Source organism: Megascapheus bottae, chromosome 4 (genome assembly GCF_031878675.1).
Source record: "Megascapheus bottae isolate mThoBot1 chromosome 4, mThoBot2.hap1, whole genome shotgun sequence".
NCBI lineage: Eukaryota > Metazoa > Chordata > Mammalia > Rodentia > Geomyidae > Megascapheus > Megascapheus bottae.
In genome coordinates this window covers 66,714,025-66,858,203 of record NC_143512.1, presented here as the reverse complement: position 1 = coordinate 66,858,203, position 144,179 = coordinate 66,714,025, and the positions used below count along the sequence as shown (strand labels likewise).

The 144,179-nt window shown below is 38.4% G+C and overlaps 1 long non-coding RNA gene and 1 pseudogene across 2 annotated transcripts; one reads left to right on the top strand and one right to left on the bottom strand.

The window, feature by feature from the left end:
* Window positions 1–51,577: 51,577 nt before the first annotated feature.
* Window positions 51,578–121,382, bottom strand: LOC150064604 (uncharacterized). Of its 2 annotated transcripts, XR_016535168.1 has the most exons (4): window positions 121,345–121,382; window positions 87,335–87,494; window positions 68,659–68,716; window positions 51,578–51,660 (listed from the first exon to the last, which is right to left on the bottom strand). It is a non-coding gene; the product is annotated as an uncharacterized LOC150064604 (long non-coding RNA). The 2 variants fall into 2 exon arrangements; XR_016535167.1 differs by lacking the exon at window positions 121,345–121,382 and having other exon boundaries at window positions 87,335–87,676.
* Window positions 102,798–104,253, top strand: LOC150064605 (splicing factor 3A subunit 3 pseudogene; annotated as a pseudogene).
* Window positions 121,383–144,179: the final 22,797 nt, after the last annotated feature.

Below are 144,179 nucleotides of genomic sequence, written 5' to 3'. Positions count from 1 at the left end.
AACAAGAATTTGTAGCATGCATATTCCAAGTTAAAGAGGTTATCTATGGAACACACCCTCCTCCAGCAATTCTATGCATGTGATTAGTTGCTCAAGGCCACACCACTGGGGACAGACTTCAGGGGAAAACTTTGTGATCCTGATCCATTGCTTAGTCTGCTTTTCATATGATTCTACATGAAGGAGATGGAGAGGATCCAAAAGCAGTTCTTGGATGATAGAAAACGTCTGTTGTCAAAAACTGAGGATTTGAAATCTCTGTAAGCAAGACTACTTCCTGTTTTGTTTACAAATAGTTGTTATTTTTAGAATAAAACTTAGGCGCAAATTACACTCTAAATTCCTCTGAGATGCAAAAAGACATATCTGAGAGTTCTAAGGGAATAATCAACGATGTTTAATCCCTAAATAGATGCTTGGGTGAAAGAAAGTAGACATGAATTTCCAACACGCTATTGATAAAGTGAGTGGAATGAGGGCATGATTTAAGTGGTAAAGCACATACCAAACAAGTAAAGTTCACGTCCCACACAAAAGAAAGAAAAAAGATAAGAAAATTGTAATCCTAGCTATGCAAGTGGCAAAGACCAGGAAGACTGTACCTGAAAGCCAGTCGATTAAAAAAGTTAAGGAGATCCCCTTCTCAACCAGTAAAAGCAGGATATGGTGAAATACGATTGTTATCTCAGCTAACTGAGGATTATAATCCAGCCCAAAAGAGATTATCATAGATGAAAAATAACTAAAATAGCTGAGTTCATGCCTGTAATGCTAACTATTCCGGAGGCTGGGAACAAAACAAAAAAATCCTTTTTTGATTATGAAATAAATTAATACCATATTCATGTAAGGGCGATTTTGCTGAAATAATTAATAAAAAATTTAACAAGACTTAAAGGTCAAATTCTTTATTTTTTAAATTTTAGTTTATGATCACAATGATGTGTAGAGGTGCTTCAGTTACATTCATAAGGTGGTGAGTATATTACTTCTTGAATATTGTTACCATCTTCCCATGTTTTTCTCCCACTTTCCCTAGGCCCCTTCTCCAAAGTTGTAGAGTAAATTTCCAGCATATTTCAAACCAGCTATTCATCAAGCTGGAGACTGAAATTTAGTTAGACACAGCACATATACACACACCCCCAAAAAATGATTGAGGAAAAACATATTGATGTTAGCCTTGAGCTGAAGAGCTCAGGAACAGTGCCAGGCCCAGTGTTCAAGCCAGGTAACCCATAAAAAAAATGGTTGAGACACTATGGAAAGCAGTATGGCAGTTCCTCAAAAGACTAAACATAGAGCTCCCCTATGACCCAATCATCCAGAAACAAAGACATACTAAATCCACCAGCACAACAATGTTCATTGCAGCACTATTTACCATAGCAAAGATATGGAACCAACCTAGATGTCCCTCAGTTGATGAGTGGATCAACAAGATGTGGTATTTGTACACAATGGGATTCTATGCTGCTGTCAGAAAGAATGACATTGCCCCATTTGTTAGGAAATGGAAAGACTTAGAAAAGATCATATTAAGTGAAGTAAGCCAGACTCAAAGGAACTTAGGCTCAATGGTTTCCCTCATTTTTAATAACCAGTAGAAACCTTGGTCTCTCCTAGCAGAGATTTGCAGTAGAGCAAATTCTTGATACAAAAGGCCATATAGGGCCGGGAGTTTGGCCTAGTGGTTAAAGAGCTTGCCTAGCATGCATGAAGACCCGGGTTCGATTCCTCGGTACCACATACATAGAAAAAAGCCGGAAGTGGTGCTCAGGCTCAAGTGGTAGAGCTCTAGCCTTGAGAAAGTCCAAGGACAGTGGTCAGGCCCTGAGCTCAAGCCCAGGACTGGCAAAAAAAAAAAAGGCCATATAGTATGATGCTAAATGAAAGGATCTCTAGGATATAGAAACATAAGCCATATAATGAATGATTGTTGTTCTTAAGGTACTATGTTATCTCTCATCTCTTTTGCTGTCCCTTGGTTATCTCATATTGTTACAGTATCTCACTTTGTTACGTGATATATTGGATATATTGGTATTTGGTTATTTGAAATTGGATAGGGAACGGGGGAAATCAAGATGAGGGGTGGGGGTTGGGGGGAGGCAAATGGGGACCGAGACATGTGAAAGGGTATCAATGTATGGGAATTAACGCACCATCTATCTGGCAAATATCATGTAACCCTTCTATTAATTACAATAAAACATATATGAAAAAAATGGTTGAGAACTGGAAGCATGGCTCAAGTGGTAAATGTACTTGTTTAGCAATTGCAGGTTCTTGAGTTCAAACATCAGTATTGGGGAAAAAGTTTTAAGCTAAGGCTAATCTCAAAATCATTTCAGTGATAGCTCTCAGCATAAATTTACCAAATTTGCAACAGATATAACTCGATTACATTTCATAATCAGCATGTCAGAAATTTCCCCTTTACATGTATATATTTAGCTTTGGAAGAGTGGTCCTCTCTCATTCTTTAGGGATTCCGAACCAACCTGCCAATCTTGGTCACCACAAATAATTAACCCCACCATGAAGTATTTGAAATATGTAAAGGTTAAAAGATCATAAAAATGAGACCATATGTCCAAACACACCACGTGTACTTTGGCAAAGAAGATGTACATGTTAAGTCAAATCTTAACCAGGCTGCCAAGGAATGAGCTCAAAATCAAGACAAAGAGATTTTTTTTCTAGGTGTTTTCCCTAGTACTTACCCTCAAGTTACCAAAGATAAACGAAGTCCTATGGTAGTCTACAAAAGCTATTTTCGTTAGTGGCAGAAAACAAAAACAAAAACAAAAACAGGAGAGGGCCTAGTACTCTATATCTGGAGGACTCAATATGGTTGTCCAAATTTTGGCTCCACAATGAATGCTGTCAACATCTTAAAAATGTTGGCAAAATAATGAGCATCTCTAGGCTCAATGTTCTCATCCATAAAATGCAAATGATTGTATCTTCCCTGTGGAATGTTCTAATGATTAAATAAGAGAAACTGAAAGTGTGTGGAATTTTTTCTGACATGTCATGAAGGTGATTGTTTTTATGAAGAAAAATATGTACATGCAACCTCCATAGGTATGCTTGCACTTTGGTGCCTTTCTCTCTTTCTTTCTTTCCTTCCTTCCTTCTTTCCTTCCTTCCTTCCTTTTCTTTTTTAGATAATGTTCTGAGAAAATACTAGATCTGAAAAGATGGATCCTGTTTTGTCAAGTGGCCAGACTCTCCCTCTAACAGGCCTGACTCAGAGGGTGTATGCCTCAGTGCAATTGCAAGCAATCCTGTGTACTCCCTGGGTGGGCCATGTACCCTGATGGGATTTTTCACTGATGGGAAATAGTCAATGGAATCTTCTTGAGTTTTGGCACCAGTAGGGCTATAAAAATTGGAGATGCTAACATGTGCAGGCAGTGACATCAATCCACGAACTCTAAGTATTTAAATTACAGAGATTAGTTAATACTTCTATATATTTTGTTGTAGGCACTAAAACTCTGGAGCTGTCCAAAACTAGAAAAATAATACTCTTAAACAGGCAGTATTTGGGCTTATGTAAGCCACATTTCCTATGCAGAACGATTAGCTAATGTTCTGGCCAACACTATTTCTCAAACTTGTAAAATTAAAAGTTGAATAAAAGTAGAATATTTTATTAGGGGTTATTTTCCTCTACCTGAAACTTTTGGTTTTTAGGCTTTTTAAAAAAATGCAGAATAGGATGGAGTAGGTGAACTTAATATATTTTCCTCATATAAATATCCAATTATTTTAATGCTATTTGTGAAATTGGGTCTTCTTTCCCTTATTCGACTACTTCTATTTGTCAAATTAATTGAACGTATTAGTAAATTCTGCAAAAGAAAAGAGATTAGTTGGGTGCCAGTCGCATACACCTATAATCCTAGTTATTCAGGTGGCTGAAATCTGAGGATCGCGGTTCAAAGCCAGCCCTGGCATGAAAGTCGGTGGCTCAAGTGGTAGGGTGGTAGCCTTGAGCTGAAGAGCTCAGGGACAGCATCCAAGGCCAGAGTTCAAGGCCCATGACCAACAACAACAACAAAAAGAAAAAAGAAAAAAGAAGATTTTGTTAGGTGAATTAGAATTAGTTTATGTTGCCCTCAAGACAAAAATGTAATTTCCTAATCTTTAAAATCTCCTTTAAAATCTATAATAAAGTGTATCTGGGCACCCTTGGCTCAGGCCTGTGAACCTTGTCACTCAGGAGAATGAGATTTGAGGACTCTGCTTTGAAACTAGCCTAGGCAAGGATCAATGAGACTCTTATCTCTAACCGCCACAAAGAATTTCTACTGGGAAATATTTCCTATTAGCTTCTTCCCAGTATAATTTTAAATATTTAAAAACTAATAGTCTTGGAGTTTAAAGATGACATAATTAGCTGATTTAATACTCATCCACTGACAGCTGGATGAAGATTACATATTATTCTAAGGTAGTTTGGTGTTTTTCATTTCTTTTAATATGTCACTAAGTCATTATGCAAATTAAATTTGATTAAAGATAAAAAAACCCTAATATTCTCTCGGGAATATGTTTCATACAAAATTTGTATTATTGGAGTTTTTGATGGATTTATGAAATTGATAAATATAACATATATAATATATAAATACATAATATAATTATATATAAATATATGATTGATATATTTTGGTCTTATAATATATTTATCTATATGCCATTTCCTATTTAGGAAATTCACTTGGTAGTACTAAATTAAGACATTTTCAACAAATGGTTTTGTAAATTTTAAATGTATCATATATATGCATATGCATGTTTCTATGTATGTATATGTATACATGTATCTCTATATAAATGAATCATAGACATATTTGTTTATATTTGAAACACTCATTTATATATGAAACATATATATGTTTATAAATTTGAGCCACGTTTAAAGGAATCATTGCAATTTTTCCATAACATCTCTGTTATTTAAGATATTTCTGTGACATCAGTTACAGATCCACTGTGGCTTCTAGACTATCAAGTCTTGAGTAAATATTTATTGTGTATCTGCAATGCACATTTCATATTCTTTTGAAGATTGTCTCCTGTACCTTGACTCACTGTATGCCTCAGGACCTTCTTGTCTCAGACTTTTGGATGCTGGTATTATATTGCCATGCCTAACTACATCTTTAATTTTTTTTTTACATGATCTCACAGTCTTGGCATATAACTCAAACCTGTCCAATCAGAAACTTTCCCTAAGGAAAAGGTCCTTTCTTCTTTGGCTGTAAAGAGCAGAAGTTACTATCAACAACTTGAGCCTCTAATTGTATGGATTGCTTGTCTTTAGAAGGAGACTACAAGGCTAGCATTTAGAAAGAAGGCAAGATATGTGAAAAGAGAGAAAAGGAAGAGACAAGAGAATAATGAAAAAAATGAAAAGATGCTCAGGGAGGAGTGGAGTCTCTGTTCTGACACAGATTCTGGGGATTGAACTCTATAACTGGGTGCTATCCCTGAGCATGTTCTGTTCAAGGCCAATGCTTTACCACTTGAGCCACAGCTCCACTTTCAGATTTTGGTGGTTAATTTGAGATAAAAAGTCTTATGTACTTTCCTATCTGGGCTGGCTTCAAACTGGGATTCTCAGATCCGGGCCTCCTGAGTAGGTAGGGTTACAGATGTGTCACCAGCATCCAGTAAATCTGAATATCTTTTGGCTCTGGTTCAGGCCCTAGTTCTTTCCTTCCAAGGTTCCACTTTTAAGCCACTTCATTGTCATCCCATTCAGAATACTAAAGTAATCAGCGTGGTGAATGGTTGGCAGAGTCTAAGAGCAGGAGAAATGGGTCATGGATTCCAATAAGTACTCCACAGAGGCCATCAAAAAAGTAACCACCCAAAGAAATGAAGATCTATGAAATGCCTTAAAAAAGTTGCCTTAAGTTAGTGAAACAAGCTATATGAAGAGAGAGACAACTCAGTATAATCAGGATAACTATACATGAACAAAATCAGAAGTTGACTAAAGATAGAATAAATAATTATAATAGGCTGGGCTCCGGTGGCTCACATCTGTAATCCTAGTTACTCAGGAGGCTGAGATCTGTGGATTGAGGTTCAAAGCCAGCCCAGGCATCAAAGTCTATGAGACTCATATTTCCAATTAACCACCAGAAAACTGGAAGTGGTATGGCTCAAGTGATAGAGAGCTAGCCTTGATCTGAAGAGCTCAGGGACAACACCCAGACCCATTATTAAAGCCCCATGACTGACCCCTTACCCCAAAATAATGATAATAAAGATTCAAACTCAGAGCTGAGACATACAATCCCAGACAGAAATTTCACTAGAATTCTAGAAACAGATTCCATAAGAAAGAATCTGAAACTGAAGTCTGGTCACTTGAAAAAAACATGGTCAGCTGGGCATAGTGGTACATGCCTGTAATCCTAGCAATCAGAAGGAAGAGACAGAAGAATTACGAGTTCAAGGCCATTTGGGGCTACATAGCAAGACTTTGGTGAGAGAGCGAGAGAGAGCGAGAGAGCGAGAGAGCGAGAGAGCGAGAGAGCGAGAGAGCGAGAGAGAGAGAGAGAGAGAGAGAGAGAGAGAAAGAAGAGAATAGCAAAAGAAACAGTAAGAGGAGGAAAACTTGTGATATTTATGACACACCGTAAACTTTTTTAACATTTGTATTACAGAATTTCAGAAAGAGTTGCAAAGAAGGGTGAGGGTGAAAAGCTTATTTAGGAAATGACTTAAACTTTTGAAAGCAACAAAAGAGATGTTTCTCACAAGAAAATCCCTGTAGGGCCATCAGCAAATCTCCGCTCAGAAACTTTACTGACCTGACTGATATAGTAAAAGAGCTGAAAGAAAAAAAAAGTCAACCCCACATGTTTTTGCCCAGCAATAATATCTTTGAGAAATGAAGAACAAACATTGAGTTTCATAGACCAACAAAAGCTGAGAGAGTGCATCACCAGAAGAGCTGCCTTACTGAAGTATTAAAGGGAGTTCTAGCTGAAACAAAAGGACAGTAAATAGCAGCATGGAAACATATCAAAATACAACACTAACGATAAATGCATATAGTAAAATTCTGATTTTACTTAAACACAGCAAAAAGGTTAAACAAAATATTTAAAGGTATAGCTATAATCATTTGTTAATGGAGTGATAGTTTAAAAAGACACAAATTGTGACAAAAACCGTAAAATACGTAATTGAGAGGATTGTGGTTTGAGGCCAGCATAGACCAAAAAAAAGTAAGATCTTATCTTAATAACAGAAAATCCTGGGTGTAGTGGCGCACGCCTATTCTTCTAGTTAGGTTGTAAGCATAAATAAGAGTATTATATTCAGGTTGGCCTTAACAAAACATATGACCTTATTCAAAAAAAAAAAATAAAAAGGATTGGTGGTGTGGTTCAAGTGATAAAGCATTTGCCTATCAGGCATGAGGTCCCGAGTTAAAACCCTAGTGCTCCTAAAAAATAAATTGAAAAAAATCAAAAATGAGGAGAAATTTAAAAGTGCAAAAGTTATAACTTTGAATCATTGTTGAAACAGGTATAGTGGTGGGCAATTATAATCCAAGAACTGAGCAAGAGGATGTAGGTAGATCATAACTTTGTTATATAGCCTGGGCTATATAACAAGTTTTTTGACGGGCTGGAATAGTTTCTAGATTCTGACTCAAAAAGGAAAAAAAATACATTGTTGTTGCTATGAGATGTTTTGTATGTATGTTGTAATAGTCACAAATCATTTATACAACGGTTAATCCAAGGGTATGAATAGAGAAAATCATTAATTCACAAAGAAGAGAGAAAAAGAAATAAAGGAATAAAAGATTTAGAAACAAAGCTGCGTGCCAGTGGCTCATATGTATAATTCTAGGTACTCAGGAAGCAGGGATCTGAGAACTGAGGTTTGAAGCCAGCCCAGGCAGGGAAGTCTGTAAGATGCTTATCTACAAAAGCTATTTGGAAAAAGCCAGAAATGGTGTTGTGACTCAAATGGTAGAGTGCTAGCCTTGAGCACAAAAAGGCTGAGGGTCTGGGTTCGAGCCCCAGGACTGGGAAAAAAATAAGCCAAGTGGTGATAGTAAGTCTCATCCATTAATAATTATACTGGACATAAATGAGTTAAATTCTTTCATCTATAAGTTGATCATCCATAAACTGAAAAGTCAAAATCCAAAGTGCTCCAAATTTCACAACTTTTTAAAGATTCCAGCACTCAGGTAGTAAAGCCTAACTAAATGTTCTTGAATCCTTAAAACTTATACACAATATCAGTTATATTCAGCCTAGACAGCCATTCTGAAATTTTCTGTACATTAAGAATCTTTGTGCCTGGAACAATGGCATTCTAGACTTTAACAGTCAAACAATTAAAAAGTTAAGCAAGAGCTGGGAGTATGGCCTAGCATGTATGAAGCCCTGGGCTCAATTTCTTAGTACCGTATACACTGGAAAAAGCCAGAAATGGCACTGTGGCTTAAGTGCTAGAGTGCTAGCAAAAAAAAGCTCAGGAACAGTTCCCAGGCCCTAGAGATTAAGCTCCAGGACTGGAGAGAAGAAGAGAAAGAGAGAGAGGGGGGGGGGGGGAGAGAGGGAGATAATGTCAAGCAAAATGCACTCCTTCTGTGGACACTACTTGAAGGAAACTCAGCTTCTTTTTGTGCCCTCTACATTTGTATTGTAGCAATGTAGTTAAGCTGTTTGGACAAATGCAGATCATGTCCCAGTCAGGAAGCACACTGGAGAAGGCCAGAAATTTTCAAGTGCTAGAAGAGATGATCAAAATCCAAAAGTACACAAGACCTGCTTTTTTTTCTGCCTGCTTCTTTTTTTTACCATAGACACTTACAAAAATAAAAACACAAACAAAGAGTAATTACTAAAAGTTATCATCACACATAATTTGGTGAGTCACTGAATGAAAAGTATTTTGAAAAAAAAATGAGTCTGTTTATTTTTAGAGGACTTGATTTTTTTTTTTTTTTTTTTTTGTTAGTCCTGAGCCTTGGACTCGGGGCTGAGCACTGTTCTTGGGCTTTCCTCAAAGTTAGTACTCTACCACTTGAGCCACAGCACCACTTCCGGGTTTTTCTGTGTATGTGGTACTGAGGAATCTAACCCAGGGCTTCACGAATGCTAGGCAAGCACTCCCCCACTAGGACACCCTCTTGGCCTGAGGACTTGATTTTTTTAATAGAGATGTTACTATTTGAATCCATTTTTTTTCTTCTCCTATCTGTACCCAAAGCCAAGGTTGTGTCAGAATATCAAGCAGCTGCATGTCAGACAGAAAGCAGCATCACATAATTTAAAGGGACTCTGAACATGATCAGAGCTTCTTAGTTGAAGCTTGAGATTGAGACACAGATTTTTTTTTTCCTGGCCCTTCCATTAGGAATTTTGTGAATTGAATTGGTCCTTTAATGTTTCTGATCTCCAATTCCCTCACATAGGGAATGATATGTTGCATGCCCTTTTATCATGGTTAGTCAGGTTTGAGATACAAAGTGAGATCATGTCTGGAAAATGCTTCTAGATTACCAAAAGCTTTTCTAAAGAAAAATGCATTCTTTCTCTGAAATTATGCCAATGGTCTGTAAATGAAAAATACTAAGATACTCAAAGAATGAAAGCAACCAAATGTTCTCAGAGATTTGGGTTTTTCTATATGTAACTCATTAAATTGGCATTCTATTGATAAATGCAGTCTGATTTAAAAAGTATGCGAATTCAGCACATTTGGTGGCCAGGGGTATTTCCTTTCCACAGCACTATGAACAAAAGCTATTGGTGCCTGACCTGTCAAATCTGCAGCATTTATTTTCTGTTGATTTAGATGTTGCCTTCCTCACCTACCTGATAATGAATTCTCTCCTACCCACTTTTATGACTTTGTAGTAGCTGTCACTCTTCCCTCCGTCTTATTTGAGGGGCAACGTTATCTATTATTGAGGCATTTTTTGATGGTTTCCTTGCCAATTCTATTTGTGGCTACAAGAAAAGAAAAAGACTGCTCAATTGCTCATGAATATTTGACTCAATGATCATATTCCTCCAAAAACGTATTCCTTTACAACTAATGTAATCGATGGTTTTGTTTTCTTCTCATAGTGTGAGAACAGATATACAAAATTCCTTTGTACTGTGTTCCTTTTGGCATGCTTCACGTTGTCAGTGTCCAATTCCATTGGTGTTACAGTACTGTGAACTCTACTTCCTACATTGAGTGTAACTTGTAAATATCTTGTTTTGAAAATTCTATTCTACTAATGTGGCTGCAAGTTGCTTTTGATTTGGAGGAGATTCATGGATCTTAGTTAATTAGATGCCCAATATAATCCTCGAGAGTGCTGCTATGCATACACAACTATCACGAACTTAAAATATCATTTTTGTTTATTTGTGTGGTCATTTTCCTTTTGGTGTGGCCCATGAAGTCAGATACATGGTTACAGGGATTTCTGGGTTATTTTTTTATAGAACCTAGTTGGTAGAATTCACTAAGTCAGTCTTTGTCTATTTGCTCACATTGTATTCCTTCTTTCACTCATATACTGTTTTTTTTATATAATTTCCTGATCCCCATTGCTATCCATTTGTTATGGAAAACATGGTTATTTTAGATTCAGGCTATGAAATCATAGATCCTCCTTTACATCTGTATTAAGAACTTTCCTTCTACAGCGCTGTCTCTGTCTCTGTCTGTCTCTCTGTCTCTGTCTCTGTCTCTCTCTCTGTGTGTTTGTGTGTGTGTGTGTTGTGTGTGTGTGTGTGTGTGTGTGTGTGTGTGTGTGTGTGTGTGTGTGTGTGTGTGTGTGTATGCTGGTCCTGGGGCTTAAACTCAGGGCATGGGCATTGTTACTGAGTTATTTGAATCAAGGCTAGCTAATGCTTTACCATTTGAGCCACAGTTCTCCTTTCTGCTTTTTTGGTAGTGAACTGGAGATAAAGTCTCACTGACTTTTCTGCCTGGGCTGGCTTTGAAAACCATCCACAGATCTCGGCCTCCTGAGTGGCTATGATTATGGGTGTAAACCACCATTTCCTGGGCCTACTACAGGCCTTTTAAAGTTGCCTGAGGGTGCACTAGAAGTTGTGTTGATTTGGTTAGACTCCAGTGGTTCTGTGATTGCCATTTCAAAAATCTCCCCACTCTCCCCACTCTTTCCTATGAAAGAAATGAAGTTTTTAAGCGTTGAGAGAGTAGTCTGAGTTTTCATTCTTCCCTAGAAATTTTCTCAACGTTGTGGGTTTTAGCCAGATACTTTGCTTTCCTTGAGCATATTTTCATGTGGTTTGCTAATATTTGTTCAACATTATTTTCCATTAGTTCTCTAATTTTAATTGTTGGTAACCATTTCAGTGTGTAGCTTTTCCATGGTGCAGAACTGATTTATCCATGTTAATGTCTGTGAAAAGCGGGACGCATTTTACTTAGTGCATGGCCAGCCCCAGTATTCATGGCAGGTTTTCTGAATATTTCTGATGAAGTCTTAGAGCACATGCAATTCTGAAAACACAGTAAGACTTATACAAAAATGGCAAGCCTAGCATGGCAAAAGGTTTCTAAAAAAATTCCATAAACATTAAGCATATTTATGTCATAGCATTAAGTTTGGTCAATTTGAAACTTACTGTATTGTAGTATAAGAGGCATTTTGTTTGCCTCTGTTTACTTTCCCAGGAGTAAATGTGTTTTGGTTAACCACAATGGCAAACTTAGTCAAGACATTTATGTCAACAAATCCTACTGCTTAACAAAGTCACATTCTTAGTTTCTAGGACAGCAGACTGGATTCTAAGTAATAAGGTGTTTATAAGGCGTGCTGTAAATCTGGGACTATAAACATGCCTAATTTTCTGTTAAACCTGCTGCTGTGTGTGAGGTACAATCAGCTCTCTCTTCGGTTTTATGATGGTCAGCATGTTGGCTTGCCAACCTTGACCCTTGTTGATTCTTCTGTTCCCCAAGCCTCCTGCCAAGCTCTTGACCCAAGTCATGCTCCCTGGTGATGTCATAATGCCACTAAGAATTTGCTCATTCACTGCACTGCAGGGATGCCCCAAGAGTCACATACCTTCCCCATGAGTCACATGCTTATTGGAGAGTAACACCTTGAATAAATGACTCTCCTTTTCCTGATTCCAAAGGTAATACAATTTTAGGTCTTGACCATCTAGTTAGAATGTGATTATTATTATTTTTCTGGAACTTAGTATGACTTTTTCCCTCAAAAATTAATACCTTTGTTGTCTTGACCAAAACTAAAGCTTTCTTTGTATTCAAAAGCAAATTTATTTTTAATTTGATGCACATTTATGAAACGTATTACCTGACATTAAGATTATCACCATGGTTACTGATGCCAGATGTTTGGAGGAAAAAGAGAAACTTGTCTAGGATCTAGATATTTAATCACATGATGTCAAATATAACTGCTTAAAATAATTGTATTTTTTTAAGTTCCCTACTTTTTACCCACTAGATCGGCATGTCTATAGACACAAAGAAATGCATCTTGTTCAGCTTTCAACTTTGAGTCTCTCAGCCAGTGTTCTTCAGAGTAATGTTTCAGAGAAGAACATTAACAACTAGTTTGACTTAACATTTTCAATATCGCATTAACTATCAGCAAAGTGTGCATTCTTTTTGTGCCCATTCAGCGTATTTACTAGGACAGATAATTTTCTGTAATCCTCATTTCATGTGTGTGTGATGCTTGGGGGTTGAACTCAGGGGTGGGCTTGCCAACTACTCTATCTCTTGAGCCATACCACAGGACCTTTTGCTTTTGTTAATTTTTGAATAAAACATGGTGGAAAACCTCTTCCTCTGTTCATCTGTTTGTGCTTTCCTGGGATCCTGTGTTTGTGCCCAAGGTATGCTTAACCCATGATCATCCAGGTTTTAGTCTCCTGCATTCCTAAAACTACATGTACTATTCCTGCTGCCCAAGCCTTGATAAATTCTGAATGATTAAAATTATATGAGCATAATAAATAAATTAGAATTTTAAGTGACCAATTTGTTAAAGATGATATCATTAAAGACATTAAAAAAAGATGAGAGGATATGATAAGCAATGTTATGCCAGTGAATTTTGTAATATAGTAGATTAAGAGCTAAGCAGCTAAACCAATAATTAAAAACCATAGTACTAATAACTAAAAATCAAAAAGTACCAAAGCTTTAATGAGAAAAGCATAATACTTTAAGGAGACTGAATTTGCAGTTAAAAGCCTTCTCACAAAGAAAACTTCAGATTTAAATTATATAAATTTTACACAAACTTTTATGGAAAAGACATCAGTTTCTTACCAATTGTTCCAAAGGCACTAAAGGGGTATATTTTCTAAATAGTTTTATGAAGTTGATTACTACCTTATACCAAATGAATTAATGTAAGAAAACAAAACAATGTCTTTCATGATTATGGCTACAATATACGTATATACAACATAGTTGTAGATATACAACTATAGCTACAAAATAGCTGTATGACACATATATGGTTAATTATAGTAAATTATGCTGGGAATATGGTTAACAGACCATTTGACAAACTAATATAATTCATAATATTAAAAATTAAAATACCTTATTCAATATACAATAATAATACAAATAATGCAGTGAACAAATCCAGCACCCTTTCTTTTCTTTTCTTTTACTAGGCCTGAGACTGGGACTTGAACTTGGCACCTGTTGCTTTTGATCATTGGTTAGCACTCTTGTCAATTGAGCCATGTCTCCAGTTCCAGTTTCTATTATTTTTAAAAAAGGACTTGGAATCTTCTCATCCTGATAAAGGAAATGTATAAAAACAGTACAGCTCCCATCACATTTTAATGTCAAAATCTACTTTCCCTTAGAGAAGGTAGGTATAAGGCATAGATATTCATCTCCATCTTGTTAAAATGTTAAAATAATGTTGAAATGTTAAAATGTTGAAATAGTGACACAAGTCGAGATATGTTATATATATATAAACTGCTTTATTAAATGGTAATTCAATATATAACCTAAAATTAAGATAAGTGAGGGAAGGGGGTAAGTTGAGAGGAGGTAGGTAAGAATGGTGAAAATAGTGATGTTGATCAAGATGTACTATATTCATAAACTGCTTTGGTGAATGGCCACTACTTTGTACAAGTACTTAAAGGTAATAACTCATATCTAAAATATACTTAAAGCTCAAAAAATGAACTCCCTCCAAAAAACAAATCCTCAAAGAAATAACTCCCAGTAATAAGTGGACTAAAGACTTAAAGATTGACTTCTCCAAAGAAGAGATAGGAATGGCCAATAGACATACGATGTTCAATATCTCTATTCACAAAAGAAATGCAAATCAAAACTATATTGAAATTCCACCTCACCCTAATTAAAATAGCCACTATCAAGAAAACTAACAGTAAAGATGCTGGCAGGGATGTCGCCAAAAGTGAACACTAATACACTGTTGGTGGGGGTGTAAACTTGTTCAACCACTCTGGAAAACAGTATGGTGATTCCTCAAAAGACTAAGCATAAACTTGCCTGTGATCTAGCAATCCCACACTTGGGCATTTATCCAAAGGATCACAAACAAGGCCACACTAAAGCCACCAGCACATTCATGTTCATTTCAGCATTGTTTAGCCTAGCTAAGAAATGTAAACAACCCAGATGCTCCTCATGAAGAAACAGATCAAGAAAACATGGCTTATATACATAATGGAATTCTATGCTTCCATCATAAAATATAACATCACCCCATTTGGGAGGAAATGAGAAGACTTGAAAAATTATATTAAGCAAAGTAAGGCAGACTGAAAAAAACATATGCTGCATAGTTTCCTTCATTTGTAATAATTAGAATTTACCTATTAATTTACAAGTAAACCAAATAGATAGTAAAAGACAAAATAAATTACACTTGAACATGATAATCTATAAAGGACTCTAAACCTTCACAGTCAGATCCAAGGAGGATATTCTTAGGAAAGGATCACAAGAGCTCAATAGCTATGTACATATGATCATAAAAAATGATGCTTTTTGAAATGAGCTTCAAGAAATGGAAACAAAAGTTTTTTATGTTACTTTTTTGTGGTTTTTCTTTCTGTTTTTCCCCCTTTGTCACTGTTTTTTTTTAATTTCTGTGCCTTTTGTCTTGTATGTAAGTTTATCTGATTTGGGGAAGGGACGAGGAAGCACAGAAATGGTGGGACCAAGGTTGAACTGATACAAAAGTGAAACTCACTTGACACTGTGTTGGAAATAAACTATACAACTTGTAGAGAAGTGTTGGGAGGGGTGGGAATTGGGAGAAAATGAAGGAAGAGGTGATACTATTAAAAAAGAAATGTATTCATTACCTGACTTATATAACTGTAACCTCTCTATGCATCTCTATACAGTAAGAATTTTTAAAAAATAAAGAAAACAAACAGAAGGACTGTTTAGGATATGTGATGGGAGGAGGGGAGCTCTTATACCTATTGATGGAAATGTAAATTAATGCTACTATAATATTATTTGATGGTCATACAAAATTTTCTTTTCTTTCTTTTTTTTTTTTTGTTTTTAGGTCAGTTAAGGGCTTATTACCAGACCCCACGTACCAGTAATCACTTGTGATTTTTTTTTGCCAAATCTGGTGCTTGAACTCAGGGCCTGATCACTGTCCTTGGGCTTTCTCAAGGCTAGATTTAGCCACAGAACTATTCCTGGCTTTTTTTCTATGTATGTAGTACTGAGGAATCGAACCTGGGTTCTCATGCATGCTAGGCAAGCACTCTACCACTAGGCCAAACTCCCAGCCCCCAAATTTTCAATACAGGAAAACAGTCTTGGGAAGGAGATGAAAGCATGCCTGTCTGTCCTGATTTGACAGGCCTTATATGGCTGGGGACTGGATGTTCCCCAACCTTGATAGTCCAGAGAAACAGAACAGAAAGATTAGAGATTGTACACTTGGGCAATCTCTTGATAGAGATGAAAAGGAAAGTTGGTAAAGAAAATGTGCTGGGATTATTATGCAAAAAGAGCAACATCTTGCACCATAACCCAAGACAATCTCTTAAAATAGATGATAGATCTAAGTGTAAAACCTAGAACTACATAACTTCTAAGAAGCAACAAAAGAAAAACATTTTGTGACTTTGGGTTAGGCAAAGATTTTTCAGATAGACCCAGCAGCACTCAATTAGGACTTTTTGTGACATGAGCTTCTTCAATTTTATTTATTATTATTAACTATTATTGTGCCAATATTGGGACTCGAACTCAGGGCCTCAGCACTGTATTTTTTTTTTGCTCAAGGCTAGCTGAGCACTTGAGCTACAGCTCAACTTTCAGGTATTTTTTGATGGTTAACTGGAGATTAGAGTCTCACAAACTTTCCTGTCCAAGCTGGCTTTGAACTGTGAATTACAGATGTGAGCCACTGATGCCTAGATCATGTAACCCCTTTTCCTAATTTTTGGGCACAAATAAAAGTATCTTTTATTTTATTTGTTTATTTTGCTAGTCCTGGGCTTAGGCTCAGGGTTTAGGCACTGCCCTTAGGCTTTCTCAAGGGTAGAGCTCTACCACTTGAGCCATAGCACCACTTCTGGCTTTTTTTTTCTATGCATATGGTACCAAGGAATTGAACCTGGGTCTTTGTGCATGCTAGGCAAGCACTCTATCATTAGGCCAAACTCCCAGCCTTCTCAACTGCTTTTAAAGCAAGGGTAAAATGATCATTTCTGATCATCAAGCACTGCAGTAGTGTCTAGTTTTGCTTCTTCATATTTGTTTTAGGCCATACAATGCATTGGCCTCAGTGGATTTACATAATTTCTGATCTTCTCTATTAAGTGGTGATGTCAGGAATCAGTATCCCCTCAAATATTGCTAAGAGAGGTGATGTAGCTTTAAGGGGACAGTTTTTATTTTAGTATGCATGCTGTATACCCCCTGCCCACTGTATGTATTCCTTTCACTAGAAAGGAATAGGGAATATGCAGAAAACTAAAGTGGCTGTATTAACAGCTACTCATTTCTGTAATAAATGTGGTTCCCCATGGAGTACAGATAGGTAGATAACTCCCACATTAATTTTCCATTATCTTAACTCTCCCTTAGAAGATTTATATTTGTTTTAGCAGATCCTGATGATCCAACCCCAATTATTTAACAATTATGTTTGATAAAAATCCAAGCAAAATGCCTTTTTAACTAGGGCATACTAATCATATCTTTATCTGTTCTAAATGTTTTCAAACAGCTACTCTTTTACTGCACTGTTTTGCAATCTTGTTCTCAAAGGCTATTATGGTGTTTGTGTCTACCTTGCCTCCAGTCTGTTCTGTATTTCTTTTCCTGTTGTTGGTTTGGTTAAGTTCTTTTCCATCCACATTAATGTTGTCACTGTTATGAGTGTTTGTGACTTATAAAATTTCTCTTTTTGCTTTCCCTCATTTATATGTTTTTGGGTGGGAAATCAAATCAGTAATTGCTTTGTTAAACTTATATATAGAATAGAAGTTGACCCTGAGTACATTTTAGAAGCTCTCTTTGCTAGAGTTTTTTCATCGGGTAACAGGTCTTTCTCCTTTCTTTCAGGTATTTGCTTACAAGTGCTAGAGATTAGACAAGTGAGTTACATGATTACTAAGGACATGTTTGATAAATAATTGTTAGAGAGATATGCAAAATTATTAAAACTCAACAAAAGGAACAAACTAGTTTTATATGAAAATGGGTAAAAATCCAGAAGAAACACTTTACTAAAGAAGATACACAGATGCCAGTGTCATCTGTTATTACAGTATTATAAATTAAGGGAGCAATGAGATACTAGTACATGCCTACCAGGATAGGACAAATCCTGAACCCTAACAGCACCAAATGCTACTGAGGAATAAGGAACAATAGGAGTTCTCATTCACTGATGACTGGAATACAAATGTTACAGCCACTTCAGAAGGCTGGTAGTTTCCTACAGGATGAAACATACATTTACCTATCACTCAGAAGTTGTGTTCCTTAGAATTTACCTATATGAGCTGCAAACGTATGTCTACACAAAAGCCTGATTAAATTCTTTTTTTTTAATTATCAGAAAGGTGATGTACAGAGGAATTACAGTTACATAAGTTTAATGAATACATTTCTTTTTTATTTTTATTTTTTATATATATTTTATTGTAATTAGTAAAAGGGTTACATGATATTTGCCAGACAGAAGGTGCATTAATTCACATGCATTGATACCCTTTCACATGTCTTGGTACCCATTACCCTCCCCCCACCCACCACCCACTCCCCGTATTGGTTTTCCCCCTTTCCCTATCAAATACAAATAAATACAAATAACCAAATACAAATAAATTCAATATATCAGATAACAAAGTGAGATACTGTAACAATATGAGACACCCAAGGGACAGCAAAGAGGATGAGGGATAACATAGTACATTAAGGACAACAATCATTCATTATATGGCTTTTGTTTCAATATCCTGGAGGTCCTTTCAATTAGCTTCATACTATATGGCCTTATGTATCAAGGTTTTGCTCTATTGCAGATCTCTGCTAGTAGAGCCCAAGGTTTCTACTGATTATGACAAATGAGGGAAACCATTAGCCTAAGTTCCTTTGAGTCTGGCTTACTTCACTTCAAAGCAGAGCTCACACCAATACTCCTCAAGCTCTTCAACGAAATTGAAAATGAAGGTTCTTTACCAAACTCATTCTATGAAGCCACTATAACCCTCATCCCCAAACCAGACAGACATTCATCAAAGAAAGAGAACTATAGACCTATTTCTTTGATGAACATCGATGCAAAACTTCTCAACAAAATACTGGCCAACCGTCTACAACAACTCATCAAAAAAATTATACACTGTGATCAAACTGGATTCATCACAGGGAGGCAAAGCTGGTTCAACATACGCAAATCAATTAATATAATTCAACACATCAACAGGAGCAAGGACAAAAATCACATGATTGTCTCAATAGACGCGGAAAAGGCATTTGACAAGATCCAACACCCCTTTATGTTAAAAGCTCTGGAGAAACTAGGAATCCATGGAACATTCCTCAATGTAATAAAGGCTGTGTATGAGAAACCCACTGCTAGTATTACACTTAATGGTGAAAATCTAAAGCCATTCCCTCTAAAATCAGGAATGAGAGAAGGATGTCCACTCTCTCCACTACTATTTAACATAGTACTAGAATTCCTAGCCAGTGCAATAAGGCAAGAAGCAAGCATAAAGGGGATCCAAGTAGGGAAAGAGGAAGTAAAACTATCCCTCTTTGCAGATGACATGATTCTGTATTTAAAGAATCCTATAGACTCTACTCCCAAGCTCCTTGAACTGATTCAAAGCTTTGGAAGAGTAGCAGGCTATAAAATTAACCCTCAAAAATCAACTGCCTTCCTTTACGCCAACAGTGAGAAGAACGAGGCAATAATCAGGAAAGAAACTCCTTTCACAATAGCCTCAAAGAAAATAACGTACCTAGGAATTAGCTTACCTAAGAATGTAAAGGACCTTTTTGATGAAAACTTTAAAACCCTAAAAAAGGAAATTAAAGCAGAACTAAGGAAATGGAAAAACCTCCCATGCTCCTGGATTGGAAGAATCAACATTATGAAAATGACAATCTTGCCAAGGGCTATCTACAAATTCAACGCAATACACATCAATATCCCAATGGCATTCTTTAAAGAAATAGAAGAGGCAATTCAAAATTTCATATGGAATAACAAAAGACCCCGTATAGCAAAAATACTTCTTAGCAGAAAGAACAGCACAGTAGGAATTGAAATTCCAAACTTTAGACTCTATTACATGGCTATAATTCTCAAAACAGCTTGGTACTGGCACAAGAACAGGCCTGAAGACCAATGGAATAGAACTGAGGACCCAGATATTAAACCACAGACCTATGGCCACCTAATCTTTGACAAGGGAGACAAAAAATAGAATGGAAGAAAGACAGCCTCTTCAACAAGTTGTGCTGGCAGAACTGGCTAAGCACCTGCAGAAAACTAAAGTTGGATCCTTCTTTGTCACCTTGCACTAGAATTAACTCCAAATGGATCAAAGACCTGGAGGTAAAAGCTGACACACTAAAAACTTTACAAGAAGGAATAGGAGATACACTAGGTCTCCTTGGCACAGGTCAAAACTTCCTTAATAAGGACCAAGAATTACATTTCTTTTTTAATAGTATTACCCTGTCCTTCATTTTCTCTCACTTTCTCACCACCCTCACCCCAACGCCCATACCCCTTGAATTGTCAAGTTCATTTCCAATATAGTGTCTAATGAGCTTCTCTATTGATTTGGTTGTTCATCCTTTTACCCACCGTTTCTGTGATTCACCTTCCCCTCCCCCAATCAGATAAACCTTATACAAGACAAAGGGTACAGAACAAAACAATGACAACAGGGAATTAACCAAAGTTTTAAAAAAAAAGGAAATAAATGTAAGCAGTACATTATGACAACCTTGTGTTTCCATTTCTTGGAATTCATTGTGATAAGCTTCATTTTATATGGTAATATGTACCTAGCTGTTGAGCTGTTGTGATCCTCTGCTAAGAATATCCTAGACATATTCTAGTTATCACAAATGAGGAAAAACATTGTTTCTTTGGGTATAGCTTAATTTGTTTAATATACTTTTTTCCCCAAATCTTTCCATTTCCTTACAAATGAGGCAATGCCATTCTTTCTGGTGGAAATATAAAATTCCTAAAATTCCTCTCTCTCTCTCTCTCGCTCTCTCTCTCTCTCACTTTCTCTCACCATGTATATGAATATATATATGTATATGTACCACATACATATACTGTATATATACATACCATATATACACACATATATGGTATGTATATATACATATACCTACATATGATATATATGTATGGTATATACATATATATATATATATATATATATATAAAATGTTTTCTTGATCCATTCATCTGCTGAGGAGCATCTGGGTTGGTCCCATAGCTTAGCTATGGTAAATAATGCTGCAGTGAACATAGTTGTGCTGGTAGCTTTAGCATGGCCTTGTGTGTGTGTGTGTTTGGGTGAATGCCCAGGAGTGGGATTACTGGATCATAGAATAGTTCTATATTTATTCTTTTAAGGAACCTACATACCGTTCTCCAGAGTGTTCCACCGACAGTGTACTAATGTTTTGGCCACATCCCTGCCAGCATCTGTTATCGATAGTTTTCTTGATAATGGCCATTCTAACCAGTGTTAAGTGGAATCTCAATGTAGTTTTGATTTGCATTTCTTTTATGGAAAGAGATTTAGAACATTTCTTCATGTGTTTATTGGCCATTCTTATCTCTTCTTGGGAGAAGTCTCTCAAGTCTTTTGCCCAGTATTAATGGTATTGTTTCTTTGAGGATTTGTTTTTAGGGGGTTAATGTTTTGAATTCCAAGCATATTTTAGATATGAGGCCCTTGTCTGTTATATAACTTGTAAAGATCTTCTAATCCGTGGGTATGAGTACATTCTTAATGTGCTTTATTCACAATTGCCCAAACTTTGAAACAAATTGCCCTTCAGTAGGAGAATGGACAAACAGTTGTATCTGAAAATGGAATATTATCTAGTATAAAAAAGAAGCTATAAAGACATCCAGGAAAGGTAGTATTAATTGCTATGTGAAAGAAACTAACCTGAAAAGACTCTTTACTATATGATTCTAGCAATACAGCATGTTGGAAAAGGCAGAAGAAGAGGACCAGTGGTGATCACGGTTATGGATAGGAAAGGAAAATAGGCAGAGCAAAGAGACTTTTAGCTCAATAAAACTATTCTGTAAGATATTCTAATGATGGGCATAAGTGATTATACATTTTGTCAAAACCTATAGGACACATACCACAAATTTAATCTGTGGACATTGCATGATTACATGTCATTGGAGGTTCACTGATTGTAACAAACATATCACTCTCATGTGGGAGTTCAGTAATGTGAAAGTCTGTAGAAATATGAAGATAGAATTGTGGGAATTGTCTGCACTATCTACTGAATTTTGGTATGAACTCAAAATCACTTTCAAAGAGAAAGTCCATCTAATAAAAGTAACCGACGATAAGGTATAAAACATCTGATATAGAGACAGTACTGTATGACAGGGGCCATGTTTGGTAGGGGAAAATAGAAGGAAAAAAAATTGATGCAAGATAGTTTGCAACCTCTGTAATCATATTATAGTTAGGAAGACAAGACAGTAGAAGTAAACTAAATATCTTAACTACAACTTTCCAAGGATATGTGATATTTATTTGTAATATATTATTTGGAATTTTATTTAATAATTTCCACAAAAAACTTAATGAAGGAAATACAGAATTATACATTAGTAGTTAAAAACTCAAAAGGCTACAAGAGCTTGGAAATTAATAAATGATTAGTAAAATGGTACGAGCACCATAGATAATATGGAAAGGGGAAGGAGGTGAGAGAGGAAACTCAGACTGTGGTCAAATTGAAGCATGCATCACTTGGCTAAAAAAAATTCAAATTCATATTAAAAGCCAAATCAAACAAAGAAACAAGTTTAAATATTAAAACAAAATCTCACACCTGCTACACAAAGCCAGTATTTACTATTCAATATCTAAAGATACCTATTTAAATACATAGTTAATGATACTTGTTCGGAGAAGAACTGGCACTGCTGACAGCTCAGAACTTAGGCTAGGAATTCCAGATGCTTAGAATGCTGAAAATGGCACGATTGCTATCTGAGGCCAGCCTGGCATGTGCCACTGTGCGGCTGAGATGGGTACAATCAGCATTTCAGCCCAGCCAGCAAAGTCCATAACACTCCATCTCAACAGACAGAAACTAAGCTTTGTGGCACATGCCTGTCACTCCAGCGATAATAAGAAGCCTAAGGCAGATTCTGGTTCAAGCATATGCCCAAACAGGAAGTGAGGCTCTATTTTTACAATGACCAGTACAAAACAAGGCTGGAGTGTGGCTCAGCAGGTGAGTCCATGTCTAGGGACCATGAGACAAAAGTCCAAGTCAAGTTATGCAAGAAATAAAAGCCTCCTAAGTTCTTGACTTCAAGCTCTCATGAGATTAGAGATAGAGAAGTCCTACATGAATTCTTAGGCAAAAATTGGCTAAGAATTGGGTAGAAAGCAGAGGAGAAAGCACATTCTTAGTTCTTTTTCTCTATTTTTCAACCTTTCACCAAAGGTCACATAAGAACTCTGCTGAAGACAGAATGCTTCTGCCAGTCAGCAGATAAGCATTGTTCCAGTGGATAAATGGACTTTTTCAGAAGAGAAACTAGAATTGCCTCCAATTTTCAATTCACATGGAAAACTTGTTGATGACAAGATACTTATCTTGACAACTACCACTAAACCTAGGAGCAAACTCTGTGGGCTGTTTACTAAAAGCTGAGTAAAAGCAGAGAGACACAGAAAAATTCTTCAGTACTCCTGGGGTCAGTAGAATTATCAAAAAATGTGCACAAAGTCAGCAAGGAAGGCAAAAGGAATGGAATGTACTAAGAGAAGGAAATGAAAACAAGGTGTCATATTTGGAAAGGAATATTCCATTACATCTTCCTTAATCTATATATTTTCAACTACGTTCCTTTTATTTTACCTGCCATTTGCTCCTTCTGTATCTGTCACTCTATCATTACATCAACATTCAGCTCGGACCTGGGATCTGGGAATGGGATGTGGAGAGAGAGTGAGAGAGCGAGATAGACAGGGGTGGGGGCGTTAAATTGCTGTACAAATAAGGGGCATTTGTTACATACATTGGTGTAGAAATTTTGACATCAATTCCTTCCGGTCTTATATAGTGTACATTGTGGGTACTTTCTCATCCTTGACCCAGGACTTGGTGACTTATAGGGAAAAAAAACACTGCTGCTTTTCTCTCTCTACTTGTAGACTTTTCAAGCAAACTTGATTTGCTGTAGATTTCAACATACAGTGTTTTTCCTGGATACCAGCTGGAATGGACACATATTCATATTCAACCAGAACAGAATGACAATTCACTAGTCAAAGTTCTCTTTTAAGGCCAAATGATATGAAAGCAGAGATGTGGAACTTATTTAGGAAATGATTACATGTAGATCCTCTAACTTCCTCTGACTTCTCTAAGCTTTGGGAACTGAAGGAAGATGCAGAAGGAAGAAACATTTTATGTGATTGGAAAGGGCATTTTCTGAAATTGGATTGTGAGAGTTGTCAGCTCTGGATTTTTTGGCAAGTGAGGACTAGACAGCTGAAAAACTTCACTGAAGTCAGGCTGAAGATTACTGAAATGCTTCTCCAACTTGGGGTAATTGATTTGAACCTTTGAAGTGGATGCAGTTATGATGTAGAACAGTGATAGACTGAAATCTGAACTCTATTTCCCAGCTGTTGAGAATCCTGTCTTATACACCCAAGACTGTCACCTTCATGAATAATTCATGCTTGTCTTACTAGAGGTATCTTAAGCATAGAATTCAAAACGGGGAATGGGTTACAAGAGGGACAACAAAACTAGAGCGGATTAATAACCGCAGGAAAACCCATATTAACAGTTCTAGAACTGCAGGAAATAAGGAATGAGGTAATCTTGATGTTGACCCGTAGCAGCAAAAGTAGGCCACTGGACAGGCTTTTCCTGGTGTGAGGATGGTTCTCTCTGCCAGAGAGAAGCTCCTGAGCAGAAGTGAGAGCCATAGAAGAAATGCAGTTCTTGTCAGACATTGTTGAGGCAGAGGTGTGGGGTCTGTACAGGACTGAAATACACTGATTTGTTCTCTCTTTACTTCCCTTCTTCTAAGCTACCTACCACTAGGGTAGCTCTGAATACGAGCTCTCCCCTTTGAGGCCTTAATAGGAAGCCAATTTGCAAGGGGTTCTGGAAAATGTAGTTTTCTGAGATGCTAAGCAGAGAAGAGTGAGGAATGAACATAAGAGAAAATAAGCAGATGTGTTGGTGTTACAGATCATTTCCCTTCAGTTTCTAGCTCATCCCTCAACTTAGGTTTGGCCTTCATAACGCAGTTAGTTAGTAGCCAATTTTATATTTTGCATAGATTAAAGGAAGGATGGATAGGTAAATACTTCTTAGGTCTGGTGAATGACAATTTACTTGTAAAACTTCTCTATACACAAGTCTTAGAATATGGTATCTGTCTATCAAATAGGACTTACTCCCAAGCATGGTGAAGTGAACTACTCTACACACGAATAAAGCTTACATTGACGGCCTACAAGTTCATGGTTGGCAACAAATGCTAACTGCCTGATATAAATTTTCCTCATTATAGGATTAGGCATACATGCTTCTTAAATAATCATCACCTGTCAGCTATTTTAAATATGCAGGTCATGGTATTTTACATGTAGAGTGGTTCCAAACCAGAGGATTGATAAAACAATGAATGACACTGTGGAGTGATAAAGCAGATGAGCTGCTACCACCTGCATGAGGCAGAGCACATTTAAAACAGGTCTAGAAAGGAGTACATCCACTTAAAAATATATGCTGGAAGCTTAAGGTGATGACCCCAAAAGACCTGGCATTTATCAGTTTAATAACTTAGCACAGATAGAAATTAGAATTAGAAAGTGGAATTGGGGGCTATGTATGGTGCTTCACACTCTTGACCTCAGCTACTGAGGAGACAGATTAAGATCTGAACTAGCCTGACTAGTTAGTATGAGTTCCTATGAAGTGTTAGAGGACTTGCCTATCAAGCACAAGACCTTGAATAAAATCTCTAGTAGAGGCCAGGAGTTTAGCCTAGTTACCACTAGTTAAACTAGTGCTTGCCTAACATGCATGAAGACCCGGGTTCGATTCCTCAGTGCTACATACATAGTAAAAAGCCAGAAATGGTGCTGTGGCTCAAGTGGTAGAGCTCTAGCCTTGAGAAAGCCCAAGGACAGTGCCCAGGCCCTGAGTTCAAGACCCAGGACTGGAAAAAAAATCGACTAATTTACACTGTTGGGGGGAGTGTAAATTCGTTCAACCACTATGGAAAGTAGTATGGCAGTTCCTCAAAAGACTAAACATAGAGCTCCCCTATGACCCAGCAATTCCACTACTGGGCATTTATCCATCGGTCCAGAAAAAAGGACATACTAAATCCACTAGCACAACAGTGTTCATTGCAGCACTATTTACCATAGCAAAGATATGGAACCAACCCAGATACCCTTCAGTTGATGATTGGATCAACAAGATGTGGTATTTATACACAATGGAATTCTGTGCTGCCAACAGAAAGAATGACATTGCACCATTTGTAAGGAAACAGAAAGACTTGGAAAAAAATCATATTAAGTGAAGTAAGCCAGACCCAAAGGAACATAGGCTCAATGTTTTCCCTCATCTGTAATAATAATTACATGTCCAAAAGTCTCCTAGCAGAGGATTACAATTGCTCAAACCCTAGATACATAAGGCCATATAGGATGAGGCCAAATTAATGGACCTCCAGGACATGGAAACAAGAGCTTAATTATAAGTGACTGTTATTCTTTATATATTATGTTTTTCTCCCTTCTCTTGTGTTGTCCTTTGGTTAGTCTCATATTGTTAGTGTATCCTATTTTGTTACCTGGTATATTAGATAGATGTTTTCCTGTTCATTTGGAGTAGGAGGGAAAAATGAGAGGAGGGGGGAGGGAAATGGGACAAAAACATAAGAAGGGATATCAATCTGGGGAATATAAATGTAAACCCTCTGTACATTGAATTAAATAAATAAATTATAATAAATTAAATAAAAAATCTCTAGTATAAGAGAGAGTATGCACATGCATATGAGACAGAGAAAGAGAAAGAGAAAAATAGAAAAATTCTAAATTCAGACAAACTAAGAGCATCTTAATCAACTATGTACTCATTAACATTATCTATCCATATTGGTTCACTAACTGTAACAAACATGTGACTAATATTTATAGGTGGAATTGAATGGATTTGAAAACTTTGTACTATGTTAACAACTTTTCTTTAATCCTAAAATCATTATAAGAATTCCAAAACTCATAAGTTAAAAAATTGTTAATAGCTTAATATAGAGCTAAATCCAGGTCATTTGATAACTCCAAGACATGATTTAAAAAATGAATATCTATTAGCCAAGCACAGCTACATACATCATAAAAGATTACAAAGGAAGTAAATTCTACTTCAGAACCGCTATGGATATTAAGATCACATAGGAAATAACTATTGAAATGCGACTGTCACAATAGTGAAAACAATGTTCAATGTAGTAATGTGTGTTTTGTCACTGATGCCTCTTGAGGCAGTTGTATTAGCTACTGTGATTTTGAAGTAGCATGACTATAAATACTAGTTCCATGATGAATAACAAGGCTGCACCTACTGAAATATGATTGGAGCAGTACTTTTTATTTCTATTGGGGAACAGTCACAAATATTCCTTGCTTTCCCATTTATTATAACCTTGCATTTGGTAATACTAGAAGTTAAATTTCAATTGGAGGTTGTGAAAATGTCCCTTGCATTCTACCCACAGCCCAGGAGTGAAAAACCCTCAAAACCATACTTGTACTTACACATTCTCTAAGGACAATTACTAACTCCTATGATCTTGTCTTTATACTTCTGAATAGGAAACAACTTTGTGGTAGAGGCTATAGCCTCATTTTGGTTACATTTTTCTCTACTGCTCTGTTATCCTTTCTCTTACTGACAAGTTGGAAGTAAATCTAAGTGCTCTTGTTATTTGCAGTCTGAATCCAAGACTTTGCTGATAGGCATTTGCTTCCTGGACTAAGTCTTTGCATTAAAAAGTTCTATATGTTTATGAAGGTGTTCTAAGAGCACTTCCCTATAACCTCTCCATACATGTTTTCTCTACACATTTTTCTCTGAGAAATACTGGAAATCAGACTAAATTGGAACGACATTTCTAACATATGCACTTGTTATTAATATTAATCTGTGGCTGGTTAACACCTTATCTCAGGTATATGTCTCTGAGATGTGGGTTCCTGGATTTTTTTCCCTTGCTGCTCTATCTCCTCACACTTAGTTTCTAAGAAAAAGAAAACTTATAATATCAAGCTATACCATCAAAAAATGCACAGTTTCCTGCCCAGAAATGGTTGCTGACCAGGAGTTTGGCAGTGCCAAGTAAAATGTTGTAGGTAAACACTCAGAGGTATTCCCCTGACAGCTTTCTGTGTCTTTACACAAGCTTACCTGTTGACGGTATCTGTCAGTGCCTCTTTCCCAGAAGGGTAGTGTTGGTCCCACAAGTCAGAATTTCTATTTACTGAGAATGGAGCCTGGCAACCCTTCAACCACAAATAATCTGAAAACATTTACCTGCCTAAACCGATCTTCCACTTAACATACTGACAGAGGGTTGCCAAACTTGGAAACATCTCAAACAATGTGTTTTGCTAATGAAAAAAACCCATAATTAATCTACAGTGATTAAAGTCTGACAAGATATCCTCAAGCCATCTTTTATTTTGTTTTACTATGAGCAACCTTGCGTAAGCAATTTAATATCATAAAATCTGAAAGTCTAAATGAATTTCATGGGAGCTGGTTGACTTGAGTCTATTTGACTTTAACCAGATATATCAGGCTAATTACTAATTCTTGGTAATACCATCATGCCACAGTACAGATAGGTAGATTTATAATAGCTGATACTACTTGATCATTTTTCTTCTCAGGCAGAAGTACTCCTGAGCTTTCTGAGTATTAGTGTACTAGGAAAAACTTGCTGGAGCTGGGAGTTTGGCCTAGTGGTAAGAGTGCTTGCCTCATATGCACAAAGACCTGGGTTCGTTTCCTTGGTACCACATATATAGAAAAAGCCATAAGTGGTGCTGTGATTCAAGTGGTAGAGCACTAGGCCTTGAGAAAGCCCAAGGACAGTCGTCAGGCCCTGAGTTCAAGCTCTGGGACTGGCAAAACAAAACAAACAACAAAAAACCCCAACTTGCTGTTTAGCTGTCTTCATTTTGAAATATGAAAATAATCTCGACTAGACTTTGCTTATTTTCTATGATGTAATGCTGCAAACTTACTTAAAGAATATAGCATATGTCCATTGCAGCTCAGTGATAACCAGGGGACCCAAAGCTACAAGATAAAATCAAATTTTCCTTAGTTCTTCTTGGAGAGTTTCATGACTGTCAAAATTATACCTTACTATGTAACAGTAAACCCTCTGCACATCACCCTGACAATAAAATTAAAAAGAGATAAAAATATGTCACATGAAAAAAAAATTCCTTTGCATTCTTCCTTTCTCATGGTTTTAGGGTAAATAGGGGTACACACACACACACACACACACACACACACACACAAAACAAAGAGAGATGAAATGTTTGGATAACGGCAGCTCTCGCATTAAAAAATAACCAATTCTAGACAGCAGTAGCAGCAGCAACAACAATATCATAAGATAGTGGCTTGTGCCTATCTTAGGGCTATTAATTCTTACCTCTGATCTAACCAATCTTCATAAAGATGCCTAACTCCAAACTTTCCAGCTTAAAAATCATTAAGAAATATCCCTAGTATAACTTTTGTTTGGTCAGAACCCAGGTTCTGACCAAACAAAAAAGGTACTTTAATATAAACATTTTGAACGCTAAAGGAAAATATATTGAGAACATAGAACACTGTTTTAGTAAGTTTATTTTATGCATTCGTCGATTTTCCTGTCTCTGTGAACAGACTTGACACAGACAACATAACCAGTTTCCAATGTCTCAGGCCATGGCAGTCCGGTTTCATTATTTGGGGGCCTGAGATGAGGCAGAGCATCATGGTGCTAAGAAAGCAAGTAGGGAGTCAGGAGGAGATGGGAGACCCAGTATTCCCTGCAAAGACATGACCCCAGTGACCTTCTAGTAGATCCCACTTCTTAAAGATTCTACCAGCTCCCATCAGTACCACAGGTTGGCAACCAAGGCTGGAACACAGCACATTTGGGAAGACACTCCAGATCTACACAGTTACACCCCCAGCCCTGTTCCTCTTTATTTCCTCTTCTCATTGAACTGGACAATTTCTGCACTCACAAAAATCCTGGGTGGGGAAGTTTCTCTTCCTGAATCTCCATTGATTTGTTCCTAGACCTGCATTGTGTTCTGACCGTGGACTCCATCTGTCTTGACTGTTCCTTTGCCTAATGAGAGACTCTCATCCGTGACAATTCACAATCCTCTACCTGGTTCATTCTCACATGCCTGTGATCCCAGTAAAAACAATGTTAACAACCTGTTTTGGTTTCTAATGTTGTTTTGACAGAAAATTATGTGACACCTTACTGAGAGTAGAGAGACAGACTTAGAAATCACATAATAGTAGTGATGCTGTCTTCATGTTCATGCTCTGTAGGCCTTCAGAAGTTATAAATACAATGGGATAAAATTAGCTTGCTTTACCAAAGCAAGATTCTCAGCACATATTTGTTAAGCTTCATTCCCTGTTTACTTACATCCTGATTTGATGTTCAGTTCAAGTCACATGCAACTGTTACAAATCTCTTGCCACCTGAAGCCTCTGGAGGCTGAACTTTCTCCTTCTGGGTGAAGTACAAATTCCTTTGCTGTCTCTTCTATAACCAGCTCTACTTTGGGATTCATGATATTTAGTCTATAACTCAATAAGCCATAGGCTTTATTCCTGGAAAGGAGAAGTTTCTTTAAAGTAAATAAAGCATTTCCTTTGCTTCCCTCCCCCAAAGTGTTCCAAAATTAAAACCTCCTCTAGGAATGAGGAGGTTGGAATTTCATTTGCTTTCAATCTTAAGGAGGCAAATATTAAAATAAAACCTGAACACGGTCTTTTATCTGTACATTTTTATCTTAGAGAAGCCAGCAGAGTCTGGTGGGATATTTTGAAAACATTATTATACCTTGGATGTGGTGGGAACTTGCTCTTCACTCAAGCATACCAGGCCTTTGCTCACAGTACATTTTTGTTTAATGGAAGTCCAGTCTTCTATTTGAACTCTTCCCATGCCACACGCACATCTAAACAGACCCCAGAGTTGCTATTCTAGTGAGTGTCTTGCATTTTTTTAAAGATGCTACTTTAAGAGTCATTTGCCTCTGACAGACCACTAAAAAATATAGACACTTACCCAAGGGTCAGTCTTAGAGTCAGAACATGTGTACGCAATCCTGGCTTGTTCGGTTTAGATGAGTAAATTTGGCAACATTGATGTAGCAGGAGGCACAGTAGATAGATGATAAATAGATGGAATATTCCTGGCTATGTATCAATATGTTACTCAGGCCTGTTTCCTAACCTCTCTGTGCTTCAGTTTCTCTCTTCTCTGAACTGGGGAGGGCAATTGTCCTATAGAGTTATGTAAGACCTGAGAATTTCCTAGATATAAGGCACATAGAACGAGCTTAGAACAAGTGGAAAGATCAAGCATCCACCATCAAGCATCTGAGTCTTTCGATTTTTTTTTTCCCAGTTCTGGGGCTTGACCTCAGAGCCTGAGCATTGTTCTTGGGCTTTCTCAAGGCTAGAGCTCTACCACTTGAGCCACTGCACTACTTCTGACTTTCTTCTATGTTTGTGGTACCAAGGAACTGAACCTGGGTCTTTGTGCGTGCTAGGCAAGCACGTGCTAGGCAAGCAGTTTACCATTAGATCAAACTCCCGGCCCTCAATGTTTTTTTTTGTTTTACCTCAGCTCTCCATGTACCTACAAACCCCTGACTGGGTAGGTGGGTATCCTACATTTGATTTTTTTCTACAGTTGAATAATACTGTTTGTTATTAGTTTATGTATTTGTTTATTTCAAAGGTATGTGAAATTCTCAGAAATCAGTGATTTTTTTAATCCAGAGTAGATTATATATATATATATAGTTGGGTATAGGTAAATAGATACTATATACATATAATAGACAAACACACACACTATATATACATATATATGTGTATATAGAGAGAGAAAGAGAGAGAGAGGGGGGAAGGGAGAGAAAAGAAGGGAGGGAGGAGGGAGGAAGAGAGAGAGGAAGAGAGAGAAGAACACCTTACATAATAACATGTGACACACAGAAGAATTGCACTGGATAATTCACTGTCACTTCTGTAGAACTTCAGTAGAATAAACCAAATGGCTAGGATTTTCCTAGTCCATTCATCCCAGTGGTATGCCAATAACATAAGGAAAAATTATATTTGAAATTACAGTCACAGCCTCATTGATAAAGGCAATGTGATAGGTGTTTATGGCTCACATCTGAGACACTTAGGATGCTGAAATCGGGAGGTTGCAGTTTGAGGCCACCTTTAGCAGGAAAGTCTACAATATTCGGTCTTCAAAATAACCAGCAAAAAACAAGGCTGAAAAGATGGCTCAAGTGGTAGAGTGTAAGCCAAGCAAATGTGGGACCATGAGTTCAAATTCCAGTATTATAAAATAAATAAGCAAAGTAGTTCTTGCTGCAGTAGTTTGAAAGTCAGAACTTCATGGAATGACCTTTTTTCTCAGGACATTTAATGGAGAAGGCCTCTCAATTATAGTGATCCAAACATGGATTTTAATACCATGATCAGGACAGCTCAGTGGCTCTTGCAAATGGCATGTCAGTGATAATAGATGTGGGGAAGGAGACAGGAGGCCACTTTATCTGCCATCCAAACTACTTTAGTCCCAGCCCTGCCTCTGCTTACTGATAATCAGTAAAGATTTTACTTGAAAAGCATCTTTCCAGGAGGAGAGACAAAACAATACTTGAAATTATCATCGGAAAACTCACAAAAACAACAATAGCCTTGATATTTCTTCACATAAAGTACTTTGCTCAAGAAAGATTTTATGGGTCAATTGCAAATTGGGGAATGAAAATTTCTAGCTGATAATTCTAGTTCTGATTTGGATAATATATGTGAATATCTCCAGTTCCCCCATTGTTTGAGGCAGATGTGTATCAGGTTGCTTATGGAAAGATAGTGGTGTTAGTTTCAATCTCTTGAAACATCATCTAGAGAGAATTTAGTGTCTAAAACTGTATGCAATGGATAAAGGAGAGAGAGCTGGTGATGAGGCGAGGTAAGACTTCACCTGGGTTTGAGGACACCTCCACCTGTGGAGGACATTGGGAAATCAGGGGGGACTGACTGGAAGAGTTATGGACTAAAGTTCAGTTCTTAGAAAGATTCAGTCAGCTTGATTTGAAGTCATGCACTGGAGAAGTTCTGCTTCTTGCTGAACTGGCTTCTTACTCCAATAGTATATGTGGTCAGAGGCTGGACATAGCTACTGGGAAATGTGGTTTAGGTGAAGAGGCAGAGCAGCAGAACAGGGCAGTCACATTTCTGCAATTGAGATGAAGAAGGCTATCATTTTTAGGTGATACTGTTTCCTAATATTTGATCCAGGATAAAATATCTATAAGGTTATAATTCCTGAAAGTTAGAATAGATAAAAAACAAATCCTGAAAACCAAACAAGCTCCCCCAAACCCATGTATATATATATATATACACACATGTATATATATATACACATGTACATATATGTATTATAAATGGTTACATTTAACATTTAAATGGCTTCTAAAGCCATTTGTCAAATACATGATTCAAAGCTGATAATGGTATGAGGAGCTGGTCAGACCATTTAGGATTAAGGGCATAATAGAAAGTGGTGGTTCAGTCCTCATGGGTGTACCTGCAATGGGGACATTAGAAACCTGGCCTCCTCCTAGCTCTCTCATTGCTTCCTGGCCGCCATGAGGTGAGCATCTTTGGCCGACCTCATAGTTGCCACCATGAAGTTGGGCTTCAGTTCAGGCCCATGAACAATAAAGCCAAGGTACCATGAACCAAAATCCCTGAATCCATGATCCAGAATAGATTTTTCTGCCCTTATGTTGGTGTCACAGTGGCAAACAACTCACATATGGGAAGATACCATGGCTCTTATTATGCATGGAGCAGCCTCCATGACTTCTGACTCACCTTTACATTGCATCCCAACAATCAGCTGACAGAAAATGTCCCAAAGAAAGAACATGGGAAGCCATCACTTTTACTTTTTACTTTTTTTTTTCTGTTGCTTGTGAGGCTTGAACTCAGTGCCTGGGTGCTGTCCCTAAGCCACTTGAGCCTTGGAGCCACTTCTGGTTTTCTGATAGTTAATTGGAGATAAGAGTCTCATGGACTTTTGTGCTCTGGCTGGCTTTGAACTATGATCCTCAGATCTCAGTGTCCTGAATAGCTAGGATTACCGGTGCCAGCCACAGGCTTGTGGCAGAAACCATTGATTTGAATCCTCACACATTTCCCATGGAATACTCACTATATAATCTTATAAGTTCTAATGTTGGGAACATTTTCAGTTCATCTTGTTGGGGATAAGAACATTAGTGGATAATAGTACCAATCACTTCAGTAGCACACTTGAATCATCATCATCATTAATGATCTCCATCATTAATGAACATACTCAATGAAGGTTCATTTATACAGAAAACATCAACTTATCACCTAGAAGAAAGCTGAGATGCAAGCATATGACAGACAGGTCGTATGTGCTAAAATGAAGAAAAGCAGGGGATGAAGGGCCTTCCACAGAACACCTGACGAGTAGCAGGTAGAGATGGGATGGCTGGGATGACCAAGGAAGGCATGAGAAAGGAAGGGAACGTTTCAGAAGAAAGTTAATTCGAAGCATATGTTCACAAGTGGAGTGGCCACGGGTGCGTGGAGCTCCCCTCAGGCTTTGCTTATGGGTGGAGGCTTAGAAATTAAAGACTTGGAACCAATTATCCCCTTAAAAGTAGGTTCCTGTATCTCCTCCCAACCCTTTAGTATTTCCCTGCAAGGCAAGGTGAGTGGTCAGGAAGATGGATATGAATTAATGCCGAACAATTTTTTTCCCTATCATACACACATAGTACATTCTGCCTTAGAAATAAACTCAGGAAAGTTGGAGAGGGTGCTGGATGCAAATCTGAGGCGGGGGTGTGTGTGAAATACTGCTGCAATTTGGAATTAAAAGGATTTTTTGGTGAAATGTCAGTTAATCGATGTCCATATCTTCACTGCATGAAACAAATATTCGCATAAAGATCAAAATATTAAGTCACCTATCTATAATTTTAGTTATGTCATGTAGCCAGCCTATATTTTCTATCTTATTTTGAGTATTTAGAGGTGAATAAATCAGTTTTCACCAAGATATTTATTTATTTATTTTTTAAGATATTTATTTTTTAAAATATTTTTATTGTAATTAATAGAAGGGTTACATTATATATGCCAGATAGAAGGTACATCAATTCACATATGTTGATACCCTTTCTCATGTCTTGGTCCCCATTTCCCTCCCCCCCACCCCATCCCTCACCTTGTTTTCCCCCCTTCCCTATCCAATTTCAAAAAACCAAATACAAATATATCCAATATATCAGATAACAAAGTAAGATACTGTAACAATATGAGATAATCAAGCGATGGCAAAAGAGATAAGAGATAACATAGTACATTAAGGACAACAATCACTCATTATATGGCTTTTGTTTCTATAACCTAGAGGTCCTTTCATTTAGCGTCATAATATATGGCCTTATGTATCTAGGTTTTGCTCTATTGCAAATCTCTGCTAGGAGAGCCCAAGGTTTCTACTGGTTATTAAAAATGAGGGAAACCATTGAGCCTGTCTTCCTTTGAGTCTGGCTTACTTCACTTAATATGATTTTTTCTAAGCCTTTCCATATCCTAACAAATGGGGCCATGTCATTCTTTCTGACAGCAGCATAGAATTCCATTGTGTACAAATACCACATCTTGTTGATCCGCTCATCAACTGAGGGACATCTGGGTTGGTTCCATATCTTTGCTATGGTAAATAGTGCTGCAATGAACATCGTTGTGCTAGTGGATTTAGTCTGTCCTTGTTTCTGGACAATTGGGCAAATGCCTAGTAGTGGAATTGCTGGGTTATAGGGGAACTCTATGTTTAGTCTTTTGAGGAACTGCCATACTGCTTTCCATAGTGGTTGAACTAGTTTGCACTCCCACCAACAGTGTAGTAGTGATTCCTCCTGGCCACATCCCCTCCAACATCTGTTGTTACTAGTTTTCTTGATCCTGGCTATTCTAACTGGAGTGAGGTGGAATCTCAGAGTTGTTTTGATTTGCATTTCTTTTATGACCAGAGATGTTGAGCATTTCTTCATGTGTCTGTAGGCCATTTTTGTTTCTTCTTCAGAAAAGACTCTCTAAGTCTTTGGCCCATCTTTTAATGGGATGGTTGTTTCTTTGGAGATTAGTTTTGGGGTGATTCAATTTTTTGAGCTGTTGATATATTTTAGATATGAGGCCTTTGTCCGTTGTATGGTTGGTGAAGATCTTCTTCCATTCTGTAGGCTTCCTAATTAATTTACTAGCTATGTCCTTTGCCATACAAAAGCTCTGCAGTTTAATGCAGTCCCACTTATCCAGCCTTTCTCTGATTTGTTGTGATTTTTGGTCCTTATTAAGAAAGTTTCGACCTGTGCCAAGGAGGCCTAGTGTATCTCCTATTCCTTCTTGTATAGTTTTCAGAGTGTCGGCTTTTACCTGGAGGTCTTTGATCCATTTGGAGTTAATTCTAGTGCAGGGTGACAGAGGATCCAACTTTAGTTTTCTGCAGATGCTTATCCAGTTCTGCCAGCACAACTTGTTGAAGAGGCTGTCTTACTTCCATTCTATTGTTTTGTCTCCCTTGTCAAAGATTAGGTGTCCATAGGTCTGTGGTTTAATATCTGGGTCCTCAGTTCTAGTCCATTGGTCTTCAGGCCTGTTCTTGTGCCAGTACCAAGCTGTTTTGATAATTATAGCTCTGTAATAGAGTCGAAAGTTTGGTATTGAAATTCTTCCTGCACTGTTCTTTCTGCTAAGAAGTGTTTTTGCTATACTGGGACTTTTATTATTCCATATGAACTTTTGGATTGCCTCTTCTATTTCTTTAAAGAATGCCATTGGGATATTGATGGGTATTGCGTTGAATTTGTAGATAGCCCTTGGCAAGATTGTCATTTTCACGATGTTGATTCTTCCAATCCAGGAACATGGGAGGTTTTTCCATTTCCTTAGTTCTGCTTTAATTTCTTTTTTCAGGGTTTTAAAGTTTTCATCAAAAATCACCAAGATATTTAATGCCACTAATTGCTGATAGCTCTGTAGTGTGATTGGATTTCGCAAACATTTTTTGTATTCTTTCTCCAATGTACCACTAACAACATTGACTTTTACTGAGCAGTTTCCAATGTGACACATGAAGTTCTAGTTCATTGCCACCCAATTCTGAATTTGGATGGAATAAAAAAAACACTAAAACATAAAGTGTGTAAGAAAACTACCATTATTCTTTTACCTCAATAGAATATACTTCAATAATTTTATAATAAATTTTTATTAGCATATACTATCCAATTAATACAAATTATACAAGCTACATTAATTTGGATATTTTCATATGCACCTATAATAACTTTGAACATATTCGCCCCCTCTGTTACTCTTTACACCTTCCATACTTCCTCTGCTATGTTTTCATTACAATTTTAGGGCAGACATCCGTCCCTCTTACACTTGTTACACACCCTGTACAATCACTCCTTTTCAGCGCACACAGCCTCTGATCTGCTTTCCATCATAATAATCCATTTTAAATTAATTTTTTACAGCTCATCAGGTAAGAGCCAATGTGGTTTGGTTGGTTAGCTTCACAGATGGCTTTCCATCAATGAAATCTTTATAGAATGATCTGAATTTTTTTTGATGTTTAGTACCATATTCTCATTAAATGGTAGGAATTTTCAATAAAAACTTTTGTGATGTAGAGTTTCTTTGAGAGAAAGAGCTTGACTACAAATTAAATTTGTTTTCTAAGACAAAGCTAGTAAGACTATCTATTTCTTCATTGGAACTTACTAGTTTGTAATAGAATTATATATTCTAGTTGAAATAGAATTATATATTATAATACTCCATTATTCTTGTGATAGCTGAAGAAACTTTACCAATATCAACTCAGTCCTTAGCATTGGTAAACTTTGTGTTCATTTTACTTTTATGGCCTATTATATGGAATGATTACCCATATATACATGTAGAATTGTATATTTTTCAGTTGAATTGTATTAGCTACTATACTATTAAATATATTATTCTGTTTCCTGTGGTTTTCTACCTCATTGTATTATCTTTTGAAAGTATTAAGAATTTATTTTAGTATAGCAAGGTTAAAGTAGGAAGAAATAGGAAAAACACATATTCTGCTCCATGCAAGAAATGAGAGTTAAAGACTCATATTCTACCTACCATTGAAAGTTGCCTATCTTGAACTTTGCTTTTGCCAAACTGTCGCTACAGTTTTGCTGTCTGTCAGTTTTTGCTTCATGTATTTTGTGAGTCAATTGTTCACTGAATTGTTAGATAAATATGCGTGTATAATTATGTCTTTGTTTTGAATTGACTCTTTTGACATTAAAAAATCTATTTCTAAAAACCCTTTTAATGTAAAAGTCCTTTTTGCTGGTAATCATATAATCATTTCAGCTCTCCTTTACTTGTGGCTTACATGATATATTTTTATCATACTTGTACTTTTTTTTTGTCAATGGTGGGATTTTACCTCTGGGTCTGGGCATTGTCCCTGACCTCTTCTGCTCAAGGCTACTGGCTACCCCTTGAGTCACAATGCCACTTAGTGTTTTCTGATGGTTAATTGGAGATAAGAGTCTCACTGACCACTGACTTTAGTGCCCAGGCTAGCTTTGAACCTCGATCCTCAGATCTCAGCCTCTTGAGTAGCTAAGATTACAGACATGAGCCCAGCTATCCTTGTACTTTTTTCTCCAATCATGGGGCTTGAGCTCAGGGCCTGAGCACTATCCTTGGACTTTTCTCAAGGCTAGAACTCTACCACTTGAGCCATAGCACCACTTCCAGCTTTTTTCTATGTATGTGGTACCAAGGAATTGAACTCAGATCTTTGTGGATGCTAGGCAAGCACTCTACTAGGCCAAACTCCCTGTACTTTTAGTATGTCTATGGATTTGGAAATGTGTCTCTGAAAATGTCTTGAGTAGTTGAATCATGTGTTTTTATCCATTAAACCAATTCATGTCTTTTACAGGAGTATTTTAGTACATGTCACTTACCATTTTGCTGATTATTTTCTACATATTTTTGTCCTCTGATTTCTCTAGTACTGTCTTCTTTTATGTTGAGTATTTTTCTAGAGTACTACTTTAGTTCTGTATTATTTACTATAGTTTCAGTAAATGTTTAGATTAATATCAACATTTACGGAAGATTATCATTAATCTGATATCAATAATATATAAAATACATAACAATTTTGCTCCATTATACCTCTAGTTCTTCTAAGATAGATATATTCTTTCTCTAATACTTTTAAGATATTATACTCTTCAGTGCATTTAAGTATTTTGTGTCTGGGGGTGTTTTCTTTCATCTTATACTTGAGGATACTTTCAGTTCCTTGGAGTTTTTATTTTAATATTAATTTGAAATTTTTTTTGTGTTCTTTCAAAAAAAACATGTGGGGCCAGGAGTGTGGCCTAGTAGCAGAGTGCTTGTCTAGCATGCATGAAGACCTACGTTCAATTTCTTGACACCACATACATAGAAAAAGCTGTAAGTGGTGCAGTGGCTCAAGCAGTAGAGCTCTAGCCCTGAGAAAGCTCAAAGACAATGCTCAGGCCCTGAGTTCAAACCCCAGGACTGGCAAAAACAAACAAACAAAAAAAAAGAGGCAAAATCTTCTCCCATTCTGGAAACTTCAGAAAATGTACCTGGCTGGGGATGGACCTTTGTAGGTTATACTTGAAGGCCCTGATTCCTCTCACTTCCTCTGCTTCTTTGCTATGATATAAACTGCTGAGTTCCACTGTTCTGGCCCCTCCGTGATGGGCTTACAACTTTGAAACCACAGGAAAATTAGATCCTTCTTTTAAGTTCTTACTGTGAGGTATTTTACCACAGTAAGGTGGCAGTATTAATTCAAACATTTTTCACACATTTGTTTATCATTTATACCTCTTCTATCTGTGTAAATAATTCATTGAGTTATTTGTTCTTTCTGGTATTTTTTTTTTAGTTTTTTATACATCCTGGACATTAAATTTCTAGATGAGTAGCTGACAAAGATTTTCTCCCATTCGGAAGGTGGTCTCAATTTAGTGATTGTTTCCTTTGCATTGTCAATGCTTTGTCAAGTATTGTTGAGTATTTCTTTTAATCTTGGTCATGATGCAACCTAACAACAGTTTTCATTCCAGAGCTGACCTTGCTCCATTTCTGGTAAGCCACTGACTAGTTTATTCATTATCCTATCAATTATGAAGCTTTGCATTTGGTTTGCTTAAACAAAAACAATTTCAAGTGTGAGAACCAGTTTGTGTTCTCTGTCTTTGTCTCTCTGTCTTTTTCTACTATGTTACCCTCTTTCCATCCTTCTACCTCTGTCCCTCTCCCTTCTCTTTATATAGAATTTTCACCTTTGAACTCCTAACTGGTCTTCCTTCTTAGCTATTTCATTAACACAGCTAGATAACCACTGGTCTCTTCCTAACTTGTCCTGTCTTACTTTGAATGGGAAGCCTTTTGAAAGGAGTAATTTAGGACAATGATAGGGAGGGTTCACTTTCTTTTTTTTCCTTCTCTGGAAAGCAATGGCACTATATAAAATGATTTTTCATTTCTGTCCACTGTTTAGTAGTGTCAATGGAAGAAGCTGAAGTTCTATTCCATTGAATTTGAGTCATTGTTAGTAGGAACTGACAAAATCTAGTGTCTGGATGCATATAATTATTACAACAACACTGCCATCTAGAATAATTCTCTGTGCATAGGTATTTGCAACTACGTAATTTTCACTTGCTTTTTGCTGTTAATTTGCTTTCAGAAAGCATTTTGTTATTTATTATGCCCATAGCATTGTTCCTTTTTTACTATGAATGGAAGAGATGATAGAGTGAATCAACAACTACTTAAAGGTAATAATAAAATAAACAAATTCAAAAACTTTTAAAAAAGAACTTTACTACTAACCAATCATATGCAAATATAGAATTCAAGAATTCAAGAGAAAAGAAAAGAGAAAGATAGAGGGTGTGAAAATAACAAGATATGTTATGTCAACAAATAGACATGGTAAAATTAAACACCGTTGTCAAAATGATATTAATTAAAAGCCTATATATATATAAAAATAATTTGCTAAGACATTTCTAAAACGTTCTGCCCATAAAAGACCAACAGAATGGTAGGATGTTCTTTTCTTTGTTCAATTTCTGCTTTCTCTTTCCTGTTCAGTTTCCGAATCCACCATACCCCCATCAATAGTTTGTTGTTGTTGTTGTTTGCCAGTTCTGGGGCTTGAACTCAGGGCTTGTGCACTGTCCTTGGGCTTTCTCAAGTCTAGTGCTCTACCACTTGAGCCCCAGTACCATTCCCACCCTTTTCTATGTATGTGGTACTGAGGAATCAACTCAGGTCTTTGTGCATGCTGGGCAAGCACTCTACCACTCGGCCGAACTCCCGGCCCCAGCCATCAATAGTTTGTAATGGAAATTTTCCTTCCATCCCTACTCTCAAGATGGGCCTTCTTCTACTTGCTTCTTTTATAACAATTAGGAAATTAAAATCATTCTTTATTAGATCCTCCTTTCTCTTTAATATCTTTTCTGTTATCTACCTCCTCTGCTATGGATTATAGTCAGTCATGCATTTGTGAACAATTGTAATATTCCTTGGACTCCATAAAGAGGAGCCACTCTACAGAAAAGAGATAGAAAGAATCAATAGAGATGGAGCACCAATGGTGATCCTGGTGGCAGGGGTGAGGGAGTGGTGGGGTGGAGTGGGTAGGGATCCTCAAACCTTCCTTTATGCATGTAGAAATTTAGAAAAATAAAGTATAGAGTATATCGATGATATTTGAAGTAATCAGTATAGTTCTCTTGGGTCTACATATTCACATTTAGTAATCTTTCCTTCCCAAGGTGGTTCAGAAAGCTTTTCTTCTGGGCAAAATAATGGAGTTTTACCTATCTTCCCACTCCTAACTCTGTACTCCTAGTCTCTAATGGGAAGAAATTATTTAAATGCTGAGTTACTTATTTTTTTATTTAAAGTTATATTCTCATGCTTAGAACTAGAGCGTTCTACTTTGTCATTGATATCTGTTCCTTTTAAGTCCTGGGAGAACATTGCTTACGGGGTTTATTTGGAGATGAGGTACATGTTCGGAACTTTCCAGAGATGCACATATTACATTTGGAAATATTTTGAGGACATCTTACAACCTCCCATCCTCTTAGAACAAACAGATCTAAATTATCTGTCATTCTGCAAAAATCTCATAAACTTCAGCAAATGCAACCATATTCAATTTATAGAAAGATTCTATTTCAGGCCTTTCTTTATATATTTTCCCCTCACTGGGATTTTTTCCACTTAGCACTTTCTAAGATGTGGTATCTTTCTTTTTTAGGACAAAACAAAATTGCTTTCTAAATTATTATTACCTCTAAGTAGTTGTACAAAGGAGTTGCAAATGAAAACATATTCAATTTATGGAAAGATTCTATCCCAGTGTTTTCTTTTTACATTTATTTTTTACCAGTCCTGGGCTTGAGCTCAGGGCCTGAGCACTGTCCTTGGACTTTCTCAAGGCTAGAGCTCTACCATTTGAGCCTCAGAACCATTTCCAACTTTTTTTTATGTATGTGGTACCTAGGAATCAAACCCGGGTCTTTGTGTATGCTAGGCAAGCACTCTACAACTAGGCCAAACTCCCGGCTCCATGTATTATTTTCCTTTACTTGGATTTATTTTTCCTTGACAGTTTCCAAGATGTGATAGTGTCTTCTTAAAGACAAAACAAATTACTTTTAAAAATTGTTGTCTTTAAGTATAGTTGTGCAAAGAAGTTGCCATTTAGCAAAGCAGTTTATGAATACAACGTATCTTGATCCATGACCTCCCTTTCTTCCTCTCTCCACTCTTTCCTTCACTCTTATTCATTTTGTAGGATAGGCATTGGACTCTGCATCAACAAAATTGCTTTTTACAGGTACTATTCTCCATTAGTCAGCGTATGACATCCAGAACTCTGATTAATTTTTTTAAATTTAATATTATTGTCAAGGTGAAGTACTGGGCAGGGCGGTTACAGTTAAAAACCTAAGGCTGGGAGTTTGGCCTAGTGGTAGAGTGCTTGCCTAGCATGCACGAAGACCCGGGTTCGATTCCCCTGTCCCACATACATAGAAAAAAGCCAGAAGTGGTGCTGAGGCTCGAGTGGTAGAGCTCTAGCCTTGAGAAAGTCCAAGGACAGTGCTCAGGCCCTGAGCTCAAGCCCAGGACCAGAAAAAAAAAAAAAAAAAAAAAAAACCTAAGGTGGTGGGTACTTTCTCCCATGATTTTCTGCTACTTTTCCCCTCTTCACTCCCCCCACAACTTTGAAAGTTAATTTCCAACATATTGTCATATGAGTATCGCTGTTGCTTTGGTTTACTCTTTATTCTTTGTCTTACCATTTTGTTGTTCTCTTTCCCTTCCCTAATTCAGATAAACACACACACACACACACACACACACACACACACACACAAATATAATACACAAGCTATCAAAATCAAATGCAGTGGCAACAAGTGATAAACCATAAGGGAAAAATGAAAGAAAAAAAAGAACTTCACACAGTGCTTTAAAAACAACAACCACAAAGAAAAATCTCTTATTTACATATCTTAGAATTCATTTTGCTTAGTATCATCTTACATGATTACAAGCATTTGAAAATCTCCATAGGCAGAGCAGGTTAATTCTTTTCAATTTTACAAATTAGGCACTTTTCCTTTGCCTCAACAGCATTTTGTCATTTTTCCTTCTATGTAATTATATTTTACCACTCTATAGCAAAAATTTATCCCAAGACAATAAAAAAAATCTCATCACAAAAATCAGTTAAGTCTTTCCTTAACACTTTACTGGAGACCAGAAAAAAGAATTTGTGGAAGCAGTAAAAATCTGAGGGAAATAAAAACATTGATGATCCCTTGGGTTATTTTAAGAAGTAACTAAAAAAAATTAAAATACTTGGCGAAACTGTTCAAAAGTTTATTCCACTTTGCATTTTAGATATAGGTACGTGTTTTATACCATTTGACAGACCCCAGCCCCTTTCTCTCCAGACCCCCTCAGGCTCTGGGATTATGTTTTGCTTCTTGCATTTCTAGAGCAGAAACACGTCAGAGCCCTCAGTAGATGTTTATAAGTTGATTTAGTAAAAGAGTCCTCACAGTACAAACTAGTGGCTCTGCATTTGCTAAAACGTCTTTAGGTTGGATTTAGAGCTTTTTTGTTGCTTTTCTGGGGGAAAAATAGATGTTTCTTTTCTGTGACTGGCCATTCTTATACAGAACCTACAAAGAATGATTTGAGAGAAACTACCCCCCCCCACACATACATACTGGCCAAATATTCATTGCTATCTGAAATCCTGTCTTTAAAAGTTCTGACATTGCCCCATTTGTAAGGAAATGGAAAGACTTAGAAAAAATCATATTAGGTGAAGTAAGCCAGACTCAAAGGAATATAGGTCATGGTTTCCCTCATTTGTCCTAATCAGTAGAAAGCTTGGGCTCGCCTAGCAGAGATTTACAATAGAACAAAACCTAGATACATAAGGCCATATAGAATGATGCTAAAAGGACCTCAAGGATATAGAAACAAAAGCCCTATAATGAATGATTGTTGTCCTTAATGTACTATGTTAGCTCCTATCTCTTTTGCTGTCCCTTGGTTATCTCATATTGTTACAGTATTTCACCTGGTTATCTGATATATTGTGTGTATATATATATATATATATATATATATGTATTTGGTTACTTGAAGTCGGATAGGGAAGGGAGGAAAACAAGATGAGGGGTGGGGATGAGGGGGAGGGAAATGGGGATCAAGACATGAGAAAGGGTATCAATGTATATGAAGTAATGCACCTTCTATTTGGTGAATATAATGTAACCCTTCTATTAATTACAATAAAAATATATGAAAAGAAAGAATATCATCCTTTGATGTGGAGACTTGGTAAATGATGTAATTTCTTTAGGCCTAGGTTGTCATCTATTAAATGGGGACAATACAGGGACCCACATTAGAGTATATCTTTGATGATTAGAAATGGAAGTCCAGGCAAATTGCTCAACCAAAGAATAATCACCAAGATATGCAAACTAGTCATTGTCTAGAATTTCTCTTATAAATATCCTCCTTGTTGTGATTAAAAATGCAAATGATATAAAAAAATATTCCCATCCTCTGGTCTCACTGCATGTTTCCCTTTAAGTTAGGGAAATATAAACACCTTGATTTCTAAATCTGATTAAATAAGACCTTATTTTTTTCTTAGAAATTTTGTAGAAACCAGAATGGTTATGTTTGCTCTAGTTTTTTTTAAGATTATATTGAAGTTCTTGTGAGTATAAGAGCTTTTGTAAGAGTCCCGAATATCCAGATTTTTCAAAAGAAAAGGATTTAATAGGTACTTCGTGGTCTGAAAGAGTTCATTGATTTCCTAGAATCCAACTACTTGTAGATACTCAGCTGTAACAGAAAACGTCTCCATAACTGGCATGATAATATATGCCTGAAATCCTAGCCAAGCACAAGACTGTAAATAAGAGGAATCTTGGGCTAGAGCCAACACCAGGCAAAAATGCTAAACTTTATTTGAAAAATAACCACTGTAAAAAAGGATTGGGGCCTTGACTCCAGTGGTGTAGTGTCTGCCTTGTAGAGTTAAGTTCCTGTGTTCAAACCCTGATACTGCTAAACTAATAGCACAACTAACAATAATACACGTCTATACTCTCCACACTCAACATTACGAAAATACGTGTAGAGAATATCACCTTATCTACTGTCTAAATTTCACGTTTCACCTCTCATGACTGAAGCATTTTTACAATTTATTTCCAGATGATCCTTGTTGTAATTAAGAGTTCTTACATCCCAGCAATAGAGATGGATGTGTTATGAATACCTGGCATTCAGTGGTTTCAGGGCAGATGCCCAAGATCATGTCATCACCATCAAACTCCAATTACTCTGCAAACACAAGTGGTGCCATGCTAGCTCCTGGAGTTACAAAAGCAAATGAGGGGAAAATGCCTGACTACCATGATCTCAAAGTTGAGTGGAAGAGACAGACAAGTAAACTTGTAGTGTTGCTGTAGTTTTAGTGGAATGTGGTGTAAATATGGCACAATGACTATAGAAAGGAAGAAATGCTTCCATGCAGAAAGGAAAGGAATCCCCCCTCAAAAAAATTTTAAAAAGACCCACTTCTTAGAAGAGATTCTTTGAAGGATAAGTACAAATTCAATAGGAGTTCTTTCATCAGCAAAGAACTTTCTCAAATTGAGAGTACTGACTTGGAGTTTGCTTAATTGTGCTCCAATTACTGTGTCCAGACAGAGCACATGACCCCTTAGCCAAATTCTAGACAGTTCCAGATCCATCCACTGGAACTTGATTCTCCATGCTATTTTTGTAATGAAGACTGACTGGATAACTGCCTAGTCTATAATTTTTCACAAGAGGGCTGGTTTTAACTAGTCTGCCTTGGCCAAGCACCCATTGACACTGTAGTGAAGTAAAAGGGTATTTGGCTTTCAAATTCAATGGTCTATGAAAGTCAGTAGTAAATAAGTTTAATTTTATGTCATAGTACAACTTTGTGGAATATAAGCTATTGGTTTTCAGAAAACTGACTCACCAAAAAATTCCCAAGACTCACTGAATTCCAGAATGTCCACAACCTCATTCACCTTCTGCCCAAGTAGACGAGGCAGGAACAGAGGCAGGTCTTAAGAGCAATTAGAAAACCAGTGACTCATCTCTACTTACTCAAATTCTGTTTGAACAAAAACATCATTTCAATGGTCTAATTTCTTAGCACAAAACCTGGGCTGATTCTGGGACTGTAAGTTCTTCCACACCCACGATTATTGAACCCATCATTAAGAGACACATGTGTTTTGGTCATTGAAATTGCATGTTAGAGTAGACTAAACCCTCCATGTGATCTGAATGCTCCTTGATTTTCCAAGTGTCCCCTTGAGAGTGGCTGTAAAGAATATTGTGAGGACAATGTGGGGTGAGGGGGGAAGTTGATACCCACACTCTGAAGCAGAGTTATTTTAGAGACAGCTCAATAGTGAATGAATCACATGTTTATCTATAGGGAAACATGAATTCCATGGTGTTCGTTTATATATATTTTTAAAAAAGACAGAAAAATAAAGGATGGTTGCCTAGAAGCTGAGGAATGCCTTATAGTAAATCTGTTTTGATGTCACTGGACAAGTGGCTTGTGAAACCTGATAGTGCAAACACCTGGTAGAAGACAGCTAATGTAATTTGCAGTTCATTCTGGATGATTACCCAGCTTTGGGCTCTTCATTTTGGGTTTTCTTCCTTCTCCTTCCAAAAATTTGCTTAGGGACCATTTTATTTCTCATTAGCACCTCTCCAAGGGAGCTAGGAAAAACAATGGGATGAGACTAATATCCTCCAATGCTTTTGTGTTATTTTTGATTAATTGAATATTCTTTTTTGAAAGAGTTCTGAAATAACTCTAAAATGGAGTAGCCTCTGGGAAATCTAACAACATATCCTGCCCTTAGCCCATAGGAATTACAGGTGATTGATTTGACTTCCTTAATTGTAGACATGTTTGTCAGGCTCGCTAAGAAATTCCACAACACTACAGACATACGAGGGCTATTTATCCAAAGTTACACCCCCATACTCATCAATTCTATATCTAAGCTATTGGTGTTCAGAAAACTGTACTGAACATATAAAATCTTTTCTTGTTATCATTCCTTAATTAAGTAAAATAATCATTTACATAGTATTTACATTGTGTTAGCTATTTTCAATACTCAGCACATTATTTTATACTACCTCCTTAGACAGTTGTAGATTTTGCTAGGAAGGCAGTTGTCCTGGAGCTAATCCTTCATAAAAACTGATGGACAAATGTATACATTTTTTTAGGTGAAGGGACTATCCCATAACATTAGTGCTGTCACAGACATGGCTCAGATTTGTTCCTTTCTGATCTTATCTTTGTGGTGCTCTTCCAACATCAAGTGTTTAAGTTATGTTTAAGCATTCACAAAGTGAACTACAATAAATGCTCTTCTAGACAATATATTCGTTCCAATGTGATCTCAGGTGCTGGGTTACTTTCTGAGAAATTTTGTTAAGTGAATTCTTGGCCAGCTTCCCAGTCACAACCGTAAGCAGCACATGGCTTTGCTTGCACGCAATCCATGTAATCTCCACATCCATTTGTGCTGACAAAGAACACCTACTGAGTCACTGCCATAGAGCTGCATTGCCTCTAACAGGACAGAGGAGAGGTGAATGGATGCCTTGCTCTACCACATTCAGTATCTACTGGGAGAGAGTTTACTCTTATTTCCTTTTTTCCTTTCTGTTTGTAAAGTTTGAACTTGGATACTGACTCTGAGCTTTTGTGCTCAAGTCTAGTACTTGTACCCACTTGAACCACAGCAGCACTTGTATGGTTTTTGTTTTGTTTTGTTTTTCCTGTGATTAATTGAAAACTAGAGTCACAAAGATTTTCTTGCCCGGGCTGACTTTGAAAGGCTCAGATCTCAGACTCCTAAGCAGCTAGGATTCCAGGCATGAGCCCCTGGTGACTTCCTTTTGGAAACATAAACGTACACATATTAGAACAGAATTTGCCTTTTATGTGTAATCCAATAAAAAATTACCATTAGTGAATAGCCTATAGACACATGAAGAAATGCTCCACATCTCTGTCCATAAAAGAAATGCAGATCAAAACAACTCTAAGATTTCACCTCACTCCAGTTAGAATGGCCTGTCAGAAAGAATGACATCACCCCATTTGTAAGGAAAAGGAAAGACTTAGAAAAAATCATATTAAGTGAAGTAAGCCAGACTCAAAGGAACATAGGCACAATGGTTTCCCTCATTTGTCATAATTAGTATAAACCTTGGGCTCTCCTAGCAGAGATTTACAATAGAACAAAACCTAGATACATAAAGCCATATAGAATGATGCTAAATGAAAGGACCTCCTGGATATAGAAACAAAAGCCATATAATGAGTGATTGTTGTCCTTAATGTACTATGTTATTTCTCATCTCTTTTGCTGTCCTTGGTTACCTCATATCGTTATGTTATTTCACCTTGTCATCTGATATATTGTATATATGGGTATTTGGTTATTTTAAGCCGGATAGGAAAGTGGGGGAAACAAGATGAGAGGTGGGGGTGGGGGGAGGGAAATGGGGACCAAGACATAAGAAAGGGTATCAATGTATGTGAAGTAATGCACCTTCTATCTGGTGAATATAATGTAACCCTTCTATTAATTACAATAAAAATATATGAAAACAAAGAAGACCAAAGGAAAGAAAAAAGAAAATGAAGTGAGGAGTCCTCAGTGCTCTTCCTGAGGAGACCCCCAGAGCATGCAGCTGATGCGGTGGAAAGCAGAGCAGGCTGAATCGCTCCAGGTGGGCCAGAGGCTGCAGCATTGCAGAGCTGGTCCCTTTATTTGCAAACAAATGGGGCAGTCTATGTGTGACTGTGGCCCAAATGAAGCTCCAGGTAGTGTGCTCTAGGGCCAGCCTGCTGCATTTCACCTTCCATTTGTCTGGCCCTCGCCATGGCTGTGGTTTTCTGGCATGTTCAGCTTTGCTAACAGTTCTCTTTCTGGTAAGAGCAGTATGGAGAGAAAAATATAGTTTAAAGAGGGAGCTCTGAACTAAGTATTGTCACACTTAAACCTTCTGAGAGAAAAACAGAAAAATAGAAAATCAAATGCAGAGCTTGGTTCCAGGTCACACAGCCAATAAAGCATCAAGCTAGACTGGCAAAAAAAATTACCTTTAGTGAAGGAGCTTGCTTTTCCTGATGGAAAAAGATGTGAGTGTAGCTACCACATTGCTAGAAAGGACATTTCCTTTCTTTTTTTCTAAAAGTGTAATTTGTGACTAAAGTCAGTGACAGTTACAGCATGGTTGGACGTCTATTTTGTTAAAAAGAGAGGAATCAGTTCTGTGTTATGTATATATGTGTATATGTGTACTGCTTATGGGATTTGAACTCAGGGCCTAGGTGTGGACTCAGCTCTTTTGTGAGACACAGCTCCTCTCCCAGCTTGTGCGTGTATGTACGTGTGTGTGTGTGTGTGTGTGTGTGTGTGTGTGTGTGCTTAATTGGAGCTTAGACTCTCATGGACTTTCCTTCCTTGGCTGGCTTCAAACTGCAATCTTGAAAACAGAGGAAGCAGTTTTAACTGCTTCTACCTGGTGCAAATGTTCAGCAAAAGTGTTCATCCGGGTAAATTGGTTCAGAAATGAGCTTTCTAGTTTCACAGCTTACATTAGCCCAGGGTGAATTTTATATTTTCTTGTTCAAAATCACTGCTTAGAGTAGGACAACAACTGTCACACAAAAGAGCTATTATTAGTGTATTTCATTGTATATAGAATGAGCCCAGTAAATGCTTCTACTGGATACTCTGTATTTGGGGAAAAGCAAAATGATAACCAAACATTAAGGAGGTTAAATGAGGTCAGGAAGGTGGGGCCCTAATTCAATAGATTAGTGTCCCTATAAGAAGGGAGAGAGACATGGGAGTTGCTTATGTGTTGACATGTCGCTGTGAGAACACCATGGCCAGGGATTAACTGTAAACCAAGGAGGTCTCAGAAGAAACCAAACCAGCAATTCTATGTGCTTGGATTTCCAACCTCCAGAACAGTGAGAAATAAATTTCTCTTGATTGAACCACACTGCAGTGACATTTGATTTTAACAGTTCTTGATAACTAACCTCAGAGTCAAAATGTCTTCTTGAAGAGAGGCGATTGAGGTCACTCTCTTACCCAGGGCAGGGAAGCCAAGAGACAGAGCACATGCTTGGCTATTTTAACGTGTGGAGCTTGAAGATTTGCTATTTATCTTTATAGAAATAGTCATAGACTCTCTGGTAGTATGGGATGGTGTCTTAAGAAAGTGCTCGAATTCAGGAAATAAGTTGTTCTATGAGTGAGACTATAAATTGGTCAAAAGAGAGAACAAGGAAGGGGTGCCTTAGAACGGTATCACAGGTTTTCAAGGCTTGTCTTAGAAGAAAACAAGCCAAGAGCAGAAATATTGCAGTTAGATGGGAAAAGATTCACAACTATGTGGTGACACAGAGAAATCTGTGCATTTGCCATGACATGAACATACTTGCTTCTTTGGCCTGACTGAATAAACAGCCTCCGGTAACCAGGGAAATCACTTACCTCCTAGAGTCAACAATGGAATGGAGTCTTGCTGTCTAGGGTAAGATGGGGTTAGCTTTTCATTCGAAGGCCCTTCCTTCCTGTTTCTTGACCCATAAACTGGACTGCCTGGAGCTCTCTTATCTTCAGCCTGTAAGGTGCACACTCAAGCTAAGAGCAACACCATTTCTCTTCTGTAGATATCTCCTCTTCTTCTATCTCTTATCAGCTGTAACAGAGGCCAAGGGTGTGATTACAGACAGCAGTGGGCTTGGAAATTCCCCATACACTTTCAGCAAAGCCAGAGTTGTCCAAACATCTCATGGGCAAAGAGAAATATATCTCCAATGATAACATAAAAAAATTGGCAACTAAAATTAAGGCAATGACTGTGCTGGTTGATTTCACTTCACATTTGAATATACAATCCAACCACACGTATCTAGTTTGTTCAATTTCCTCGTCTCCTAAATCAATATTTTGCATCATTTCTTCTGCCCCCAAGTCTTCTATTACCTCAGCTTTCCCTTTATTCTCAATGAGGACTGAGCTATAACATGTGTTAATTACATGAATCCATACATGCTTGTACTCACTACCCGCATTTCAGCATTTCTTCAGTTAAATACACTTGCTGAGCCGGGAGTTTGGCCTAGTGGTAGAGTGCTTCCCTAGCATGCACAAGGTCTTGGGTTTGATTCCTCGGTACCACATACATAGAAAAAAGCTGGAAGTGGTGCTGAGGCTCAAGTGGTAGAGCTCCATCCTTGAGAAAGTCCCAGGACAGTGCTCAGACCCTGAGCTCAAGCCCAGGACTGACACAAAAAAATCCACTTGCTCTGCTGAATACTCTACCTTCTCAGTCATTTTGTTTAAGTTATCATAGCCTCTTTAACAAGTATTTACATAAATTTGGAAGTATATTCTGATGACCTTCACGAACTTTACAGAGGCTCAGCTCCACTGCTGAAAATAATATAAAGCACATTTCCTAACACTTCCATACACTCTGTGTGTCCTCTTTTTCCCCTCAGATCCCTATTCTTTCATCTATATGACTCTCAGATCTCAGCCTTCTGAGTAGCTAGGATAATAGGTGTGAGCCATTGGTGCTGGCCTATGCTTCTGATTTTTTTTTTTTTTTTGCCAGTCCTGGGCCTTGAACACAGGGCCTGGCCACTGTTCTTGGACATTTTTTGCTCAGTACTAGTGCTCTGTCACTTGAGACACAGCACCACTTCTGGCTTTTTCTGTGTATGTGGTATTGAGGAATTGAATCAAGGGCTTTGTACATGCTAGGCAAACATTACCACTGGGCTACGCTCCCAGCCTCTATACTTCTGATTTTATTCTCATTATAAACACTCTATATCTACATACCATTATCTCTAATAGTAAGTAATATAATCAACACTTTTTTTTCCTAAAATAGTTTTGCAGGTAATTATTCTCTTAAAAATGTTGTCACCTACCTAACTTATGAATCAGTAACCTCTCTTTACATGACCTTTATAAAAACAGTAAAGAAAAAATGTCAAGAGCTCTACTGAGTCTTAGGTAAGTAAAGAGGACAGCGTGCCTCCTTCCTCTTTACTTTGTTTAGTTCCTCTTAACATCTGAATGCCAAACAGCAGCATCCATTGCAACAACAGAAAGAAAATGCTCACATTCAAAGGGGAAAGGCATGATAACATCCAGTTTAATATCAATGATTAATATCAGTTGATTTAAAAGTACATCTCACATTTTACATTATTGATTTGAGCCAAAGAGGCAGGATCATTTTCCAAGCACATTTTTCTCTAGGCTGTTCTTGTGCTGTGGTTTCCTTCCATAATTGCTCTCCTTTATGCAAGCTATACTAGCTACCATCAGAACAGTCTCTCTCTCTCTCTCTCTCTCTCTCTCTCTCTCTCTCTCTCTCTCTCTCTCTCTCTCTCTCTCTCTCTCTTTCTCTCTCTCATGTACATATATATATATATATGACACCCACAGATTCTCTTCCTTTCCATCTTTTATTTTAAATGAGGAGAGAATGTCTTCACCGAGTTAATCCCTAATATTAATCCACATTCCAGTTCTTTGAGTCAGTTCATTGTTTTAACATGCACACCCATATCAAGGTTGCTATGTTGCTTTGCCTGGGTGATATGTTATTTTTAGAGACTGGTGTAAAACATCTTAAAACTACACGGACCTGGGGCAACAAAACTAATGATGATTGAGAGATCGTTTCAGGGCATTGAATAGTTCTTACCCAAAAGAAGAGAATCATTCATCATTTTTCTGTTACAAGATGAAAATGACTTAAGTTGAATAGAAGAAAGTCTGGACAGTGAACACTAGTAGGTAGAAAATGCTGGAAGTGGTTCCAAAAACTTGAGAGTAGAATCTACTTCTAGGAAGATGTTAGCAATTAAAACAATTTGTGTTACTCTAAGAGAATTTGGAGAAGGTGAAGTTAAGTAGCTTCTTTCTCAAAGATGAAACTCACAATTATGGCTTCAAGATCTATCTTTAGTACATCAAAATAAATTAGGGTGAAGTGCTAATAGGCATCAGTTTTGTGTGATACTCAAATGGCATGGTAGTTTTAGTTGGCAGCAAAAATTAGGTGGAAGTAAGTTTGGACTTTTATTTTAAAAAATAAAACAACAATATACTCATCAGAATGCATCATTTTTATAAACTGCTTTGTTAAATGGCACCTCCTCTGTACAGGTAGTTAAAAATAATAAGTTAAAGAATACAGTAGGCCGACTGAAAAAAACTAATATATATCACTTATATATTATATTGTATTATAGTATCACATCAGTTATATCATACATCTTTGTGGAACCCTGTGCTTACTTTCAGCAAATAGGTATTGAGTCTCGAATTCAGGACTTTGTTCTAGACATTGAATGTACCATACTTAATGAAGCTAAACTAAAACTGTGTTTTCTGGATGATCTAGGGAAGAATCTACTTGCTTCCCTTTTCCAACTTTAAGAAACAGTCTACATTCTTTGGCTTTTTGCCTCCTTCCATTTTCAAAGCACTTGTATTTAGATTATGTTACTCTGACACTGCCTCTTTTGCCTTTCTTGGCCACATGTAATAAGAACTTTGTAATGGCACTGAGTCCACCAGAGCAATCTCTGTATTTTCAAATTCTCTTAACTAACAGACACTTTTCCATCTGCAATCTTAATTTACCCTTGTATATATCCTATAATTTTATATTCTGGGGATTGGGACTCTGTCATCTTGGAGGGACCCATTATTATGCCTATCATTGAAGGATATCTAAAATATTGCTTACTGTTATGGAACTGAACTTTAAACTTAAACCAAAGGACTGACTAGTACTCAATTATATTTTGATGTTCTCTCAGCATAAAAGCAGTATGCATCTTATAGACACTAAAATGCATCTGCTATCAAATGCTCTTTAAATTAAGGAGAAAAAAAATTAAAGCAGCTGGATCCCTAATATCACATAGTCATTATTTAATTTTTACAGTAGTTAGAGTTCAACATTTCTCCAAGATAGGATGTGATCACATTTGAAACATGTTTCAGGATAGTTTCATCACCTAGGGTAAAAAAAAAGAACATTCATGCTGTAATCAACTTCACAGAGAGTAGTGAATTCAGAGGGTCAGCCCCTGCATGGTCTCATTATTCTTTATTAGAAGAGTGTCCAGGTCTACACAACTGCATGCGCAGTTACATGCACACACGCATTCCACACAAGGAACCCTCCCTGCCCATGCAGAGCAAAACAGATTGGGCAAGGAAAAAAAAAAAGGAGACTCTAACTGAAGTTATAATGAGAAAAGACACTGCAAAAAATAACATTGTGGCTTCTGTGGGATCCCATATTTATCCTCTCAGATGCTTCTAGAGCAAACACAGTCCATTTATAAATGAAAGGAGGACTTTGCTGTCAACCTAGAAACTCCACCTGAGATCCTGGGAGGAAAAGCCTCACCCTGACTCTTTTAGTCACTTACCTCATTGCCTGAAGCAAACACCTCCACCCCTGAAATCAATCTTAGTGTCTGAAAAAGTAGCAGTAGGCATCAGTGCTCATCTTTGCAGCAGCAAAAGGAATGAGTGAGTACTTAATCTGTTTAAGAGAGACAGCTTCCCTGTTGTTTTTCTTCTAACCCCAATAATTATATCTAAAGTGAGATTCAGTTGTAACAAAAGGTTTATTTTTGTGATGGAGTTTAAAAACTCTACTTATGCTATGCAGGAGTCACCTGGACACTATAGGAATAGTTTTAAAAAAAGTTACTAATTATAAAGGACATGTCTTTCCCTGTTCCCAAGGACTCCCGGGACCAAGAATACAGGAGGAAGAGAGTTACGATTATTAAGCAGAATTGCAATCCTAACTTTTCCATAATTGTGTCATTGTGAAAAATTTCTAAAAATTTCTCTGACCTTGAGTTTTTTTACCTGTAAAAAATTGCTATGTGCTAGATGTTATGGCTTAATTCTATAACTCTCACTACTCAAGAAAGATCAATGTTTGAGGTCAGTTTGGGCAAAGAGTTCAAGATCGTACCTCTATCACTTAAAAAAAGATCTCTGTGTGTGTGTGGTGATACATACTTATCATTTCTAGCTCTGCAGGGAGCTTAAGTAGGATCTATGTCCAAGCCAGGTCAGCATAATTGCAAAATCCTATCATAAAATAACCAAAGCAAAAACATTGGGGGTATGACTCAAAGAGTTGAGTGTCTGCCCAGAAAATTCCAAGGTCCTGAGTTCAAATCCCACTACCACCACCAGAAAAAAAAGTTAATAATCATTCCTACATTCAAAGATTTGTGAGAAAGCCCAGCATGGGCTAGATAGCTAAGAACATTTAAGCACATTTTTGAACATCATTCGGCTGTTCTGCAACTTTGTGCCCACAGATCTGTTCCTCAGTCTTATCCTACCCTTCTCTGTAGTGCAGACAGCAGGTTCTACTGCGTGTTGCCTTCTCCAGGCTCCATATCACTGGACTTCTATGGATTTCATTCCTGAAGTGCTATGCTAGTTAGAAGATGGAGCTTTAGGAGGAATTTCAAAGAGTTTTCTCCCTCTCCTTATCTTGATGGTTTACTCTGGCAGCAGCTACATTCTCCTTATGGTTCACATTCTAGCAGGTAGATCCCGTTGACTCCAGCTTTACTCAGTTGCTCTCAGCCTATGCATAGCTGTTAGCATTTCTTGCAGAAGGTGCTAATAGCTAGTATAGGGTTTAGCTTACTGGCACTTGTGTGGCTTGGCTTGTGGATTCTGTATCTGTATCCATGTGTAACTAGTCGCTTGCTTGGCATCTCTGTTGTAGATACTCTAAATGGTTCCTATTTTTTGTTAGATCCTGATTAATAGAGTTATTTTACTCTTTTCTAAGCAGTACCTGTGGAGGAAGTAATGCAAAATCCGAGAAAGTTAGTGTACCAGTATACATTGCTCTAATGACTACATATTCTTTAGCTCCTGTGGTTTTCAAATCTAGTTTTGTTTTTATGTCAGTCCTGGGGATTGAACTCAGGGCCTGGGCACTGTCATTACGCTTTCTCAAGGATACTTCTCTACTCCTTGATATCCATAGCACCACTTTTAGCTTTTTTCTGTATATGTGGTACCAAGGAATCGAACCCAGGGCTTCATGCATGCTAGGCAAGCACTCTACCACTAGGCTATACACCCAGCCCTCAAATCTAGTTTTGATTTATTTATCATTTTCTCCCTCTAAGTGATAATTAATATCTTGTGATCTACAGAGAAGGTAAATATCAAGCATCAAGGTAAATATCGTTAAGTGGGTAGTTTTCAAGGGTTATTACTGATCAGTCCATTTAGCTGTTTGTTACCCTAAAGATCAGAGAGCAAGGCTTTTCAAAGGATAAAATACCTAATAGAAAATGGGCTGAGGATATGGTTCTATCAGCCATAGATCCACAGTTGGGTTGTTTCCATTTGTTTGCTATTGTAAATGATACTGCTGTGAATATTTATGTACAAGTTTTTATGTAAATGGATATTTTCTTTTCTTCTCTTAATTTTCATAAAGTACACCTGATGATACAAATACACATAGCACTTATATAACATAATGCTTAGCTATTTTCTTATCTCAGTTCTTAATATGTTGCTTTAATTCTTACCATTTTTTTTTTGCTTCCTGAATATTGTTTTCTGGACCTAGGCTTTGTTTGTCTAGTCACTGAATAGATTGCAAGCTTCTGCCTCAATGTTTGAAAGTAGATACAAAGTAGTGAGTATATTTTAGCTTCTGACTATTGCTGTAACTTCTGTCAACATGTAACTTAGGCCCTCATCTCCTTACATCCCTTCTTATATGTAGCCATGCTTTATGTGTTCACATATGTCAGAAGACATGGGAAGATAAACAGGAAATGCTAAAATGAAGTCTTTTCTGCCTTACCATTTTGTTATGGATTAGACCTCACTAAAAGTACTTCGAGTTGTGATTAGTTTGCACTGGTAACTTAATAAGTAACCTTAAGGAAAGTTATTTGACCTTGTGGGCCAACTTGCCCCAATGAAACTGGGGCATAAAGCAGAAAGTGCAATGCTAATGCTGAACTGTACATTCCAAAAGGAGCCTCGAATCCTGAACTGATAAATAATAAGTAAAATTAACTTTGCTAATCCCTAGTTGCTGCCAGCCTTAGTAATACAATCATGCTGTTGAAGCTATGAATCTGACTTTTGAAGTTCCTTGCTTCATAGTATTTTGTGCTTGGGAACAACCTTAGGAGTCCTTCTGACTTCTTTGCATTAACATATCCTTTGGTGGAATGGAAAAGATTTGGCTTAAGAACTAAGAAAGCTGGATTCTAGTTCCAGCTCTGCTTACTTATTAGGAAGTGTCTTTGGCCATTTCATCTGTGTATGTCTTACCTCAATTCCAAATGAATGTTTAGGGAGGTTTTGCCAAACCAGATGACATTCAGGACATTGTTTTAATCGGATCTGATGACATAAACCCTGGAATCTCAGTCTTAATGTTTTCAGAATTCCCTCTTACAAAATTAAATGTCCAGTTAAGATCACCTCTAGTCTTCTTTATTTTTCTGAGGCCTTCTAAGTCCTTTTGGTGTGAATATTATTAGCCTGGTTTGTACCTAGGACAAGCTTATACTCTTTTGAAAAACACAACTACATGACAAGGTTATAAATCCTTTCAACATGACAAGCTTTTTTCTACCTAAGAAATTTCAAAAATAAAAAAAAACCCTCATATTTCATTGTTTGAAATTAGGTAGATGGATAATTTTCAATAGAATGTAGATATGAGTAGCTAACAGGAACACAAAACTTAATGCAATTGGTAGGATGGAAGGAAGCTAGATTCTATGTCTTATAAGAAGTAGTCTTGGGCCGGGAGTTTGGCCTAGTGGTAGAGTGCTTGCCTAGCATGAACAAATACCCGGGTTCAATTCCTCGGTAGCACATACATAGAAAAAAGCCAGAAGTGGTGCTGAGGCTCAAGTGGTAGAGTGCTAGCCTTGAGAAAGTCCAAGGACAGTGCTCAGGCCCTGAGCACAAGCCTAAGACTGGCTAAAAAAAAAAAAAAAAAAAAAGAAGTGGTCTTGAGGGATTCAATCCTTGCCTTTGTTTCATCTTTTTTTTTTTTTTTTTTTTGCATTTCTCAAATTGTATCCAATCCCTGAAATGATCTGATAGGCCAACATCTCTACATCTGATTTTTTTTTTCATCAAAAAATAATAAAACAGGGGCCAGGAGTTTGGCCTAGTGGTAGAGTGCTTGCCTAGCATATATGAAGACCTGGGTTCAATTCCTCAGTACCACATACATAGAAAAAAACGCTGGAAGTGGTGCTATAGTTCAAGCAGTAGAGAACTAGCCTTGATGAAAGCCCAAGACAGTGCTCAGGCCCTGAGTTCAAGCCCTAGAACTGACAAAAAAAAGCCTAAATTCAGTATTATCCCTACAAGGAAATTCCTCTAAATTAACACTGAGAAGAGGGTATTTCTTAATCTAAATCTTAACTCAAAAAGGAAAAAAACAATATTTCTATGTGGAGGTGGAGTGTAACATAGGAATAATATTCCCTGTTTCTAAAGAAAGTGTGTGATACCTTTGCACATATTAAAGAGCAGACCATCAGAATAATTTTAGGACAGTATATATAAAGGCACAGTGCGTAGCATATGCAGACATCTGACAGACTGAATTCTCCCTATTTCCTTTGTCCCTTTTGCAAATGAATTCTTTGACAAACCTGGAGATAACTCTGAATCCTCAGCCTCTCAAGGCCTCTCCTCTCTGTGATTCTTAATCTCGTGTCCCTTAATATTTTATGATAAAGCTAAGGAATAAACTCTGTTAGTTAAGAAGGATCCCTTCCGGGAACAATATTGAATTGAATTTTTAAAATTCTCTCTACTCCATAAGTCAGTGTGTTTCTGCTCTTTTACTAAAGCTCAGTATCTCCATTCGCTTTACATCCTCTTGGGTTGTTCATTTTACTTTGAATAGTGTGTTAACAGATGAAAGCATAAGACATGCAGAGTCATGCAGACGAAGCCTACTTTAAGGATTTTGCCTTTCAGGGGTCTATTTTTAAATTTTGGGCTCTGAGAACACCTGGCACATGAAAGTGAGTAATGACTGTTCTGTGTGCCTGTTTTATGGATCTTCCCCATCTCCTTCGAGGACAGACACATTTCCAAGCCACAGGTTGAGATCAGCATTCTCTTCAGGGCAGGAAGCCACATCCATCTCTGATGAATTCAGGACGAAGTTGGTTGTTGGTCCCCAGGGATTTAGGCACCAAGGAGAAACTTTTATAAGCTTCCATCTTAGGCCATGCATCAGCCATTACTAAGATTACTGGGCTCCATCCTCTTATTCATTGACATGCTTTACCAGTTCTTTTAAGGAATAACTCAATATATCCAAAAATGTGCTTAAGCTATTTATGTGTACATTGATTTATAGTGATAATGTATTATATATTCAGCTTGCATATTTATATGCATCCGCATCCTTTGATCACAAAGGATTGCAATAGCTTTTGATCAACTACAAGATAAACTTAAAAGGTGAAAAACTAGGGCCAAGTAGGAGAGCCTGCCATCAGCCTGCCATATGCCTTCCATGACTGTGCCTCTCATTGAACCCTGAAGCCACTGGCAGCCAGGGTCGTGGTCTCATCACCAGAAAGGAAATATACTGGAAGTGTTCTAACAGTATCTCTTCAAAAGAGATAAAACTGTTTTTAGCACTGAATTCAGAACAAAATGGAATACTGGCTTTAAAATAAGAAACACGGAATTATTTCTGGACAAAATCTTCTATGTATTTACAGTGAGAAGCGGGTTTCAGATGACTGTATTTGAACACTTAGGACATAAGAGTTAAAGAACCACCTTGAGTGTATGTGACATTATATATAGTGTTGAGATCACTTCAGAAACATAATTGGTCCAAAAGAGGAATATAAGATGCTTACAGAAGTAAACATACATGTGTCTTAGGTAACTTACCCAGAATTCCACTGGAAAGACAATGTAAAGATCACACTTTCAAACTGCAAGTTGACCTTCTACTCTTGGCATAAGACCTACAGCTTTGGAAACCAAATGAAGAAGTGCCAGTGCATTAGGGATCCTGCTCCTATTTCAACCAGAAGTAAAGAACATGCACCTCCACACATAACTCAATATATATTTATATATATCATACATAGTTATCTTTTCAATAAGTGGTCTTCATTTGATCAAGCTAGAATATACAGAAGTACAAGACTTTTCTTTCACAATTTGGGCTTTCCATACACCTTTCTTTCCAAGATTGATCTATGAGTCACTTCAGTAGAGGGCTTTCCTGGCTTTCTGTATTATGTTAACTCACACTGCATGTTTCCTGTCTCATAATTCAGTGGCCTTTAACTATAAGTAGGCACTTAATATTTTTGCTTTCTAGCAGGTAAGAAGAGTGCAGTAAATATATCTGTCTTTTAGATGATGGTATCTTTAATGTCTAGAATAGCACCTGATTTCATGCCCATCTTGAAGCTCACTTGATAAATGACCAGATAAAGCTGTTTTTAATGTTTCCTCATAAGTATTTGGTGAATGGCCATTTCAGTAGTAGGCTTATGTACTATGTACGTTGGATACAATATACAACAAGCAAGAATGGCATTGTGCAATCTTTAAAATCATGAGGAAAATGTGATTATCATCTTCATTTAACTGCTAAGAAAACTGAGGCACCAAGTTCCCAGGGCCACACTGGTGCTACCTGATGGACTCCAGAATCCACTCTCGGGGAGCATGGCTCAAAGTCCACAGCCTTTACCTCTAGATAATATGAGATCTATAAACAAATTATTGTAGGAAGACTTGATAATGTCATGCTTTCATCAAATGCCATCTTACTAAACTCTTACTTACTTTGACTACTGGTAACTTGTTTTAACCTGCCTTCCTTGTACAAGAAGCTGAGATTGAATATTACTTCTTTGTTTATTAACCTATACTTTTTCCAGAAATAAGAATATGCATGTTCTTTTATTGCCTTTTATTATCTTCACATAGTTGTATAGGGGGTTTGGATTTAACATGTGCATTTATATGTACAACACATCTTGATCAAAGTCACCCCAGCCGAATTCTCCCCGACCTACCCCTCTCCCCCACACTCTTATCAACTATCCTAAACCCATTTGCACATATGAACAGTGACTGTTATGATTGTATTTTCCCACTGTTACTCCTTCCATTCAGAATATTTATGTTCAATTAGGGAGAGACCAAAAGAGACCAAGAAATAAACCAGCAGGAAGAATTCAGTGTGGACCAGCAGAGCTAGATAAGGCATTGCCTTACAAACTCGGAACACAGGGAATATACTGATATCGACTGTTTATTATTAGGACATTATTGAATTGATCCTCCAGCCAGACCCCCCCCCTCTCTGTGTGGCTCATGGGGCTTGAACTTGGGGCCTGGACTCTTCAGCTCAAGGCTCCCACCCTACCCTTGAGCCAAACTCTACTTACAGTTTTCTAGTGGTTAACTAGAGATGAGAATCTCACAGTCTTTGGTGCCTGGGAAGGCTTTGAACCTTGAGCCTCAGATCCCAGCCTCCTGAGTAGGATTACAGGTGTGAGCCATAGCCAGGCGCCAGATCTCTTTTAAGAGGAAAGAGGGTCTACTTACTAATTCCATCTATTCAACAGTCATAAACACAGGCTGTCCAAGACAAAGTGGGACATAGAGTCATTTTGTCTATTTTTTTTTCCAGTCCTGGGCTTGGGCTCAGGGCCTAAGCCCTATCCTTGGGCTTTCTCAAAGCTAGAGCTCTACCACTTGAGCCACGGCATCACTTCTGGCTTTTTTCTATGTATGTGGTACTGAGGAATTGAACCCAGGTCTTTGTGCATGCTAGGAAAGCACTCTACCAGTAGGCCAAACTCCTGGCCCTGTCTATTTTTTTTAACCTTGAAGAGGTTACTTTTTGTTTCTGAGCTGCTTTGAATACTACTGGTTACCCCAAGCAGTTTAATTCAGCATATTATGTATATTACATTAATTTTTTCTAACATTCCAGAAATTGCACAATTATTTTTACTGTCCCCTTCAATGAATCCTCTTGGGAGACAACACCTAGCCCAATGATGTTGCAATTGTTCAACATATTTTTGTAACTCTATTTGGCATTGCCTTCAGAATTAGCTAATAGCCTCTTTTAATCTCTTAATTCCACTTAATCAGCTTTCTGCATGTGCAGACACTCAATACTTTTTAAAATCCTGTGTAATAGAATTAAACTCTGAGCCTTTAAATTACCCTCAGAGAATGAAAATTCATCACTACTGAATCCAAGGGGACAAATCTTAGAAAAATATACATATATACACATGTATATCTATACATGCATAAATACCTATATACACAAACGTAGATACATATATATATGCTATCAATAATATTTAACCATAGATTTCAGGCATATAAATTCAGAAAACACTAAGAACAAGACAGAAAAATGAAGTTTTCAGCATGAATATATGTACTGATAGTAAATACAGAAAGTGATCATTTAACTTTTATTTTAACATACCATGACCATACATTACATAATTCCAAAGAAGGCTTTCTTAACTATGTTACCTAACATTGCCATTTTGGGAATATGTGTACACCTTTCAGAAGTCATCACTTCAGAAGGGACAACAGATTTAGATGAGTACATTCTGTAATGTTTTGCTTATGAAAAATCCCCTCCTTTATAATCATGCTTCTATTTTGGATATTTTTGTGAATAGAAGGCATGACATGGATCCTCTGAGGGACATGATTTTAAAAATAAGAGAAATAAACAGATGACACTCAGGAGTTGGGCATGTGGCCAGCTGCTTGGTGAAGAGTCTGCAGGGCTGCACCCTCCTGGAGCACTGTAGAACAGAGAGGCGACGGAGATTCATCCATAAAATTCTGCCTGTGATACCACTGCAGACCTTTGCCCAGCCAGATGTTTAGCAATTGAGAACAGGCATTTTCATTCGAGCTGTATGCAGTGAAATCAAAACCCAGAAGTTTCAACCACTTGCCTCCATTGGTAGTGGAATAAGAGACTGTTGAAGTTTCAGACCAGAGTGCTGAGCAGGCACACAGAGGAGCCACATCAATACACATATATTTCTGTCAACTGCATAACCAACTAAAACAGCCACACCCTCAACACAAACTGCCCCTAAACCAAGAGCTAATTAAACACAAACAGAGTTGTTATCACTCACCACTGGATGGAGTGGTATATGGTAAGGGTGTTCTGTGCGGGAGTGTTCATGTCAATAATGAGGCTTTCTATGAAGAGAACTTTCTACAACACGTTGGTGTGAGAACTGGAGGGAGCAGGGGAGAGCACTGTGGCCAGTGGTAGAGAGCTCAAGGCCATTCCAAGGCAGCCGTAATTTATGGTGAAGGAAGCCATTCTACCAGTGTCTCCTGAGCCAGGCCACTGGAACAGGGCCATGTTTAGAGCAGATGTTCCTGAGTGAACAGGGGCCTGGGACTGGGTGAACAGGAGCTGGGGACAGTGGGAAGCCAGGGCTCAATCTCTCTCCCAGTGAGAAGCATGCCGCCTGTTGTAAAAAGAAAACATTGTAAAGTGCCTGTTTATGTGCTGAAGTAATTTCTAATTACTGGAGGCAGGGAACGTGGTCTGGAGTGGTTAAAAGAGGGCTCCCTGCCCCAGGACAGCGGCTATTCTGTTCTTTCTGCCTTTCACCTCCTCCTGTGACTGGCTCACCTCCTCCCTCTGAGAAAGCCAAGCTATATGATTTGGTAAAGATTCCCCTTCATTCAGCACTGAGTATCTGGCATTCACAAGTCCTTTAAAAACGGAGGCTAATTAATAACATCCCTTTGAGGCTGGAAATTATGATGATGGCGATGATGAGGATAATGATGCTTTTAGCTGCTGCTGATGGGAAGCACACAGTTTAAGTGATCTTTCTCCCGGGGCTAAAATCCCTAAGTGTGGGTAGAAGCTAATCTTGGGCTATCACCACTCAACCCCACACCCGCCTAGACCACACCATGGAACTCACAGGGTTCCCTGAGGATACATAAGTGTTTATTCAACCTTCAGGACAACTCAGATTAGGTGTTAAAGAAACACAAAGCGTTTCAAATACACTTGGGGCCTGTGTTCTCCCAAAGCCACGCTATGTGCTATTGAACCTCTGCCTGGGCTCATTGACCAGAGCTGCTTCCCGGGACATCGACATCTTCTCGAGTACAGGCTCTTGGAACACTTGATTGGTAAAGAACTTTTTTTTTTCTCTAGAAAAAAATGTTATACAACATTCTGTATAAAAAATAAAATTTAAATAATCAAAATTACAGAATGAAAAAAATTGGCAGTGTGGAAAGAGAACAATTTTTCTTGAATATTTATTCTATATCCACCCCAACTAATCCCAGTTATGTTTACCAGAGCCAAACACTCTGCAATTCGTTCTTTGTCCTTCCAAGTAATCGCAAAAGTAATGATTAATATTTGGGGGTCCAGAAAGGATAGTCTAGCCACTTTCCAACCTCTCCTCCCACCCTCCCCTTCCCTTGCTTTTCTTAATTTTGTGGTAAGGGAAGGAGAAGGTGGAAGGGGGTAAGAATGTTGAAGGAGCAGCACTGATCAAGATGCGTTGTATTCATAAACTACCTTCTCATATGACACAGCTACTATTTGTACAACTATTCCTACAATGACTTAAAGTTATGAAGATAAATACTGTCTTTAAAAAAGTGAAATCATGATTTGATAATTCTGTCACTGATTTCTTGCTTGTTTTTTTTTTTGTCAAGGTATATATTCTATTTAACGTCTATCCTTTGAAACTGGTTAAGAATTACCTAAGCCTAGTAAATGACTGCGCTTTTTGAAAAAGTTTATGTATTCATTAGAAAGATATATTTTGAAGCTTCTGGATAGATGTTCTTAAACACCATAAAATTGTGTTTTCAGAGCTGTGTTCAAACAGCTAAGATTCCACTGGGTTTTGTTGCTTTAAAAAAGTCTAGTATGGAGAGCAGCTTATTAGAAATTTCTCACTTGGGTTGTTGATATTTTCCCCTTGGCTTGTTTTGTCCATTAGGGCAGGGAGTAGCCTGAGTAATTTCCACTTAGCCTGCAAGTCCCCTTCAATGAACATCTCCAAAGGCCGCTTGCCCATCCAATGGTTCAGCTTTGCCTGCTTTGTGATATTAAAACATAATAATAGCACCTGTTTTTCAATCTTGTTTTTGATGCCACATGTTAGAATGGCTTTAATCTAATAAATTGTTCAAATATTCAATTTCATGTGTGTTTAAATTTTTTAAAGCACATCAAAAACAAGACTTCATGGATTTATTGCTTAAAATAAAATTAAAATTAGCCACCTAAGTTCTTAAAATATCAACTTCTAAAAAATCACATAGTGAGTAAGCCTATTATTAAGAGAGATCAATTTTAAAAGTATGCTGTGAATAAGATTATGAATTACATTAGAATATAGGGGAAATCAAGAGTCTCTAACAAAAGGTGTCTGAAGCACCTTTAGGCAAAAAAATAAATAAAATTTATCACACAGCAAGAAGCATGTCTTTTAATTTCTGAACACTGTGAGCAGACAGTAAACAGAAAAGGCTTCCTTCTTAGGTTATAGTAGAGTAGGACAAATGCCAACATTCTGTAATTTTAAAAGTATTGGAGTTATTTATGGTCAACATTTTTCTTTCAAAAACTGTGTTAAGTATAATCTCAGTTTATTTAATTATTACCTTTATATATCTGCATGGCTTTTTAAAAAAGACTTTATGTGTTTCATATATTGTTTCTCTGCAACTATCAAGTTCATTTCAAGTTCACCCTGTGCCATTTACTTCTGATTTTGGTATTTGAATGCTTTACCAGCTCTAGGCGAATTAAAAAAGTATAGGTTCAGCTGAAGTTTTGGTTGGGGATCATTTTGAATGATAATTTACACTTTTCAACTATTCTTCAACTCTGTTAGAGATTTTAACTAACTTGTTAATAGAAAATCTCTGATAGTTGGATACTTCTAATTTAAAAAGGTTTTGCTGCAATTCTCAAATAGTAGCACAAGTTGGATCTGTAAAGTCTTTAAAGACTTTAAGCACTGGTACAGGCACTTTAATCTTTGTGCTACCTTGTGAAGATTAAATATAGGGTGTTGTTGTACAATGTGTGAGCAAGCACTAGGAGAATGGTAATGCAGTTTGTGAAGTTACAGCATTATGTTTTAGGACACTTGAAAGCAACTGGAGCCTTTGGGAGAAAATGCATTTTCTTTTTAGGAAAGGCCTCCTTTCATTTTGGAAGAAAACATTGTCAACCAGATGTAAGATAGTAAGGTATTTGGTTTCATAATGAAAAAAATGGATCTATTAGCAAAAACTTGGAAGATAAAGGCATTTATTTTTATATTTATTTATCTTATGTACCTATTTTAAAATAGGATTTCTCTTTATAATCCAAGCTGGTCTGGAATTTACTATGTATCCCAGGCTGGCTTCAAACTCAGAGTCTTCTAGCCTCTGCTTCTTGAGAGCTAGAGATACAGGGGTGAGTCACAGCACCCAGCTAACTGTTTTCTATTGTTTTAAGTTCCTTCATGTTGAAAAGATTTTTTTTCTTAAGAGAGTATTACATCCTTGCCTAAACACTACCTTATTTGAAAGGGAAGAATTATTGGTAGTGAAGCACAAAGTTGACATTCCATTTCATACCACCCTAAATAGCCTGTGAAATTCACTAGGCCTGGGTATGAATGTACTGAATGAATGATTTATCAAATCTGACTCTAATAAGGGCTTTGGTAAATATACTATGAACAATTGTGACAGCCATGTATCTACCATATGGACCAGGCTGCATCTTGGAGATAAGAATTGGCGTTTTCTTAAAGAAAACAAAGCTTCCTACCATTCTTCATCCTAGGAAAGAAAATTAAATTTGTATTGAGAATTTATGAGCACCCCCATTCGTGTGCTTGACAGGAGCAACCCTAGGCATTATGGTTTGCATCTGGACCTCCAAACTCTGAAGCTAAGAAAGCTTAGTCTCCAGGGCTCTTCATAGGACAGATCCCCTTCAAAGGTCTGGAGAGATTTAGCCATGTATACAGACAGACATTTTTAGCAATCATGTAAATAAGATATGTTTATGTTTATTTTCTTATAGAAGGCCACAAAATCAAATGAACTTTATTTTCAAAACAACCTAGAGTCTCCTGGATTTGAGGAAAATCCAAACTGTGCTTTTGTTACCTCCAAATCTTTTGTATAGTTCTGCTAAACTGTGAAGCTTTGTCTTGGCTATTATTTCAGGGGATTATTAGAGATGGAGTCTGCATTTGGGATGACAAGTGTGTAAGAGCATGACATTCTCCTAGAGAAGCTAAACTAGTTGGTAGTCAGATGACCATGGAATTGAAAGGTGGGCCAGTCCTGGAGGAAGACAAGACTAAATATTCTCATCACCACTTCTACATAAAATGCACAAGAACCTTGAAGATCCTTATTATCACCACTATGTATGGATGAGGTACTGAACTTGTATTTATTTCTAAGATTAGGAGAACTACTGGGACAGGAGATGGGACAAATAACCTGAGTGAGACTGTGAAACTAATTTCCCTTGAAACAAAACTCAAGTCTCTCTTACCTTGTAATCATTTCTCCATCATCCTGAAAGTGGTATTTTAAAGATCAGAAGTTCTCATCTAGATAAATGAAGAAAAAGAGAGGAGTGGGAAACAACTTTAAGTTCATTTCCTTTGCTGCTCTAATGGAATATTTATCTCTTAGTGTAAATATTTAATGATACCTCAACATTCTTGTTTGTGAAACAAAATTCATACCAGGCTTTTTAGTCAGCAAAGGGAACATGGGAACATGGGCCCATGGTAGAGTACCTGCCTGGTATGCACAAAGGGTTCCATTTCTTGGTACCACATACACAGAAAAAAACAGAAATAGTGCTGTGGCTCAAGTGGCAAAATGCTGGCCTTGAGCAAAAAGTGCTCAAGGACAGTGTCCCGGCCCTGAGTTCAAGCCCCAGGACTGGCAAAAAAAAAAAATTCAGATCCACACAGTACAAGAGCGAGGACTCAATATTTGTGTACCCAATGCTATGACATGGTATTGGAAATGTAAACACAACTACATAGACATAAAAATTTTTGACTCTATAGGCTTAATGTTTCATTACGTAGATTAATATGTATCTATGACATATAAACCCTCAGCCTAATCTTAATTATGTCCTAAAATCTAAGTACCAGTGATTGTATATAGAAATTCCCTAATTGGATATTTGTTTGTTAAAGAGGTCATTTGAAATATGATGTAAAAATCAATGTTAATAAATTCTTTAATAATAAAAAATTCAGTTTCTCTGTACCAGTCATAAGAAATGCAAGATAGGACAAAATCAGTCTGGTGACAGAAACCAGAAAGTGACTGAAGAGGTCGTGAGAAGGAGAGATAATGGAAAAAGAGCCACACATTTGTATCTTGTATCTTAATAAAAAGATGAAACAAATAGGACTAGTCAAAACACTCACAATGATTAAAATGAAGTGAACTATAAACCTTACTCTGGAGAGGCCTGAGTAAAGACACTCAAGTTGATGTGATTCCCATATTACAACTTATCATATAACTGTTTCCTTTGTATCTCACACTGTCACTGGGGAACAATGGCACCAGCAGACACAGGACGACTATCAGGCAAACAATAATATTATTTCTAGAGAAACTGGCAATGATGTTAATGAGACTCCATCACACAGCTTCCACTGCATTTCCCTCTATTCCTTGGTATTCATGCTGAAGTTTTTTTTTCCCTCTAATGTGACCTTAACAATGCCAGGTACTGTGTATTCCTTCTGTCCTGTAGTACTCTATCTAGTTCAACAGGCTTAAAAGTAGACCCGGTCTCCTCTATCTACTCTTAAAAAGTTGTCTTACATTCCCCTGAATGACATTTTTTGTGTATATACAACTGATGATAAAGAAAATAAACCTGTACTGTAAATGAATATTATTTCAGAGATAACCACTAGTCACAGTTCACTATTCTTTTATTATTTCTACAGTATAAATAGTACTGTAGCAGACTGACATTTTCTCCATCACTGATAGTGTAATGTTATACCATAAGATTTTCAGATATTATTAGAATCACTTCATAGGATTAACCTATTGTTGTTTGACTAGCTATTGCACTTTAATGTGCGCTTAAGTGTCTAATTCATAAATATCATAATGGTGTGCTATGATTTGGATACTGAACATCTCCTGAAAGTTCATGTGTTGAAAGATTGCTTCCCAAAGTGCCACTATCGGGAGGTATGTATGTGGCGCTGGGGGGTAGATGCGTTAAGAGATGGAGCTTAGTGGCAAGTAGTGAGGTCATTAGAGTTGTGTCCTGAAGCAGATTGTGGAACCCTCATTACTTTCTCTCTGCATCTAGTTCTGTGAGCATTGCTTCCTGTACACATCCCTATGCCACCATCCTGCACGCCACCATCTTCCCCTCTCACTAGAGTCGAAACCAATGGGTCCATCCAATCTTGGGCTGCGAACCTCCACACCTGTATCATGGAACTCTCTTATTCCATAAGTAACTTATATCATATATAACCTCATAGTGACAGATGGCTGACCAGGACATACCTTAGCACATACCAGGAATATCAGCCTCAGAAGGCGATAGCAAGAGAAACATAAATTCAAGGCCCGCCTGGATTGTATAGCAAGATTTTTCTCTCAAAATGAACAAACAATTTCAGAAAACTTGCTTGAAAAGTACACCAAATACTTTCGTTTTAATACTTTATTATTTGAATATACTATAAGAAATATTCATTTCATGCAATTATGTTATCTTTGAGTAATACTTGAGTTGTTTATAAAAACAACAATTGATTTTTTCCATTTGTTGTGGTGTACATTCGTACCCACTTTTGTTTCAATATTTTCTTAGGATTAGAATTGTTTGATATGTGCATATCAGATGACTGGTTTACATTCTTCCTAAAATGTGTTAGGTTTTGAAATTTTCCAGTCTTTTTGTGTGTATATTCCTTTGCAGTTTTTATTTGTATCTAACTGATAATCACTGAGTTGAACAACTTTTCTTATGTTGATTAAATCCTTTTCTACTCTGATGTAATGAAAATAATCTCTAGCGTTAATTTCTTTTGTTTTAGTTTTAGAAGTATTTCTTTTTTCACATAACTATATATACATAAAAACCTATGACTCTATAGACATAATGTTTTATTTCATAAATTAATATGTTTCTATGACATACAAACCCTTAGCCTAATTTGGAATAAGTTCTAAAATCTAAGTCCCAGTGATTGTATATAGATTCCCTTCTTGAACACTTGTTTGTTAAACTTGTCATTTGAAATATGATATAAAAATCAATGTTAATAAATTCTTTAATAAAAAAGTATTTCTTTTTTCATATTTTATTATAATTAATAGAGGGGTTACAGTTATATTCGCCAGATAGAAGGTGTATTACTTCATACACATTGATACTCCTTCTCATGCTTTTGTCCCTATTGCCCTCCCCCACACCCTCTTCTCATCTTGTTTTCCCCCTTCCCTTTCCCATTTCAAATAAACAAACAAACATATATACAATATACTAGATAACAAGGTAAGATACTGTAACAATATGAGAATAACCAAGGGACAACACAAAAGATAAGAAATAACATAGTTCATTAAGAACAACAATCACACATTATACAGCTCTTGTTTCCATATCCTGCAAGTCCTTTCATTTAGCCTTATCCTATATGGCCTTATGTATCTAGGTTTTGAGATATTGTAATCCTCGGCTAGGAGAGTCCAAGGTTTGTACTAATTATTACAAATGAGGGAAACCATTGAGCCTATGTTCCTTTGAGAACATAATATGATTCTTTTCCAAGACTTTCCATTTCCTTACAAATGGGGCAATGCTGTTCTTTCTGATGGCAGCATAGAATTCCATTGTATATAAATACTGTATCTTGTTGATCATCTACTGAGGGGCATCTGGGTTGGTTCCCTATCTTTGCTGTGGCAAATAGTTCTGGCATTAATTTCTAAAATCATTATTGTTTTGGCTAACAGGTCTACAGTTCATCTGAACTTTTGTATAAAATAGAATATATGATTACCGCCTCCTAAATGAATGCTCATTGGTCTCCATATCTTTATTGAAATGACTGCTCTCCTCAGTTATCTTTTTTTTTGCCAGTCCTAGGCTTAGGCTCAGGGCCTGAGCACTGTCCTTGGACTTTCTCAAGGCTAGCACTCTACCACTTGAGCCTCAGCACCACTTTGGCTTTTTGCTATGTATGTGGGGTACCGAGGAATCAAACCTGGGTCTTTGTGCATGCTAGGCAAGCACTCTACCATTAGGCCAAACTCCTGGCCCTATCCTCAGTTATCTTACTGTGCCATCTTTATTCACAGATCTAGTCTCTCAGTATGGATCTCTTTTGCAGTTCTTTTTTCTATTCAAATGATTTGTTCATCTCTTCTGATAGCACCCTGAGCTCACATCTAAGCATTATGACATGTTTTAGTGTACAGTATACCAGAATAAGTGTGTACTTTTTTCTTCTCCAAAATTTCTTGGCTTTCTTGTCATGATGGATAAGACAGTATAACATAGATTTGTTTTCTATCAAACAAAGCATCAGGGAAACAAAATAGAATAGAATGATTAAATTACTCCAAAAGAAGGTTCAGAAACCAAAACTTAAAAACATCAGATGATACAAGAAGAAGCCTAGAACAAAATAGCACCTATGAAACCTCTATAGTTAACATTAAACATAATGGTAAACACTGAACACTTTCTCAGAAAAAAAATTGAAAGTCCATTCTTACTTATTCTCTGTAACATCATAGTAGAGAATCTAACCAGTGCAATAAGGAAAGAAAAAGAAACAAAAGATCCATTTTGAAGAAAAATAAAAAAAAGAAGAAACACTGTAGTCACACCATTTTGTGTAGAAAATCTTATGGACGTGTCCAGATGCTGCTCAGAGGTAGAGCCATTGCCAAGCCCAACGCCTAGGAATTGGTGCCCATCAGGGTAAGAAAGAAAGAAGCAAAGAAATTGCAGTGGCAAGAGAGAGAAAAGGAAGGAGAAAGAGAAGGAAGAAAGAAGGGAGGGAGTGATGTCCATGAAGGCTTGAAATAAATAACTAAAATTCAATATTCCACATAAGAAATTGTTATTTAAACTATTAAAATAAAGACTAACTTTAATGTAGAAAGCTGAGCCCATTCCCCTTTTCTTCCACTTGTCTGTAGAAGAGTTCCTGGCTCTGGGTGAATGACCTATCATGACAGATAACTGCCTTGTTGTTGCTAGCGATTATTGGAACTAAATATATAGTGAGTACATGTTTAGTCTTTTTTTTTTCTTGGTAGTACTCGAGTTTGAACTCAGGGCCTACCACTCAAGCCGTACGCTTGTGCTTTCTCCCTTGAGTTATGCCTCAGGCCAAGTAATTGAAAGTTTGTGGCAATCAAGAGAAATGGTTTTTGTCTCTGCCCATTTCTTACTCTGAAGAACATTGATAATCAGTGACCTTAAGTCTCGGGTTGCATGGTCTATAGAATCATGTGATGTTGAAGAGAAGCTGGTGTCACAGGAACACATGTAGTTCACAAGTCACAAGGCTAATGAGGATTCTGCTCCACAATGTCTTTTCTTTTTCACAGAGGAAAGAAAAGAAATGACCAATATTAACTATCCATTTAAATGCAGGGCAAATGATTGGGTAGAGCTTAACTACACCTCAGGTGGCAGGAGGGCATATTTTACTAAGAAGCTTTTTGTGTGTGTTCAAGAGAACGCATAGACCTGCACCTGGGCCTACATCTCCCTGCAGGAATGCTCTGAAGAATGGTGCAACTCTGGTCTTGCTTGTCTGCCCTTATCTACTCTCTGGACCTCTTCTCAAACACTGGAGTCACATATAAAACTGGTGGGAAACATTAGCACATAGCTGCAGGAAATATGAAAAGAAGCAAAGGAAAATAGAAAAACAAGGAAATAATTAGTATAAAATGAAAAAAGAAGGACAGAGTCACACAGGATAATTTGTTCGCTCTTGAACGTGTAGTGACTTGTCTTGTGTGGTGCCTCATTCTCCCTTCTTCCAGGTGGTGGCACTGGTGCTCTTTCAGCCTTACCTCTGGGCCTGATTCACTTTGTCTCCCTAAAACAGAAGGGACTCTAGGAGGTAAAGAGATGAGGAACACTGGTTATCCCAAACTGAATCCTCTGAAAGTCTCCTGAAAGACCATTCCTTTCCCATATGTTAAGCAAAGGAGCAAATAGAAGAACTGAGGCAGAAATGGAATGTGCACAGGGGAACCGGGCACAAGCTTCTCAAGTCTTGTAAGAAATGACTGGACTGGACAAATAATATCTTCAATTATGCAGATCATAGCCATCAACACTGAAATCAATTTCTCTTATTCTCCAAGGCTTGTATAGCTCTAAAGTCTTGATATACTTTCCCATTTCCTGACTCTGCGGGGTGCCTCATTTTATAGATGGAAAGAAAAGCACGGGAGGTTGATCTTGATTAAAATCATCTAGCAAGTTGGTGAGGAAGTTTACTTGGAATAGTTTGCTGAGTGAGAAAAAAACACCAACTGATAAGAACACAGAAGCATGACTCTACTAGACATTCACATGTATTTTTATTTTAACTATCATAGATGGTTTGGAGACTATGATTTTCATATAAGCATTCTTGAAATGTGTTTCCAAAACTCAATATTAAAACATAAGCATTTTTAAAATGTGCTTCTAAAACTCAATATTAAAACATAGGAAATGAATCTAAGTTGCAAAGAGATCATTGTTAGCTTCCAAGAGATACTGGAACATTGCTTACTGGTCTTGTTCATCAAGAGAATATGTGTAGCCAGGCTACAGATGGCTCATGCCTGGTAATTCTAGCTAAGATCTGAAGCTGAGATCTGAGGACTGCGGTTCAAGGCCAGCCCAGGCATGAAACTCCATGAGACACTTATCTTCAATCAAACACCAGAACAACACTACAAGTGGCCCTGTGGCTCAACTGGCAAATACTTATCCTATGACTGAAGGCTGAGAAATGCCCAGAAGTGCTTTCCACTTTTGACTTTCCTGTGGCTTTTTATACAGTATGTCAAGGCTACCATAACATACTGCTTCTGTCTAAAAACGTACAACTCTGGCAAAGCAGTATCTCTGAAAGGGTGGTCTATATATCTTCTATAACGACACCTATTTCCATGGTTACCTAAAACTCTACAATTAACTCATGACTTTTGCAGACAAGCGAAAACAAGGTCTAAAAATGACTGTTGGCTCCAAGAATAATGAGCTTCTGGCACCCAACTAAGGTAGGTATTATAACAGGTACTCAGAAACTACTTTTGCTGAAAAACACAGACTCAACATTTTGTCTTGCAAATATCCAAGAAGTAACTAAAAATAAGATAAAAGCTTGTGATCCCCGCTTCTATCTCTGTCTTTTATTTTAGTTTTTAACTCTGTGTCTGTCTCCTTGGCAATCATCTTGGAATCCACGATGGATTAAACCACCCATGACAGAAGATGCATCAGTCACTCACCAGATAATATCAGTATTTGGAAAAGGCCCAGCCTGACCAAGCCTAAGATTACAGGTGATCGGACCTTCTCTAACCACCAAGCACAAGGCATGTGTGACCACACCATGGAATAATTGTGAATACTTTTTGCTTCCTACCCCAGTTCTTCCTATGTTTAAAGCTAAATTTAATGTCTGTACCTGGGCAGATGGAGAGGAGTGCTTCCTTTTCCTTTCTCATTGCAAGCCTCTTCAACATTAATATATTTGCTTTCTCTGTTCCTCTACTATTATTCCTCTCTGATGTTTTGGGACAAGTGGTCAGATCTGACATTTGGAACCTCCAGTGTTGGGCCTGTGACCCAGAACTCTAGTTATAGTGTATGGAGAAAGTGAAAATACACGTGTAGTTGATACTAAAGGGAATTTACTTTTTTAGCCAAATATTTAATTAGTCTTAAATTGTGTTCTCTTTATGGAAGAGAATGTTTGCACATGTAAGGAATTTTTTAGCTAAACACTAAATAGATTATACTGTGATGAAGGGAACATGTTTGTATCAAAGTTCAAAGAGCTGCTCTATTCTGGAAAACTGAATACTGTCTTGTTCATGTCCACACTCAGATGTCTCTGCTGCTGCATGGCTCTGTGCTCTTGGAAATCATGAGGTCATTCATTAGTGCCTGTCAATGTTTATCCTGCATGTTTCTCCTGATTTAATGAGAAATTGGGCAGTCAAAAGATTTCATTCTGTTCTGATTTCTGGAAGTCCTCATTAGCCAAAAGATCTTTTCCAAGTAGGGGTGGTTATTTGAAAATGAGACCAAATAATATAAAGTTTATTAAGGAGTATTTGTCTTATTACATCTTCTCTCTTATGGTAAAATATTTTATTTATCAATTATTTGTACAGGAGAGTTCATTCCCATATCCTATCTGGATATAATGTATCTTTTCTAGTCACCTCCTCTGTCATTCTCTCCCCTCGTCCCTCTTGCCTCCCAGTCTCATGAAGTTTCTTTGTTCTACTTTCACATATGGACATAGAGTATTTTCAAGCCATTTATCCTCTTTTCCTCCTCTGTTCATTTGCCTTGTTCCCACTCACATCAATACTGCCCTTGAGACATATGAAATGATCATTTAAAATGATTCATTTAAAATTCATGGTAAAGGAAGGCTGATAAGGTATGTAAGCTGTCATTACTCTGCTATGAGTTCATTCCAGGTTTCTTGTAATGCACCTATTAGCACTGGCCACATTCCACTTCCCCTTTGGCCCTTTTTCCTATTTTGTATACTAAACTACTTTCTTTTAAGATAAAAGTTTTACAAGGAATGCTTAAGGATTTCTGATTATGTTCATTCTGTGCAGTCCTGGCTACAACGGACAAGCAAGCAAACTGCTTTAAGCTCACAGGGGCTCTTTAAACCCTTCTATATTGCCACATCCGAATGTTGTTCTCTCTTATGACATCTAATTTTCATTTAAATTCTATTTAATTTTCTGAGTGGGAAAAATGTTTTGACCCCTGAGCTGAGTGCTTTTCAATTTTTCTTTTAAACCATTGTGGGTCCTGAACTCTGGGCCTGCGTGCTATCCCTGAGCTCTTCAGGTCAAGGCTACTGCCTACCCCTTGAGCCATAGCGCCACTTCCAGGTTACTTGTGGTTAATAGGAGATGAGTCTCACAGACTTCAGTGCGATCTTCAGGTCTCAGCCTTCTGAGTAGCTAGGATTACAGGTGTGAGCCGCATCTTTCTTTTTCAGCCATGGGACTTGAACTCTGGGCCTGGGCACTTTTCAAATGTTTATAAGCAACGTCTCTTTTTCCCCCCACAAATAAACCTCTGTAGACGTCTAATATGGGAAGCAGATGACACTTCTGATGAAATCCTATGGGGGGGGGGGTTCTGGTGTATCTATAATCTCACCATAACTTCACATAACAACACAACTGCCCATGCTGGGACCTTGTAGAACCCCTAGACAAGCACAATGTCAATTTGAAAAACACTACCTCTTCAAAATGCAGTCAAGAATCCAATGTACAGCTTTACAAAATTAAGAGCGAGGGAGGGAATTAAGATGGGAAGGGGAGGAATGGGTCAGAATATTGAAATAAGATATGTTGTATTCATCAACTACTTTGTTAAATGGCAACTATCCTGTATATCCTTCATCTGTCTTGACACTTTCACCATTAAGATGACCACTTCCCATTGATTATCATCTTCAGAGCTGTTCTGATCTGACTGTTAAGCACTTTTCAGTGTGATTTATTGTTTTGAGTAAAAGTTTTGAAATTACACCAAGTTTTTTCCCACAAGCTCTTGGCTCGTCTGTTTCCACTAGCCCCTCTATCAGAGTACCCCTAACAACCTGGCTACCATAACACTGAAAGTGTTTACTACATGTAGTCATTTAAAGCATTTGGTATGAAAACCATTCTATTATCCTAAGAGAAAAAAAATCAGATAATATACTTGCACAAAAAGATTAATCCATTTTTTAAAATAGGCTGTGTCAGGCTTTTGGCTGCAGTTTTGGATAACTATCCCTTAACAACTGCAAGAGATGAAGAACAGAACCAAGAATGAAAAAATGCAAGCAAATGGATGATTTCATAAATGAAAATGCTAAAGTTTAGTCTTTCAAATTATGAAAGTAACATTTCTCACTTTATGTGTGGCTTTCAAAAATATAGGTAGTTGAGCTGAGTTATAATATGATCTTTCAAAAGAGAAAATGTCTAACACTCAGGGAAAAAAACACAAATTGTGCATACAATTAGTGGGAATCAATTTAAAACTTGGACTCAACTGAATTTCATGTAGTCTCTTTTGTCCCACAGTGCCTTGTACCATTTTAGAAGAGTCTGTGTCATCAAGACCATAAGTAAACTTTACTGTTTTGTCACATGTATATCCTTGTGATGCACCAAACAATTCCATACACAATATCTTCTACCTTTTATTAAATTGGTCCAAGGTTGGTTTTCATTATTCGGAAGTATGAAAACTAACTTCTAATGCCAGACTCATGTGGACTGGAGATGCTGAAGCAGGGACTAATGCATTCAGGAACTCACTCAACCACAAGCAAAAACCAAGAATATTTGTAGCAGTAATCTGGAGATGTTTAATCATAAGTAGTTGTGATAGATAATCTTGATTGCCATTTTGATTTGAATAGCAAATCGTACCTCCAGAATTATGCAGACCCACCTTAAATGTGACTGGCATTATTCAGTAGATAGAGGTTCCAGATAGGATAAAAGAGGAGGAAAGGTGAGAACCAGGCTTTTTTTTTTTTTTTTTTGGTCTTCCTGTATCCTCATAATGTGAGCCATGATGGATTGTTGATTCAGAAACCATGAATCAATAGGAATAATTTCTCCTTCTGAAAAATGTTCTCTTGGGTATTTTGCTCATAGCTACTTAAAGCTAACTAACACAGCACATATATCATAGGATGTGATGCTATTCACAAAGAGGTTTTTCAGGAAAGTGCAATGGTACAACTATTAAAGGACGAATCAAAAGTAAATCTTTCTGATTGATAAATCTTCCAACTCTCTATGGGACCACTTCAGTACAGGGAAATAAATTCCTATCTTAAAATGCCATGGTAGCCTACCTCTGCCACCTTAGATAGTTTACTTCAGCTCTCCAATCTTTAGGGAGTTTTTTTTCTTTGTGATCTGAAAAAATAGGATAATGACATAGAAATGACTTTCTCCATCAAAGTCTATGAATGAGAAGAGTCACAAATGACATTGTATTTGGGAGAACAAATCTGAGGAAGCACCAGGACCACAAGAAATGAGCAAGGCACTTGGAAAGTGTGACACAACAGGATGGTGACAGGACATCAGGAGCAAGTTTGCAGTTGCAGCCTTGGTATCCATGGATGGGGAGGAAAAGCCCAAATCTCCACTCCAACATAGCTTGTTGGCTTCATAGAGAGACTGGGAAAACACTGACTTGCCCGTGTGATGACTGGCTAGCACCAGGCAATGTGTGTGTGTGTGTGTGTGTGTGTGTGTGTGTGTGTGTATGCATGTGCACACACACACACACACACACACACACACACACACACACACACACACACGTTGCCTCTGATGCTCGAGGCTAGCACTCTGCCACTCGAGCCTCAGTGTATCTCCAGCTTTTTCTGAGTAGTTTATTGGAAATAAGAGTCTTTTGGACTTTCTTTTCTGGGCTGGCTAACATGTGATTGATCCTCAGCTCTCAGCCTCCTGAGTAGCTAGGGTTACAGAAGCCACCAGGACCACCACATAACTTTTTGCTCCTCCTATTTTTTAAAAAATTTTATGACTATTATTATTATTTTGTCTATTGTAGGGCTTGGACCCTGCCCGAGAGCTGTCCCTGAGCTCTTCAGCTCAAGACTACCTCCCTGCTCCTTGAGCCACAGCCCCACTTCCGGTTTTTTAGTGGTTAAGTGGAGATGAGTCTCAAAGTCTTTAAGTGCCCTGGCAGGCTTTGAACCTTGAGCCTCAGATCTCAGCCTCCTGAGTAGCTAGGATTACAGGCGTGAGCCACTGTGCCCTGCTTGCTCCTTTTATTTTAGAGAGCCGCAGTGGTGTAGAACGTTGGGAGACAGAGGCAGACATCAGATCCCGTTAACTTCATGCAAACAGCCTGCCCCAGTGCAGGCAGTCTGGAGACAGGGCTGTAGGGGAGAGGGACATGGGAATAAACAATTCATGATAAGTAAATTCTGGGATATCTAGCCAGTGTCCAGGTGACTGTGAATTCACCTGGGAAGGGGCATGGAGATGAAGTCTATGTCTGGTTTAGCCCTGATCAGTGAAAGCAACTTCATTGGGCCATTGCAGAAAATAAAAGATCTAGCCTCTACTAGAAGACAGGTCTGCTTACAGAATTATCAGATCCTACTGATGATCAGCACACGGCCTGCAGCCAGGCAGACTTTGAAACTCAGCCACACTGAGGGAGAGGATGGAAATTAAGAAACACTCAGCAATCAGAGTACTAGGACACTAGCTAGTTACCCAAGTGGGAAACTGCCATGAGGCTTGAGTGTAGAGAAGAGTCTGAACTCCAATTCTGCAGCTGGCAGCTTTACCTTGAAACTTCATTCCCATAGGATCACTGCCATAAACAAAGAACCTTGCCTGATCTGTTCACATCGTCTGTTTATAAGCAGCCTGGAGTAGGTGCTCAGACTGAGTTGCAATCAGGAGCTTGGAGATTGGGGTTTAAGGATTTCCAGGTCATCCAAATATGGTATTGGGTGGCAAAATGATACTGGAGGCCAAGATAGAGGGAGAGGTTTTGACTCAAGCAAGTTGAGGATTCCCAGAGGCAAGAGACTCTGTTGGTGGCCACACCCTGCTGATGAGACTAGTTTTATTGCCTGTAATACTGTTCAGAAACTAGGACACTCTGCTTTGCTGGTGCAGAGCTCAGATTGCAGTTGCTGCAAGAGATCAGTCTATATTTGATCTGCACAAGCAGCCTGAGGGCAGGCAAGCCTAGAGGCTGAGCTACATCCCTGGAGCTTAGAAAACTAACAAGAAGAACACCACCAGTTAGTGGTTGTTTAGAGATAGTGGCTTTGATGTAAACAAGCTGAGAACAGAAAGGAACATTAAGAGCTCTGACAGGGTCTAGTAGGCAGTACTCTCTCCCTAAATGGCTAGACAAGTCCCAAGTATAGGTGTGGAAATGCAAGTATACAAACAGCACCAAGGTTGTAGCTAGCAAAGTGGACAGAATCTAGGAGCTGTCTAGTAGATTTGATGGCTTACCTTCATTGGGGGATGAAGTTTCTGAGCACAAGACTCAGGGTTTACATGATATTCCTCAGCCTCAATTTCCTGGACGGTTTTACTCTGCAGTATAAGATATGACACAACTGAGACCTGCCTGCACAGCACTCGAGTCACAGTTTTCCGTGGCCAGGACTTTCCCACTTCCAGGCACATTACAGAGACACTCCATGGGTGGCCCATCTGCTACCCAAAGAGCACAAGCAGGGAGACCTGTGCAGGATATTCACTGGCCCAGAGACTACCAAGTGTTATGTAACCAATAGCAGCTTGCAGTATACAAAGAAGAAAGCTTCTAGTGCAGAAACGTTGCAGAAGTGACTTCATTGGCCTTCCCACAATTACATGGAACATCATTGAAACTGGCTTCGGCATCTAGTTCTCCTGGTTAGTTCTAGCCAGTTCTCTTCTAACTGCACAGTATTGGGAAGCTAGGATTGGTGCTGCTCTGAGCATATGAGCAAATACTTGACTAGTAAGCCATCCCCAATCTAGTAAGGGAAAAACTACACTGCAACTCTCCCATCACGTAGTCCTGCCCAAGGATTGTGAACACTTCGACTCCAAGACTACAAGTAATTAAAATGTCCAACCAATCAATTGACATCAGATGTACAAATCTCAAAGCAGGAATAAAGGATATATGAACAAGTCAACATGATACTTCCAAAGTTCAACAGCCTCACAGATAATAAAAATAGAGAAGAAGAAGAAGAAGAAGAAGAAGAAGAAGAAGAAGAAGAAGAAGAAGAAGAGGATCAGGCAAGGAATTCAAAAGCTTGATTATAATGACATGTAAAAGAGGATGTATATTAAAAACACTGAGTTCAAAGAACAGTTCAATAATTCAAGTCAAAGGACCTCAATAAAGGAGTGTGCCTCAGTGACAGAGCATTTTCCTGGCATATTCAGGACCCTAGGTCCAACACTGTAAAATTAAAAAAGGAAGAACCAACCAATTAACTCACCAGCCTATAAAAACAACAACAAAAAATAAAACAAACATAAGCAATATAAGTCCCAGTTGGTGTTAGCTCCTCAGGAGACAGATCTGGGGACTGCAGTTTGAAGCCAGCCTGGGCAGAAAAGTTCATGAGATACTTATCTCCAATTAGCCACTAAAAATCCAGAAGTGTAGCTGAGGATAAAGTGGCAGAGGACTAACCTTGCACAAAACAAGTTATGGGACTATGCTCAGGCCCCAAAGCAAGCTGTAGTAAGGGCACATGCACACATACATACACAAAAATACACCCTCCGCCCCCCACCACACACACACACACACACACACACACACACACACACACACACACAGAATCAAAGACAGACACAGACACAAAGATTTGGATACATATCTGAACAGAGGATATGAAAGAGGAATTTGATAAAGATGCAGAGAACCTGATAAGCCCTTCCTACAAGGGAAACCTCAGGACCCAGTGGGCTTCCTGCTGAATTCTGCCAGACCTTTAAAGAACTCCCAGTATACTAATTCATGTTTTCCATGAACTAGAATGGGAAAGAATCCCATCAAACTCATTCTATAAAGCCAATATTACATTCATTCTAAAACCAGATAAGGAGAAAAGAGAATAGCATACTAATTTCTTTAATGAAGATGGATGTAAAATCTCTTAATAAAATACTTGCGAATCAAATTTATTAACACATTAAAAAGATCATCCATCATAATCAAGTTTGCTTCATTTCAAGGATGCAGGGTTGATTTAATATACATAAATCATTCAAGATAATTCAGCACTTAAACATGATCAAAGAAGTCTGACAAAATGGAGATTCCTCTTATGATAAAAACTCAAACTAGGAATAGAAATAATAGAAATAAATACTATAGGTGATAAATCTATATGGGTAAAACTTGAAATAAGTTCTGCTAAAGTTGCACATGGGACAAGGATTCCACTCTTTATATTTTCATTCAATATAGTATGGGAGTCCCTCACCAGGTCAAAAAGGTGTGAGATAAATAAAAGGGATCTGACCAGGGAAAGAGTATGATGTATTACCTCATTTGCAGATGATATGATTCTTTACTTAAATTCTATTCCCCCCCCCAAATCTTAGGTCTAATAAACACTTTTAGCAATGTAGCATGATATAAGATCAACATATAAAAACTAATAGCTTTCCATGGGTGCTGGTGGCTCACACTTGAAATCCTAGCTACTCAGGAGGCCGAGACTGGAGGATCTCAGTTAGAAATCGGCACACTTACTTTTTTTCTCTTAATCATCTAATTTTTTTTTTGCTTTGTTTTCCTTCTTCTGTGATATTTGCATTCCAACATCTGGAGTGATGTCTCTCATCCCTGTGACACCCATTTCATTTTTTGTTGGTGGTGCTGCTTGAATTCAGGGCCTGGATGCTGTCCCTGAGCTCTTTTGCTCAAAGCTAACACTTAAAGCTACTACTTTGAGCCACAGTTCCACTTTTTGTTTTTGTGAAGCTAATTGGAGATGAGTCTCGCGCTCATGGCTTTGAACCTCGATCCTCAGGTCTCAGCCTCTCATAGGTGTGAGCCAGCAGCATGCAGCCTTGACACCCATTTCTGTCAGGAAAGTCCTCTTCCACTGCATCCATATTCTAATGGGCTACCACTGTCACTACTAAAAATCAACTCAGCTAATGAAATGTTTGCTTTGCCTTTATTGGCTGATACAATGAAATTTATCTATATATTTTCTGATCCTGTGAAATTTGTTTATATTCCTGTGTCTCTAGGTCTGCATGGAATTTCATACTGTATTGATTTCCCAACACTAATGTTTTTAAGTAGTTCACTGGAGTCAACTTAAGCAAGCCAGTGACCTCAACATAATGTTAAAGAGTTTTCAAGTGCAGAATCCAGTAAGGTATGGCTGATACAAGTTGGGAGGAAATGATGATACCCTTCCAGGCAATTTTTCTGAGTCCTACTTCTCTCCAATTCATTATCAAAGCATCTTACTGGTCCATCCTTCTACTCACTTGAAAGTTGTCCTTGTGCTCATCAAATCAAGCTCTGCTCAGATTCTTTAGCATTATCGTCTTTCTCATTGAAATTCCCAATATCTTAAAAGTAAGACTTAAGTAAACTTATTAAAAATAAATTCAATATATTTTTTAAGTTAAAAATCAAGACTAGATCGGTTTAGTTCACATTAGAAAGAGTAAATGACTTCTGGCTAGAGGTACTAGCTCATCCCATGTCCAGCTCCTCATATGGCATTCCCTTCCACTCAGTCTGGTAATTATAAAAGAAAAAGTATCAAGAACTTCCAGTGACTGCCTAGAGGTCCTGCATTAAATCCATAAGCACTACATTCCCAAAGGTGGAATGTCAGTGTGAGTGGACCATGTGTATGTTTGGAGTAGAGAAAACGGGGCGGTGTGACTGCATGTGAACACTTACCCCTTCCATTGCCCTTTGGAATGTTTGAATTCTTTGCATAGTAAGTGGTCTTAGAGTAGACACTATCTAGGAGAAGAAAATTTCAAACCTGGCACATGTATTGCCGAGGGAAGCATCTAAGCATCCCTTTTATTGCAAGGAGGCTTACTTAAGGGAGAAACATAATTTAAATGAAGTGTAAGCGTATGGAATGATTCTGAAGTCACAATCCAGATTCTTATGCTGTTGACATCTTTGAGAAACAAGCTTAATCTGAAATGATTTGAGAAGATGAATCGGAGTCTGAAGAACACTATACAAATACTTCTGCTGTCTAAAGCTAAATTGCTTTTGGGCATTCCTCCATCTGTAAAGAGGTAGGAGACAAGATTAATGTTTGTTTGACATTCTAGCTATTAGGTATAAAGTTTAGTTTTCAGTGAGGAAAGAGAATCACTTGTAGTTTGAAAAAAAAAGGGAGAACAAAAAGCCTTCAGCTTAGGAAGGAAAAGTTTAGACTAGATATTAGGAAAAAGAATGTTCTACACAGTATTAGAGTAGGTGCCCAGGAGAGGTTAAAGGAGCTTCTGTGCTTAAAAAAAAAAGGAATAGCATCATTAAGATGCTATAGGAGTAGAAGGAATGGCTTGAAATGCAAGTATAGGCAAGGTCTTTCTTTAATTATCTGACCTAAATGGGTAAGAAGGCTGGACCTCTCAACAGTTTGCCATGTTCAAAGCCGCAGGACACAAGAGCAATTCCTGGAAAAATAACCCTCTGTTGATGAAAAGTGTGAAGATTAAAGAATTCTTCCTTCATACTGACCTCTAAAAACTCCTTGAGACATTTACTAAGAATAGCATGGTAGTTGAGTGGAAAGAATCAAAGGTGAATATGACTAGAACTTCAGAGACGTTCAAAACACGTAGAAACACATTTTTAATTATTGGAACAGAATAATATTTTACTCACTGGCAGATAACTTTCTAGAAATGCCAAAGGCCAGGCATTTATAACTACTTGGACAATATTTTAAGTGATAGGAAAGTCTTCAGCAAAGATACCTGAAATTCCAGTTTATAATCCTAAAGTGGCATACTGTGTTTTTGTACCCAGATGCATAATCCTATGTTCCACAGAGTTATAAAACACAACATACATCCCCACTTTAGTAAATATAGAATTAGGAACATTTTAGTCTGAAAAAAGAGAAAAATCTAGCCTGTTTGAGCTTTCAAATTTGACTGTATTTTTTTTTTGCCATTGCTGGGCCTTGAACTCAGGGCCTGGGCACTGTCCTTGGGCTTTCTCAAGGCTAGAGCTCTACTGCTTGAGCCACAGCACCATTTATGGCTTTTTTTCTATGTATGTGGTAATGAGGAATCGAACCTGGGTCTTCGTGCATGCCAGGCAAGCACTCTACTAAACTCCTGGCCCTGAATCTATTAAAACCTCTTTTCTTTTCTTGTTTCCCCCAGCTCTGTGGCTTGAACTCTTGGCTTGGGCACTGTCCCTGAGCATAATTTGCTGAAAACCAGCGGTCTGCTGCTTGAGCTGCAGCACTACTTCTGGATTTTTTGAGTAATTTGTCGAGTTTCCTATCTGGAACTCAGCCTCCTGAATAGCTAGGATTACAGGCAGGAGATACCAGGGCCCAGCTATGATATTCTCTAAATACTCAGGGCTATGCATATGGCCCAAGTGGCTGAGTGCAAACTTATCAAGTAAAAGGGCATGAGTTAAAACTCCAGTATCATCAAAATCCCTAAATAAAAATTCATTCATTCAGCCAGACACTAGTAGCTCAGACTCGTGATCCTGCTACTCAGGAGACTGAGATCTGAGTATCTGAGTTCAAAGCCAGTCTGGACAGAAAAGTCCCTGAGACTCTTATCTTCACTTAACACCAGAAAACATGAAGTAGTGCTGTGGCTCTGCTAGCACTGGTGGAGTGTTAGCCTCCTCCTCCTTTTCCTTCTCCTCCTCCCTCTCCTCCTCCTCCTCCTCCTCCTCCTCCTCCTTCTGCTACTGCTTTCTATTGTTTTCTTATGTGATTAAACAACTTCTTTATACTTGCTTTGCAATAGTACAAGATCAATGATGGGCCCTGAGTCTGAAATATTTGACACCTAATCAATGGGTAAACTTGATTTTGCTCATCCAACTAGGCAGGACCATGATACTTCTGTCCCTTACCTCCCTGAATATTTCTTCCCCATTCCCAAAAGGAATGAATATCTCTGAGAACTGAACATTTAAACATTTGAAGCAATCTCCAAGTTCTAGTTTGTATGGCCATGTAATACAGCATTCCAAGAAATTGTGGGTTAAAACCATAATCATTTAATGTATCCCACAGATCATGTAGATAAGGAACTCAAGTCAGTTGTGCCATTCATATACAGGGTGATTGTGGTTATCTAAAGGACTTTGAAGAGCTGAAAGATCTATGTCTAGGATAATTTTCCCACTTTGTTGCAAATGGTACTACCTCTGGGCTCAGGTCTTCCTTCTTCACAAAGAACCTCTTCAGCCCTGTACAGGGTTGCTTGAATGTCCTCATAGTATGGTGGCCAGCCAGCTTTCTCCAGAGCAAGTGATTCGATGTTGGGAACGAGTGCAGGGTCAGGCTGGTCCATGAATCTGCCTCACTGAGTAAGATAACCACACAAAGAAATGAGCTGTCATGTATGAACGCCATGCCTAACTGAGCTGTACCGTAGGTATTGTGAATCACTTTCTGCTGAGACTTGATTACCATTGGGTACAAAAGTGTTATTGCTTTATCACTCTCTGCTGAGACCTATAGTGAGAGTAAACACGTGGACCTCCTCTGCCCTGCCCATCTTTGTGCTGATAGGCTCCTGCACCCTATATTAGCTGAATGTACTTCCTCAATAAACGAGCTTCTACCTTGACCGGTCTCCCCGATGCTTCTGATTGTCCTCCATTGAGAGAGGGCTGGGTGCAGGCGGTCAGTCGGCCTTCTCCTTTCTCGTCCTGGTTGGGGCGTGTTCTCTCTATCCCTCCTTCGGATCGGGAGGGACCGAGGACTAAAAACCCCGACAACTCAAGAGCACAAGGCTAAAGCTTTTATAGCCTAGTGTAGAAATCACACACAGTAACTCCTGCTTTATGTCATCACACCAGTCCCATGGTGATAAAGAGTGAGGAAACTTCAGATTACACTAATAATAGGAGAGCCCATCCTAGTAGCTGCCTGCCTTATTCTAGTATAAACAATAAGTTCACAATACATTTGTTATACAGTTATTCATTCAACCCAAAGTTGCTTCAGCACCTAAGACATTTGATGTTACCTTTTGTGGTTATCTCACAGCCAAACACTTTCTCTTTCCACTCTTAGGTCACAGAATTGCGATATCTTTTCTTTCTTGTTTCACATAAGGACTGTTAATGTTAAAATGCAGACATTATAGCCGTTATTCAATGATTCTAACTCCCATAGACTTTGTTTGGCTCCTTTTGAATTTGTTTACTTGACCAATTTGTGTTAAATATTTCTTGTATACCAGTGTTGCCATGGTAATAAAGCAAGCACATTCCATAGTCTCATGGAGCATAGTCTAGTAGGGAAAAACAAATAATTAAAAATATACAAATAAATGTGGAATTGCCAAATCATTATAAGCACTATGAGGAAAGTAAAATAAAACCACTGGATAGGTAACAAAAAACTAAGAGTGGTGGCTTATTTATTTGTATGATTGAGAAAGTTTTCTCTGAGTAAAAGGTGGCAGATAACTGCCTGACAAGAGGAGAGCATTCTAGATGAAATGAACAGTCAATTCAAGGTCCCCAAGGGAAAATGAGCTTGCTATACATTAGGAGAGGAAGATATGAAGCTGAGTAGTCAATAAGGGGAGAGAAGAATGAGAAGAAAGCACTTAAGTGAGTAGGACTCAGATCTTGAAGATATCTACAGATCCAGATTATTAGTTTGGATCTTACTCCAAGATAGATTGTAGTATATTACAAGGTCCTTTAACTTATAATATTTGCATGGTTTTTGCTTCATTTTTTAAATGTCTCTTATTTTCTACAGTGAATTTTCTCTATATTGGCTCTTTTTCTACACACACACACACACACACACACACACACACACACATACACACACACACACACACACACACAGATTTACACTCTTTTGTTCCTAGCTTGTAAGTAGAGTTACGATTATCTGACTAGTACTGACTAATGCAAGAGCTGAAGTCTTCTTCTTCTTCTGTTACAGATATTAAAATTGCAGATCCAAAAGATAACTCAGCTAGAAGATTATAAATCCTTGATCAGAATGAGTCCTTAGTAACTATAAGATGGGTTGTAAGAAATAAAATCCTTTTGTATGTGTTAAATCACTGAAATTTTGAGGCAGTTAATAGACACAGCCTAGATTAATTCGGATCAATATGTCTTCAAAATGTTCCTCAGTGAAAAAATAAATTCTGTACTGAGTAGTTGCCAGTCAACTCAAATCACTTTTCAAGCTAGTGATGATTTATCGCATACTAAAAATTAAGTCACTAATTTTTTCTGCTCTTCAGATTTTTTGCAGTATTCGTACCAATTTCTGTTCCCAACTTTTGTTACTAAGAAACACCAAGTATTGTCACCCCTTGTTAATAAATCAAGAAACTGACAGTTATGAAGTACATGTGTTATTGTTCAGAAGAGGAAATGGAGTTCATTTTTGTACCTTTGAGGAGTGGGGGAAATATTTTACTCACAAACTCCTGCCATCCAGATGTTGAGGAAATTTTTAGAAAGAGGAATAAGGCATAGAGATGCTGATTTGATTTCTATACTTAAAACAATATATAATACCCAGGGATGGGGGAGGAATGGAGTTGCTGATAGTTTACATTTCCTGTCTCAAAGACATACACAGATGCACATTTAATTTTTTGCTAATTCCCTCAAGGTTCATTACATTTATTGTGTTTGTTTGGAAACCCCTATCAGTAGAGAAAATCTTCCCCATCTAAGTTGCACTACAACTTGATGCTTACACCAAGGGTATATTGTAAGTAAGAATTCTAAGCAACACAAATAAGCTTAGAAAACTTAATATCTTTCAAATGTGCCTGTTGGATCACACCATTTCATTCAGGCACAACATTCTTTAAGCCATTTCCAATTCCTTTGATCAAATAGACTGCATCTATATTACCTGGAGGTTTTGAATGCATCCAAGAGATCTCCTTTACCAGACCATCTGTTAAAGCTCTTCGGTTTCTTGTACTTGGTAAGGCTCACAGATCATATGGTATTTATTTTCACTCTCTGAACAATACCTGAGATATCTTATTGGAACAACTAACCTCAATCACACATGACCTTTTCAAAGATATTTCTGTATTTTGAAAAGTCAAGTAAAGGTTCATATTATAGAGCTGTTCACAAAAGTCTCCATCAAGGTGGGTGAAGGTGGTTCATGCCTGTAAGCCTAGCCACTCATGAGGCTGAGATCTAAGGATCATAGCTTGAAGCCAGCCTGGGCACCAAAAAAAAAGAAAAGAAAAGATGAAACCAGAAGTGGATGTGTGGCTCAAGTGGTAGAGCACTAACTACTACCAAAAAGGTCAGGGACAGAGCCAAGGCACCCTGGATTCATGCTCAGGACTGGCACATGCCCATACACACACACACACACACACACAGAAGGTCTCCATCTATGAAACATTCTACTACACTGAAGACTCTGTGGTATTGAAAGGATGATGGGTCATCAAAAAAAATATCAGTTATTAAAATTTTCAGATGGAGCCAACCAAGAATTATCTAAGAATCTCTCTAAGGGGTCAAGTGAATGAGTGGCTTCTGATGTACCCAATTAACCCATGTGCTTGTAAGAAAGTATAGCAGAATTCTAGAGGATTTCTCCCTATACTTTTGCCATAATAAAATTTATCTATTATCTCTGTGACTACAGTAAGAGTGGAGCCAAGATGACTGATCACTGATCAAACCAGCGAATTTCCCAAGTTCCACAGCTCTAAATAGAGGTACTGAGCCTCTCATCACTCATGTAAAAAGCAATATTTGTTCAGCACATAATTATTGCAGCATAGATATTCTGCACACTTAACTTTTGGTTCTAAAATTAAATTTAATGAGAAATTAAGTAGGTGCAATAATAAACAACTCCAACTAGGACAGCAATGCAGCCAGCATTTCATAGATTGCCTATTCTATATACCTTTGCATCCTATATTCAAAGCATTTTTAGAAAAAATGGTCCGTTTGGGAGCTCCAGTGGTGCAATCGGTTAGCACGCAGTACTTATAAGAAAAAATGGTCCATTTGATCTCCAAAAGCTGTAGATTCTCACGTAGTGTATGAGAAAAACAACAACAATGAATTTTAGATTCACAGAAGGACCTCCTGAGCTGAGATCACACAGATGGTAAAGTAAGAATTAGAGCCCTAACTCTAATCCTGAGATTATTCTCTTTCTATTTGCTGCTTGTCAAAGCCTAGGATGGAGGAAAAGACCATGAAATGTGAAAGTATCTTTTGGGGATAATAAAGGTAGTAAACACAGAATAAAAACTGCTTTTCTGGGCTGGTAGCATGGCCTAATGGTAGGGTGCTTGCCTAGCCTTGGTTTGATTCCTCAGTACCACATACACAGAAAAAGCTGGAAGCGGTGCTATGGCTCAAATGGGAGAGTGTTGGCCTTAAGAGTCCAAGGACAGTGTCCAGGCCCAGATTTCAAGACTTGGGACTGGCAAAGAAAATCCTGTTTCTCCAGTCACTAATCTACATGAATTTTTAGCCAAGCAATAATATTTTACTTATGTGATATCAACTCTCATCAGTAGCAACAAACATAATGCTTACTAATATATTATTTAATTCTTGGGATAAAAGCTTTTATTATGAAAATAATAAAAAAGGTGTGCAATAGAATTACCATGTTAAATGTGATCAATTAGGGTGGCTGAATAGTTCATTAAACATCACCTTAAATCTTTAGAGACACCAAAGGAAGCTATTCTTAAGAGAGAATCACAAAAGCTCAATAACTGTATACATATGATCATATAATATTTATCAAAAGAAACTCCAAAAAATGGGAACAAGAGGTTTTTTTGCTTACAAAAAGTTGGTGGCTCTTTTTGTTTTCTTTAACGGTTGTCGTGTTTGTAAGTTTATCTGTTTTTGTAGTGTGTGGGGGGCATAGAAATGGGGGAAGAATAGGTAAAAAAATGCAGCACGGTACTCATTGGACTCTATGTTGAAAATGAACTATACAACTCCTGGGTAAGAACAGGAGGGAAAAACAGAGAGAGAGTAAGGGAAGGGGTGACACTGACCAAAAAGAAATGTACTCATTACCTGACTTATAACTGTAAACCCTTCTGTATATCATCCTTATAATAATAATAATAAATACATAAACATATTTAAGAAGATACCAACTTAACATTATGCTTACTGACTTTGAATATTTAAAACAAATTAACAAACACCTACTCACAAATATTTTATATGCTTCCAAATGCTTTATTAAAGAAATAGTGCTAGGTGGCAATGAACACTCTGAAAAATTAAGACAATAATTTCATCTATAATAGCATCAAAAATAAATAAAATACATAAGAGTAAACTTAGCCAGGTTGATGAGAAACTTCACACTGAAATTAATTTTTAAGCTGCTGAAAGAAAATAAATCAACATTCCATGTTCATGGAATAGAAGACTATACTGTTAAGATGGCGGTACTGCCTGAGGCAACCTACAGAGTTAGCAGAATTCTAATTTCTAAACATTCCGACGGTGCACTTGTATGGAAGTATAAAATTTAATTTGGAAATTGTACCCTGAAAATTCAAAATAATCTGGAATGATGAACAAGTTAAAATTACATACCTATTTTAAAACTACTAAGGTTACAATGAACAAAATAGTAGGGTGCTGCGATGTGCGGATCAGTGGAATGGAATGCAGAGTACAGAGAGAAACCCAAAGATTTCTGGTCAATTAATTTTCAACTAGAGTGCACAAACTATTCCATAGGGAAATGGTCACCACTTCTACAAATGGTTGCTGAGGCAAATGGCTATCTATATGACAAAAGGATAAAGTTGGAAACACAAATCAAATCAAATAATTCAAGTGTTGCTGTGGAATGAATGTTTGTATCTCATTAGAATTCATGTTTTGAAACTCTGGTTCCAAAGTAATTGTATTTAGAAATAGGCTCCTTGGTAGTTATAATGTGATAAAATAATGAAGGTAGGATCCTTAAGAGTCCTTTTGTTAGAGAGTTCTTACTCCATTTTGTCTTTTTGTCTTTTGTCTCTTTATCTCTAGTATCTATAATATGTCTTTATCTGTAATATATAAAGTTTAAATTCTCTGATTAGAGTTCTACACAGATCCCTTGCATGTACCTTTCTTTCATTACTTCTACAATTTCTAGTTTCAGTATATAAGAAGTAGAAATACAAAGATAGATTTCCTCAGTATTTTTTGTTCTTGTTGGTCATGTGGATTGAACTTTGGGCCTGAGCACTGTCCCTGAGCTCTTCCACTCAAGGCTAGCACTTTACCACTTTGAGCCACAGTGACACTTACGGGTTTGAACTGTGATCCTCAGATGTCAGCCTCCTGAGTAGCTGGTATTATAGGCGTGAGCCACCCACTTACGCCGGACTCCTCTGTATTTTTAGAAAAGTCTTTTTCAACTGCTGGCAAGTTGCTCACACTCATTCAATAGAATACCTCTCCTGTGTTTATTAATATGATTTTTCCAGAGAATTTAGTCATTTTCCTTTCATTTCTCTAGTTCATCAATTTAGAGACTACTTATGTCATTTCATAGCATTTACATTTGAACTCAGTAGAATGCTTGGCAAGCCTCAGAGAGGAGTTCCTAGCTAGAGTGTAGCCTGCCAGACTTGAATGTCCCTGAGCTATGGCTTCTGACCAGAGGGCTTGCCCAGGGAATGGAGAGATGAGAGGGGAATGCAGTTAGATACAAAGATAACTAAAAGAGCTTCATGTGGGAAAGGGGGAGTGGATAAACAAATTTTAATCGATGATTATCTTAAATTTCAAATGATCAAACCTTTAACAAATTATACTTACAAATCATAAAAGTAGCAGCATAAATGGATGAGAATTGGAAAATAGGCATAGCGTGATTCTTAGCATCTGGCACATAGAGATTTTTATGGAATGTAGTCAGATATTTGTTTAGGGAATGCAGGGGGGGAGGAAAGATCAGGTTTCAGTAGTTCAAAGAAATCTTTCTCCAGAGAGGAGGAGGCAAGTTCCATTGTTCTAGAGCAGGAGTCAATCTGCTATGTCAAATTGAGACTCTGGAGAGAATACTCGGTGTTTTTGAAATGTAGAGGCTGTTTTCTGTTTGTAGAAAAGAAGTTTCTGCAGATCAAAGTGAGAAGACCTAGGAATTTCTTTGTGACCTCAATAGGTTCAACTTCATAGACTCTGATTTTACTAGTCATAGTCCTCCCAGGAACTAACTTAGCATAAATTATCCAGGCTTCCTGGATCTATCTTTCCTCAAATGGGAGTTAGTATGGCTCTTCCTTTATTGCAAAGAAAAATTACTCTCAGGATTTGTCAAAGGGAAAAACCACAGAGAATAAGAGGATCTGGTTAAGATTATCATGTGGCACTCAAAGCTTTCTGCTAAGAATTTTGTAGCTATAGTAACCATTGATCAATCCTAAATATGCTTCTGGTGTAATATATTTAATATTTTATTATAAATATTTACTTTCTTCCTCTTCTAGGAATGTGCAGTAAGACAAAAATGTAACTGTTTTTCTACCTTCTAAGGAGAGAGTAAAGTTCAGCTATGAAATATGTGAGATTTAAATTGATACAAGTTTTAATTGGCATAGCCTTTACAATCATCCTGTCTCTCTTGGGGGTGAAAAATTTCACATTCAAATGTTGAGGATGACACAATACCGTGGTAAAACAAAAACTGGACTACAGATTTTTTTTTCTTTCTATCACGGTGTATTTTTTTCTGTCACAAAAGTTTTTATTTATTTGCCAGTCATGGGGCTTGAACTCAGGGCTGGGGACTGTCTTTGGGCTTTCTCAAGGTTAAATCTCTGCCACTTGAGCCACAACACCACCTCCAGGATTTTTCTATGTATGTGGTACCAAGGAATCAAACCTGTGACTTTGTGCATGCTAGGCAAGCACTCTACCACTAGGCCAAACTCCTGGCCAAAAAAGGTTTTTATTTTTATAGATCAGTAGATTTTATTAGTGCAAAAACCCATGGCTGAGCTTTACTGGGTTCCATGAACCTCCAGAAATTATCAACAAAATTTTGTATATGCATTTTTCCATATAAAAATCTTATTCCTAAAGTGGAATCATAACACCAAAAAGGAGTTACCAATCACTGATCTTCTTGGGGAAAGTGCTCTAATATTTCCAGCTGTTCATTCTCTTCCTCTATCACCGTTTTTTTTTCAGGTGAATATTTGCTATTTTCTTCTTTGAGAACCTTCATAGATGCTGAATTTTGGGTCACATTTTATATTCCAAGTTCAGACAATTTTTAAGAATTACCAAACAGCATTTCCTTGCTCCCATAAAATAGGCAGCAATGTCCAAACATAGTAGCTCCTTATGAGTTAGAGAGGGCAAAAATCTCGGTCTGGGTCATACTCCTAACTATAAATAAACCCAAGTTTTCAAAAATGCTTGGGATACTGATATTCCCAGAGTTCTCCCAAATCTAAGTCCAATCATTTTGCCAATAGTAATCAATCTAACCGAACTTAGAGTAAGCTTTCTGCTGCAAGCATGATGTAATCTGTACATTTAGTTTTAATACATCAATGGGAACTACAAAGAACTTGATGAGCTGGACATTGCAGGGTTTCTGTTAGAGCTTAGATTTGGCTGTTCATTCAGCCACCCCACGAGTCCCTTTTCCTCTTCTAGAGAAAAAAAAATCAGAAGCACAAGAATCAATTCACCGCAAAATGACTGGCCTATCAGTTCATTCACCCCAGAGAAAACCTGATCAGTAGCCTGGATTTACTGGGAAATGGTCTTCACAGTCTATCAGTGCTTATCGGCTTGACTTCTAGTCCTTTGGGAAGGAAGGAAGGAAGGAAGGAAGGAAGGAAGGAAGGAAGGAAGGAAGGAAGGGGATGGGAGGGAAGGAGGGAGGGAAAGGAAGGAAAGAAAAAAGAAAGAGGAAAGAAGGAAGAGAATGGAAGAAAGAAAAAGGAAAGAAGCAAAAAAGAAAAAAGAAAGAAAGGAAAAGGAAAGAGAAAAAAGGCCTGGTTTTCCCTGTGATCCTTGTCCTTGGCTATCTACCAGGATGTTCTCCAACCATATTGAATTATTGCTTTTTATGTTTGCTTCCCCAGCATTCTACATGCAAATACCCAGTCTTGAAACAGTTCCCAAATTGCAGCCTGGGTCTCTGTGGGACACTCGTGCGGAGCGTTGGAGGCGATAGTAAAGATTTCATTAGGGACAGTTACCTGCCAGCTCACATTGCCTCTGGTCTGACCTGAATTCACAACGACCATAGTCACCCAGCAACTTAATCAATGAACCTCTTTGGCTTTAGGGTTGCAGAGGCCAAGAGCTCCATCAAAGAAGGCTATGTGCTTTCAGCAACTCAGAAGATTCCAGTTGTTTTCAGCATGCCTGAGAGGTTAAAATAAACAAATAAGAAAATGCCAGGTTGCCCTCTCATTTCTTCTCAGACTTGGTGCCAGCCAGGGCCATGGCCAGTCAGACTGCCCCCAAAGAGACTGTGGTGTTGCTCGTGAAGCCAGGCTGTGCAGCTAAGGTTTTCCCTTCACTAAGTGCCCACCTCTCTTTCCTCACTCCACTCTCTATGTCTAAATAGGCATGAAATATCCATGGCTATATAATGACCACATGAATAAAAAGGCCCCTCCCCAGGCAGAATTCATCCAGTTTGAGGCTGCCATTGTCAGGCTGGGTACATTAATACTGTTAGCAATGTTTGAAAAAAATCTCATGAAGAAATGCAACCCTTGTTCCAGTTTGTAACTGTTATTGGCTGTGATTTGCTTGTATATAAGCAGCAGTGGATCCTGGGAAATGAGTGAGGTCTCCGTGATGACATTACAGGATAAATACACGTTCTTTCAGTATGCTCTCAGCCTTTGCAGGGCTCTTTGGAAAACTCATAAACACGCTTGGCTGCCAGACAGCTTGCAGAAAAGTGACTGCTCACTGAGAAATTGTTCTACTTCAGGGTTGACTTACAGTGCAGTTTCAGCCAGGTAGCTGAGGTTGCCCTTTCAGATCCAAATATCTTAAATGTTGGAATATAACTAGAAAAAAAAATCAACAGTTGAATCGTCAGTTTTAAATGGCAATGTTCAGACGTTAAACTCTGAATCTAAAGACATTGTGCATCCCTCTGTCTGAGGTGTAGAAGAAAAATTGCATAGACAATTTGTAGTATCTGTTTGCCTTATGCTTATGCATTGATGTCATGTATATGTTGAACTTGTTCTAGAATGCATATGAACACATCCACGAGGGCAGGAGGTGGCCAAAGCAGAACATGATGCTAGCCAAAAGAAAATGTTACAACTCAGTCCTCTGCTAATACCACTCCCAGAGCCATTTCAGTTCAACAGGTCAGTCTGTGACTATAAAGTACCTTGAGCAATGTCCCCCCTTTTATCTTTCTCTCTCATTGTCCCCATCAGTGAGATGTCTTCACTTTACCTTGCTCTGTTTTCACTTATGCATATGGAATATGACTACAGTCGCTCACCTTTCCTCTCTGTTTTCTACACTACTCCATTTGACCTCCTCCCCCAACACATGTTCCAGATGACTGCTTTTCATTTTGTTAAACTGTAAGTTAGTTGTTTAAAGGAATTTATACCATTGGTATCCTCCTCTGCATATACCATATTCATATTTTTCCATGTGTGTCCATTTCCCTGCATCATATCATTTCAGTGAGTCCTTGACTGGAAAATCCAGTGGCTCCTTCTCCGTCCTGTCTTGGTAGCATTAAATACCATAGATCACCTGCCCATGTTTTTTTTTCAAAATCTCTTTTTCAGAAGAAGTTGAACCCTGAAGCTCTATCCGATCCCTCAGATCACATGTTCTCTGGTCCTCAACCTCTTCTGCCTGCTGAACCGCCAAATTCCCCCATCAGTGTGGTTACGTCTTTAGCCATCTTCTCTTTCTCCAGTCTCTCTGGTGACAGTTTATTCCCTCCCAAGATGTCAAATGCTGTCTCTGTGTCAGGATTCCTAACTAGAAATCTCAGGATCTGCCAGTGTTGTTCTTTTCTCTTTCTTTTTTTCTTAGTTTGATCCAGATAAACTAGTGTGACTTCAATCTCAGCATGTGTGCAGGAGAATTGAACACAGCCACCCACTTTTCCTCCAGGTCCTACTTCCACACTTGCTCCTGCTCTTGCATCCAGTAGTTGTATTGGATCATCAACATCTTTATAACCATCCAAGCTTAAAATCTCAGCATCACCCTTGATTCCTTTTTTTTCCTAAGTTATGGAACAGTTCTCGAATCCAGCTGACACCATAGCTGTCTTGTATAATATATAGTATACATATATATTCAATGTACTATAATCTATATGCATGTATGTTCAGTTTATGAATACATTGCAACATGACCAATGTTACCCTTTCATCATTCTCCCCATTCCTCCCAACCCAATACCTCACTTCAGTTTTCTAAATTCCACAATCTCATAGGATATGCATTGAATATTATGACTGCATTCTCCCCTCCTCTTCATTCATCTCCCCCTTCCCCTTGACCAACATTCCCATGCCTTTCAAGTGCCAGTTTCCTGGTATTCAGTTTGTTGGACTGTGTGTTTTTCTAAGGAATTCTTAACCTTCACCTGCAAATACTATATTTTGGTTATTTATATGCACAGTTCGAAGCCAGCTTGAGCAGAAAAGCCCTTGTAAAAACTCTTATCTCCAATTAATCACTCAAAAACCAGAAGTGGCCCTGTGGCTCAAGTAATAGAGAACTAGCCTTGAGCACAAAGAGACTCTGGGACTGCACCCAAGCCGAGTTCAAGCCCCATAATTGACCAAAAAAGATTTGGCAAAAGATTTGGTTTGAATGTCTTTCATAGACATATGTCTCTTTCATGTTTCTTTCTGTTCCCCTAAAGTGTTGCAGATAGGTGAGATCATTAAGAGGTGGAAATGACTGGAAAGCAATTAGGAGATGGGGAAAACCACTGTTAAAAGGACTAATGAGGCCACTATAACTTCAGTATCAACACCACGTTTGCCAGGGTATATTATACATATGCAGCAAAACTACTGGGATATGGTTTGAAAGATAGCTCCATATGTGAAATAATTTGCATTCCATGGTTCCTAGCAAAGAGATATGTTGTAAGCCACACTGGAAACAAGTGTGCCCATACAATGGTGTCATATTACTCACTTAGACTACTGCTTTCTTTACATTCAGTCTGTACTGGTTCTTAAAAAGAGAATCCTGGACCAGCATCAATACCAATATCCTCTGGGAACTTTTAAAATTTGACATAGACATAATGTTTTATTTCATAAATTAATATGTTTCTATGACATACAAACCCTTAGCCTAATTTTGCTTAAGTTTTAAATACTAAGTCCCAGTGATTGTAAATAGAGATTCCCTCCTTGAACACTTGTTTGTTAAACTTGTCATTTAAAATATGATGTAAAAATCAACATTAATAAATTCTCTAATAAAAATATATAAAAAAATTTGAAGCTAAAAGGCGGGGGCTGGTAATCTGTGTTGTTGATCATAAACCCCTAAATAATGCTAGCTTGCAATGAAAATGGTAGCCTTGGGGTTATGGTACTTTTAGCCTTTTGAGAAGAGTTTGTTCTTTCATGTTATGTTACTTTTTACACTCTGATACTTCACAGCAGCAAATGCCCTGAAGACAACTGTTAGGTATTTGAGCTTGGAAAACATTTGCTCAATAGATTTGTAGGAATAGCAGGGGAAACATGCAGAACTATTTTTCCCCTTTGGGTAATGGATTTGTTTATCTTGCTCTTTTGAATATAGAGCCAAAAATGTAGAAGGCTAAAGTTTGACATCTAAATGAAATCAACCTTCTTTTTTGTTGTTTTTGTCTATTCTGCACTTTAATTTATTTATTTTATATTTTTATTATCTTTCAGTTGTACCAAAGAGTTGTCATTGACCAAATGGTTTATGAATACACTGCATCTTCATGTCACTCTATCCTTTTCCTCTGATCCCTCTCAACTCATCTTTCCTTCACTCTTCTTAATATTATAGGAAATATATTGGATTTTTGGTCTCTTTCTCTCACTCCTTTCCTGGTGTTATTTTGTTGAACTACAATTTCACCTTTCTAAGAAATTAAACCATCTGAATTCTCCTCTACATCTACCATATTTCATTTAATATAGTTATGTACACTTTCATACCACCCATGATATTTACTTATGTATCTATATAAATTAATTCTAGCTTCCAAATATGAGAGAAAACATGCAACCTTTGTTTCTCTAGACCTAAAGTACTTCACTTAACATAAATGTTTCCAGGTCTTCCCATTTCTTTGCAAATGATGAAATATCATTCTTCCTAATGATTCTTTCTAAAAATCACATTGTGTATAGATACCACATTTTCTTGATACATTCATCCATCAAGCTGTATATGGTCTGATTCCATACCTTAGCTAAGGTAAACAGTATTGCAATGAACATGGTTGTACTGGAAGCTTTTGTGTAACCTGGTTTGTAAACTTTTGGATAAATGTCTAAAAGTGGAACTTGTGGATCATGGAGTAGTTCCATGTTTATTTATTTATTTATTTTTTACTATTTTACTCTTCATTATGGTCATTAATAATCTGAAAGAGGAAGATGGGGAAAGAGGGTACCACAAGGCTCCAAAGAACTATTGGTGCAAATCAGTCCATTCCACTTTTCAGTGTGAGATCTGTCTGTAATTTTCAGGATAACAGGATGAAATAGAGCTATATGGACTCAATCTGCGTCCAGACCTTTTCCAAAGCCTTTCTGTCCAATTATCGTTGATGAGCAATCACAAGGCAAGCGAAGACCCTGCCACACCCACCACAGTCCCTTCAAATTTCCAGAGTAAGTGTTGCTCCATTGGAGCTGAGTGGCAGCTTTTGAACTCATTCCTCTTAGATGAACTGTATGTGATTTTCTCCACATCTCCTATAGAAGCACTCTCAGGGGTGGTTTTAGCCTGGAAACTAGAACATGGAGTGCACTCTTCTGCCACTACAAACTCTTCCATCAGCCAGCACAGTACAGCTGAGGTGCTCACGGACAGCTTCTCTGGTGCAGAAACCTTGGCTTGACTGCAGAAAGTTGGGGGGGGGCAGTAGAGCAAAGGTCAGAATCCAGAAAACAGGGTACCTGCGTCCTTCACGTCATGAAAGGCAAGTCCTGCACCCCTGGGGGCAGAACGAGTCCCATGTTTAACTTTTTTTTACTAACCTCCATACTGCTTTTCCGAGTTGTTGAATAAGATTACACTTCTTTTAATTGCTCCTTTGCAAGTGTGCATTTTGGAGATAAAAATGTAAATGCATATTGCTAGAAGTAAACTTGAGCGATAACATTCTACTCCCACACTTTACAAATGAGAAGAAAAAGGCCTAGAGAGAGGAATTAATCTGAGAGGGGCCATCTGTTTTTTTCCCCAGCATTCATAAAATAGAAAGGTCTGTTAAGGTCAAAGTCAGACACCTTGCTGATGATTGGATGGCTTCCTAACTGGGTAGTTAGTGGAGAACAGTCTCCAATCCAGAAGCTTGCTAATTGTTTTACCCTTGAACAATTCATTCATTTCCTTGATATCATGTACTGGATAATTTGATTTCAGAACACATAAATATTTATAAAGGGGACACATAAGTATTTATACTTATAAATATGAAGGTATGTGGCTTATACCTGTGATCCTAGCTACTCAGGAAGCATTAATCAGGATGATCAGGGTTCAAAACCAGACCAGGCAAGAAAAGTTAATAAGGCCCCATCTCAAATGAAAAGTGGAATGTGGTGCTTTGTGTTTACCGTTCCAGCTACAAGGGAAACACAAATGGGAGAGCTGTAGTCCAGCACCACTTGGTCAAGAAAAGCAGGACTTTGCCTAAAAAATACCTAAAGCAAAAGGGCTGAAAGCATGGCTCAAGTGATGGAGTGCTTGCAAAGCAACAGCAAAGACCTAAATTCAAAACACCACTATACCTCACCCCTCAGAGAAGGAGGGAGGGAGAAGGGAGGGAAGGAGGCAGGGAGGGAGGGAGGGAAAGATGGGGGGGTGGATATCATGGTCTCTTCTACTTTATAACGTCCACATTTTCTTTTGTGAGAGAGACATCTTCCAAGAACACATGAGGTTGAAGTCAGGCTCTGATTACTATCTCTCATCCTTTGAGAGATGAGTCTTGCTTGTAGGTGGCCTTGTTAAGCTCCAAGCTGCCTATCTCCACACCTGGTTCTCGTTTGTAACACCAAAAGCATTTCATGCTTATTAAACATCATCTGTTCTCAATTTTTAGACCACAAGTTTGGCTTTGGCTTGTTTTCTTAATAAGTGGTTACAACAGAATCCACCTTTTTACTGTGATGATGTCTCTCAAACCAGCTATTGGCATCCTATAGATTTAGATTAATAAAGCTTTATAAGAGGTTAAATACCAAGAGGGGCATAAATCCTTACAATTCTAACATTCTCATGCTTACAGCGCAGATTAATTTCCAACACATGTATGATCATGTTCAGAGAAAATTGTGTAACACTTTTTATCTTTGCACACTAGTCCTTAGCTTCATTTTTTTCTTCCTGAACTTTTGTTAAAAAAAAATGCCTACATTTGGTGTGAATTGAAACTCCGTGGCAGAGAGAAGATGGAGACAATTCTGGAGCAACAGCAGTGATACCACGAGGAGAAGAAAAGGCTCATGGATGTCATGGCCAAAGAGATGCTCCCTAAGAAATCTACTGGGACCAGATCAGTTCTGACCACAGCACTCGGGCCCTGCAGGATGGGTATATGGAGGTCAGTGGGAACCTGCGGGATTTATATGATGATAAGGATGGGTTACGAAAAGAGGAACTCAATGCCATTTCAAGACCCAATGAGTTTGCTGAATTCTATAACAGATTCAAGCAAACAAAGGAATTCCATCAAAAGCACTCAAATGAGATCTATATGCCAATGTAAGTGGAATTTGAGGAGCTCCTGAAGGGTCGAGAGAATCCAAGTTAAAAGGCACAGAACTAAGTAGAGTTCACCGATGAATAGGGATATGATCATTACCTTGATCTCCATGACAGTTACCTCAAATCCATTAACCTGAAGGCATCTGAGAAGTTGGATTATATCACATACCTGTCCATCTTTGATCAGCTCTTTGACATTCCTAAAGAAAGGAAGAATGCAGAATATAAGAAGTACCTAGAGATGCTGCTTGAGTTCCGTCAGGATATCAGAGACAGAGGGAAACTCCTTTAAGGTCAAAATGCACTTTTGGGGAAGATTCAGAACGATTTTGAGAAGAAATGGGAAAATGGTACCTTCCCGGGATGGCAGAAAGAGACAAGCAGTGCCCTGACTCATGCTGGAGCCCACTTTGACCTCTCTGCATTCTCTTCCTAGGAGGAGCAGGCTTCCTTGGGTCTCGACAGATTGAAATCTGCACTCTTAGCTTTAGGCCTGAAATGTGGTGGGACTCCAGAAGGAGGAGCCCAGAGGCTGTTCAGCACCAAAGGAAAGTCCCTGCAGCTCCTTGATATCTCTCTGTTTGCCAAAACTCCCAAAATGAAGGGCGCTAAGCTTTGTTCCTGAGAGGAACAAAGACATTGCTTTCCTAGAAGATGCTTGGGGGACAGCGACAACTTACAAGCAAGCCAGGACAGGAGAGGAGTGGGAAGAGGAGGAAGAATAGATTAGTGAGAGAGAAAGTGAAGAGGAAGAGAATGAGATCATTTACAATCCCCAAAAGTCTGCCCCTAGGCTGGGCTGGCAAACCCATTCCCTACTGGCCAAATAAACTTCATGGCCTAGATATCAACTTCAGCTGTGAGGTTTGTGGGAACTACACCTACCGAAGACCTTAGGCCTTCCAGCGGCCCTTTGCTGAATGGCATCCTGCTCATGGAATGAGGTGCTTAGGTACACCAAACTGCTCATTTTGCTAATGTGACACAGATTGAAGATGCTGGCTCCTTGTGAGCCAAATTGAAACTGCAGAAGCCTAAAGAGCAATGGCAACCTGACACCGAGGAAAGTATAAAGACTCCAGTGGAAATGTTGTGAACAAGAAGGCATATATGGATCTGAAGAGATAAGGGCTGCTCTAGTGTTCAGAGGTGTCACTCAACTTTGGGTTTGCCTAGGCTTCCTGAGATCTTTTTCTATTTCTCCCAACCAAATGCTCTTATTAAAGTCTGTTTGCTGCGCAGTCACAGCCTAGCGGGAGTCTTGTAGAAACAAGACATGCTGGCCTATTGCAGGGTTGAGATGTTTTATTTTCATTTTAAATTTAAAAAAATCCTATATTTTATGGCCAGAAATTTGGCCTAGTGGTAGAGTGCTTATGTAGCATGCATAAAGACCTGAGTTTGATTCCTCGGTAGCACATATATAAGAAAAAGCCAGAAGTATTGCTGTGGCTCAAGTGGTAGAGTTCTAGCCTTGCGTAAGCCCAAGGACAGTGCTCAGGCCCTGAGCTCAAGGCCCAGGATTGGCCAAAAAAATGCCTATATTTTATTCAAACTTATTCAAAGTGAGTTATTCAAAGTGAATAAGGGGGGTAATGGAGCTAGAGATAAGTTCATTCAAACCCTTCACCACTGCTCAATTTCTATTTCTCTGTAGTTTGCAATTATTATTACCTGGACAGGTATTAACAGCCAGTAGTGGTATTTTGCCTGTCACTACACTTGACCAAAAAAGCTGAGTTAAAACATTCATCTTTTCTTTTCTTTTTTTTTGCCAGTCCTGGCTTAAGCTCAGGGCCTGAGCACTGTCCTTGGGCTTTCTCAAGGCTAGAGCTCTATCACTTGAGCCACAGAACCACTTCTGGCTTTTTTTTCTATGTATGTGGTACCGAGGAATCGAACCCGGATCTTTGTGCATGCTAGGCAAGCACTCTACCACTAGGCCAAACTCCAGCCCAAAACATTCATCTTTTTAGGGTAAAAGAGTTAAAAGTCTGAGGTTCCAAATTAAACAGAAGTATAAAGTTACAGTTTTAAATAGATATACAACTGATATTTAAATTTTAACAGGGTTTTCCAGATATCTTAAGAATGTTTTTTGAAATGTTTATTGCCTGTTACTAAATATACGTAGCCTTGGTACTGGGCAGGAATACTTTACTTTCAACATATACAATTCTTTGATGTCGGGCAAGTATCACAAGGTTTGTCCAGCCACTTTCTTCCTTCAAATAAAAGGCCAACCTAAGTGGGATAGATATATTTAGTTTATCTTTTTCTTCCCAGTAAACCTTCTGGGGACACACACCTCTTATAAATTACCAAAAACAAACTAATCCCCCAAATTAATTCCTCTTCACAGATATTCCTAAAACATAGCAGAATTCTGTTTCAAAAATCTGTCCTACATAACTCTCACTTGACTCTTGTTCTGATTTGATTGTGAAGGCTCATCAGGTCTACGTTGAGTCAAGTCTTTTGACTGTATCCTCAGTCAGTGGATTAGTGCCTGCCACATGGTAGGTGCTAGACTAACCTACTAAATGAGTGAATGAATGACTAAAGGAGTGAATGAATGCATGCAATAGAAAGATATCTATCATTCTTAAAAAGGAAGAAGAAAATTCACTCACATGCTTACAACATGTTATAATACTCAAGAAGTTATGTTAAGATATATAAAGAGACAAACTCTGTGATCTACTATAAAGAATCATAGAAACAGAGTAAAAGGCAGTTTTTCAGGGACAAGGGGAAAAGGTAAGAGGAAAGTTATTTAATAGGCATAGATTTCAGGTTTGCAAGATATAAAAGTTATAAAGAAGGTCTTCCTTTGCAACAATATTAATATACTTAACTGTATTAAGTACCATACCTCAAATTGATTTGAATGATACATTTTTTGAGTCTCAATCTAAAAACTGACAATGAGTATACACGTTTATTTGTTTATTTGAAATAGTAAAGGGAAGGGGAAAATAAGATGGTTGGGAGGGGATGAGAGGAGGGAAATGGGGACAAAAATATAAGAAGGGGTATCAATGTGTAAGAAGTAATGCATCTACTATCTGGTGAATATAACTGTAACCCCTCAATATATTACCTCGATAATACAAAAATAAAATGAAAAAGATGACAATAACTTGTAGGATTCTGAAATATGAGGAATTGCATCATGTTGCTTTAGTTCTCTAAGCATTAGTGAATCAAAACATCTTTTAATTTACATATTGGTTATTTGTAGCTCTCCTCTATTTTCTTTTTTTTAATTTAAAAAATTTTCATTCAGGACATAGTTTTATTAATGTTTGGAACAAATGGAGCATGACAGGTTCTCCTCTGTATTTTCTGCTCATAACCCTTGGCATTTTTCTTTTAGTTGTGTTTTCAGTTATAATGTATAAATAAATTATGTATCTGGTTAAAGTGCTACAATGTTTTTCTCCCAGATTTTTTTTTGCTGTTTGAGTTTACCTATGATAATTTCTAATATAAAATTTTTCTACTGATTTAGTTGAATGTGTCATTTACTTTATGACAAGGTTTTCCTACCTTATTTAAGAAAATCTTCTCTATATTTAGGTCTGATTTATATTTTTGTGTGTTTTGTCTTTTTAAAAAAGATTTTATTAACACTGATTGTTTACATCATATTTTGGGCTTTTTTTTTGCCAGTCCTGGGCTTGAGCTCAGGGTCTGAGCACTGTCCTTGGACTTTCTCAAGGCTAGAGCTCTACCAGTTGAGCCTCAGCACTACTTCTGGCTTTTTTCTATGTATGTGGTACCGAGGAATTGAACCCAGGTCTTTGTGGATGCTAGGCAAGCACTCTACCACTAGGCCAAACTCCCAGCCCTGAGCTTTTTTTTTTTTTATAAAACATATTTTTGTTTTTTAGTAGGCCTGGAATTTATTTTTATTTTTGCTTATTGCTCACACGTATTGCTTTTTTATGTTGAACTTATTTTCTAACTTAATAGTTCTGATGACTTTTTCATGGATTATTCTATTTTCTGGAAGAGTTTTTATATTAACGCTATCACAAAACTATGAACCAAAGTGTCAGTGGTATATCTCCTCATTTGGAAGCTTAGCAAAGGGTACGAATCTGTTTCCAATGTCTAGTTATTGGCAAAATTTATGGTCATACTTTGGGCTGCACTTCTTGTTGTTGAGAAACTCATCTGCTGCTAGAGGGGACCGCTGTTCTTAGAGACTGTCCATAGTTTATTGCCAATTGGATTTTTCCAACATGGCCTCATCAAGCAAGCACCAAGGGGCTACTTAAGACAGGTCATAGACAAGGAAACTCAGTGTGGTGTCCCTCCACTCACTTCTGCTGTATTCTTTAAGTTAGAAGCAAGGGACATGCTTGTCCATGCTCCAAGAGAAATAGTCACCCAGAACGCAACATTTAAGGGTCAGAGGATATGGGGAGCCCCATCAGACCCTCCGCAAGAGCCATCGTATGATATTGAAGTTTACCACTATATGGTACCTGAGCCTATTCTGCAATACATATATACAGCATAAGATTTTGTAAATTGTGTGTATTTGAGAGTTCAAAATTCTGCATGTGCTATCAGATCAAGTTTACTAAAATCCTACTTCTCCTTACCTTATTTGATCTTTGCCTGCCTATCAAACCCAAGCTGCTCCAAATTTGATAGAATTGATTGCCCCTATAGTTTTTTTAGGTGCTGTGGACAAGCACAAGGAGAATGGATTTAATAGAAGGTTATGGGAAAGATACAACACTTGGGAGAGGTTTTGAGAAGGGTATCCTAATAGGTATTAGAAAAGTGGACTTTAATTTGCTTCCTATGAGTAAATGTCATTCTGTGTCCTCTGTAGAAATTATCTAATATAATACCCATAATAATTTATGAGGAACATATCTAAAATATATCAACAGCTGAATAACAACCATCCCATTAAAAGATGGGCCAAAGATTTAAAGAGAAGAAGAAATAAAAATGGCCTACAGACACATGAAGAAATGCTTGACATCTCTGGTAATAAAAGAAATGCAAATCAATACAACTCTAAGATTCCACCTCACTCCAGTTAGAATGGCCAGGATCAAGAAATCTAATAACAACAGATGCTGGAGGGGATATGGCCAGGAGGGATCACTACTACACTGTTGGTGGGAGTGCAAACTCATTCAACCACTATGGAAAGCAGTTCCTCAAAAGACTAAACATAGAGCTCCCCTATGACCCAGCAATTCCACTACTTGGCATTTACCCAATCGTCCATGAAACAAGGGCATACAAAATTCACTAGCACAATGATGTTCATTGCAGCACTATTTACCATAGCAAAGATATGGAACCAATCCAGATGTCCCTCAGTTGATGAGTGGATCAACAAGTTGTGGTATTTATAAACAATGGAATTGTATGCTGCTGTCAGAAAGAATGACATTGCCCCATTTGTTAGGAAATGGAAAGACTTAGAAAAAAATCATATTAAGTGAAGTAAGCCAGACTCAAAGGAACATAGGCCCAATAGTCTCCCTCATTTGTCATAATCAGTGGAAACCTTGGGCTCTCCTAGCAGAGATTTACAATAGAACAAAATGTAGAGACATAGGCCAAATAGTATGACACTAAATGTAAGGACCTCCAGGAGAAGGAAACAAAAGCCATATAATGAGTGATTGTTGTCCTTAATGTACTATGTTATCTCTCATCTCTTTTGCCATCCCCTGGTTATCTCATATTGTTACAATATTTCACCTTGTTATCTGATATATTTTATATGTGCTCAATTGGTTATTTGAAATTGGATAGGGAAGGGGGGGAATCAAGATAAGCGGGGGGAGGGTGGGAGGAAAATGGGGACCATGTGATGAGAAAGGGTATCAATGTTTGTGAAGTTATGCACCTTCTATCTGGTGAATATAATATAATCCTTCTATTAATCACAATAAAAAGTATTAAAAATAATTTATGAAGAAGATATCATAAAAAAGGAAAATCTCTGAGGGGATACAGAGAAAGTGCAACAAAGGGTGAACAAATACAAGAGTGATACTCACTAGAAACTACATGAAAAATGGACTGTCCATCTTGTGTGTAGGGATGGGAGGGGAAAACTAGGAGAGAGTGAGGGAAAGGGAGATATGGTTCAAAAAGAATTGTACTCATTACCTGATTTATGTAAGTATAAACCCTCTGTACATCGCATTTACAGTAACAATAAAAAATAAAATTTAAAATAGAAGAAGACAAAAAGATCTTCAGAATTATACCATGTGTCCCTTATCACAGGTTCAAGTTCAAGTCTATCAAATGCTTAGGTACTAAAGTATATTTCCATATTGAGAAGTAACAAGCTATAATATCAGTGGATATATAGATCATGATAATAATAATAATAATAATAATAATAATAGAGTAGAACAGGTCCATTTAAATGTGGGCTGGGCTCACATTTAATCCCAATACTTGAGAGGCAAATAGAAAGACTCCTATCTCAGCCAAGAAGCCTGGTGTGTAGAGGCATCACTCAGTGGTAAAACACCTTCCTAGCATGGTGGCAAAGTGCCTGTAATCCCAACAGTGTGAGAGGCTGTAGGTATGTCTCTGTCCTGGCTGGCCTAAGCATAAATGAGAGAAAAAACATATATGAAATAAAACAACTAAAGCAGAGAAGGGTAGAAGAATTCCTGCCTAGAAAGTGCAAGGTTTTGAGTTCAAACCCCAATACTGCCACCACTCCAAAAAAAAAATGTGAGGGAAAAGTAAAGATTCAACAAGTCAGGTTCCATTTGAAGAAGATGAAAAAGCTTTACAAACACAAGGAAATATGGGCCTAGTGTGACTAAAACTTGGATCTAGGGAGGTATTTTTTGGTACTACTACTGGAACTTGAACTCAAAGCTAGCACTCTACCACCTGAACAACACAGTTCCACTCTATCCTTTAAGTGGTTAACTGGAAAAAAAGAGTTTCACATTTTTCTGCCTATGTTAAGTGGAATTCAATCCTGATGTATGGAGAAGCCATACATCAGCCTTTACATTTGTAAAGGTCAAATCAGGAATGCTTATTAGAAAGTCAGTAAATGCCAGTGGACTTGTCCCCCCAAATCTTGCAGCCTTGAATTCACTTAATATGGTTAGCAAACTGAGCCATGAGGGTAGGAGAGTCATAGAAGAACAGAAAAAAACAATCTCAATAAACCAGATCAACTCTAATGGAGAGTTGAAAAGGGACACCATGGTTACCTGAGGAGAGTTAGCAGACACAAGGCACGGTACAAAATGGCAGCTGAGGTGGTAGTAGCCCGAAGAGGACCATGATGCGGGGGCAGGGTTACAGGGACATGGAGAGTTCAGAGTCTCAGAGTCTGGTGAGCTCATGGTATAGGTCTGGCAGGTCTAGTAACCTATTGTCCAATTCCCTGCCCCCGCCACCTCTAGGAATTCAGGTAAGCCCATCACCTGGGGGTGGTACTTCACCTTCATCCACCAAGAAGCCAAGATGGTGTCAGTTAGACCCCCATTCCCTGTCATTTATCACGTTGCCAAGATGGTTCCACTTAGACCCAATATCCATATTTCATCAGTCCTGGTTTGAACATCACTCCTTGGATTTTAGCTTCCTGAGGATTACAGGTATGAGCTACAGGTGACGTGTTGTATCTTCCTTTTTTGTAAGATTCTAAAACTCTAGAATTTTATCTCCTGGATTTCAAATGGTAGTAAACAACTCTTAACAGTAAGAGGACTCCATCTACAAATGGACCATCATTTGCTACACACTGAATGCTTGCTTCCTAGAACAATTTCTGAGCAGCCAAGAGACAGCATGAGGATATCAGGTGTCCTTGGAGGAGAAAACAGATGAGATGGAAGGCAGATTTGGGTTGCTCCACAGCTCTGTGTAGCCTGCAGGGAGGAGAAGGGCCCTGCCTTCCCATTGCAGGGGGTAGGGGGAGTGGAGGAGGGTAAGAAAAGGCTCTGTGACTGGCCAGGTTCTGGCTTCCCCAGGTATCCCCAGGGAGGGCTCATTTATCCCAGGCAGGAGCAGAGCTAATGATTTAAAAGATTCTTCAACCAAGACATGTGAAAGGGTATCAATGTATGGGAATTAATGCACCATCTATCTGGCAAATATCATGTAACCCTTCTATTAATTACAATAAAAAATATATGAAAAAATAAATAGAAGATTCTTCAGATTTTCTTTTCAACACCCTAGTGGGGTTTTCTTGCCTTAAAAACAATATATATAACCTCATATAACTGTGCACTCTCCATAAAAGTGAGTATGAAGGCTGGCCTGACTCTTAGCCCCCTAGGTCAGTTTCCTGAAGTCTGATACTACTGGCTGGTTTGAAATACCATACATTGCATGCTTACTCTACACGCAGCTCTTCCTTTTTCCTGATTCAGTCAGCTTATTCATTTTCCTCCTTCTGAGATCCATCCAGAAGCACCTGTGTCTACGAATTATTTCCTATCCACTCCTTCTCTGTCAAGTTACAACCCATCTTGGAGCTCCCAAAGAACTTAACTTTAATGCCTGGATTTAACACTATAATCACTTCTGCGTATTTTCCTTGTAAAGATTTCTAAGAGCCTAGAACCATGTCTTAAGATATTCTTGAATTCCTGAGATTTGTGCTTACATGGGGAGCTTGATTAAATTTTTACCCAATGAATGAAATGAAAGAGCAAGTTCTCTAGGACCACGTTGGAACTGTGAAAATATGTAGCTTTCCACCTTTCTGCTTAGCTAGTTCCCTCTCTCTCTTCTTTGAAGGATCTCCTCACTGAGACAGAGTGGACGTCTGAGTGAAGAATCGCTCACCAAATAGCTCATCTTCAGAGCAGAGCTGGTTTCAAGTTTTAGGGAGTGGTACAGAGGGAGGCCCAACTAGAGTCCTGGGAGCTGGGAAGGACCAGTCTTCCATGAGTCAGAAGGGTGTTAAGGATCTTACAGTAGCACCTGTCAGACTGGTAAACCAGATATAAAAGCTGTCTTGGACTATGACAAAACTAATCATGGCAATGAAGAAGACATCTATACATTTCCTATATCTGATATGAATCGTGCTCCTTGAGAAATGCTCCTATCCTGCCTTGTCAGGTATGGAAGGTTATTGAAACTAACAGGTCTTCCCATGAGTCTATTTAAATGACTTTTGAATAAGACTAAGACACTGTGGCTGTGATCTTTGAGTCTAACAGCCTGAGTAGCATTGGCCTGTGTAGGACACATTCTTGAAAACACGATGCTTCCCAAGTTAGACAGAGAGGCCTGTGCTTCTGATTGCTCAGGTTAGGTCATGCAGGCCTCAGCTACACAATGCTGTGTGAAGAAAGGGCTTGCATGCCTGCATCCATCCACTTTCCTGAGATGTGTCTTAGGGATCTCCTTGCTGGCCACAGAAAGGGAGAGAGAAAATTCCCTGCAGAACATTGTGCTTTCTTCCAGGCAGTAAAGGGAGAACACCAAATGGAACGGAAAACAGTATTAGCCAGGGAGGGACCTTATAAAGATCAGAGTCAAGAGAAAAAAACATAAAACTTCAATTTTTCTAAGCTGTTGGTATATATTTAAAATATATAGTCAAGCAGTGCTTTTGGCTGTTTTCCCAGGGGCATGTGCTCCAAATTCCTCACTCATCTATAAAGAGCTGTAAATCATTTAATGTTGTCTAGAGCACTTTGGGAACTGTCAGTGCACCCTTCCCTTCAGAGAGTGTTTTTCCCTTTGAACATTTGCATCTTGGCTCCTTTGAGGCAGAGGGCTTAAAAAAACACCAAGCACTTTGCTTGGGGTGTCACCACACCCAGACTGCCCCTCCTCATTGTAAAGCTTATGACATATAGAAACAAGTCTTTTCATTCATTCCTTTATTAACTAAGACTTTAAAGATTGTATTTGTTCCAAATCGTAAGCTTAGAAGGCTTAGGCAAATGGAAGAGATCCACAAGTCAACGCAGAACCATATTCCAACGTGATAGTTACTAAGGGATTTAGAGAAAAGTGCTTTTGGATTATTTTTCAACCATCTTCTCTCTGAGTAAATTATAAGCTAATTCCAGTGGTTTGCCTTCTAGACTCTTCACTATGTCTGCATACAAATGCTTCTCCTTTAGTCCATGCTTTTCCAGGGAAAGCATTATTCTCTAACCTTTCTAATGGATGGGTCTAGAAAGTCAAAGTCTTATTTACATAATTCTATTGAAGTCCTGTCATTGGGAGGTTTCTCCAAAGTACCTAGCCATTTCAAATAACAGTTGGAAGGCACATGAGCTCAGGGCCACGGCTTTCATTAGGAGAAAGTAACTCTCTTCTTGGAGAATTTTATGTGCAGTACTCAAGATAGGAACTCAGTTCCTGGCCTCCTAACAGATAGTTCTTGAAAAACAGGAAGGAGTGTCAGTTCAATGTTTTTTTCAGTTAAACCGTCTCCAAGCATAAACACAGGAATTCCACTTCCCTATCAATTTATTTATCTCTAACGCCTCTATGAATAAAAGAGGTGCTCTTGCATTGTTAATACAAATGGGCAGCAACGCATTATTTGGAATATCTAGAGGAAAAGAACATAATGCCAGTTCTCTAGAACAATTATGAGAAAGAGCCGTGAGAGCTGGCACTTCTTTATAAACAGTTGGCTTCAAACAGCCTAGAGATACCAGAACAGAAGGAGGAATGACATCATTAGCTTTTACTTTGACGTCATAAACTTCTATCCCTCACTCTTTTTCTATCAAACAAAGGGGTCCATTTCCCCATGGTTTGTACTAAAAGACCTCCAACATTTCCATGTACCTGCCTTTCAAAAGGGACCCCAGCCCTGCTGACCAGGAAGAGGTGGAGCAAATGTTTATCTGTACAACCACAGGAATAAACTTCTCTCTGGTCTGAACCTGAGCCTGCCATTTGGCACGAGGCCATGGTTCAGGTTACTGGAGGCCCTGTGCCCTGAAAGAGCTCATTCACTCCCCACAAGCCATTTCCTTCTAAGTGGCTACTCACCCATGGCAGACTCAATTACACACAAGACAGATGAGTGTGCCACAGTGCTCAACCTGACTTCTCATGTTGGAGATCAGTTTTTCTCACACTCAAGCAATTTTGATACAGTAAGATGATTTCCTAAAATGGAGTTTAAAAGGAAACAAAGAAGAAAGGCACATTCTTTCCACTCTTTCCCCCTCCCCCCTTCCTTCTCTGGTTCCCTCCCTCCTTCTGTCCTTCCTTCCCTCTCTCCCTTCAGATATTTCAGAATATTTTACTTCTCACTGGAGTCCTAAGGAAAGTGAAGCTGCTGCCATCCACTGATTTACTGGGAGGAACATGAGGTTCAGAGCCATGGAGCCAGGCCGTGGACCCCAAGAAGTTTAGTTCAGCTCAAGCCTCTCCATTTTCTACCTCCTACAGTGTGTTATTAGTGGCCTCTTCTTCTGAAAGTTTGGGCCAGGCCACCAACTGCATGTCTAGAAAGATGGCTCATAGGGTTGCCAGATTTAGCAAATCCGGACGGGACACCCACTTAAAGTTCCATTTCAGGGAAACAATAATTGGGATTATTATGTTAAAAGGCATTCATTGTTCATCATAAACTTAATGGAGTATCCTCTGTTTTATTTGGTCAACCCCACTGGCTTGTTGCTCTCACTAACTCTGAGTGACAGTCACAGTTTCTGAAGACAGCAAGGTGGTTGAGAAAGAAAGAACAGTAATTCTGGGTTGAAGCTGGAGTCAGAAACAAGGACAGGCAAATCCATAGACAACATCTCTACTTCATAGCAGTTCTTAAGCTTGCAGGTTGCGCCAAATAACCCTCTCCCTGCATCCCAGCTCCCCTAGGCCCTATAAACCTAAATCACTAACTGCAGAATGAGGGCCTCTGACCTTTGGTGTCTCACCTTGTAAAGGGTGATAGTTCACTGACTTGTTCTGAAGGTGAATCAAGATTATGGATGTAAACCTTTACCCAAATGCTGTTTTCAGTTTTCCATTTGGGAACATGTGAAATTAGGATGTTGTTATCCCCTCCAAGAACCAAGAATAAATGCTGTTAATCCAAACCACTCTCAGTGAATGTGTAAACCAGGAAGTCTAATATTTGAACAGATTAAGAATAAAAAAGAATATACTTCAAGTGTGATTTTAAAAAAAAGACCAAAGCTGGGAGTTTGGCCTCGTGGTAGAGTGCTTGCCTAGCATGCACTTAGCTCTGGGTTTAATTCCTTGGTACCACATACATCAAAAAAGCCAGAAAGTGCTGTAGCTCAAGTGATAGAGCTCTAGCTCTGAGAAAGCCCAAGGACAGTGCTCAGGCCCTAAACTCAAGCCAGGACTGGGGAAAATAAAAGCAAAACAAAACAAAAATAAATAAATAAAAGACCAAGGTTTAAAAATTTAAATCAACTATAAAAACCACTCTACCTTTTTTCAGGAAGTCACACATGAGTAACTTAGCTCTTTATGCTTTGTACATGATTATTTCAATCATGTTATGTTTATTTGTTTGTTTGTTTGTTTTTTGTCAGTTGTGGGGCTTGAACTTTGGGCCTGGGTGCTGACCCTGAGCTCTTCAGCTCAAGGCTATCACTCTACCACCTGAGCCACAGCACCACTTCTGGTTTTCTGGTGGTTAATTGGAGAGACGAGTCTCATAGACTTTTGTGCCTGGACTGGCTTTTAACCTCCATCCTCAGATCTCAGCCTCCTGAGTAGAGGATTACAGGCGTGAGCCACTGCGCCTGGCTGTGATGTCTACCTTTTAAAAATTATATGGACATACCAAAAGAAAGCAATACTATAAGAAATTCTCCTCTTTTTAAGCAATTAGATGAAACAAAGATTATGCCACAACAGAGATTATCAAGGAGCAATATGGCTTTAGGAGAAATAAACATGTTATAGACATGCAGGGTGACAGTAAATCAATGATTGTTAAAATTATTTTATCAACACTTTCCTTGCTTCATGTGGGAAAAACAGCTGTGCTTTTCTTGTTGTTTAGGAGGTTTATCCATTCTACAAATGGGAATTTCAGACTCTTCTGTTCAAAGAGAACTTGTTAAATTTAAACAGGAAGGAAGGAGAGAAGATGGAAAGAAGACAGGGAAGGAGTGAGGGAAGAAAGGAGTGAAGGAAGAAAGAAGGAAGGAGGGAAGGAAAAGGAGGGAGAGAGAAAGGAGAAGAGAGGAAGCATTTGTAGGGGAAATTTAAAAAGTATTCATGTTGAATAACTAAAGAAATTTATTTCTCCAAGTTCATTTGATGACTGGAAGGCCTCAATCTGCACAGAGTCAGAGTACTTGGAATGTAATTTTGCTGCTAGAAACTTTTGAAATAATTTCAAGAAAATTTAAGACATTTGAAAAACAGGGTTCCAGGCTGTATGAGATGGGGGGCAGGGAATGGTTGAATCTGATATGAATGAAAAATAATCTAATTAGTTCACAGATCCAAAAGCTGAGAAACTGGAGTGTGAGAAAAATAATATAAGCCATACAAATGAGGATAATCTGACTTCTTGCCCTTGTTCCACTACTAATTAACTGAGTAACTAAGGAAATCACACAATGCCATTCAACTTCCAGGTCCCCATTGTCAAGATGGAGACAATAATAGCTTACAGGGATACTGTAAGGAATAAATTAGATAGTGTGATGAAATTACACTTAGAATTAATAAATGAGTGTTGAAAATGTTGGTACCAATTTAATAACATTTATAATGACAAACCTAGGGATTAAATGTTCAAGAGGGGTTAGGTGTGGGGAGATGTCATAGGCAAAATTCAAGAAGTTTGTAGAGCAGAATTAGTACATTTGGATGTGGGAAGGAAAAACTAGAAATGGAGCAGTAGATACAGAGTCCTGAGGAAAAAAACTAGAGAATTGTAGTGTTAGCAAAGACATAGATCAGGCTATTTATTTATTTATTGCTAGTCCTGGGGTTTGAACTCAGAGTCTGGGCACTGTCCTTGGACACTTTTTGCTCAAGGCTAGTACTCTGTCACTTGAGCACTACTTCCAGCTTTTTCTGTGTATGTGGTACTGAGGAATCAAACCCAGGGCTTTATACATCCTAGGAAAGCACTCCACCACGAGGCTACACTCCTGGCCCTGAGACAAAGCAGTTGTAATGAAGATTTCCACTGTCTATGGATGCAGCACATCCAAACAGATCATCTTACAAAAATTCCACAATACAATAATAGACTCGCCTGTGTGATGACTGAGTTTGCTCTACAGAGGCAACATAGAATGGAAGCTATGACTCAGGCTTGCATGAAGGGAAGGCCTGGGGTTTTCAGGGCAATCCATGATTGTGTGGTAGAGGACTATTTCCTCGGCAAACACCTTCTACCCCTAGTGATTCTTTTTGGTCATTGATCCAAATTGGAAAAATTGGCAGAAAACCGAAGTGAAAACATTGCACACTCCACCGTCAACAACATCAATGACATCCTCAGAATTATTTCTCAAAGATTCCTCCTCCTACATTCCCATTCCCAGGATGGAGTTATTCCATCAAGATGAAAATGTTCTCCAGAGGTGTGTTCCTGCTGGCCTTCTCAATTTCCTCACAAATTCATGTAATTCCTTTTATAAGGTAATAAGGGCAGACCCCACCTTGGGCCTCCAGCTTGATAAATGCTGTAGAAAACAGACAGATGAGCAGGCATGATGCATTCCCAAGTAATACAGAGCCTAAGGCAGGTTTGAGGTTTATCTAGCCTCAATAGCAAGATTCTATTTCGAGGAAACAGAAGACGAACGACATGATATACAACACAGATGTTATACCTAATATTTTGTTTGGAGTATAAACCTCTAAAAAAACTACAACAGCAAGACAATTCTCAAATATCTCAATGTAGTAGCATACTTACAAAAGGTCAGAAGAAAGACAAATATTGTCCAAGTACTTGAGGTGATTACCTTTTCTTTTTTCTTCCACTTTTGTTTTGTCCTTCCCTCCTTCCTTCCTTCTTTCCTTCTTTCCTTCCATCCTTCTCTCCCTCCCTCCTTTCCTTCCTGCTTTTTTTCCTACCTTCTTTACTAGATATAGGAGTCAAGCTAGAGCTCCCTCTGCCTCAGTCTCTTGAGGGCTGAATTCACAGGTATGTACCACCACAACAAGCAGAATTTGGTTTCATATAGAATATACTTCTACTGAATTCAAATTTTATGATTTATTTCTGTAATTAAGGAAAGAATCAGAGTCAGGCACTTGAGGCTCACTCCTGTAATCCTAACTACTCAGGAGGCTGAGATCTGAGGATCGCAGTTGGAAGCCAGCCCAAGGAGAAAAGTCCAATTGAGACTCTAATTTCCAGTGAACCGTTCAAAAACTGTAAGTGGCACTGTGGCTCAAGTGGTAGAGCCTTGAGCATAAAGAGGCTCAGGGAGATCACTCAGACCCTGAATTCAAGCCCCACAATTGACAACAATCAAAAAGAAAAAAAAATAAAAGAATCCATAGCTCCCATTTCCTAGCTTTCTCTCCAACAGCTGCCTTTGCTTTTCTCTGAGTTGACATTGTTGCTAGTCAACAATTCCCATGTGTAATCCAATATGCCTCCAGATGCTCCCCATTTACCCACAGTCCACAAGATCAGGCATAGGGGTATTGTGATCATTATAGAGGTTATATTGCTCTCCTTTGCTACCAGAGATTTTTACAGACTCTAAAATCTCTATATTCAGGGAGTGAGTTACTGTCATTAGTTAACCTGTGTTAATCAAGTGATAAGGAGAACAAGATTGACTTGAGTATCAGCCCCATCTGATAAAGAGGTAGAAGGAACTCCCTAAAGTGATGTAAGGCAAAGAGGAAAGGAAGGAGGGAAAGAAAACTGAGGGGAGGGAAGGGAGAAGGTTAAACGATATCTACTGAATTAGTGACTGAAAATTTGGGGAGGATATTGGTTGATTGCTTACTGAATTCATGTTCTTGAAGCCCCTTGGAGATGTAGATTTTTAATGCTGAAAGTTTCACTCCAAAGAACTTCAAAGATTCATGATAAACTAGCATATAATAAACCCTATATTGAGAATGCTTCCTATACCAGTTGAATTCAAACTTCAGCATTCAAAGGAATCACTTGGAAGGCTTGCTAAAATGTGTATTCCTGGCTGATTAGGCCTGATGTGAGGTCCAAGGATGTACATTTCTAGCAAGTTTATAGATGATGCTAATATTGTGAGGACCACACCGAGAAAAACAAAGTCCCTACATCAAAGGGATTTATAAAGGCAAACTAGATAGGATAATTGCCGCTCTTAATCTGAGTCTCATTTCAACAAAAGTGATAACTCTGTTCAGTGAGCATGTCAACTCAACTTCTGCACTGCTGTTAATGGTATTCTTGAGTTTAAAGTCTATCCATAATTACCCCAAAATCCACCTGAAAAACAGGAGGTTCAGTATCAAACACAGGTTTTCTGATGAAAACAAAAACTTGACACAAATGATCCATTATCCCTCATTGCTGCCACAGAAACACAAAACAATTCAAGGCACGGACAAGTCAAGGACACTGTGAGAAAGAAACCAGCAAAACAGGCAGAAAAGTCACCAAGAATTTAAACCCACTAGGCTTTCATCTCCAAAACAACATGTTCTTTCTCTTTGGTTCATTCAATGTCTATGACGGAAGTGAAATTCTTCTCTGGCGTCCAAGATTTATGACTAAAAAAGAACAGATTTTACCTGGCAGTGGGTGCATGCAAAGTTTGTTCTCTCATACCGGGTCCAATTGCTCTTTATTTTGCAAATACTAATATTAGACTCAGTTAATCGCTACACATTCCTTTTATTAGGTGAGGAGCTACATTCTTGAAACCACTCTCAGGAAAACAATCCTTCCCTTCCAGACCACCCTGACTTGTAGACTTGGCGTTTCGGCAGCGGTAGCACTGCTGGGCCATGGGGCAGACATTTGGGCAGACCATAGACATCTGCTCTTCAGCCTCAGCCCTTTGGAAGTGGTTTGAGAACTTCCTCTTTTCTTACTCATTTGGCCCAAGGTTGCTCCTTCTACAAACATTATGAAGGTGTTACACCACCACCAGAGTATTAGACTTTATTACCTCTTTTCCTATGGGTGAAGCTGCCCATAAGGAGGGCAAACTTACTTGACTAGGATGTGTTCAATAGACTTTATTTGAAGGCTCAGCTTCAGACAAGTGAGAGCCATTTGAATTTCATGCAAAGACTAAAAAAAGAAATTGTTAGATTATATTCAATTCAGTTAAATCTAAGTAATTATATAAAAACATCTTGATTATTATAATATTTTTGAAGTTGATGATTGGCAAACTAGAAGCCAATTTGCCTTCAAAACATTGTGGTCAGCTTCTGAGCCCAGTCCCACGAGTCTCTTGAAATCATCTGGTGTCTGAAGTATCTCACTACACCAAGGACCATGAAATCTCATCATTGCTTTCCATTTTTCTTTGGGAATTCCACAACCCAAGTTCCATCTCAGAAATTCCTTTCATCCCGTCAGACCCAGCCATCATCACCGGTAGGATTCTCAATCCTTTGTGGATACCCCACAAAGCAGGATAGTTATTCTAGGTGGCGGGTGGGGGGAGATTTGGGTGATACAATTGTAAAATCAAGTGTGTAAGCACAGACAGGCAGTGTCAGGTAATCATATTTTACATGATAGATTCAGTCCTGACTGGTAACAATGGTGGAAGAGGAGTGAGAAGACAAGATGAAGAAAGATGATCCTGACATGGAGTCAGCCTCTGACTTGGCTCTAAACTGTAAGAACAAAATATTGGAAATGGAGGCATAATTCAAGTGGTAGAGTGCCAGCTGTGATCAAAAATGCCAAGAGAGAGCTTGAGGCCCTGAGTTCAAGCCCCAGAAGGAAAATAAGAGAAAAAAGTGGAAACTACTTGAGAGTTTTGAATTCATAGATAGACCTTATGGAGACAACAGTGGAGACCACTAATCTTATTTCCTTCAAGATTAGTAGGGGAACCACATCACCAAACAAAATGATACAGACTTGGGACATCAGATTGAAACCTGAATACTTCCAATATGCCTTAAAAATAATTTACTCTGTCAAATCTTTTTGCATCTATTTCTCTGCCTTTCCAAGACTAATCAGACTACACCCACTAACTACCTCCTCTGTGCCAAGAAAACCTTGTGTATTTCCTATTAGAACAATCTAGAGAATGTTTGTCATTTCTGTCTAAAATAAAGTCATTCACTTACTTCTCATACAGTGCCTTCCAAACAGTTCATTCTCTCTTCACTTATTTTTTTTTTCCTTACCTCACAAAGACTGATTCAGACTGACGAGTTCTCCAATAGGGTCTCTGGACACTGATCATTCTAGAATTCTGTTCCTGCTCCTAACACGAGAGCCCAGATAAGGAAGATTTCCCCTCTCTTATAAGAAAGAAGGAAGTCAGGTGCCAGTGGCTTACTCCTGTAGTGCTAGCTAATCAGGAGACTGAGATCTGAGGATCACAGTTCAAAACCAACCCAGGCATAAAAGTCCATGAGACGCATCACAAATTACCTTTCAGAAAAGTGGAAGTGGCACTATGGCTCAAGTGGTAGAATGCTAGCCTTGAGCTGATGAGTTCAGGGACAGTGCACAGGGCCAGAGTTTAAGACCCATGTCTTGAAAAATCCATGTACTCATCGCCTTTGTAAAAAGCCTTATTTATTAATTGAACTATGGGAAAAAAGACATGTATGAAAAAAAAGAAGGTGATGTCAATCCAGATGCATTTCCAGCTGCAGCCAGGCTGTGGCACAGAATAAACGATGTCTATTTTTTTTCTGCATTCTATTTCGTAGACTCTAGTCGAAATTACTTTTTCTTCCTTCCTTCCTTCCTTCCTTCCTTCCTTCCTTCCTTCCTTCCTTCCTTCCTGCCTTCCTTCCTTCCTGCTTTCCTTCCTTCCTTCCTTCCTTCCTGCTTTCCTTCCTTCCTTCCTTCCTTCCTTCCTTCCTTCCTTCCTTCCTTCCTTCCTTCCTTTCTTCCTTCCATCCTTCCCTCCCTCCTCCCTCCCTCTCTCCTTTCCTACCTCCATGCCTTTCCTTCCTTTCATGTTCCTATCATATTCTTTCCCTTTCCCTCTTGTTAGTTTTTTCTTCTTTCTTTCAAATGTTCATCTAAAAACCATATGTATTCTTCTAAGCAGCGCTGAATACAGGACGGTGTTATATGTATACAAATTTCCAGCTCACAAAAGAGAGGTGCACATATTAGGCTGTAAATGGTGAAAATTACAGCCCCAAGTTATATTCCCAAAGAATTTTCCTGAGGAATGACTATTTACAGTCATTTTTGTAAGGCTCTTAGACTTCATTTACATTTCATAGCCTTTACTGAATTTTCTTCATCAGTGTGTCCATACGTCTCTGGTCCATAAAGTGTTTCCGTGAAATTTCGATCCTATTTGGTGTGATTCCTGTCACTTTGTGAGATCTGAGACAAGCCATTCATTTCCAGTTAAAAGACCATGTTGATCACGTCACTGGTCACCCACAGCACCTTTGCTAACACCGATAATCACTGTAGTCTGTGTCTTCCAAAAATAGCAGGCAGTGTGCTCCCGCTTTTAGCTTTCTAGTTTCATTGCTTCTTTATAAAGCCTATATTTTATTTGTGAATCCTTTGTCTTGTGTATAAGTTCATCTGATTTTGGGGAGTGGAAGTGGGAGCACAGAAATGGTGAGACAGAGAGTGAACCAATGCAGCAGCGATACTCAGTAGACAGTACGTTGGAAATGAACTTTACCACCTTGGTGGGGGGAAGAGGAAGGAAACGGGGAAGAAAAAGAGGAAGGGGTTAACACTGTTCAAAAATATGTGTACTCATTACCTTTGTGAAAAGCCTTATTTATTAACTGAACTATGGAAAAATCTGTTTGAATAACTTGGTGTCAAATGTGAGAGAAATGCTGAGAGCATGTGGTATTGCTAGCCTTCCCCATCTACTCTATTACAAGAAAACTTTTGTCATATAACATTTAGATAATAAGGCTGAGTAATGATTCCTTCCTATGGACAGTGTGTGTGTGTGTGTGTGTGTGTGTGTGTGTGTGTGTGTGTGTGTGTGTTTTCCAGGGTTTTTAACTGAGAGCCTTAAGCCTTCTTGCTCTCAGCTGATGCTCTATCATTTGAGCCTTGTCTCCAGTCCAGCTTTTCTTTTGCTGGTTAGTTGAAAATGGAGTCTTGAGGACTTCTCTGTCCAGTCTGCCTTAAACCTTAAGCCTCCTGGTCTCTACCTCTGCAGTAGCTAGATATACAGGTGTTTGTATCCGCATGAGGACCTTATATCACTTTCTATTAGGGCTAATGCAATGCGGAATTTCACAGAGCACACAGGAAAGATATGCTCCAAAGCTCTTGGAACACTGTATTCTGATGGTCATTGTCTAAAAAGCCTCTTGCTCACTGCTGCCTAGAGTTTCCATTTTAAAACAATTAAGATGGAAGTGGGAGTCAGCCTGACCCAGAGACCAGGAAGAAAAGGGAACTGCACCAGTAGGAGAGGAAATAGCTTTCCTTTCCCCTCTCTTGGAAAGGAAGATAACTGACAAGGGCTCTTAAAGCCAACTAGGAGAAACAAAGTCCTTCTCCTAGGCATCTAGCCAAGGAAAAGAACATTCTGTTAATCATTACTCATTGTCAGTTTGGCCAAAGAATGACTGTGGGTTTAAGGGTGTTTTTGTTTTGTTTTGCTTTGATTTGTTTGCATCTGGGTGGCATAGACTCCGGGCAAATTTCATCATACCAGCAGCCAGTTTACAATCTTGGGTGGTTTCCTTGGGCCGGAACTTCTGTCCTTATGAACTTCTTTGTGGAATCTGTTTTACCTTGAACCTAGTAGGTCTGGTTTTCTTCAAGTCAGGCCCTAGACTTGATAAAATGGAATTCTTCCTGCCTCTCTGCAGAGCTCAGAGGGGTATTCGAGCAAACTGCTTGTTTTTCTCAGGACCACCCTTTTTGTTTGCATTTGCCCCATAAAGGAATCATTATTAATTACACTTCTGGGTCTTCTTCTGTTCTACCACTGGGTGCCTAGGATTCAAAGGCTTTGTTTGCAGGAGGGATTTTTGGCCATTCCTGACAATACTACTCATTGCTCCTGCTTCTCTTCTGCAAGATTAGGACTTCAAGCAGTGAATTTGTTTAATTGAAACAAGCTTTCTCTCTTCGGCAAAGGAATAAGTCCAGCAGAATACCCACATTTGCTGTTGTGGATGGCAGATAGGCATTAGGAATCACTCATCCTCAACAGTACTTAGAAACACTGAGGCAAATTCTCATCTCCTATTACAGATGCTGGGGAAATCTGAAACAAAAATCATTTATTTAATAGGAAGGAAATAATGGTTAGTATTTCATTTTGTTTCATTTCCTGACAGGACTTGGAAAATATGAGTGACTTCTCTTTTCCAGGGCATAGAGCAAGTCCAAATATTCTCTTTAGAGTCTGAGCAAGACAAGTCAAGACTGTCCTGACTCTAAGAGATAGTCAACTTATTTAGGTCAAAAGGAAAGTGTTCTTTTCTGGAGGTAAAATTTAAGATAGGTTTTTCTCAAATGTTTGTGTAGATGACTAAAACACCTGCAAAAAATCCTCCAAAACTATATTTGCATACATGATCTAGATATATATACAAATATTTACCTGCAATACATTTTATAAAACAACTTACAATTACTTTAGGCTATAAATAGCTGTTACATTTATTTTTATTAAAAGATTTTTAGCACTGATTTTTACATCATAATTCAAATGTCAAGTTTAACAAACAAGCATTCAAGAATGGAATCTCTATGTACAATAACTGGCACATAAATTTAAGAACAAAATTAAAATTAAGCTGAGAGTTTGTATGTCAGATATATATCAATCTATATATCAATATGTCTATAAAACATAGATCCCATCATAGATTTAATGTCTATATAGTTATATTTATATTTCCAAGTTCATGTCAATGGCCTTGAGTACCTGAGTGTTGAGTCATCACTCTTGTACTGTTTGGATCTAACAGCCACATAGCAAGGAAACCATGTGCCTTTTGTTCCTTTGGTCTTAGCTTACCTCACTCAACATGATTTCCTCTAGTTTCATCCACTTCTCAACGAATGCCATTATTTTATCTTGTTTGTTGACTATGTAGAATTCCATTGTGTATATATATATGCCACATTTTTTGTATCCATTCATCTGTAGTAGGGCATCTGGATTGTTTCCATCACTTGGCTATTGTGAATAGTGCAGAGATGAACATGGCTGAGCAGGTGTCCTTATCATATCCTGGGATATGAAGCTCAGGATAGATGCCCAGGAGTGGTATGGCTGGATCGTAGGGAAGGTTTACTTTTAGTTTATTCAAGAACCTCCAAACCGCCTTCCAGAGTGGTTACATTAGTTTATAATCCACCAGCAGTGCAGCAGGGTTCCTCTTTCTCCACAACTCTGCTAGCATTTGTTGTTGTCTGAGTTCAGAATATTAGCCATTCTGGTGGGGGTAAGGCGGTATCTTAGGGTTGTTTTTATTTGCATGTCCTTTATGACCATGGATGATGAGCATTTTCTCATATGTTTTGTTGCCATTTTGACGTCTTCCTCTAACAAGTCTCTCTTTAGTTCCCTTGACCATTTAGTGATTAGTTTGTTGCATTTTTTTAAATCACTAGGGCTGAGAGCATATCTTAAGTGACAGGGCATATGCTTACCATGTACAAGGACCTGCATTCAAAGAAAGGAAAGGAAAATATTGTATATATGTTTATTTGTTTATTTGAGATAGTATAGGGAAGGGGAAAAACAAGATGGGGGAGGGCGTAGGGGGAGGGAAATGGGGACAAAAACATGAGAAGTAATGTTTGTGAAGTAATGCACCTTCTATCTGGCGAATATAATGTAACCCCTCTATTGATTACACTAAAAAAAGAAAGGAAAGGAAGAAGAGAGAAGGGAAGGAAGGAGGGAAGGAAGGAAAGAAAGAAGAAAAGAAAAAAGGAAGGAAGGCAGGCAGGAAGGAAAACCAGCAGTTTTGAGCTGGGGGCAGGATACATCTTTAATTCCAACATTCAGGAAGATCACAAATTCAAAGCTATCCAAAGCTTTATAGAGACAAAATGAAAGGAAAGGAAAGGAAATAAAGGAAGGCGTGATATTTGAGTATCTTCATTTATTGGACATTGAAATTTATTTAAGGATGTCATTGCTTTGGCAACAAAATTATTCTTATTTAAATGTAAGTGGAGCCTGAATGGGTAACAAATTAAAGAACTTACATTAAACCTCATCCAAGATCATTATACTGTATGATGTCATACTGTATGACATCAAGTGCAGACATCCATCGTGGGATGGATGAGGGAAGAGGTAAAATGGAGGGCGCAAAAGCTCTGAGGAAGGAATCATTTGACTGGCTGCTTTGGTTATTGAGTTGATATTGGGTTGTTAGTTCCTCTGATTCTCCATTCATTCACTTATCCATGCTTTCCTAAATTCCTTCTGCAAATATTAATGAGCTGCTGGTACACAGTAGGCACTGTTCTGAATATAGAAGTATGAGGGTAAGCTGCTGCAGTAGAACTCATCTATCAGTTAATGCTGTCTATTTATTTCTGAGTAAAGAGAAAAAGGGGAGGCTAGGGGGCCGGGAGTTTGGCCTAGTGGTAGAGTGTTTGCCTAGCATGCACAAAGACCGGGGTTCAATTCCTTGGTACCACGTACATAGAAAAAAGCTAGAAGTGGTGCTGAGGCTCAAGTGGTAGAGCTCTAGCCTTGAGGAAGTCCAAGGACAGTGCTCAGGCCCTGAGCTCAAGCCCAGGACTGGAAAAAAAAAAGGAAAAGAAAAGAAAAAGGGGAGGCTAAGTGGATTCTGTGCTGCCATGTATTGTCTCACTGCTTCATCCTACAGATCCAGCCGTCGCTTCCAGCCTAGCTATAGTTGTGAGAAGGCCTGCCTGTTGAATCAGTGTCTGTGCCCTGTGATTGCTGTTAGTCCACAGGGTGGAGAAACATATGCGGAGGGCTCCCATGTCCGGGACCTTCTCTCCAGTCTAACATGTCTTCAGGGTCATTTGAGGGTCCCTGGAAATGGCCACACGCACAATAAGAAGGGATGGTTTCCATGGACACTCCTTTCCTCAGACATTGCCATATGACATATAATCTCTAGGGATTACCACCTGAACAAAACTCCAGGCTTCAGGTTGAAATAACTGGTGCACTCTGAACTCTCCACGGCTGTTGTCTCAGAGCCTGTCCGCAACTCGAAAGTGCACTGCCACTGGCTCATTCTGACCAGTGGTTAAAGGAGGATAATCAGGGAAAATGAGACTTAGAAAATAGCAGCCAGGAATTCAGAGACAAACACTGCACTCAAGAACAGCTTGATTAGAAGCACAAAAGCACCGGTTTGTTTGCTTTCAGCCTTATACTCCCTCATTAGATGTGATGTGTGGTAACAAGAATCAGAAGGAGAACTTCCCTACTTGCTCATATAATCAGTGTGTTCTGGAAACTGAGCAAGGGTCTCTTCTGTGTGTGTGTGTGTGTGTGTGTGTGTGTGTGTGTGTGTGTGTGCACATTTACCTATTCTAGGGCTCAAACACAGGGCTTAGACACTGTCCCTGGGGTTTTTTTTAATTCAAGGCTTGCACTATAACACATAACTATACTTCTACTTCCAGCTTTTTAATAGATAATTGGAGATAAAAGTTTCAGGGGCTTTCAATGATGTTCCTCAGATCTCGGCCTCCTGAGTAGGTAGGATTACAGGCAGGAGCCACTGACATTGGACTCAGTGAAGATACCTTAAAGAAAGCTATCCTGTGGGGGCGGGGAGGGCTTGCTTAAATGACTCTTCTTGGCATAAAATGTGTTTAAAGTTGAAACCTTTTCTCCATGATAGACATCTGTCTGAAGGGGAACTTGTGACAAAATCCATATTTTGGTCTTTGAACATCAACCAGTCAAGTTTAATGAGCAGACAAACTTTGAAATCTCTGGGCTCAATGAATAGAGCGGTGATTACAAGTAACAGGCATTGAACACAGGTGAACTCTTATGCTCAGGTGAATTTAAGCCAAAGTTTAATTCTACTTTCTTTTATTAAACACTAAATCTTCTGAGGTCAAAAATAGCTCAAAGGGCTGGGTACAGGTGGCTCACACCTGTAATCCTAGCTACTCAGGAGGCTGAGATCTGAGGAGCACGGTTCTAAGCCAGACTGGGCACGAAAGTCCGTGAGGCTCTTATCGCCAGTTAACCACCAAAAACCTGGAAGTGGCTCTATAGCTCAAATGGTAGAATGCTAGCTTGAGCGGAAGAGCTCATGGACAGCACCCTGGCCCAGAGTTCAAGTCCCATGGCTAACTCAAAAAAGTGTGCTCAGAGGGTCTCTATGCTCCTATGTTCTACCTACTGGAACATTACTGGTTTTTGCTTTGCTTTCTCAATAGGTCTCTGCTGAACTTTCTTAGTATTGTGACTTGTCCTGAAATCCCTACTTTGTTTTTTTTTTTTTTTCAAAGAACTTGGGACAAAACCCTAAGGGAGGTTTCTCTAACGCTAAAGAAAATCTTCATAAACCCTCATCAGTGACCTGAGGAAAGGAGAGAATCCTACAGTGTGATTAGTGTTTTGGATTGTTTTTCCTGATTTATTAATGAATGTTCAATCTGTCAAAGACAGTCACATTTATAGGCAAAGAATAGGGTTCGGAGGGCCTGCAATATGCAACGTGTCTTGTGTTAGGTGGACAGATATAATTCGCAAGTCTTATCTGAGTCATTGGAGGGAGAATGGCTCCTTGCCGTAAACCCCTTCACAGAGATGAGAGCATTTCTTAACAATCACCTGCGTAAGGATCATAGCGCTGGAGTAAGGAGCCGCCTCGTCACTGGGAATTTGTGTTGTGACACTGAGCTTTCTCAGCTCCTCTGTTGGCCCTGTCTGAGTCATATGAAAATGTCTGGTATGTAAGAATGTCACCAACAGTTCACATAGCAGGCTGGTAGTTTTACCCTGAGTATATCTTTTAACCTACTTACCTCCTGATGAGTGATACAATTCCACACAACCAATGTGAGGCTAATTCCTGATGTTTTCTTCCAGTTAGACATAAGGAAACTGACCAACAGAAGCCTCAATATAGGCTGGCTTTGGATATTTCTGTAGCCCTTGAACTTTTGACCTGGAAAGAGATTCCTCGGACCCAGTCATCTAGCCTCCATACTCTAGTCTGATTCTTTCTCCTTCTCATAATTCACTGGTATTTAAGTAAGCTCTTCCTCCTTCCTTAATAAGAGAGGCTTCTGTGGAGAGCTATTGAAGTCCTCTATTATTTATAGTAAGGCTCAATGATCAAAAGTGATCTTGAGAGCTAAAGAAGTTTACAAAAGGTGTTCTCGCTCCCCAAACTCTATTTTCAAAATAGTGTCAGTGGGTGGACTCTTGTTTTCCACTTTGGAACAGAGAAGCTAAAGCAGAATTTAGCCTGTACTTCATTAAGGTGGGCACTTTATGCACAAAAAGCACTTTGTTATATATATATCAAAATCACCATCCCTATTACATCAGCAGGGAAATAAAATTAGAACCTAATTGTGTCCTCCAAAGGACTTGAAAATACCCTGATCTCATCCACCCATAAATTTGAAATAATTGCCTTTTATGTCTTCATGTAATCATTGATTAAAGAAGAAACAGGATAAGGTCACTGAATGACATAGAAGATAGAGCTCTGAGACACAGACATATTATCTAATTAACAATGATCTACAGTGTAAATGTTGTGTAGCTGGAGTTTATGCTTTGGGGCTGTAGTGGGGAGATCTTAAGGTGATCTCATCCCTGAAGGTCTTCATCTTCTGGTATCTGGGTACTCGTGCAATCTTCTCTTGAGTGTGGTTCCTACGTGGGCTTCCAACTGATAAAAGATAGCAACAGTGATGCAGTGTCTCTCCCATGATTACATTACATCATTCAAGACTTTCTCCTTTGCTGACTTTGAAGAAGGAAATGGGCAAGGAAATACTGACAGGAAGGAAGTAAGGGGGAGATCTAGCTGTTGAGAATAGTCTCTATTCAACAGCTAGCTGGAAGTCACAGGCCTCAATTCTGTAGCCTCAAGGAAGAAAATTCTGCTGCCAACCTGAGTGAATTTGGAAGTAGACTTCTGAACAACCTCCAGATGAAGATTGGGATGACAGTATAAGATTTGTAGCCCATGTGCCAGGATTCCCAAGTAAGTCAATGAAATGAAGTGACCCAGACCAGCCATAGAGATGACACCAGCGTATCAGGCAATGGACCATTAGCATTTCTCAGCTTCTTTTTTTGTCTATATTGGTTTGATGATATTCTTTATTGAAGCTAGGTGCTGGTGACTCATACCTATAATCCTAGCTACTTGGGAGGTGAGATTAGGAAGATCATGGTTCAAAGCCAGCACAGGCAGAAAAATTCTTTTTTTTTTTTTATTGTCACAGTTACATTCGCCAGCCAGAGGGTACATCACTTCTCACACATTGACACCCCCATCTCATGTTTTTGTCCCCATTTCCCTCCCTCCACCCCCTCCCAATCATCTTGTTTTCCCCCTTCCCTTTCCCATTTCAAATAAACATATATACAATATACAAGGTAACAAAGTCAGATACTGTAACAATATGAGATTAACCAAAGGGCAACAAAAGAGAAGAGAAAAAACATAGTACATTAAGAACAACAATCACATAATACAAAGCTCTTGTTTCCACATCCTGAAGATCCTTTCATTTAGTCTCATCCTATATGGCCTTACATATCTAGGTTTTGAGCTATTGTAATTCTTTGCTAGTAGAGTCCTAGGTGTGTACTAATTATTACAAATGAGGGAAACCATTGAACCTATGTTCCTTTGAGTTTGACTTACTTCACTTAATATGATTTTTCCAAGTCTTTCCATTTCCTTACAAATGGGGCAATGTGGTTCTTTCTGATGGCAGCATAGAATTCCATTGTGTATAAATACCACATCTTGTTGATCCAATCATCTACTGAGGGGCATCTGGGTTGTTCCATATCTTTGCTATGGTAAATAGTCAGGCAGAAAAATTCTTGAGACCACTTCTCAATCCACAGCTGGACACAGTGGCACATGTTTGTCATCTCAAGCTCTGTGGAAAGTTGAAATTTGGAGGATCTTGGCACAAAGCCAGCCTGAGTGGAAAAGTCCATAAAACTCCATCTCTGTGAAGGAATCTGGACCTAATGGAAAATGGTCATCTAGCTATGTTGGAAAGACTCAGCTCCAGGCAGAACTAAGATTCTATCTCAAAAATCATCAACAAAAGGTTGGTAGCTCAAAGGCAGAGCATCAGTTTGGCTTGCACCGAGCCCTGAGTTCAAATGCCAGTATCACCAAAATAAAATTTAACTCAAGCTTTTTCCACTGAAAGAACATACCCTCAGCTCTATTCTGAGAAACTTAGCATGGAAATCTTATTCAGATTCTTCCCCCTAATAAGAGACATCACTTAGTTATCAGACCGCTTGCTTGATCTCTGATTCATTGGAAGAGCACAGCCAATGTTCTTAGAAGTAAGCTAGAGTAACAAACTCGTATGAATTAGTTTTTGTGGGTCTCCATTTTCTGATGCTACATAAAGAAAGGCTTTGAAAGGTGCTGGATTCTACGAAGAATCATAGTTAAGTTTTTCAAAGTCAGTGGAGGATATAAGAGAGCATACATTCTAAAACCATCATAAGCTAAATGTGGGAAAAAGAGAAGCAAGTGTTCTTTGCAGTGTGAGAAAAAAAAAGAAAGAAAAAAACCACCCCACTCATTAGAGCCTTAGAATGAATATACTCTTACAAGTTTAATCCATGAATAAATGAAGAAATAGAACTTTGCTGAAAAATTCCTCGTGGATTTACAAGTTTCTATAAGTCCCCAAGGAGCTCTAAAGTTGCCTGAGGTACACAGATCTGTACAGTGCAGTGAGAATTTGGGGACTGACATCTTTCCACAACAAAGACACTACTGATACCAAAACCCAGACCTATCTGGCTTTCTGTCTCCTGTGTTAAATAGTACTTAGTGTGGATTTAACAGTAACTTAATGGCTCCTGGCTTAAGAAAAGGGAATTTTGAGGTACTGTTGGATATGTGAAAATAGTAATGTCAATACCGAGCTCTTGAAAACCTGGGCGTTAAAATCATTTATTTTTTTTCCTTAATTTTAAATTCATAATTGTAAATGGTATAATAATATTTAAATTGTTAATTGTTTAGAAATATAATGGGTAAAATAAAAATATGCACATGTCTTTATTTCCTCTTATTAAAAGAAATAACAATGTTAATGATCCTGGCAAATACCAATAATAAATGAAGACTTACTGTGCTTCACTTAATTGTGTCATAGAAATAGTAACCATGTGGCCAATTCTTTGATAACTCTTGATGTTTGTTATTAAGTCAACTTAATGTTAAATATATAAGTGGATAAGCCAGACCCAAAGAAACATAGATTGCATGGTTTCCTTCACTTGTTGTGACTAGATTGTGCCTATAAATCTATTAGTAAACACACTACATGGTGAAAGACAACAAAATATTGGAATGCTAAAGGAAACAGGAAAGTGATCAACACAGGACATAAAAAGGCAGGGGCCTGATAAGTACTATGTTATCTTCTGTATGCTTTGATCATTTGATTGAGACAGAAATCTAGGAGTCTGTGCTCTAATCATGATTGTATACCTTTAGACAGACAGCTTGATGCTCATCAGGACAGGAAACTGTGAGGGAATCCTGTGTGACCCCAAGATATATTCAGGATGGGTCTTTAATTGACCTTCGATTTCGAATTTTGTCAGACTTTCATGATCATTTATGAATTCAGCAAAATAAATGTTTTAGCAATTTCAGCTTGTATTTTAAAATTATTCACCAAATACTCATCAAGTAGGAATTATTATTCAATTAAATTATTATTTCTAACTAGATGCAAAATACTTCAATTAAGGATACTAGTTTAGAAGGAAGGTTAAAGAAACAAGACAACATTCCTGGCCTTGAAGAATATATCTGGTCTAGTTAGGGAAAGGATATCAAGTAGGAAAAATGATACCTTTTCTCCTCTAGTCATAATGTGTGGACTAGACTAGAAGCGTATGTATAGTATGCAAAATGAAGTCACACGCAGAATGGATTATTTGTAGCTAGTGGCATTCCAAAAGTTCAATGGTTTTATACACCAACATCACAATAAGGAACAGTCAAAATTCCCTTAGCATCAAAGATGTCAGCATTGAAGGATCCTGAAATATTAAGTGCAGTTCTCTTTCCTATGAGTTCTAAATTATATATCAATAAACTGGGTTTAGGGTATTCAAGATTTCTATGCTACCTCTTTCTATCTTCTTTGAAGACTTGCCTTATTTATTTATTTATTTATTTATTTATTTATTCATTTATGCAATAATGGGGTTTGAATTTAGGGCCTTGTGCTTATTAGACAAGTACTCTACTGCTTGATCTACATGCCGACTCTTTTTTGCTCTCATTTATTTTTCAGACTAGGTCTCACATTTTTGCCCAGGACTCCCCGGTAGACGGGATTACAGAAGTGTGGGCCACCAGTACTCAGTTTGTTTGTTCAACTGGAGGTCTCTAACTTTTTGCCCAGGCTGGCCTTATACCTCAAGCCTCCTGATCTCCTCCTCCTGATGACCAGGATTATAGATGTGAGATATTATCGATGGCCCCCAAACGCACTCTTCCATATCCAGCCATCAAATACTGAATATCTTCAAAGGTTATCCCAGGCCTATCCAGCCACATCTATTCACAATTTTCATTATATGATGAAGTAAATTAGAAGTTAGTGGTGAACATTAGCTGAAGGACAATTTGTGGTGAAACCCAAATATAAGTGTCCTGGATAGTGTCTTTTTTTATCTAGATCAGAAGATTCTTAATTTGCCAAAATATTGAAACTTAAAGATTATTCAGGATGTGGCGCTGTGGCTTAAGGGGTAAGGCAGTAGCCTTGAGCGGAAGAGCTCAGAGACAGTGCCCAGGCTCAGATTTCCCATGACCTTCCCTTCCCTCCCCCCCCCCACCAAAACAAAGATTATTCAAATCCCCATCTTGCCTTGAATTTTAAACTGAGCTATCCAAGGTTGATTGGCCACATTAATTTCTAAGCATCCACAAATGACTGTACAAGTAGAATAATTGAAGTCACCGATCTGTGTCTGCATTTTACTTTTGTCACTGTGACAAAATATCAGAGAAAATGACTCAAAGGGAGAAAAAGGCTGACCATGGCTCGGTGTCCAAGGGTACAATTCACCCTGCCTCCATTGTCTGCACAACGATGAGATATAACATTATGACAGGAGGGACAAAGATGCTCACTTCATAACAACCAAGAAGCAAAGAGAGAGAGAAAGAGAAAGAAGAGAGAGAGAGAGAGAGAGAGAGAGAGAGAGAGAGAGAGAGAGAGAGAGAGAGAGAGACAGAGAGAGACAGAGAGAGAGAGAGAGAGACAGAGAGAGAGAGAGACAGAGAGAGAGAGAGAGAGACAGACAGAGAGAGAGAGAGACAGAGAGAGAGAGAGACAGAGACAGGAGTGACAGAGACAGAGAGACAGAGACAGAGACAGAGAGAGACAGAGAAAGTGAGGAAGTGGGGGGGGGCTATGGTAGCCAGGATCTGCCTTCTTCCCTTTTTGTTCCATTCGGGTTCTAAGCTAATGGGAATGGATCCCCCCTCTTTCTTAATTGTCTCAAGGACAGGCTCAGAAGTACTTTGCAGTTCCCTTGGAGATTCTCAATCCAACCAAGTTGGCAAGCAAGATTAACTATCAAAATATGGATAGATGGACCTAGGACTCATATTTTTTTCTCTCCAGACTAACTCTTACTTCTAAGTTTCAGATCTTTGTGCTTGACTGGCTTTTTTTTTCTCTCTTTGAAAAAAATCAAAAGGCCTGGACAGTGAACATGTCCAAGATACAGACAACAATCTGCTACTTAAGCTTCATTTCCTTATATTTCCCTCGTGCATCCATCTCTAAGCCCTTACAGTGCAATCTTCTCACACTGAAGCCAGAGTACTTTTAAAACCATGTTTGCCAAATGTCTCCTTTTTGCTGAATTCCTTTAGCAGTCTCTTCTTGTTCATTGAAATCACACTCTGTATGGCGGACACTTTTGGACACTTTTGGATACTTTAGATTACAGATTACAGAATACTCTTTATATTCAGTTACCTTCAATAGTAAGAATAGCACTTACAAAAAAAAAAGCTTTAAAATGTGGGCTCCCCACGATTCATCAACATGTAAGGACCCATTGACATTTCTCTAAAGATTTCTGCCATTGAATTTTCTTTAAAGCTCCCTGAGTTATGTTTATCATAGTTTTGCCTTGAAGAAAAAATTTTCTCCATATCTGCACTTAGCCAAACTGTTGTCTAATGTGCCTTTGTTTGTCCCTTTATTTTAGTGGGAGTATTTTTCCAAGGAACTTTCAAATGTGAGAAGGTACCATAACATTCATGGTATCTTCTGTTTCCTCATAATGTACAGTTTTGAGAACCATTTCCCTGCTCAGTGACAAAGAAGATGATGTGGTTCCATTCCAGTTGCAAAGCACCAAAAGTCGATGATCTTCAAGATCAATTGCATTCCATGATATCTGACCAAAATATTGAATTGTGGTTAGCCAGGCATCTATTGGCACACTGTGTTGGTTTGGGGCTATCTTCCAATAAAATGAGAGATTTCTCAATCGGGACTCACACATTTCTCTCACTATGTCCTTTGTTGTACTGATCAAGAGATAAAGAAGTAAAAGAGAAGAAATGTGATACCTTATTTTGGAACTGCACATTAGAGGAAATTTACACTGTGCTGAGAGACAACATGGAACACTCCAAAGCTAGTCTCCTTGGACTAGCATGAGCCTGACTGGAACATGAGGTTTCCTAGCCAAATACACCAGATTTGGACTCAATTACAACTACGACAACTACTGTCAGCTACAAATGAAACTGATGAATGAGACAGTCATTCACAATGAAAATAGTAAGTGGCCTGTGAGTTTTCCTCCAAGCTAACCAAGGCAGATTCTATGACTCCAGAGGAAGCCAGTATTTCAGTTTGAGGTGACTAAGACTTAGGATGAGCATGGAGGGAATGCGTTCCTACAGCTCTGGTCTAATCTGAGAATAGGAAAGGCATAGTACCATTTGAGGAGCTCAAAGAAGAGAAGCAGAAGCCAGAACCAAGTCGTCTTTCAACCCATGTGGACATGAACTTAATAAAGTAGAATTCGATGATGAATTTTAGCTAAGTGACAAGTCTGACTGAAAAGGAAATATAAATATCTGGGATGCTTTCCAATATTGATCTGAAAACTCTTAATTTGTCAAACACCTTTTTCATTTTTGGTAGTACTGCAGTTGGAACTTGAGCCTCATGATGGCTGCACAAGCAGTCTAGTTTTGGGATCTACAAAATGAGCCATACCCCAAGCTCTTTCTGCTTTAGTAATGTTTTGGATAGGGTCTTGAATTTTTGTTCAGGGACAACTTCAAACAACAGTACTCCTATGCCTGCCTCTATGTGGTTAGGGAAAGAGGTATGAACCTATACAATTTATTGGTTCTACTATTGTTTTCTTTTTTTCCCTGTGAGCTGACCCTAAACCACAGTCCTCCCAGCCTTTGCTTCCCAAGTAGTTGCCATTACAGGTACATGTCACCACGCTCAGCCATCAAAACATTGTTGCAATCTGGCGAATATCATATAATCCTTTTATTAATTACAATAAAAATATAAAAACATTGTTGCGATCAAAGATTATTTGAGGTCTCCAGGCAAATCTTCACATGATTTCATTTGGTTTGTCTCTGTAGTGCTGGAGAGAAGAATAAGAGGAAATGTTACATCTAGGAGCTAAAACAGTAGGGTGGGTTCTGTTCGTGGAAGAGAAAACCACTTAAGATGAGGCTAAATGAAAGGACCTCTAGGATATGGAAACAAGAGCCATCTAATGTGTGATTGTTGTTCTTAATGTACTATATTATTTCTCATCTCTTTCGTTGTCCCATAGTTATTCTTATATTGCTACAGTATCTTACCTTGTTATCTGGTATATTGTCTACACGATTATTTGTTCATTTGAAATAGGAAAGGGCAGAGGAAAAAAACAAGATGAGAGCAGGTGGTGGGGAAGGTAAATGGGGACAAAAACAGGAGAAGGGGTATCAATGTTTGTGAAGTAATGCACCTTCTATATGGCGAATATAATGTAACCCTTCTATTAATTACAATAAAAATAAAAATTAAAAAAATTCACTTAAGGGTGGAAGTGCAAGGTTTCCCAAGACTGTGGTTCAAACTAATTAGGCAGTAAGAAGCTTTATAAAATGTGTGTAGTTGTGAATAGGAGCCCAGGAAACCAACAGTAGTTTCAGGACTCAGTTAGGAGGTCCAGGCAACAGTCTGCAGACCTTGATGTACTGCTCCAGTTCATTTCATCTCTTTGACCAGGATTCCAGACTGTGCCAATACTTTTCCTGCAAATGGGCATTTTTGATCTTGCTCAGATTATATCAGATGGCAAACAGTGTCTCACAGTGTGGAGGAAGAGTTTCTAAAAAGTGTCTACCACTGACCTAATATCTCTGGATGCATAGCTGAGGTCACAAAAAATTAAGTCAAAGCTCTAGGTGCTCAAAATGCCTAAGAACCTCAATGAGCCCTTGATCAGTAAAGTATGAGCCAGAGGACCCCTGCCCTAGAAGCCAGTGGACTGGAAAGCTTGCCAGGTGGCAGAACCCAGTCCTTGCAGGAACAGAGGATGAATGTTTCAGAGAAGATTTGCTCTGATGAGATGTTTCTCTTAGATGACCTTGGATGACTTCCAAGTGGAAACTGGCCCCAGATCTTTGTTTCCTATTTGCTGGTCCCAAGGAAGCACATAATAGAATTTACCTTGGGGCTTCTTCCGGACACATTTATCTCTCTCAGGACACAGAGGACATTCAAGTTACTGAGCTACAGTGACAGATCCTGAGAATATGGGGTCCTTCCCCACACTTTGGCATTATTGGGTAACTGAAGGCTGTTAGCTTTTCTGTACTCACTCAGGCCCACAAAGTTTAGAAATATATCTTCTTCTCTTTTCACCTGTCCCATTTGAAGGCATGTTGAGTCTAGAATCCAACACCAGGAAGACTAGAGCCAAAACTTGGGCCTTCAAAAGAAGTCAGGCTTTGAGTGCTCTTTCAAGAGACTTAAGCAGTTATTTCAGGAGGAAGAAGCTTGCCTTTTGTTGAAGCAGATGTGATGGCTTTACGTTAACAGTTCTCCATAGTGACAGCTTTGGTCACGATCCCCTCTGAAGCATGGGACCAGCAGCTGGGAGATGAACTGGAAAGCTCAGAAAGTGGCAGCCAACTGTAGGATCTGGCCATGGCACCTAGAAGCAGGACAAGGAGCCCATGGTAGACATAAAAATAGATTGTATCAAGGGCATCCGTTCTCCTCAAATGAGGAATTCCATGTTTCCCTGAGAAGGTGAGTGAGAGCTGCGACGACTCACCAACACGCAATCAGAGTCCTCACTAAGAGAACCCATTGGTACAGGGCAGCTGTAAATTATGGGCATTCCTAAGAGGTAACAAGAGAGGTTCTGTCAGCTGTGCAATTACTTTGTTTTGGCAGGACACTTTGGAGTCAAGAAAACATTGGCTGTAGGTCAAGGCCGAGATTTTGGATCAGCTGCCACCATAATTTTTCAGAAATGTGATGACTGTTCCTCAAGAAATAGTTTCCTATGCAGGCTACGGGAATGGCTCCTGTACATGTTCAAAAGGGATTTAAAGAATGAAACCTTTAGGGACCCACCGGCACAGCTAAGTTGCTGTGGGCTTTCCAAGCAAAGGGTGAAAAGTCCAGAGGCCATGAGGAAATTAGAGACATTTGCAGGGCATGCCTTTATTCTATCTTCTCATGATATGTGAGCACAATAATGTAAACTACTGGATTATCCGAATAGATCTTCTCATGGTTGCAAGTTTTGTTCTAAAGTAAACAGGATAAGCGTCTTACCCTACCTCTATTGGTTTGGATGGGATGAGGGTTAAAAGAATCATGTGACCATCAGAATGACCTGTCAATCCTCCAGGCAGCCAGTGAAGTCCCAGATGGACTCATTTTCCCTTCTTGCCTAGCCTTTGCCCATCATGTATATTCAAGGAGGCATTCTTTATGCTTCAAAATTCAGGTGATCCTTGCAACTTGTATTTAAGTCTGTGGCTAAGAATGAGGGACATTCTCTGCTCTTTTCCTATTTATCATCATGTTGCAGCTAAACAAATACAATAGGTGGTTGTTGAGGACCACATTTACAGTGTATTTGAGTTCCTAAGGCAGAAAAGAAGATAGAGCTTGAGTGATGGGCATGAAATAGATTATGAAGTCAGAAATACCACTATGGAAAGATAAAATAGGATGCTTGTGAAGATATTAGTCACATCTGACCAGTAAAGAGAAAAAATAATCAGGCTTTTTAAGGGTAGTAGAAGGTCTATCCAAATAACAACTTAAAAATATGAGGGAAGTTATTATTTTAATGTCAATTATCATATTTATGTTATGGAAGTAACATCAACTACATTAAGTCTGGGGTTTTTTTCTCTATAAGACATTTACAGAATCTGGCTATATAGAGAGATAATATCGATAATGATTGAATTTTTATAACCTTTATGTTTTCATGCAATGTCTTTAATATGTTATCTAATGTCACCTTCATTTTAAAGAATGGCACTGATTAGCTCTGAAGATTTAATTATTTTTCTCATAAGCCAAGTGTGGGATATTTCCAACATACCACCTGTGGATTTGACTTCTGTTACAGAGAAAAACTAGAGAATGCCAATTTGCAAATAAAATCTAAGAGTAACTTTGAACCAAGGCAGGGAGAAATCAAAAGAAAATCCAGGGCACTTCAATCAGAGGCTTTTTTGTGCTCTCTTAAATTAAAGCAGTTAAGTTTGAAACAAGAAAAAAATCCAGTTACATAGTTTAGATTTCTAATGTGCTGACATGCGGTTATCATTTTGTTATTTAAATAAACTGATGTCATAATTTGTGTTTCACTATAGGAATTGCTTCTAAGTGTTACAATAAGTTTTTTTTTTATTTTTTCCCCTTGTCTTTATTCTTTTGACAGTAACTTAACAGGTTCAAAATTTTAGGATCAGGCATGTTTGCTCACACATGTAAGCCCAGCTACTCAGAAATAGAAGCCCTGAGATGAAGGGGAAGCAAAAAATGAGCAAAACATGGAGGAGCGGGATGGATGGCCTCTCCCTTGCATCATACTCAGTCCCCACAGGCCAGATTCGATGTTTCCTACCCGAGTCCTCGGGCTTACACCCTTAGCTTGTGGTACTCACTTAATTCGGTATCTCTAGTTGCAGTCATGCTGTGCAGTTTTGCTTATCTAGAATAATTTCTTCCTCACCCACAAAATACACTTGCACTTTCCTGCCAGAATGAGCATTTTACTCTCATTGTGCACCCTGAGCCTTCTCATCTAGTCTATTTTCCATCTACAGTCAAGTCCTATTTCCTCCACAGTTACCATCCTAATTGCTAATGAGCTAGCTACCCAGTAGGTTGAGATCCAAGGAGTTCTATGTGAAACCAGCCCCAGCAGAAAAAGTTCATGAGACTCATCTTCAGCTAACCACCAAAACACTAGAACTGGGGCTGTGCTTCACGTGCTGGATCGACTCACAGAGCATCAGCCTTGAGCAAAAAAGCACCCAGGCCCTCAGTTCAAGCACCAGTACTGGCATAAAAATAAAAAAAATAAAATAATAATAAACAACTAATTGCCAATGAGCCCTCCATAATTCAAACTGTTCATCATCTCAGGGATTCTGGATGGGTGAGGTGCAGGTACATCCTGTCTGGGAAGCCAGTGATCAGACAAAAATGGGACATGAATACCTTTGCATAGGGAAAAAAAACTCTGACTTGCTGATCTCTTCGCAATGCCAATGTGCTCAGTTTTTGTCACTAATGCATACTAGTGCTTAATGGCTTACAAATTCTGAGTGTACTGTTACTTGGATAAACTTGTAGAACAGGAGCCATTTTCTTCCTGTCAAATTTCTCTTCACACCATAGCTGCTGGTCTCCAGAGAACTTCATGCCACTGAAGATCTTCCTGTTCCTTTAACATCTTTGTTAAGTACTGACTTCAGAATGAAGTAGTTTCTTGCACTGGGATAATTATTACTCAAAAGAAATGGCACAGGTATTTTTATTAGATAATACTAATACCTATTATATAGTGTTTCACGTGGTCAAATCAGATTTTCATGAGATTAGGATGTTCTGCAATGGCATCCCACAAGAAGGGCTGAGATCTTCAATCACTGCCCTCCCCTCTCACTAGTGATATGGCTGTTGCAAGCCTAGGATAGATTGAAGACTCAGTTTCTTCCTTTGCACCATCAGGAAGGTAGTTACTTTTTCGTGGGGCTTCCATGCTGTGGCTGATATGTATCATATGACCAATAATAGAAACAATGAACAGGAGCTGTTATTTTCATAGAAAAAACCACATGAACTATCCTCAAATCCGTGGGCTCTGGTGGTCAAGCTTTTCTGATCAGTGAGACCCTAGTGCTTTACTAGTGTATGGCCTCATAGTAGGTATTTAGACTTTCCAGTAATTATCCTCCTGCCATATCCAGGTACACGAAGCACACACAAGTGGTAGGCAAGGGGCTTGAGGCTTAGTGCTCGTGTTTGTGGCTTGGTTCTTCTGCTACATTTTGATCTAATCCCTGACTTTCATGCAGTCTTTACTACAGTCCAGTGAGGCAGGCGCTGTCCTATATGTGCTTACAGAGTGGCTGCATTCCTCACTCACTCAGGCAGTTAATGAAAAAGCTCAAATATGATGGGGATGGGCAATCTGTCTCTGGAGTCCAAGTGTTCATCCATTCTGAAACGTCCACCTTCCCTGCTTTTTTGTGACCTAGAGCTATTTTGTTAGGCAAATCCCCATGGTCTGGTTTTTTTAACTGCCATGCAAACTCTGCATCCCAGATGGGTGTTAGTGGTTTATATCTGTAATCCTGGCTTCTTAGGAGACTGATATTGGAAGGATCATGATTTGAAGCCAGCATGGGCACATGTCAAAACAATAGCTGGATACAGTAACTGTGCCTGCCACCCCAGAATTCATGTGTAGAGATCACGTGGCTCATGCCAGGCCAGCCTGTTCAGGGATGTCCCCAAGACTATACCCACTGGAGAAATGCTGGATGTGATGGCATGCACCCGTTATCTCCACTATGATGGAAAGCTTAACATAGGTGGATCACCACCTAAGCATGCACCTAAGCAGGAAGTGAGACCTATCTTGAAAAATGACCAGTGCAAAAAAAGGCTAAAGATATGGCTCAGTGACTGAGCACTTGTCTAGCAACTGCAAGGCCATCAGCGCAAATGCCAGTACTACAAAAACAAAACAAAACAAAGTGGCTGGGACTGTGGATCTGTGTCCCAGCCCACATGCCTAATGGTTCATCTTCAGTCCTCTGAGAAATCTCTCATTTGAGCTAGTCAAGTGATTATCAAGTCACCCACAGACCAAAACCATGGGCTGAATGAATATCCCAGTTCTTTCCTTGAAAGGATTTCCTAGCTGTATCTCAAAAGATTAAAATATTTTTTTGACTGGGTAGGAGTTTGGACTCAGGGCTTTGCATTGGCCAGGCAAGCACTGTGCAATTGAGCTACACACCCAGCATTTGTTTTCTACTTTATTTTTCAGAATGATATTGTGCTTTTTGCCAGGGGCCTGATTCAGGCTGTTAGTTGAACTTCAGCACAAGGCCTGCAAGAGAAATTCATTTTCTTGACACTAGTTTGAGGCTAGTAAGTACTCCATTGAAGTGCTAGTTTTTAAAGGCATGCAGCCGTTACTATTCTCTCCAAAATAACAATCTCTGTTTAAGTTTATGAAGTTCTGTTTAACGCCAGAAACTCATGATTTAGGGTTCAGGTACAGCCTTAAATCAATGGTATCTGAAGCTCTATGGGATTCTTTCATGAGACAGAGCCTCAGTCTCACCCTTATGAGGACTCCTCATCCTGTCATGAAATAGTGGCTCTTGTGAAGCTCCTACTGGGTGGAGAGGTGAGAATGGAGATGTCTCCACAGAGGCTATGTTGCAGAAGGGTCCATGGGAAAATTGTGGGAATGGATACCCATTTTCCTGAAGGACTTTCCCAGGCCTACCCTTCACTCTTGCTACATTTCACACCTCTCCTTACCCTCAATGAGCATCCTGCCGCAGTCACTCAAAGGTAGTCACTGGAATGAGTGGTATCCGTGTCTAGGGACTCACTGGCAGAGGAACCAGAAAGGCCAAAGGATCACATAGTGTCTCAAGTTGTTGAGACTCAATGGGCCAACTAGTTATTGTTTGTGAAGATTTCTTCATTCACCAGCCTGCTCAAGATTTGCCCTTTCCCTCATCCTAATAATATATCATTTTATTATTATTATGCAAATGTTCTCTTATAGTGAATAAATTCCTAAGTCTTTTCATGGGTACTATTCCAACATTTAAAAAAAATATGTGTGTGCGTGCTGGTCCTGAGAATTGAACTCAGAGCCTGGGTACTACCACTAGAGCTAGTGCTCTGCCACTTGAGCCACAGCTCCACTTCTGGCTTTCTTTGGGTAGTTCATTAGAGATGAGTTTCGTGGGGGCCTTCCTGCCAGGGTTGGCTTCCAACTGCTATCCTCAGCTCTCAGCCTCCTGAGTGGCAAGAATTACAGATGTGAGCCATCAGTGCCTCGCTTTATTCCAACATTTTATCCCATCATATCCAGTAATTGATCTTTTCCCAATCATACAAGAACAGAAAGTACTCAGAGTATGTACAAGCAGACCATGTCTGTAAGTTGAAGTATCAATAGGGAAAGTCTTCTGTGGGATGTATTTTAATGATG